The following is a 141,322-nucleotide window of genomic DNA, read 5'->3' on the forward strand; positions in this document are numbered from 1 at the left end:
TTTTTTTTAGAAGATTTTTACTCATTTTTTGAAAATATTGACAAGAATTTTCTTGCCAAATTTGGGAGATTTTTAAAAAAAAAATAAAACCTATTAGGGAAACTTTTAAGGAATTATTGGAATTTTCTTCCTGAAGGTTTTGCAAATTTTCAGAAATTTGGGGAATTTTTTTGCTGAATTTTTGGATTTTTTTCAGACAAGGAAACAGTATTTTTTGGTGGCCGTAAATGAAGACAACAGCAGGGTTAAGTACTTTAATAAACACAGACTTTACCACCTCATGGTCGCTTTTGATGGTGCGAGAACTCACGAGCTCTGTCTCACTGAGCGACGGCAACGCTGCTTAAGTTTTCCTGCAGAACAATTCCACACCTGTATTGTGCCGGCTGTGTGCTCCCTTGGGTGCCACTATGCCGTTGGAATGTTTTCACATTATGAATAGTGATTTGTTCAAGCCTGCGATGGGTGTAGAAGGGGCACTTCAATAAACAACTTGCCATTTCAAAGCAGGCCTGTCCTCCAGCAAAGGTCAGACTTCATTTAAAGCAAATCTCTTGCAAACACACAAACAAGCGCACACAGTGCACGCTCCCGAGCACATAAATACTGCTTATATTGGCTGTTTCATAGGATGGCTTCTCTTCGGGCTTACTTTAATGCCAGTTTGTCAATCATAATAACGTCTACTACAAACAAGCACGACTACAGTCATGGTGTGAAAACTGCGAGCAGCTATCAAATCCCAAACTTGCAAAATAAGAAATTCACACATGTATACATCAGGGCATGTGTTATTCAGCTCGTGGCTGAGGGGGTTTCACGCCGGAAAATTCTTCCTGAATGAAGAGCAAATGAAAAGTAATCCTTGAAAATAAAAGTTCTGCAAACTTCCATCGCTGCTTGTGTGTGTAGAACTTCATAAACTGCCTGAGGCCAAATAATCTACGACTGCCGATAATCCCACACCAGCGTTTCTGTGGAGAAAAACGCAGCACATCAACAACACAGTGAGGCTAGAGGACCAGCAGGAGCAGCCAATTCTCCCCCACACAAAGGGGAGGTCAGAGGGAGACGTGTAATGCACTGACCTGGAAGGAGATGAAGCCTTTAGAAATAGAAGGCTCTGGTATTGGAAAGTTTGGAAAGGAGGAAAAAAAATCCTCACTGTACTAAAAAGAAAATGAAGCAAAACTTCTGGAGCTGTATCAATAGTGATGCTGGGAGCTGATAAACCTCGGCTACAAAAGGCCGCCTCCACCTCCAGTCATTCTGTGATTATACAGAGTCCTGGAAAGAACAGGCACGAGGCCATATGACCAGCGGCCGGCCAAGTGTTTACAGGTCAGCCTCAGAGTGCAGGACCTTCACTCCAGTAGGCCACCTGTCACTGATCAGCCTTCCTGCCTGCTGTCTGTCTGGCTGGCTGTCTGTCTGTCTGTCTGTCTGTCTGTGTCTGTCTGTCTCTGTCTGTCTCTGTCTATCTCTGTCTGTCTGTCTGTCTGTCTGTCTGTCTGTCTGTCTGTCTGTCTGTCTGTCTGTCTGTCTCTGTCTGTCTCTGTCTATCTCTGTCTGTCTCTGTCTGTCTCTGTCTGTCTGTCTGTCTGTCTCTGTCTATCTCTGTCTGTCTGTCTGTCTGTCTGTCTATCTGTCTGTCTGTCTGTGTCTGTCTGTCTGTCTGTCTGTCTGTCTGTCTGTCTCTGTCTATCTCTGTCTGTCTGTCTGTCTGTCTGTCTGTCGGGGGAAAAATAGTCACATTGATACTCCAGACCAGGGGTGCCAAACTCATTCTAGTTCAGCCCAATCTGATCTGAAGTGGGCTGGACCAGTAAAATCACAGCATAATAACTGATAAATAACCGCAAATCCAAATGTTTCCTTTGTTTTAGTGCAAAAAAGTACATACTAAAAAAAAAAAAAAAAAACGAGATAAATGACAAAAGTCAGAGAATAAAACACAAAAAACAACAAAAACAAGACAAAATATCACAAAAAATGAGACAGAATGATGAAGATGAGACACAAAACGACAAAAATGAGATACAAAAGACCAAAAACATGAGATAAACGACAAAAATCTGACTATAAAAGACAAAAAACAATGAAAACAAGACAAAATATTACAGAAATGAGACACAAAATGACAAAAATGAGACATAAAAAAACAAAAGAACAATGAGCAATCTAGTATTTTACTTTATGATCCAAACAACTTGTCATGGTCTAGAAATGATTTGAAATTTATAGTTTTACTAATTTACAATCTGCAGTTAATGCCTTCTCTGGAGTTTTTCCACTTTGAGGGCCAGATTGGACCCTCTGGAGGACTGCTTTTGGCCCACGGGCCTCATGTTGCTCCTTGTTCCAGACTAAAATGACATCTCTGACTTGTCTTAACATCTTTCATCCACTCTGTTTGTGGACAGGTGAACAAGAATGAAAGGCCCAGAGGTAGCAGGAGAGAGAAAAAACATTAGAAATCAATTTACCAGCAGAGAGACTAATCTGGCGTAGAACTCAGAGCGACACTTCTGCAAGAACCGCAGTAGTTGCAGCCTTGTGAATTTCAAACTTTAAGAAGTGGTGTGTTTTTTAGCCTCTTTGATGATGTTTTACTTTGATTATCAGGTTTCTCCTCCCCTGGTACGCACACAGCCTCAGTACAGGTATTAAAAGCCTCATATTTTCCGCGACCTTTTCTCATTTTTAGCTCAATCAATTGTGGGGATAACAGCAAGCAGAGATCGCCGGGAACAACCAAGACCGAGGTGGTCAGCACACAGAATCTAATACTCTGTAGGTAGCTTAGACCTTTATAAGCTACAAAAGCTCTCAGTGGACCCGGGTTATTGAGATTAAATGCATCTGAACCACCTCACAGCAGGAAAAACAGCAGCTATTGAGCAGGAGAGGGGAAACGAGAGGACCTCTGGCGATAGTATAGTCAGGGTCTCCCAGAATCATATCAGCCAGCAGCACTTAACACATGATTGGGAAGTTAAAGGAACACATGCTTTTAGCTTTTCTCCAAAGCAAAACAAAACAGAAAAACTGCTTTCAGAGACAACAAAAGGGGATTTAAGTGAGCTTGTGTTGTATAGCTCCTTCTGATCTCAAGCAGAGAAGTTTTATTTTTACCAACACAGCTTTTTGATGTAATCTTCATGAATGCATCAAAGCATGAGGAGATCACAGCGTTTCATCTGGAGTGTAGGAGCAAAGTGAACAAGACATTACAAGTGAGCAGAGGAAGGATTTGCTGTAGATTAAGCCACCATCATTAATGTTGGATTTTTCCGATACAAAACTAAAGCATCTTTTTTAAAGCCTCATCCAGGACGTATTGGCTGGGCAGAGAATAAACTACTGTAGGAAACAAACATTATAGCTGCATGTTGGATAATTTATTTGGTCCCAAGTGCAATCCACATTAAAAACTCATTCATTCTGGTATCATTTTATTTTCAGTAATTTGAAGTAAACATCATTTGTGTTATATTTATATGATTCAAATTCGGCCGGTCTTCCTCCGTTTGCCATTTTTGCCTAAAAAAACAACAACACTATATTTATCCAAAATTATATTAACCCTATAAAACCCAAATATAGAAAAGAACTGAGCAAAAATAATATATCTATATTTTTATATATATAAAAAAAAGTGGTAATTAAAAATAAATTCTATAAATAATCTGTAAAACCCAAGTATAGAAAAATGAGCAAAAAATAATATATTTATACTTATATATAAATAACAAAATAATAAAAATAATATGCATGTAAAACCCAAATCTAGAAAAAAGCAAAAATAATATAATATATAAATATATATAAATATAAATAATTCAAAAAATATTCTATATTCTCTCTCTCTCTCTCTCTCTCTCTCTCTCTCTCTCTCTCTCTCTCTCTCTCTCTCTCTCTCTCTCTCTCTCTCTCTCTCTCTCTCTCTCTCTCTCTCTCTCTCTCTCTCTCTCTCTCTCTCTCTCTCTCTCTCTCTCTCTCTCTCTCTCTCTCTCTCTCTCTCTCTCTCTCTCTCTCTCTCTCTCTCTCTCTCTCTCTCTCTCTCTCTCTATATATATATATATATATATACATACATACATACATACATACATATATATATATATATATATATATATATATATATATATATTAAAAAAAAAATAAAATTTCTAATTAAAAAAAGTAAAATTGATGTATTTGTGCAACACTGGGTTTTCCAGGGTTAACGAAACATCTTGTAGATTTACCACAGTCAGACACATACTGAAGCTCTGAGAAACACATCAGACCTGCTCAAATCTCCCTCCTTTCATAGCTTCCATCTCACTTCTCCTCTCTGGAGCCTCACAGAGGGCTGCATCTTCCAACACTCTGTCCTGATCATGCATGACTCTACTGTAGTCCTATGCATTCAATCTGATGGTCATAAAAATATTTCATCATGAAATTATGTTTTGTGTTTCACATTTTGAACATTATATTTTAGTAAGAGTAGGATTTAGGGTCAGGAAGTCTTTGAAATGAATGTCAGTGTGCCTCTAGCGTCTAATAATCTAAATTATGACTCAATAAATAGTCCCATCTATTAAAACCACATAGGCAGAATTAGGTGCTTCTGACTGGGGTCCCCCGGGAGCCCAGTGTGTCAGTGTTTCTAAAAAGCACTTATTAAATAAAGCACCTGTGACATGTAGAGAGTAAACCTCAGGGGTCTGTGGGGACAACATGGAGTGTTTATGGGCTTTCAGCTTCTAGTTCCAATAAAAGAGCTGCTGGTGACCTGTGACACACAAACAGCAACCCTCCAGCTCATATAAAGGCAGTAAACCGAGTATCATGTCAAATCTGAATCAGTCCAACTCTGAGATTCAACAAACGTAAAGCAATGCATGTCAGATTAAAAATGGACAAACAACAAAAGCAGTTTCAATCTGAATGTACATCATATAGTGGCTTATTCTGAACATGTTGTGATTGCTAAACCACACGTGAGAAAATTAAATCAATGTTTTTATATTCTACTGGGAGACGGCTTCATATTGTGGTAAATTATTACACATTTGGAGCTTAATAATGCATTCATAAAGAATTACAATGAACCACGTTTTGTCTCGTGGACAAACAAACAGCTCACTAAAAATATGTTGGATTCCATTTCTCTCTGCTGGAGGATTTTATTCCACCAATGAACAATGAAACATTCAGTCAATAACAAGACTGATTGACAGAAGAATTAATACACTGCTATTTTTTTTAAAAAGAAATTCTCCACACATTTCCTCATTCCAGGGTCAGGATATTTCTGCTTTTCTTCCAGTAATTTGACAGAAACCTGAATATATTGTGGACTGAAAAACAAACTATGTGTGATGATAAATTTGGGATTATGAGCATTTTTATTCTAATTTCTCATATTTAGACAATCTATTAGGCCGAATCTACTAAACTGGCCGAACATACTTGTGCATATTTTGGTTTATTCCTATTTTTGTCCGACATTTCTTAACTGTCTGCTTTATCTTTGCTGCTGTAAAAGTGTAAAATTCTCTCCTGTGGGATTAATAACAGGTTATCTCAGGAGAGTCAAACTCATCCTAGTCCAGGTTCCACATTCAGCCCAGTTTGATCCCCAGTGGACCAGTAAAACCACAGCATAATAACCTATAAATAATCACAACTCCTAATGTTTCCTTTGTTTTAGTGCAAAAAAGTACATTCTGAAAATGCTCACATTTAAGGAATTATCTTTTTACAAAACATCATGAACAACCTGAAATTTCTCAAGAAAAATAAATGTACATTCAACCTCAGTTTATCATTTCCACATTACAACTTCCAGATCACAGAGTGTCTGCAAAGGAACACAACATTTAGTCATCTGGAACTGAACCAGAGAGGATTTTACTTCAAAAAAGATTAAAAAAAACAAAAAAAAAACAAAAGCAAGACAAAATATTACAATAATGGCATGCAAACAACAAAAACGAGAAACAAAACGACAAAAAATGAGACAAATGACAAGAAACAAAACAAAAAAGTGACAAAAAATTTGACAAAAAAGTTACAAAGCGACAAAAAAAATGACAAAACCATGAAACAAAACGACAAAAACAATAAAGCAAAACACAAAATGACAAAAAGGAGACAAAAAGGAGGCACAAAACAACAAAAATGTGACGAACGGTAAAAGTCAGATGAAAAAACAGAAAAAACAACAAAAAAAAGACAAAATATTACAAAAATGAGACAGAGAATGACAAAAATGAGAAACAAAACACCAAAAAAACATGAGATAAATGACAAAAATCAGACAATAAAAGACAAAAAACAACAAAAACAAGACAAAATATTACAAAAAGGAGACACAAAATGACAAAAATGAGACACAAAATGACAAAAGAACAATGAACAATCTAGTATTTTACTTTATGATCAAAACTACTTGTCATGGTCTAGAAGTGATTTTAAATTTATAGTTTTACTCATTTACAATCTGCAGTTAATGTTTTCTCTGGAATTTTTCCACTTTGAGGGCCGGATTGGACCCTCTGGAGGACCACTTTTGGCCCACGGGCCGCATGTTGGACCCCCCTGGGTTATCTTATCTCATTTACTTCCAGAATACTACAGTTCATGCAACACATAATATTAGATATCAGCTTTTGACATTCATCCTGATACTCGAGGAGCTGATTTTGTGTATTTGGACTAAATGAGTGTAATAAGATTTGAATATCTGTGGTGTTTTTTATGTAAAATAAAATAAAAAACTACATTTCAGGAACAGAGCAGAGAGTATCTTTGATGATAATATCTCCCAATGTTCATTTGTGCTCCCAAACGAGTGTAAAGGTGCGACTAATAGCCTGGACATGCTACCTGAGAGTGATTCCGCTGGTATTTCATGGCGTGCATGAACACTGCCACGCTCCTACGCAGAACTGAATTGAAAACTGTAATTATATTTGACTGAACAAGAACGACTGAACAATGAGCTGCACGAGGCCGACTTTTCTTTTAAAAAATACGTCGCCAAAAATGTTCCATTAAGGGGGCAAGGAGCATGGCAGCCACGTCTGCGGGATGGAAATTTCTACACTTCCTTCTCCCCCCACTGCTTTTTCTTGCAATTTTATTTTCACTTTGTCTTCAAAAGATTCGTTCAAAATATTCATTACATGCCTGATTTATATTCAGCTCTGTTCGGCTTTGTAGCTGCGGCAGAGCAGCTCTCGCCTCTTTATGTATGGAATCAAACACTCTTTAAGGCTCTTTTCTTTTTTTTAAAGCTTTCTAGCAACAGTGGAAGGAGGCTCTGGTCAGCGCTGTAAGTTAATCTGTGTATAAAAGAAGAACTGAAATTGAGCTTGACAGCGTTTTGTGTCAAACTATCTTCATGCTGGACCGTCCTGGGCCAAAAGGAAACACAAGGATCTAATTTAGGACGTCCAGTTTGGTAACGAAAGTAAACTGGGGCAAAGTGCACCGGCTTTAAAGCTGTGATGAAACGAGAACCATGTGATTGGAGAGGGAGAGCAAAGCTGCCGTTTATATCTCAGTGTGAGGTTTAGCTGCAGGAATCCACACTCTGCCGACTTAATGCTTTAGATCAGGGGTGTCCAACATGCAGCCCGCGGGCCAAAAGCGGTCCTCCAGAGGGTCCAATCCAGTCCTCAAAGTGTAAAAATTCCAGAGATGACATTAACTGCAGATTGTAAATTAGTAAAACTATAAATTTAAAATCATTTCTAGACCATGACAAGTTGTTTGGATCATAAAGTAAAATACTAGATTGTTCATTGTTCTTTTGTCATTTTGTGCCTCATTTTGTCATTTTGTGTATCATTTTTGGAATATTTTGTCTTGTTTTTGTTGTTTTTTGTCTGACTCTTGTCATTTGTCTCATGTTTTTGTCGTTTTGTTGCTCGTTTTTGTCATTTTGTGTTTCCTTTTCATCTCGCTTGTGTTTTTAGTCTTATTTTTGTCATTTTGTGTTTTGCTTTATTTGTCTTTTTGTGTATCATTTGTGTCATTTTGTGTTTTTTGTCTCGTTTGTGTTTGTCTACCTTTTTGTTGTTTTGTTTCTCACTTTTGTCATTTTTGGTCTTGTTTTTGTAGTTTGTCCATTTTTTTGTCGCTTTGTAACTTTTTTGTCAAATTTTTTGTCTCTTGTTTCATGTCGTTGGTCTCTTTTTTGGTGGTTTAGCTTGTGTTATTTGTCTTATTTTTGTCACTTTGTGTTTTGCTTTATTCGTTGTTTTGTGTATCGTTTTTGTCGTGTTGTGTTTTTTGTCTCCCTTGTGTCGTTTGTCCATTTTTTTGGCACTTTGTAGCTTTTTTGTCTAATTTTTAATCTCTTTTTGTTTCGTTTCATGTCGTGTGTCTCATTTTTGGTCGTTGTTTCTCGCTTTTGTTGTTTTGTGTCTCATTTTTGTAATATTTTGTCTGGTTTTTGTTGTTTTTTGTTTTTTTTTGCCAGACTTTTGTTGTTTGTCTCTTGTTTTTGTGGTTGTTTCTAGTTTTTGTAATTTTATGTCTCATTTTTTGTCTCATTTTTGTCATTTGTCTATTTTTTGTCACTTTGTAACTTTTGTCTCATTTTTTGTCTCTGTTTTTGTTTTGTGTCATTTTGTTTCTCACTTTTGTCATTTTTTTGTCTTCTTTTTGTAATATTTTGTGTGGTGATAGCTGTTGTTTGTCTTGTTTTGTCATTCGTCTCATGTTTTTGTCGTTTTGTGTTCCCTTTTTGTCTCATTTGTGTTCTTTGTCTTATTTTTATCATTTTATGCTTCACTTTATTCATTGTGTTGTGTGAGGTTTTTTTGTCTTGCTTGTGTTGTCTATCTTTTGTGGTTTCGTTTTTTTTTTTTTTTGTCTTTGTTCGTCTGACTTTTGTTGTTTTGATCATGAAGCAAAATATTGTACTGTTCAGTTCAGGACACCTAAATGTTGTGTTCCTTTGTAGACACTCTGTGATCTGGAAGTTGTAATGTGGAAATGATGAACTGAGGCTGAATGTTGCTGAAACGGAATTTATATTTCTTCATAAATTTCAGGTTGTTCATGATGTTTTGTAAAAAGATAATTCCTTAAATGTGAACATTTTCAGAATGTACTTTTTTGCACTAAAACAAAGGAACCATTAGGAGCTGTGGTTACTTATAGGTTACTATGCTGTGGTTTACTGGTCCGGTCCACTGGAGATCTAATTGGGCTGAATGTGGAACCTGAACTAAGATGACTTTGACCCCCCTGCCTTAGATTATATCACATGCAGTGTCTGTGCCAAACGCAGAAACGCGAACGGCGCTTCTTGGCTCATGCCAGCACCCGTAGAAAATGTAAACATTACCCTGATGTGCGCGCTCTCGCTCGCTTTGGACGAGATGATTTCGATCAGATCGGCTCGGAGGTCCACCAGAAACTTCACGCCCCCCTCCACCCTGCTGATGTGGCTGAGCAGCTGCTTGTACCGGGGAGTCAGGTTGTACCGGAGCCGGTCTTCCGCCTGTAAAACGGTCGCCGGGTCCCGCAGCTGCGTGTCCAGCAGCTTGACGGCGAGCTCCGACACGGTCTTATGGTCCACGCCGAAGTCCTGGGACAGCTTGGAGAGGAAGCCAAGCCTGTCCTCCCTGTCCAGACTCCTGTAGAAGTGCATGAACTCCAGGCTGTTGGACTCGGGCGGAGGGGGGGACTTGTCTCTGGTCTCGTAGGAGGGTAAAGGTGCGACGACCCTGGCCAGGACCTCCTCCATCCCCGGGGTCGAGTACCGGCGCCAGGAGCCGACGTCTGAGGCTTCCAGAGCCGCTCCGAGGACCGCCCGGTGTCTCCAGCACCTCACACTGCTGCGGAGAGCCCGGACCACGGGGTGGGATATCATACCGGGAGGCAGCTCAGCTTTCCGTTTGGAACCCGGGACCAGTGAACACGCAGCAGACAAACACTTCCGGGTTTCTTAAAGAGACAGTACCGCTGCCATGGCAACAGGACGTCTGCCCAAATGACTGGAAAATTATCCCAAAGACAGAAAAATGATCCAAAAAGACGAGAAACGATCCAAGCTGACATAAAACTTGTTGAAAATGACAAGAAAATTGTCCAAAATTACTCAAAAATTTTCCAAAATTACTGATTGTTCAGAATGACTTGAAAATGATCCATAATTACGGAAAATTAGTCTAGAATAACATGAAAACTGTCCTAAATGACTCTAAAATTATCCCAAAGACTGAAAAATGATCCAAAATAATGAGAAACGATCCAAGCTGACTTAAACCTTGTTGAAAATGACAAGAAAATTGTCCAAAATGACTATAAATTGTCCAAAATTACTCAAATTGTTCAGAATGACTTGAAAATGATCCATAATTATGGAAAATTAGTCCAGAATGACATGAAATTAGTCCTAAATGATTCAAAAATTATCCAAATGATTCAAAATGACATTAAACTTGTTGAAAATGACAAGAAAATTTTTCTGGATGACTTGAACATTATCTATAATTACAGAAAATTAGTCCAGAAATTATCCCAAAGACTGAAAAATGATCTAAAATGATGAGAAATGATCCAAACTGACATAAAACTTGTTGAAAATGACTCAAAAATTGTCCAAAATGACTCAAAACTTGTACTAAATGACTCAAAAATTATCCCAAAGACACAAAACTTGTCCAGGTCAGTCTATAACAGACTTTTGAAGTCCATGCAATATATCTTGCGTGCAATTTTATTAAAAGTTTTTTTAAAAAATTTTTTTATGTTCACTTCAATCACGTCTTTACAAATTTCATAATTATTTATTATGGAAACAATCACTTAATAAAAAATAACTGGCTAATTTATTCTTCTTTATATTTACACATTTCCTTATTTTTTAACAGATTTGTTTATTTTCTTTTATTTATTCCTCTTTATATTTGTACATTTATTTCCTCATTTTTTAAACAGATTTATTTTTTATTTATTCTTTTATTTATCCCTGTTTATATTTATATATTTATTTTCTTTTTTTTACATTTTTAAATGTTTTTATTTATTCCTCTTTTTATTAACTTTTTTTTAATGGTTATGGTTTTATCTGCAACTATATAATAATAATAATAATAATGCTCATAATAATGATAAAAACAGACCATAATGTGCATCGCTATCCCCTGACTGAGGGTGGGCAACCAATTTGCATCCTATATTTTTCAATTTAGTAATTAATTTTTTATTGTTCATAGTGTATTTTACACATTTTGTATCTTAGTGTATATTTTATATTTTATATTTTCCTATGGTGGTGGTATCACTTTACTCTTTCTGCTTGCTACTGTAACAACAGAATTTCATGTTGGGGATGAATAAAGTATTTCTATTCTATTCTGTTCTATTCTATTGCTTCCTTTGCAGAGTTGCAAATAATTAATGTTCTAGATTTAAGATATTTTTCAACTTGCATCCCAAAATTTTTTTTATAACTGCAAGCATGTGAAGCATGTTTGATTTTTTTTTTTTATTATAAATCAACGATATTTATGCTTTTATTTTCGTGTGCTGATGTTCTACGCACATTAGAAGGTTTTTGGTGAGACAGTTCTTAAGAGATTAAAAATATATATCAATCAAATAAGGTGATTAAATGTTGTAGGAAAAAGGTAGAATTTATATCCAATGTTTTCATTTTCATGTGCCTATGTATTCTTTATTTAATCCACATCCTCTAAAGAAAAAAAACACAAATAACTGTGTAGTCACTATGATATGAAAGCCGTAATTCTGCAGCCAACGAATGTGTTTTCAAACCAATGACTGTTTAAGTCATAAAAAGTGAATTATATGTTTTTAATAATCTGTATCTCCAAATTTAGCTGGGCCCAAGGAAACTGAGCCTAATGGGCACATTCTGTGAGCTAATAATGTATTCTGAGGCCAAACTATCATCCTGGATGGTAAAGCAGCACAGTAAGCGCTCATTTTACAGGCTCAGAGACGTCTTACAGAGCGGTTAGTTTCCCCTTCACTGCCTCAGCAATTCACAGATTGTAGCATCATTTATGTGTTTCCCTTTCTTCAGCCCCGAAATAACAGGCTGGTGTTAAAAAGGATTGTTCACTCGTTTGGTGTTCAACCACCGTGTTTAATAAATGCAATTGGTTTTAAAGAGTTTCGCAGACATGAAAGAAAACTATGAGCTAACAGCTTGTCATGACTTTTGTCTTTTGATTTCCCGATTAGGCACCATGTTCCAATTAACACAATGAGACCCAGAATCATCCCTTTGTTTGGTTAAATGACAGTACTTGTGTTGTCATATATTTTTATGAATAATATTAACCGACAAGATGGATGAAAAAGGACTTTGTAGTGTAATATTTTTTGGGTACGATGTGCTGAAAGTAAGAGATGCTATAATTATGGCAAATGTTATTAACCGTCCTGTCATCCTGTGGTTCAAACTGACCCGTTTTAAAGTTTGAAAATGTGGAAAAAATATATATACTTTCACAGTGAAAACTTCCACATTTTCAGCATTTTTGGGGAAATTTTTGAAAATTTTTGTTGGAAAAAAAGAAATGTTAAAAAAATGTTTCTTTAAGAACATTCAGAAAAAAATCAACCAAAATCCAGCGAAATTTGCAGACAAATGAATAATGAATAAATAAATAAATAGAGAAGATATATCACTGAGCATCACATGAGCAGAAAACAGAATCTTGCTAGAAAAGTTTTTCATATCATAAAACTATTAAATCCAGCAGTAGTCATGCATTGATTGGATGTTTAACCTCCCTGATTCTAACATAATGTTCAGTCAGTGCAACATGAGTTGTGTTCAGCATCAAACATTTGGCAGCTATAGTTTATATCAGCCCAAGGTTTTGGCATTTGCACCATGTAGTCCAGCAAAAGTCTTTCTAGAGTTTATATATTAATTTTTATTGTCTTTTTTCTTTTCTTTTTTTTGCATCTTGTTTTCGACTATGAGAATCCAGTAGAGAAAGATCCCTGACAGCCTTCGGTCGTCTCTGTGGACACACGCCTCATATTATTACTTCTGTCTGCAACAGAACCTGAAGCTGAAAACATCAAAGTGGGCTTTTTTCTCATATTAATATACAGAGCCAATAACACAAAACATCATTTAATAATCCTAGTGTCTGTGATAATCTTACTGTTGATATATTGGATTTCCACGCTGGCAAGAATAAAATTTCTACCAAGAATGGCATTCATTTTTATGTTCAAATCTACCCCTGAAATAGTGAATATTTAAAATTGTAGTCTAGTCTGTCAAACACAGAGTTTTAGTTTTGACAGTGATACTTCCTTTCCAGGAATTTTAAGCAACAACTTATGCTGTAGCCGTGTTCCCCCTTTGGGTTTTGGATAAAGTAGAAGTGATGGAGATAAATTTTGCCTCCTTTAAAGATGTACAGAGAAAACAAAGTGGACTGACTGGGTTGTGAACTAGATTCCCTGAGCAAATGGCAGAGGGAATGAGAATAAATACTGTGGACCTGAGGAGGTGATGTGATGACACTGCCATAATGCAAACCAAATAAATGTGGAGTGAAACAAGGAGGTTAATTAGCAACCAGACTACAGTTACTGAAGTCAAGTGGGCCTAGAGTCTCGCTTGTTTAACCTTCTGTTGTCTTCAATGACAGGCACCAAAAAACATTGTTTCCTTGTCTGAAAAAAAAATTAAAAATTCTGCAAAAGTTCCCACAAATTTCTGAAAATTTGCAAAACCTTCAGGAAGAAAATTCCAATAATTCCTTAAAAGTTTCCCTTAAAAGTTTTATTTAAAAAAAAATCCCCAAATTTGGCAAGAAAATTCTTGTAAATATTTTCAAGAAACAAGTAAAAATTATCCAAAAAAATCCTGAAAGGATCTAAAGTGATTCCATATATATCAGTAAAACTTCTAATATTTTCTTTAAAAAATTCACAAAAAATCAACCAAAATCCAGCGAAATTCGCTGGATTTTGGTAGATTTTTTGTCATTTTGTGTCTTGTTTTTCTAATTTTGTGTCATCTTTGTCATTTTGTGTCTCGTTTTTCTAATTTTGTGTCTCATTTTTCTAATTTTGTGTATCATTTTTGTCTTTTTGTGTCTCATTTAGTGTTAGCTGACAAAATGAATAGTAATATTAAGTGGAAATCAGAGGGCACTTTAATTCATTAGATGACAAAATTAATAGTAATATTAAGTGGAAATCACAGGGCACTTTAATCCATTAGATGACAAAATTAATAGTAATATTAAGTGGAAATCACAGGGCACTTTAATTCATTAGATGACAAAATGAATAGTAATATTAAGTGGAAATCACAGGGCACCTTAATCCAAATTGGGGAACTGGATTTCAGCCATACACTGTATATGATTTCAACACAAGGCATCCAATTGGTCAGGATGGGTCACTGAATTATACGGGTCACATAATACGCCGTAACACCACTCAACCCCATCCAATCAGAAATCAGCTCAGAGTGACGTAACTTAGGTCAACGTTAGCATAGCTCGGACCAGATTTTGCGCTGACCGTGAAGCGACTTGAGCCGCCTAAAAAGTTTGTATTTTACACCAAAAAGTGCCCTATGATTTACCATCACTACAAGCGGGAGACAGGCTCATTAATGGTGTATTTTTTACTTGCTAGCCATGTAGTTTAAGACAGTTTTACTTCGTACACCACCGCGGATTAAGAGATATTTGCTCTAAGCTAACTCAGCTTGCTAGCTAACTGGCTAACTCGGAAGGCTACTGCTTTCCGGTGCTGTTAGGAAACTAACATTGAAAACCCTTAAAGAAATTTAAAACGTAGTTGCTGCTGTGCTTTGCTGAGGTACTTGTGAGAGATGGGAAGAGAGAAGGAAGGAGAGGCGAAGACCAAACACAAACCGACCAAACTGAAGAGGCTGAATGGCTGTGAGAGCGCAGGTGCGGGGGAAAATGTCAAGAACAGGTGAGTGTACCTGTGGAAAGAAATATGGACGAAATAAAGAGAAGCTGACATGCTAAGCTCTAGTATTATTTCATCGTGAGAGACTGAGGTGCCATTGTTAAATCAGTTCCCTGAACCTCCATGTCATGATTGCAACCTTCGGTAAGGTTGGAAAGATATTCACAGATTCAGACTTCCGGCATCAACAACTCATCAGATATACGTTGTCAAAACATAAACGATGCCTCTTTCCCATCGTTGTAAGGTAGACAATGTGCTCCAAGCCCAGTTTTATCTAAAGCAGCTGTCTTTCTAGCTGCACAAATAACATTGGTGTCTATGGAGTGAACAGGGTCCGTCTGCAAATAGCAAAACCGCAGCAACAGCGAAGAGAGACAAATATTCAATAACTTCACTCTTATACACTGTAGTGTCTCCAAAATCACTGCAGCTTTGAACTGGCTCCTGCTGATCATACTACATTTGGTTTGATACAAAACCAAGCAAAATTTATAATGAAAAATTTAGTCCCTATAAATAGAATAAAATGAGGAAAATTCATATGTATGTATATATATATATATATATATATATATATATACACATACATACATACATACATACATACATACATACATACATACATACATACATATGAATTTTCCTCATTTTATTCTATTTATAGGGACTAAATTTAATATAGACACTCTCAAAAAGTCAATTTTGAGGATTATTTTCAATATAAATGTGTATTTTCTTCATTTTAGGATCGTTTATAGGGAACATATGTCTTGTATACACTCTTAAAATGTAATTTTTTGAGGATTATTTTCAAAATAAATCTGTATTTTCCTCATTTTATAATCTAATTATAGGGACTTAATTTAATATATATTCCTAAAAGGTCAATTTTGAGAACTATTTTCAAAATAAGTCTGTATTTTCCTCATTTTAGGATCATTTATAGGGATTGTTGTTATTATACACTCTCTTCGCTGTTGCTGCGGTTTTGCTATTTGCAGATGTTCCCTGTTCACTCCTCAAAGACACCAATGTTATTTGTGCAAATTAAAAGACAGCTGCTTTAGATAAAACTGGGCTTGGAGCACATTATCTACCTTACAACGATGGGAAAGAGGTATCGTTTATGTTCTGACAACGTATAGCTAACGAGTTATTGATGCCGGAAGTCTGAATCTGTGAATATCTTTCCAACTTTACTGAACTACGTTAGAGCAGCTCTCTAGTGACCTGACTGCAGCACATCCAACACCAGGCCTCACATCAAAGCTGGTTTTCCCTTCTTTTATGCTGTTAAAATGTGGAAACAAATTAACTTAAATTAAAAATAAACATGCATCCAATTATGGCAGTCTGTGTGTGTGCCACTAAAAAGTGTTTGTGACAGAATTCTGCGGTGTCTGAGCCGTCTGGCTGGCTGGTGGCATTAAGTGCATGCATTCATTTCACATAGTACAGTGGGTACTCCATCTTCATATGAATAAATTAATTTACTTTGATATCTGATGCGTTTATTACCATGCATATGTGAGCAGACAAATGAATGCGGAGTGATCTGTCATTGGCTTGTGTAATTGATGAGAGCAGGGAGATGAATAGACACCTGTAAGCGCCACTGGCAGTACAGCAGGCAGCTCTCTGTGACAGCTAGCCTCGTGTTATTTCATGGCACACTGACTGAATTACTGATTAAGGATCAACTTATCCACCTTTTTCCTGAGAGGAGTGCCTTCTTCTTTAGCTGCTGTACAGCCGTCGTTGGATGTTCAAATTTGAGGTTTCTGAATCAGTAAAATTAATATAGTTGGGGCGTAATTGCTGCTCAGTTTTAAGTTACATCGAGCCCTGAAGGTTGGAAAGGTCAACCTGAAAAGAAACTTGTTCAGAGCTGTAGGGAGATCCTTTGGGACGCCGCTTGTCTGATTGGTGGCATTTTATAGCATTGTCTGACTGGAACAGGAGAGTCAAACTAATTCTAGTTCAGGTTCCACATTCAACCCAGTCTGATCTCCAGTGATCCGGACCAGTAAAACCACAGCATAATAACCGATAAATAACCCAAACTCCAAATTTTTCTTTTGTTTTAGTGCAAAAAAGTACATTCTGAAAATGGTCACATTTAAGGAATTATCTTTCTACAACAAATACAGACTTTGTTGTAGAAATACTGCATCACTACCAGACTTTGTTGTAGAAATACTGCATCACTACAAGACTTTGTTGTAGAAATACTGCATCACTACCAGACTTTGTTGTAGAAATACTGCATCACTACCAGACTTTGTTGTAGAAAATACTGCATCACTAACAGACTTTTCTCTTCCTCTCTCGGTCCTCCTCGTCCAATCTCTCCATCATGATGAGCAGCACCAAGCAAACCAAGTCTAAAGAGAAAACCGATCATGGAAAACCTCATAAGAAGGTAAACTGGCCGCTCGGGGCTAGCTGTGGCTTTAGTCTGACCCTGGTTCATTTGATCTCACTGGAGGTTCAGTGTCCTGTCGACCAGGGAGGGACTGTGATGGTCATGTGACTCTTGACCCATCTGGAATTAGCTGCTAAATACCAAAACACACTGACCTCAGCTCAGTAGTTCTAACAGCCTGTCCTCGAAGGTAACCTCCATGCTATTTGAGTCCCACGACATTGGCCAAGTATATTTACACCCATACCACTGGAAGTAATGTAAAAGCGGGATATTATTTACAGCAGGGGTGATAAACATGCGGCCTGCGAGCCAAAAGCAGTCCTCCAGAGGGTCCAATCCGGCCCTCAAAGTGTAAAAATTCCAGAGAAGACATTAACTGCAGATTGTAAATTAGTAAAACTGTAAATTTAAAATAATTTCTAGACCATGACAAGTTGTTTGGATCATAAAGTAAAATACTAGATTATTCATTATTCTTTTGTCATTTTGTGTCTCATTTTTGTAATATTTTGTCTTGTTTTTGATGTTTTTTTGTCTTTTTTTGTCAGACTTTTGTCCTTTCCTTTGTAGACACTGTGATCTGGAAGTTGTAATGTGGAAATGATAAACTGAGGCTGAATGTTGATGAAATTGAACTTATTTTTCTTAAGAAATTTCAGGTTGTTTATGATAGTTTATGAGTTTATTAAATATGAACATTTTCAGAACATACTTTTTTGCACTAAAACAAAGGAAAGATTTGGCCTCTGAACTAGAATGACTTTGACACACCTGATAGCGTTTAAATGAGTAGGATGAGGTTGTGTTTAGGACTGTTACTGTATGCGTTTATATATTTCATTTAAAAATAGTTTGTGTATGAAAATTCTTTTAAAAACACAATTTTCCAGGTCTTAAATCTTCAAATTGCTTTGTTTTGTCTCACCAGCAATCAAATTTACACTGATATCAAACAGGGACAATCAGGAAATCATCACATTTGCAAAGCTGGAAGCTAAATGTTTTTCAGTTTTGCCTGATAAATTGGCAATCAAAATGCTCTATTGATTGCTTAATACAATGACTACTGTGTTTTTCTCCTCCAATAAATCGACAAACTGTGCAGAAGTTTGGATTTGTAATCAAGGACCTCCGATGAAGAACATTTTTACATGTTTCATTAATCAAAATGTTGCATTATTTAGAGTAGGATCTAACAGTATTTTATTATGTTAGTGTGCATAATGTGATGGACCAGCTGTGTGACTCTCCTTGCTTTAAATCATGTCCTCGTCTTTAGGTCAAGACATTGAAGACAGAGACCCTGGAGTCCTCCACCAGTGCCAGGTAGGGATGGAGTCCTAATGCCAGTAGATTGTGTACTATTAACGGCTGAGAAAATAAGCTGACAGGCTTCAATGGAACAAACTGGAAATGTTATTTCCTTTCTCCTAGTTTTTCCTCTTTCTCGCCTCCCTCCTGAGGTGATGGAAATTAATCCTTGTGTTTTGATGTTCAAGGGCCCAGGACAGAAGCATCACCTTTTATACAATGTGTTAAGCTGTCTCACAGAAAATTAATTTCAGTCTGCATTGAAGACAAATATCTGTGGCTTGTCAGGAAGGTAATAAATGAGAATGCACGGTTTGAGTAGTTGGATGCTCGGCAGGGTGCTGCCAGGATGGCATTCTGTGGCCGAAGGCCTGCTGCGTCAAATCTGTCTCACAGCAGTGTTTCCATAGAGCTGAGAATGGATTATTTTCCAGATGTGGATTTAGTCCAACCCAACGTGATGAGTGACATTCGAAAGGAGGTGTCGGTTGGAAAACTATTTTGCTAAATTCTAGCTTTTAATGTTTCCCTGTAGTGTTTTTCCCCTTTGGTAAGGCTCAGGTGGTAACTGTGCTAGTTGAGTAGGTTTTACGCAGGGAGGAAAGTTAAGGCCTCGCAGCAGAGTTACGGCAGAAACATAAGGCTATTAGAACCACACACCGTAAATGTCAATGGACGCAGTGACCCTCCCTCCTTTGTATAGCTTTTTATGGATTTTGCTCAGTGGTGCAGTATACCAAAAAGCACGACCGTTTCCACCAGCTCCCCTTTTTCCTCGCTCCACACGGAACGTTTCAGCCTCAGTGTACGCTTAGATTTACAGAATTAACGAAAGGAGGAACAGGGTTAGAAAAAGGCTTCTGCTCCATTTTCAGTTAGTGGAAATAAAAAGAGCCTTCAGTCTCAAGTAGTTTGCCTCCTGCAAAGGTTAAGAACACTGATGTCAGTAATTTCCTTTAGAATGGTTCTGATTGTGACGGCTCAAGGCAGCATCTGGGTTTCTGCTTTTACTGTCACATTTAAAATCCCTCTGTCTGATACAGGAAGCTCTCTGTAAAGCCTCCTGCCTGTTGTTACTCAGTGGCTGTATTCGGCTCATGTTCTCCTCATACTGTCAGGTAAAATGACAACGATGCACGAGTTGTTTTGTTCGACTCTGACAGGAACAGGACTTTTACTTTTGTCAGCATAACATCTTCATGAAGAATTTAGGAATTCATGAGCCGCTCCACTGAGCAGTTTCTGGATAAAAATACAGTCACAAGGCTTGGTGTTTGTGTTTATCATACAACTTTCTGGATAAAAGCAAAAGGTCAGAGATAATTAAAATAACAGCGTGATGTTTGATTAAAGATATCGCGGTGCATAAAGGTCAGCGGTGACGTGGAAAGATGTCACCCTGAACAGTCCCCTCGTCTTGTTTTCTGCTAACCTGTAGCTTGTACAGGTGAACAGCTACGATGCTGAAAGGGATTCTGTCTATAGGAAGGATAACTTCTGTCTGTCTGTCTGTCTGTTAGCAACATTACTCAAAAACACCAACGGATTTGGATGAAATTTTCAGGGAAGGTCAGAAATGACAAGGACCAAGTGATTAGATTTTGGCAGTGATGAGGCTTATAGTCTGGATCCACGGATTTGTTAAAGATTTCTGTATCATTGTGAGATAGCAGCACGGCGTCACTGTAACCATGACAACAAGTGAACACTACGTCAGCTGATTGTGATCCTACTACAAATCCACTGCTGAGGACCAGTTACAGTTTATAAAACTGTAACTGTGAATAATTTCTACTTTTTAAAGAAAATTGTAATAGTTTGAAGACATTTTAAAGTAATTTTGGACCCATTTTTAGTATTTTTTTAACCCTTTTCAGCCATCATAAACAATTAATTGATTTTGAACAGTTAAGGAGGATTTTTTGAGCAAATTCTGGACAAATTTGAGTAATTTCTAGTCATGTTGCACATATTTCAGATTTTTTAGACAAATTTTGAAAACATTTAGAGAACATGCTTATTTTAGGAGGTCAAATTTGGTTGATTTTGGATGTGTTTTTATTGTTTTTAGTCATTTTTGGAACCCTTCTAAGCCATCCTAGATGTTTAGCTCATTTTGGACAGATTGTGAACAGGAAAAGAGGATTTTTTTTTTTTTTTTTTTTTTAGCAAATTCTGGATGAATTTCTAATCATTTTGGACAAATATGGAGATTTGTTAAAGATATCTGTATCATTGTGAGATAGCGGCACAACATCACTGTAACCATGACAACAAGTGAACACTTCATCAGCTGCCTGCTGATGATCACATGACTGTGATCCTACTACAAATCCACTGCTGCTGACTTATCAGGACTTATCCATCAGAAATGATCCAAAGAACAACTGATTAATTTGTGGGGGTGTTTCTGAGTCCCATCAATTCCTGCCGTCCGCTACATATTTAGGTCACGTGATTCGGTATCCGTACATAACATGCACATGCAGAACACACACCTGTGCTCAGAGCAAGGTCATTTTTTATTAAAGATTAATTATCTTTATTAAAGATGACACAAAGACTGAGCAGCTTTGGCTCAGTACTGCGCTCTCTGACTGCCTTTTTTCTTTTTCATGTGCTGCTGCTTTGACTCATCAAGTCTTGGAAATAAACAGTAATTTTTTAATAAAACAAGCTTTTCAGTGAAACAATATTGAATTTGTCTTTTAGCATATTTGAAGAAGTGTAACAGGATAGTTTCAGCTGGTTTTGTCTTCTGTTTTAATCTCCAAACATGTATTTTCTTAAGCTGTTAAACAAAGACCTTATCATCTTTGTTTTATGCCTGAGTGAATGTTTGCAGTAAAGATCACATGGAGCCACAGACCGGAGAACCTGAGAGACGGCTCACTGCCTTCAGTCTGATGCCAACAGGGGTCACACTGTTGAAGAGCAAAGACGGTGCATCAGGCTCATTATCACGTCCTGGTTACTCTACTATACAGCCGTGTAATTGGGATTCAGGAGGCCAATTATGTGACCCAGTGTCTTACCTAAATGTTATGCAGAGGGAAGGAGAACACTGTTATTTATTAGCACTGGCGACTAATTTGATGATTTCTTAATTTGGCCCACTTCCCCACCCATCACTCTTCACTCTGCAGGGAAATCCGTGCTCGCAGTTTTGTAATTTTTTTTGTATTTCTAACTGCTGTAATTATGTCATTATCATTACTGTTTCGATAATGCTGCTTAATTACTACAATTATGTGTGATTTCTTGTGGTCAGTGAGTCATCATTGTGTGCTTAAAGATTTATTTTTTTCCTATTCCACATGGATGGGTAATTTCAGCCTAACTCTGTACCCAGCAGTGTGGCAAGCTGCAGTGAAAAAGGAGCCATTAAGCTTTTATCCTACCTTGTTATTAGCAAAGGCTAATTTAAAATCAACAGCTCCAGTCAGATTTCCATTTAAGAAAATACAGAACACTTAATAAGATTTTCAAAATGTGTTTGTTCAAATCCTGCGCTATTGAAACAGGCTCCCAATGGAATCAAATAAATTGGAATTAAAAACATTGCTTACCTTCTGTAAATTGGATTTTAAGAAGGGTGATTGTTATTTTACTATAAGCTCAAGAATGGAACTGCAGTTTTGCACAAATCTTTAAATAGCTGAGCTTAAGCAGAAATGTGTGACTCAGTGAGAGTATAGAGTATATAGATCTGGGGCTTCAAAAATACTGTCTTATTTTTGTGGTGTAGTGAGCTGGTAAAAGAAGAGCCACAGGAAGATGACTTCACAACCAAAAAGAAAGGGGTGAAAAGGAAAAGAATTAAAGACGAACCCGTTGAAGCCTCTTCACAGTCTTCTGCTTCACCCAGGTAAGTCTGACCGGCTCTAACTATGCTACTTTGCCTTACAAAACACATAAATACTGATGTATAAATATGGAAAATTGGTTCTTAATGAACTTCCAACCTTCATCGTTTCCATATTACGTGAACCATTTGTCTCATTTCTGTCTGGTTATGTGCAGTTCAAAGAAAAGAAATAAGGAGAATGGCCACAGAGAAGGAAGCGATGAAGAAAGTCAGAAGAAGTCAAAGAAGGGAAAAGAAAAGGTAAACGTCTGTCTTTCCAGAATAATCTGTGTCCATCAGTAACACTGTTATGTAAAGTAGTTTGTTTGAATCCACATCTTGAGAGTTTTTTCTCTGCTCAGACGGTAAAGAAAGAGGAAGGAGAGCATCCGGTCTCAAAAAAACCGAAGATGACAAAGGAGGAAATTGAGGAAGCGAGACAGTTGAAGATCAAAAAGAAAGAGGAGGAGGAGCAGAACCGCTGGAGATGGTGGGCAGAAGCAGTTTTCTGGGTTTTTTTTTCATCTTGCTTTGACCTGGACCTACCACACACACACACACACACACACACACACACACACACACACACACACAGAGACATACATGTACACACAAACTGCATGGGGAAACAGGAGGAGCAATTTTCCCTTGCTTGAAATACTTCCTCATTTTTTCATCATCTTGCTTTTTGTCAGGTGGGAGGAGGAAAAGTATGAAGATGGGGTGAAATGGAAGTTCTTGGAGCACAATGGGCCCTACTTCCCCCCTGAGTACCAGCCTCTACCTGACACTGTTCACTTCTACTATAATGGTCAGTTGGGCATTAAAGTAGTGGAAGAAAGGGCAATTGAAACGGGGTTGAAACGGTTTTACATGAGCAGTTCTTGATAGTGCATTTTCTTTTTATGGAAGTAATTTAAAATAATGTCGCCACCTCACAGGTACTGTCGAGACCATTTTTAACAAATTCGGAAATGTCATGCACTACGGTTTGGATTTAACTTTCTGGCTGGAGTTCTGTGTATTTTTACTTGTCCAGTCATTAATAAGTGCTGGTGTGTCTCCAGGTATATATGGCCAAGAACATCACAGCCCTCTTTTACCTCTGTACCTTCATAATGAGAACTAACTCCACCTTCTTCTAAATAGTAATTGTCAGTACAATCTCAGCGTCAAAGGAGCTCATTTTTGAAACTGTGAATCTAATTTCAGTCCAGTTCATCTCTCGTCAAATGCAACATTCTAATTGAAGTATTATACGATCTAGATCAGGGGAGTCAAACTCCTCTTAGTTCAAGTTCCACATTCAGCCCAGTTTGATCTCAAGCAGGCCGGACCGGTAAAATCATAACTTAATAACCTGTCAATAACCACGAGTTTCCCAATTTTTTCCTTTGTTTTCGTGCAAAAAAGTACATTCTGAAAATGTTCACATTTTAGGAATTATCTTTTTACAAAGCATCATGAACAACCTGAAATTTCTGAAGGAAATTAAGTAAAATTTCAGCATCATTCAGCCTCAGTTTACATTTACACGTGACAACTTACAGATCAGCTATCTTGAAGGGAATGATTAGTATTTTACTTTATGATCAAAACAACAAAAGTCCGACAAAACAAAGACAAAAAACAACAAAAACGAGACAAAATATTACAAAAATGAGACACGAAATGACAAAAAATGAGACGAACGACACGAAACAAAAAAGAGACAAAAACAGTACAAAGCAACCAAAAAAATTACACAAATGACAAAAACGTGACCAAAAATGACAAAAGCAAGAGACAAAACGAAAAAACAGTAAACAACACAAGCAAGGTGAAAAAGCACAAAACGACACAAACGATACACAAAACAACAAATAAAGCAAAACACTAAATGACAGAATAAGACAAAAAACACAAGCGAAACAAAAGAGAAACACAAAATGACAAAAACGAGAAACAAAACGACAAACATGAGACAAACGACAAAAGTCTGACAAAAGACTGAAACAAGACAAAATATTACAAAAATGAGACACAAAATGACAAAAGAACAGTGAGCAATATAATATTTTACTTTATGATAAAAAAAATTGTTATAGTTGAGAAATTATTTTAAATTTATGGTTTTACTAATTTACAATCTGTAGTTAATGTCTTCTCTGGAATTTTTCCACTTTGAGGGCTGGATTGGACCCTCTGGAGGACCACTTTTGGCCTGCGGACTGCATGTTTGACACCCCTGATCTAGATTCTGAAAAAGCCTGTGAAAGAAAAATGTCTCTTCAGTAGCCTTTCCAAAGAAGATAGAAGAAGAATCATGCTAGCCGCTCCATAGCCGCTGTGCAGTAAAACCTGAAACTCTGTCCCGTTAACGCTGTTCTGCAGAGGCATGCCGTCCCTTCTGGCCTAGTTTCCTAGAAGAGGAGTCTAAAAATGCACTGAAGTCAGGAGTGTTGAATTGCATGGCTTTCCCTCCACAGTGAGACAATCTCAACCCTTCTGAACATCTCCAGCAACACTAGATAACAGGCACAAATACTGGAACATCTCAAAAAACCTTTAACTTTGTGTCGGCATGTTCTACATATGCACATTTCCTTTATCTTATAATTCAAGGCATGTAGAGGGAGAACTCTGGAGGAACAGTGGAGAAAGTTGTGCGTGAACTCACACACACTCACACACAAGACGCCCACGCACGGTTGGATCTTTAGGATGCCAGACATGCATCGGGTCAAACACTGATTGATGACTGTAATTGTTTTTGCTTTGTTTAGCAGTCAGGCCACAATGGTATCCTATGGGGAGTGGATTTGATCTATTAATTCCTGTGCGTGCATGTTCTTGTTTTTGTAGCTTAGCGGTGGGCTTGAATGTAGATCTCTGTCCTTGTCTCTGAACCTACCTTTGTGGAAGAATGGATTAGTCTGTCAGCCCTCCAGAGGAGCAGAGGTGGGCGGTGTTGTTGCTTTTTGATCCAAGCCAGAGCTTCCAGAGGCTTGTGTGTGTTGGTGAACATCAGAGCTTGAGAAGCATGTAGGCTGTGAGGACACAAAGCATTTAGAAAGCCTGAGTTCATTGGGGTTGTGTTGAAAAAAACATTATGGCAGGGGTGTCCAACATGAGGCCCGTGGGCCAAAACCGGCCCTCCAGAGGGTCCAATCCGGCCCTCAAAGTGTAAAAATTCCAGAGAAGACATTAACTGCAGATTGTAAATTAGTAAAACTATAAATTTAAAATCATTTCTAGACCATGACAAGTTGTTTTGATCATAAAGTAAAATAGATTGTTCATTGCTTTTTTGTCATTTTGTGTCTCATTTTTGTAATATTTTGTCTGACTTTTGTCGTTTCTCATATTTTTGTCATTTTGTTTTTTGTTGTTTTGTGTTTCCTTTTCGTTTCACTTGTGTTTTTTTTCCTTATTTTTGTCATTTTGTGTTTTGCTTCATTCCTTGTTTCATGCATTGTTTGTGTTGTTTTGTGGGTTTTTTTCTTTCTTATGTTGTTTGTCTACTTTTTTGTTGTTTTGCTCCTCGCTTTTGTCATTTTTTGTCTTTTTTTGTCATTTGCCCATTTTTTTGTTGCTTTGTAACATTTTTGTCAAATTTTTTGTCTCTTTTGTTTTGCGTCATTTGTCTCATTTTTTAAAATCATTTTGTGTCTCATTTTTGTAATATTTTGTCTTTTTTTGTCTGACTTGTCGTTTTGGTCATAAAGTAAAATACTACATTGTTCAGTTCCAGATGACTGAATGTTTTGTGTTACGATAAAATGAGGCATAATGTTGTTGAAATTGATTTTTTTTCTTTAAGAAACTTCAGGTTATTCATATTGTTTTGTAAAAACATAATTCCTTAAATGTGAACATTTTCAGAATGTACTTTTTTGCCCTAAAGGGAACCATTAGGAGTTGTGGTTATTTATAGGTTATTATGCTGTGATTTTTCTGGTCCGGTCCACTGGAGATCAAATTGGGCTGAATGTGGAACCTGAACTAAGACGAGTTTGACTCCCCTGATTCATAGTGAACCAGCATGCTTCTGTTTGTGTACAGGTGAGAAGGTGAAGCTGAGCCCGGCAGCTGAGGAGGTGGCGCTGTTCTTTGCCCAGATGTTGGACCACGAGTACACCACGAAGAAGGTGTTCCGGGAGAACTTCTTTGAAGACTGGAGGAAGGTGGGATTGTGAATTTAGCTCCAGAAACTTCATCTTGATGCAGCATCCAAGTTGAGTATTAATTGTGTGGTTTCCAGCTTTGTGTTGTAAATAGAGTGAGTGTGACTGGTACATGCTCGCTGGTGTCTGTCAGGGTGTCCTCTGTATGGAGAAAACACCGTGCCAAGCCCTAAGGCATATCATGCAGAATTAATTTTGTGCTGCTTAGTGCTCAATGCACTTGAAAATACGATTTATGTGAAGGCATTGATATGCTAATCCAGACAACTAGCTCCCCTGCATATGAACAAATCCAATTAAACTGTTTTATTATAGCCGGAAAAAACTCTCCTCGCTCCACTGCCCCTGATGCCCGCCCACTGTCGGGTGTCACTCACGCTTAGACATGCAGACTGGCTGCTTGTCCACACTGTCAGTGATTCTAGAGAGGTGGGTGTGTGTTTTGTGCTTATCTAGAGGTCTGTTTCTGCATCTCATCTCCTACGACCACAGATAAGAGAACTGGGCTCGATCATTAATGCTTGATGGATGAGAGTCATTTCCTGCGTTCTTAATGTTTATGTTCTGGATGGATGCTCTTTCATTTGTCAAATATTTAACCATTTTATGTCTTTCCTGTATTATGAGCTGTGTTTTTATATTATGGGTTAGTGCTGTTTTTTTTGCTGTTGCACAGTGTCATGACATTAACCCTCCTGCTGTCTTCATTTACGGGCACCAAAAAATGTTGTTTCCTTGTCTGAAAAAAATCCAAAAATTCAGCAAAAAAATTCCACAAATTTTTGAAAATTTGCAAAACCTTCAGGAAGAAAATTCCAATAATTCCTTAAAAATTTCCCTTAAAAGTTTTTTTTTTTATTTTTTTTTTTAAATCCCCCAAACTTGGCAAGAAAATTCTTGTAAATATTTTCAAAAATGAGTAAAAATCTTCCAAAACAATCCAGCGAAATTCTCTGGATTTTGGTTGATTTTTTTTGTGAATCTTCTTAAGAAACATTTTTAACATTTTTTTTTTCCACCAAAAAATGTTCAAAGATTTCCCGAAAACGTTGAAAATATGGACATCAGAAGTTTGACTGTGAAAATATATATTTTTCTCCACATTTTCAAACTTTAAAACGGGTCAATTTTGACCCACAGGACGACACCAGGGTTAAGATGAAGATGCCCAACTCATTCAAAGCCCTGTTCATCGCTTACAGTTTTGTTCTGATGTGGAAAAATAGACATTTTTGCTCGACATGTACTGATAGTCCTGAAATGTCGAACTCTACTTCCTGCATCAATAGCTTTCTTTCCAGACAGCAGGAGGCAACATTAAAAGCCACTCATTCTAGCACCAGAAGCTTCTCAGATGCATCCACCACTGATCTGCTCTGTCAGTGACCTCTTTGATTCGGTGACCCTTTGTACAATCACTTAGAAAGTTGACAGTTTATAGTTGAAACTCAGCTGCTGTGCTGTTGCTGCTTTCGATGTGTCGAGGCAGTTCAGCTCATTTGGGAGTGGCTCTCTTATAGCGTGTTCACAAATACTGACATGAAGTAGTGACAGTAGAGTTTGGTCTCTCATGAATTTGTAGTTCTGGGAATCTGCTGTGTTACTGAACATTTAATTTAGTTTCTGTGCTTTGCTGTTTTACGTGTTATTAATCAATATTGTATAATATTGAAGCTCAGGCTGAAATTGGGTTTATATTTTAGAAACGAGTTGTTTTTCTTTTAGCGTAAAAAAGCAGCTTGTTGCTGCAACTTTTTTGTCTGTATTGGATTACAGAGAGGTTTTGTATACGAATGTTTCTGCTCAATGTCTTCAAATGGTTGACACTGTTTACCACGCTTCTCTTAGGTTTATTACACGAACTATAAAGTGTCAACGCACCACTGTGATTACTACTCTCGGATGCTATGGCAGCTTTAGACACCAGAAGGATCCATCATTGGTATACTTCTATATGTGAGCCAATACTTGGACTACTGCCCTACATTTGTTCTCTAACTGCACAGAAAAGTTCTGATCTGATCTGGTTGAGCTCAGCAGGCTGCAGAGCGTTGTCTCATTCACAAAGAACGGCTTCCGTTGCTGTATCTGCTTTTTGAATTTGTGCGAGTGAGTTGCTTGTTTAGTTTTAGGCTGCACTCTGGCCTTTCATTACAACCCTACTTTGTTTTTTTACTTGTTCGCACGCTTCGACGCCATAAAGATGAGTAATTAAAGGAAAGGTCACTGATCTTGTTTTTGATCATGCTTGTCTAATGTGCTTTTTTATGATGCATTATTGCTTTAATGTGTTGTTTGAACAAAGGTTCTGCACTCTCAGAGCTCCCAGTAAATTCAGTAAAGCAGACGGTTTGTTTGTTCTTTCAGTCGAAGCTTTCCTCCCAACTTGAAGGAGGAGTTGTGCATACTTTGTGTTATCAGTACCAAGAATTTGAGTTCGAATGCATTTGGTTTGATCAGTGTTTTCCAGCTCTAACTGTAAGCTTTTAAGCGCTCTTGCGACTTAATTGTGGATGAAAATATGCATCTTATTGCCATCATTGATGCCGTTTATTTGAAGTAGCTTAGAGATGTTCTGTCATTCTATAATATTTAGGCTCCATCTAACAGATATTTCACTATAGAGTAATCTGCTTATTTTGTGTCCATAAAATATTTGATGAGCTGTTATTTTGCTCCCACTTTCTTTGCTAAAGGAAATCTGTCTTGAGATGTGATGTAACACATTTTGTGCCTGTTTAGGAAATGACCGACGAGGAGAGATGTCTGATTCAGGATCTTGACAAGTGTGACTTTGGAGAAATCCATGCTATGCATAAAGCCAAAGTGGAGGCGAGAAAAAACAGGACCAAGGAGGAGAAACAGGTACAGCTCAGACTCATTAGCTGCTGTTGTCATAATGTGTAGCTTTAGTTAACTGATTATTTGTGTTTTTCCTATTTATCGTAGGGTTTGAAAGACGCCAACCAGAAGATAGTGGATGAATACGGTTACTGTATGCTGGACCACCATAAAGAACGCATCGGAAACTTTAAGATTGAGCCTCCAGGTCTGTTCAGAGGTCGAGGCGAGCATCCCAAACAGGGCATGCTGAAGAAAAGGATCCAACCGGAGGACGTCATCATCAACTGCAGCAAGTGAGAGTGGGATTGTTATGTTTCTGGAAGCAGGAAAACTTGTATCGCTCTAGCTGGTATAAAAACAAAGTTCTAAGGTGTGACCTTCTGCCTGCATGTAAAGCAGAGAATTACTCACTGAAAGCAACAGAGATACAGAAAGTTATTTAAAAATGTGGAATCACAGGCAAGTCACTTATGTGTTCTACAAAAACATATATTAATATGTAGTATTGAAAAGCGCATACCATAGTAACAGATGCACAGTCATTGGTAAATCCTGCTACACAAATTACTTGGGCTGGCCCGAATAGCAGTTTCTGGGCTCCGGATATTCGGGCCCTATTAATGATGAATATCCGAATATTCGGTCCGCTATTCGCGGGGAGGATATTCGGATCTCAAAATGAATATCCGGATACCACCGTCGGGACCAGATATTCGGGTCCAGCCCTACAAATTACTGCCGTTTGAGATTCTTACAGAATTTATTTGCTGTCATTTTCTGAAATATGGTATGTTAAGGCAGTACATTGCTGAAAATATATTGCTTCTTTACTCAAAGATTACATTTCTGGTAATGGTGTTGTTTATTTCATGGAGTCTTGAACCTCTGAAGGATGCTCTAGTGTGTGCTGTGTGTGTACCTGTACTGTGACTGCCTAAATTAAAACGTCACTGCACTTCCTCTTGCTCTGGCAGAGAATCCCGTATCCCTGTGCCGCCTGCTGGCCACTGCTGGAAGGAAGTTCGACATGACAACTCTGTGACGTGGCTGGCCAGCTGGACAGAAAACATCCAGGGCTACATAAAGTACATCATGCTCAACGCCAACTCAAAGCTCAAGGTGATCATTCTGCTGTAAAATAGGGAGAAAATGCACATACTGATGTTGGCACAGGCACTTCTGTTACAACTGGCTTAGATGTGAATAATTATTTCCCTTTTATTTAGGCAGTTGTCCCAGAAAAGAAAAGTATTTGTAAAGACGTTAACTTACTGGATGTCTACTGGTTGTCCTCATTCCCGTTGAGTCCATTCCTTAATGGTTACATTAGCTTTCATAGCAAATAGCATCCTGAATCTTCAGCTGGACTGAAGTCCATGTTTGACTTTTTAAAATGGTGAGTCTGACAATGTTTAGCACTGCAATGGCTAAATTGGTGGAACACTTTTCAGGAACTTCAAAGCGTTTGATAAGCTCCTGTTTTTCAGCTCTAGTTCTTTGAGGTCAGCTTGGTTCATTTTCCAAATAATAATTACCAGCCTGCCTCTTGCTTATCACACACAAAGCTGATTTACCAAACTCTTTATGTAAAATGAATTGACCCTCTAAAACCCTCTGCTGCCGAAATACAACATTAGTTTTATTTTTTAAATATTATTTTCTATTGTATACATATATTATATTTGCAGATTTATTTTCTATATTTTCTGTATATATATATATATATATATATATATATATATATATATATATATATATATATATGTGTGTGTGTATATACATGTGTGTGTATGTATATTGTTTTTTGCTCATTTTCTTCTATATTTGGGTTTATATAAATATATATTTTTTATTTTATTTATTTTTTTGCTCAAATTTTGTCTATATTTTCTATGTATTACAAGGTTAAGCAAAAATGTTACATAAATTTTCTAAAAACAAAGAATGATCACAAGAGACGTGAACACGTTTACAGCAAGTTGTGTTGATTTTTAAATGTAAGTAAATGTATCTTTCTTTAAACTAAATTCCACAGCATCTCTAATGGGTTAAATCTGGATAAAGTCCTTCTATTGTTCTGCTGCATCACCCAGCTTCTACAGACCTTCTGCCTGTTAACACCCACATTATTCTTCAAGATACTTTGATAGCTTGTGACTGCATTACAGTTAATTTGCAGATAAACTTCTGCAGCATCTTGTTGTTGTTCTTCCTCCCTCTCATTTCTCTCCTCTGTTTGCTCCCTCTTCCTTCTTCCCATCTTTCATTTGGAAAGGTTAAGTTATTCCACTGTTAGTCTCCATGACAATATGCATGTCTGTTGACTGATGGCGGGTTTCATTGTGTCTTGGTTCCGATATATAACCAGCAGAAAATGGCACATGAACAGAATCTTATCATTAAGGTTGTGTGTCTTTGTGTTATTCTACAGCACCCTGCATTCATGTCATGATTACCATATTGAATGTTTTGACTTGAGGCTTTTCAAAGAAAATTACTCTGTTATCATGCTTTCACCTTCATTCTTTGCCTCATGTTTACTTCTGTCTTTCCTGCATTTCCCTATCTTTATCACTCTTTCTCTGTCTTATTTTTCTCACTATTCCCCTTCTTTTACTTCCTGTCATAATATGCATGCAGGGAGAGAAGGACTGGGAGAAATATGAGGTTGCTCGTAAACTCAAGACGTGTGTGGACAACATCCGGAACCAGTACCACCTAGATCTGAAGTCTAAAGAGGTCGTCAGACGCCAGAGAGCTGTGGCTCTGTACTTCATAGACAAGGTCTGGTTTCAAATCATTACGCAGAAAAACACCAGTAGTGCGCTGCTGTAATACCAAAAGCCATGTGCACATATTGGAAAATACTGTAATATGTCTTGAAAACCGTTTCTGTTATGTCAAATAGCTGGATGAAAGATCTTCTGAAAGGAGAAAAATGGATTTTATGTCGCCATTTCTGTACAGTGATCCCCAAGCTAATTATCTCTGTCTGCGTGGAATGAAATGATAGATTGCTGATATGATTGCTGTTGGCTCATGTCAAAGACTATTTCAAGTCCGATTTTGCTTTGAGTTTACTGTGCAGATCTTTACGTGGGTATGTATTTAACGGTCATCTGACGGGGACGTGTTTGCTGTGTGTGTTAAAATGCTGGCTGTGTATTTGTGGGTTTTGGGCGTGCGGTAATCTCTGTATCTTCTGACCTAAAAAAGTTGGCCCTGAGAGCTGGTAATGAGAAAGAGGAGGGAGAGACGGCAGACACAGTGGGCTGCTGCTCGCTTCGTGTCGAACACATCACCCTGCATGAGCAACTCGATGGCAACGAGTGTGTGGTGGAGTTTGACTTCCTGGGTAAAGACTCCATTCGCTACTACAACAAGGTCCCTGTGATCAGCAAGGTAAATAATGTACAGACACTTCCACATGACCGTTCTGCCCCACTCTAATTTGTGGATTGTTCTTACTTTGTTTAAGGAATGCAGTATTATAGATCAGGGATGTCGAACTCATCTTACTTCAGGTTCCATATTCATTCAAGGGGACCGGACCGGTAAAATCTTAACGTAACAACCTGTAAATAACCACGATTTTTCCAATTTTTTCCTTTGTTTTAGTGCAAAAAAAGTGCATTCTGAAAATACTCACATTTAAGGAAGTATCTTTTTACAAAACATTATGAACAACATGAATTATTTTAAGAAAAATCGGTTCAGTTTCAGCAATATTATGCCTCAGTTCATCATTCACATAAAATATATTACAAAAAGGAGACACAAAATGATAAAAACAAGACACAAAATAACAACAAGACACAAAATGACAAAAACGAGACAAACGACATGAAACAAAACAGCAGAGACAAAAAAATTACAAAGTGACAAAAAATGAACAAACGACAAAAATGAGACCAAAAATGACAAAAGCTAGAAACAAAACGAAAAAAAGTAGACAACACAAGCGAGACAAAAAACACAAAATGACACAAACGATGCATAAAACAATTAATAAAGCAAAACACAAAATAACAAAAATAAGGCAAAAAAACACAAGCAAGATGAAAAGGAAACACAAAACAACAAAAACGAGAAACAACAACAAAAATATGAGACAATCGAAAAAAAATCAGACAAAAAACAACAAAAACAAGACAAAATATTATAAATATGAGACACAAAATGACAAAAGAACAGTGAGCAATATAATATTTTACTTTCTGAACAAAACAACTTGTCATGGTCTAGAAATGATTTTAAATTTATAGTTTTACTAATTTACAATCTGCAGTTAATGTCTTCTCTGGAATTTTTACACTTTGAGGGCCGGATTGGACCCTCTGGAGGACCGCTTTGGCCCGCAGGCCTCATGTTGGACACCCCTGGTATAGATAATATAAAGCAAGTCTGTCCCTTCTCAGTAGGAGACATCAGCAGAAGACACTGGTGAAAGGGTTATTTCTGGTGTTAAAACCCAGTACATTTCATTCTAATAATCTCGGTTTTGCCTTCTGGGTTTTGGCAGAAGTCCCTGCAGAGAAGATCATCTGCCTGCATGTTGACATGCACAGAACCTGCAGCACAGAGGAAAACTAGGGACTGTCCTCAGGACTCAGCCATAGATTGGATTCCTGTGGCTGTAGCAGGTTAATTTGTTTGTTAGAATAGTTCAGCTGTCTATCTGCTACGTTTTTAACCCACAAACACAGAGCTGGTCATTGTGTCCAAGCGTCTTACTGGTATTTAACCCTCCTGTTGTCTTCATTTACTGGCAACAAAAAGTACTGTTTCCTTGTCTGAAAAAATCCTGAAATTCAGCAAAAAAAATTCCCCACATTTCTGAAAATTTGCAAAACCTTCAAGAACAAAATTCCAATAATTCCTTAAAAGTTTCCCTTAAAATTTTTATTTAAAAAAAAAAAAATAATAAATAAATAAATAAATAAAAAATAAATCCCCCAAATTTGACAAGAAAATTTTTGTAAATATTTTCCAAAAATGAGTAAAAATCTTCCAAAAAAACCCTAAAAATATCTAGTGATTCCATATATATCAGTATAACTTCTAATATTTTCTTTATTTCGCTGGATTTTGGTTGATTTTTTGGTGAATGTTCTTCAGAAACATTTTTAACATTTCTTTTTTTCCACCAAAAAATGTTCAGAAATTTCCCAAAAATGTTGAAAATATGGAGATCAGAAGTTTCACTGTGAAAATATATTTTTTTCCACATTTTCAAACTTTAAACCGGGTCAATTTTGACCCGCAGAACAACATGAGGGTTAAATACTGGGGTCAACTTTTTGCTCTGTAAACAGTATTCTATAGTCTACTATTATGATTGTTTTACTTTTCTCATCTTCTTTTGTCTGATGAGACAAAATTAATAATTCTAAGTTGCAGTTTTGACTGACATGACTTGGGATGGTATTTATCGTTATTTCGAACTTTTTCCAAGTTGAATTGCAGCTTTAAATGGATTTTCACTCCTGACAACAGGATACTAAGTCCGAAGCTGCATATAAAATTCTAAAGAGCATCTTTGGTGGAGGTGAACAACCCAGTATTTTAGATTTATCATTATGTATTTTCTCAACACAGCATGCATATTGTTTATATCTTAACTCTCTTAACTCCAAGCAAATTGTGTGATTTTTGCTGCAGTCACATTTTCAGTCACTGTGTGAGCAGTTTTCACTGCAATATAAAGTCCTGCAGCTCTATAGAAACAGAACAACCGTGGCTAGAATTATATGCAGTTTTAATTCCATATAAAAAAAAATAATAGATTACAAAAACCTGGAATCATCATGTACAGTATTTTTCCAAGTGTCCACAGAGTTTACCAATACAGCGGGTATAGTGGCTCTACATACTTACAGATATTTTACTACATTTCTAATTAGTTTTAATTTTATTTGTCTTCTATCTACTCTGTGTAAGCACAGCCTGCAGTTCAGTCAAGTTCAACAGAGAAGTCCCAGAGTTTTGGCAACCTTTTGTGCCATGGAGGAGGGGTTTTTGTTTTTTTCTCAATCTGTTTTGTGCAAATGTTTGTACGGGTGAATTTTTCAATAAGAAGACATAGAATAAAGTGAAGAAATATCATGGTTTTAAGCTTAGACTGATCCGAAGTTTCTGACAGGACTTAGTAATTAGTGTTACAATTGATTACCTTCATAAACCGTGGTGAAAATCAGCAGCATTGACAGAGAAAACCTGCATTCTAGTTCTTAGTATGGATCATCTTTAGATTCTGTAGAGCAGCTCAGTAGCATCTTCACTCTCCAACCTGCCCTCTAAATACCGGTCATTACCTCAACTTACGAAACATCCATCAGAGCCTCATGTGCTCCTTGTAATGAGTTAAATGGACTTTCAGAGCTATTTAAGGGTTATTTTCACACCATAAAGATTGTAATGACAGGAAGCACGTTGAAGCTTGCTCAGAATTTCCCCCGTGCTTCCAATTTTTCACAGTTCATGGTACAAATTAATGCTTGTTGCTGACGTTCATGGCTGCTTTCTATGTTTATACTGACACATTTTAGTCCTTATAAGGAAAGGATAAAGTCACTGAAAGTCCTTGAAAGCTGGACTATAAGTAATTCGGACTAATTCATGTTGTGTTATTTTGAGATCCTTTGCACGCTAAACCAGCACACATCTGAAGTTTCTCATTTTGAGTCAGTCGGAGTCATTTTTAAGCTCCACTGGCTTTATTCTATTGCACTGTGATGTCATTTTGTACTTTTTAAAGTCAGTTGTTTGCACAAGCTGTAATAATGTGTATAATAAAAGTGTCTGACTTTTGTCAGTTGTTTATCTGATACAGTAAATGATGATACAGACCATAATGAGCAGGTTAGCCAGCTCCACAATAGAAGACGTGTCTGGAAACTTTTTGTTTTTTTCTTAAATCGTGTTTAGTTGTCTGCAATCTGTCAGACAGCTGTCATATTTGTGTGTGTGTGCATGTATGCATATGTAAATTAGCAGCCCCTCCTCTGGTGCCAGCACATGCTATCTGCTATTCCAGAGATGGAAAAACAAATGTTAGCACCTGACAGCCAAAGTGTTTTGTTTCTTGGCAGAACATATAATTATTCAAATGAGTGCATTCAAAAGCATCACATTAGCTAGAATTAATTAGTCCCTGCATATTTTTGCATCATCAATTCCCTGGCAAATCAGCGAGATTGCTGCTAAATGTCACTTGGAATAAAATGGAACAAGAATGGAAGAAAAGAATTTCTATTTGGAACCCCTGGAGATGGTTGCAATCATTGAGTCTTATTCTTAGGATCTGTACCCGGCTTTTGCATTATATATACTGCATATGCAATTTCTGCTGTTTCTGCACAATGTTTTTATTCAGAGAACACGGGCCGCTACTGGGAATGAATGCAAAAATGGTAAAAGGTGAAACCTCACCAGGCATGCTATGGACTGGCAATACTGTATGTCCCATATGTAATTTACTGGGAAAAAAGTTCCATTAGTGTTTGTCGGGGCAGAATAGGAGAGCATGAATATGAACACTGCCTTTCTCCACCCATGAATGGTGAGAAAATGACTGCTCAGAGCAACAATATGTCTGTTTATTGTCTAAAAACAAATACCTACTGCACTTATTACTCAGTTTAACACAAGTTAGAATGAATGACTTCATCAGGTCACCCAGGAGTCTGGGGCCGTGTGCAGATTGTACTCGGTACGGTCATCCTGCAGAGCATTTATTTCTAAATGATTACCTCCAAACACCCACATACTTAGCCAAACACATCACAAAAACCAATTAGGTGAGCTCACTTTGGTGTCTCTGCTTCTCTGAGACTTTTAGACAGATACTGATTTACATTCTCATCCCAAAAGCACTGGCACCTTTTATAGATTCTGTTTAATTTCCAAGGGGAACTGAATTGACACACATATCAGCCAATGAATGTGTCAGTGTGGTTTTAAATCAATACATCTGTTGCTATTAATTGGTGTCTTGCATATTTTACTGGTTTATTTGGGGAAGGGATGAATGTGTGGAACCCACAGTGTCACTGGAAATGTCAGATGTAATTGTGCCTGTTTTACTCCCCTGGCACTTCTCTAAGATGGACAAATGAAAACACACAAAGAAACACACAATCTTATGTCTTAAACTACACTGTAATGTGCATGTATGTGTGAACGGAGTGTGTGTAATTTTCTGTTTTTATATAACTCCGTTGTAAGCTAGCCTTTAACCCTCCTGTTGTCCCCATTTACAGGCACCAAAAAATATTGTTTCCTTGTCTGAAAAAAATCCCCAAATTCAGCAACAAAAACAAACAAAAATCCCAATAAAAATTCCAATAATTCCTTAAAAATTTTCTTTTAAAAAATCCCCCAAATTTGGCAAGAACATTCTTGTAAATACTTTCAAAAAATAAGTAAAAATCTTCCAAAAAAATCCAGAAATTATCTAAAGTGATTCCATATATATCAGTAAAATTTCTAATATTTTCTTTAAGAAGATTCAGAAAAAAATCAACCAAAATCCAGCGCAATTTTGCTGATTTTGGTTGATTTTATGTGAACGTTCTTAAACATTTTTAACATTTCTTTTTTTTCACCAAAAAATATTCAAAGATTTTCCAAAAATGTTGAAAATGCGGATATCAGAAGTTTCACTGTGAAAATATATTTCTTTTCCACATTTTCAAACTTTAAAACGGGTCAATTTGACCTGCAGGACAACATGAGGGTTAAGAACTGCCGTCGCTTCAAAGCCTTTTCTGTTTATTTTATTCATTTATTAGTTTCACTTGTAGTGTTTTGCAGCCAACATGTTTAAATTGTCCTCCGCTGTGCCACACACAATTGATTATTAAATCTTGCTTTATATTAAGTATACCTGTGAAAGTCTTTTGATCTGACTTGTCTGTTTATCTTTTCAGGTTTTTAATAATCTAAAACGTTTCCTGAAGAACAAGCAACCAGGAGACGACCTCTTTAACCGCCTTAGTGTGAGTCAATTATTTTTATTTCCTTCGTTATTTTCATGCTTTATATACTTCTAACCATCCCAGATATTAAGTTTTTATGATTTTTGTGCATCATTGCCATTTGGTGCGTTATATTTTGGTGTCAAATGCAGCTGGTTGAACAATGGCTCAGTGTCCAGGTGAATAGTGATCACAAACATTTGGAATAATTGCTAACTTGGTGTAAAAGCACCTGAATTTGGGCGCTGGGTTGTGTTTAAAGTGTGACAGACACCCCTGAGGTGTGTAATATTTGAGGAAAACGTAGAAGAAGATGGTGAAAGTGAAATAGAATTACATTTTTTAATATATTTTCTAGGGACAGAAAGCTTCAGTAAAGGAAAAGGATGGACTAAATTGTGTGGGGTAAGAGATGAGATTGAATGAGGATGAGCCGTTGGTGTGGAGAGATGAAAAGGGTGAAGTGAGGAAACGGGAGGTGAGAAGAAGGGAAAGAATATTGCAAGCGGGGGGACTGAAAGCAGAAAAGGAGTTTCAAAAGAGAGAGGGGATGGACTCTGGCAGATAAAAATGAAACTGCAGTAGTGAAAATTGAGAGTGAACATGCTGGGTGGATGAATTTCCACACATAAAAATCTGGTGTCCTCTCAACCTCTTCCTCCAGCTGCAAGCAGCAAGGCCACAGAAACCGCAACAGTTGTTCATATGGATAGTCCACCACTGGAGAAAGTGTGCATTTTAGGCTGCTTTCAGTCTTTAAAAAATACATTATTGGTGTTTTTGAGATAATAACTCAGGCTAACAGGCTGTCCTTGTTGATGAAACATTCAGAATTACTCAGTGTATAGTTTTTTGAAGTGGAAACCAAGCTGCAACACTGGACAAAATGCCCCTCTCAAAACAGGGAAAAAAAACTTTCACCATGACATAAGTGAAAAAATCTGCCAATAGAACAAGTGAAAATGGCTTGGTAAGATTTATTTAGAATCTTGAGATCTCAAACTTAGCTGGGAAAACTTATTTTAAACTCTATTTTACCAGGATTGTCAAGCTTAGGTGTCTTAAAATAAGCCAGACATGCTTAAAAAAAAAAAAAAAAAAAAAAAAAGTAGCAGCATTTTTTCACTCAAAAATAGATTTTTGCTTTCATGTAACCTCCTAATTTGATACATATTAACCCTCCTGTTGTCTTCATTCACGGCCACCAAAAAATACTGTTTCCTTGTCTGAAAAAAAATCCAACAAATCAGGTGAAAGAAAGGGAGGATGGCAGAGAGGAGAAGTGACAGCTGCAGTTAGGCCGAAATGAGAGGCAAGAAGGGAACGGAGGATGATTGTAAATGCAGCACGTGCTGCTGTCATCAGCTGGCCTGATGGAGAGAGAAGCTGGGAAATGATGAAAATGGGAATCTCAGACTGAACGTTAAATGAGAAAAACATGAGGAAGGAATAGAGCTGAAGACCTGCAACAGCCTCCGACATTTGGTCCCAGATTTGCTTGCTTGGTGAGCCTGATGTTAATGGTTCTAGTTCTCATCTCTTGTTTGAACATAACAAAATGAGTACAGGATGTCCTTGGTTTACGACATCATTGACCTACAGTGTTACGTTAGAACTGGTTACATGGAACTAGTTGATGAGCGGATGAATACGTCATCACATGGCGCTATCAGACAGCTTTGTTTCCATTCTCTGGTTGTACACCACCTTGGATTGTGGTACATTCACTAACTTTTTGTCCTTCATTATGGCTCCCAGCGTAGGTCAGACTCTTCTGATGCTTGGAAGAAAAGGAAAGCCGTCTCCATGGAAGTGAAATTAGATAGAATAAAATGCTGGGAACAGGAAGAAACACCGACCAACATGGGTCAAGTTGTAAAAACAGGTCAACATATTGTAGCGACCCTCTGTGATGAATGAGTGAGACTTTATCTGGTTCTCTGCTGGTTTATTGAACCTTCACACAGGATACTGTGGACCGTAGCCAACGCCAGAATAACTAGAAAAACCCCATAACTTAGCTCCAGAATTAGCCGCCGTTCCCAGCTCTCTCTACTGCTGACTCTCAGCCAATCAGAGGTGAGCTAACTAAACATGGCACGTTCACTGACATTAGGTAAATCTGGAACTGAACAATAAACACTGAAACCTCAACATCAACCGAGGACGTCTCCATAGCAACCTGCTGTGTTATCGCACTCCCACCCTCGCGAACTGAGACACCGGAGGTCTGAGACGAAAGAAGATGGGCTACACGCATACACAAACATTCGGACTCATGAACTGAGGACTGAGCTAAACATTCGCACACACATGTCCATAACCCCCTCCCCCCCGCCTCCACAAGCTTCCCTCACTATACACAGGAGCCAGGAATCCGTGCACCTGCACAGGAACCTGGCTAACTGTGCGGTGCTCCCCCCTCCACCACCCCACATCCTTATCCCAACTATCCTTGTCTAACGTCATGCTTTGTCTGTGTGTGGGTTTGTTTTTTTAGGTTCCTTCTCAAATTGAATTTCCCAACATTGGAGGTTTCATTTGGTACAACGAGCCTTTTTTTTTCTTTTACCCTCTGCAGTCCCTACCCAGATCCCAACATGTCCTTTTTCTTTTTTTCTTCAAGAAAGGTGCGCGCAGCACTGCGCAGCAGCCGGAGCTGTCATTGGCAGGGCAGCTCAAATGAAATTTCGTTGTATATGAAAATGTGCAATGACCAATAAAGATTGATAAACAACAATATCTTTTTCGCCCTAGTCCCGACTTACGACGAAAATCGACTTATGTAGATCCGTAGGAACTGAACTCCCACCCTATTCGAGGAAAGACTCCCTAAACAAAAGGCTACAACAGAAGCTCACAAAGACTCAAATTTGCTTTTTGGATCAAGTTTTCTACCGCTGCAGGCTCAGTGGTGTTCGGATGTCAGTATCCTTGAAACAAACTACTTAATATGATGTGGAATCTCGGCCGTGTTTCAAGGTAAAAGTGTTCCAAATAGCCACACCAGAAGGCTGCATGAAAAGCCTGCCATCATAGAGATGAGAGAGAGGGAGACAAAAATGTACAATTTGAGATGACAGCATACACTTTGTGTCGGGCTGCAGGCTGGTTTCAGAAAAGCTGTTCTTTGGTCGAAGTCGACTGACACTTTAAAGTTACATGAGGTGACTTTCCTTCCACCTGCTTAGTCTTATATTTTCAGTTTGGTCAAAAAGAAAACCCCAAGTGGAAATAGAAAAATGTTTTTGTGTGAGAAAATGTTTATATTTGGTTGGAAACAGGCTAATAAATCAGGACAGATATGATGCATGACTTAAACATCCCCTGAAGCTTCTTTCTGCTGGAGAGACCAGAAAAAATGGGAACAAAAACACTGGATGCACGCATAAATGTCATATTAACAGCATGTTTCGTACAGTGTTTTTCACCTGACATACTGTTATGGTTTAGTAGCACCTTACTGTTAACCCTCGTGTCGTCCTGCGGGTCAAAGTTGACCCGGTTTAAAGTTTCAAAATATGGAGAAAAAAATAAATATTTTCACAGTGAAACTTCTGATGTCCACATTTTCATCATTTTTGGGAAATCTTTGAACATTTTTTGGTGGAAAAAAAAATGTTAAAAATGTTTCTTAAGAACATTCACAAAAAAATCAACCAAAATCCAGCAAAATTTGCTGGATTTTGGTTTTCTACCGCTGCAGGCTCAGATTTGGGATTTTTAAAAAAAAAAAAAACTTTTAAGGGAAACTTTTAAGGAATTATTGGAATTTTCTTCCTGAACGTTTTGCAAATTTTCAAAAATTTGGGGAACTTTTTTGCTGAATTTTTGGATTTTTTTCAGACAAGGAAACTATTTTTTTGGTGCCTGTAAATGAAGACAACAGGAGGGTTAAATTAGCGCCACCAGCTGTTTCTCTTTATAATCCACCATTTTTATTTTCAGCAAAATGATGATTATGTGAGTGAAGGCGGACACGTGGGACGTAGTTATGAGACGGGTTTAAATCAAATTCTTAAAATTCAGTTGGGTTGTTTGACAGTAGGCATGGCTGAGCGATGACGGTACAACATCATTAAAGTGTGTTATATCCTGGTCCAGATCCAGCTCAGGAGCTCGTTCACTCCCTTCTGTCCCACTCCAACCTGCCTCTGCCGACAAAAAGCCTCGCTGAAATGCAGGTTAGAGTTGGCAAAAATGGCACACAGTAGCTCAAAACGGCTGAGAATGGTGGGGTAATGTGGCATTCAGCACTGGAACATGTCATTTTACTGTTTCAGAGAGCGATGTTGCTCATCAATATAAGATTGACTGTGCTTTTTCTTAGCATGGACACACACTGCAGGCATATACACCATGTTAAAGTGCTCCTCTCTGGAGTTACAGAATTACTGTAACGTAACTCTGTTTCCATCTAATCCACCGTAGTTATCTGCTGTGTTTTGTAATCCCTGTGTGAGCTTCTTTATTTGGTGTATTTCATTGTCTTCCCTCCTCTCTATTGTATCCCTTGAGTTTTTTTTTTGTTGCATTGAAGAGAGACAGAACGCACAAATTGGATCTGGCAAACAATGAAGAGCAGATGATCGTAGCTGCTTGAGAATGGCAACAGTCAATATTTCTGCCTGGCATTAGCCGCCGTTAGCAGGATGTTAATGAGGAGGTCCAGCGTGTTGCATCCTGTATTAGAGATAGGAAATTAGAGCGGCAGTAATGGCATGTTGCAGTAATGCCGTAGGAGATGACAGGGATGATGAACACACACTGATTGGTGCACACACACCACACACAGGTACCAGGGGAACTGGGGTGTGTAGCTGTCCCCCCTCAGACTCCTTAGCATTGCAGGGACAGAGTTAGGAAGCTCATCAGCAAGGCGTGCACGGAGCCACAGCCTGTACCTGCACATGTGTATACCTGTCTACATACCTGCTCTCTAGCACATGCATGCACATGTACAGATGAAAACACAGCATCTCTCTGTTTAACCCTCGTGTCGTCCTGCGGGTCAAAATTCACCCATTTTAAAGTTTGAAAATGTGGAAAAAATATAGATTTTCACAGTCAAACTTCTGATGTCCACATTTTCAGCATTTCTGGGAAATTTCTGAACATTTTTTTGGTGGAAAAAAAAATGTTAAAAAAATGTTTCTTAAGAACATTTGCAAAAAAGAAATCATCCAAAATCCAGTGAATTTCACTGGATTTTGGTAGATTTTTATGTGAATGTCAAAGAAAATATTAGAAGTTTTACTGATATATATGGAATCACTTTAGATATTTTTAGATTTTTTTGGAAGATTTTTATTCATTTTTTGAAAATATTTACAATTTTTTTGCCAAATCTGGGGGATTTATATATATATATATATATATATATATATATATATATATATATATATATATATATATATATATATATATATATATATATAAAAACTTTTAAGGGAAATTTTTAAGGAAATATTGGAATTTTCTTCCTGAAGGATTTGCAAATTTTCAGAAATTTGGGGATTTTTTTTGCAGAATTTTTTGGATTTTTTCAGACAAGGAAACAGTTTTTTTTGGTGCCTGTAAATGAAGACAACAGGAGGGTTAATAGGCTCCTGATGCAGGTCTGTGGACAGCAGGTCCTGATCTGGTCTGATTAGTCCAGACTCATCATTACTGTGGGCTTCATCACAATAATTCCTTCTTTTGTTAGAGCCCTTCTGAATGCTTTCAGGTAAAGTTAGAAATGAACGTGTTGCCTTTTCCAAGTCGTATCAGTGTGTGTGCAGGGAGCATTGGTTTGTTTCGCTTTCTAACCAGTGTGTGTTTATACACTGTCAGCTGGGTTCCATCACTGCTGTTCTGTTGAAACACTGGAGCTAATTTAAAAAAAAAAAAAATCACACCAACTCTACTTTACTATAACACCTAAAGAAACGTCAGAGGATAAACAGTGCTGTGATCTGTTTTAATCTAATGGATGCTGATGATAGTGATTCAGAGATGGTATTTTATGTGTTTTATTTGTCATGTTGTCTTATCGATGCTTTAAATGCTTCAGTGTCACGATGCCACAGCACCACCCAGTGGTGAAGAGCATGTATTGATGTAGTTGGACGGATGATGTTGTGATGATGGTGTGTTCTCTTTGTCCCTGTACTTCTCTTGCAGACGGCCATGCTGAACAAACATCTGAGTTCTCTGATGCCTGGTCTGACGGCCAAAGTGTTCAGGACGTATAACGCCTCCATCACCCTGCAGCAACAGCTCAAAGAGCTCAGCAACAGTAACTCACACACATTCACCACACTGAAAAAATACAATATACCACACATAGGGTGTTTATATTCCTCAGCTGCTTAAATTCTGAAGTCCAAGGAGTTCAACATGTGGCCCGTGGGCCAAAAGCGGTCCTCCAGAGGGTCAGATCCGGCCCTCAAAGGGTAGAAATTCCAGAGAAGACATTAACTGCAGATTGTAAATTAGTAAAACTATAAATTTGAAATCATTTCTAGACCATGACAAGTTGTTTTGATCAGAAAGTAAAATATTAGATTGTTCATTGTTCTTTTGTCATTTTGTCTCATTTTTGTCATTGTGTGTCTCGTTTTTGTAGTATATTTTATGTGAATGATAAACTGAGGCATAATGTTGAAATTGAATTTATTTTTCTTAAGAAAATTCGTGTTGTTCGTAATATTTTATAGAAAGATAATTCCTTAAATATGAACATTTTCAGAATGTACTTTTTTACACTAAAACAAAGGAAAACATTGTAAAAATCGTGGTTATTTACAGGTTATTTTATCAGTCGGACTCCTGTCGTTGTGTCTTTACCTGACTTTTCAGGTCACGGAGTCTCAGGATAAAACTTGAGATTTGTTTTCAGTTTTCTTGGTTCAGGATAGACTGACATCAGTCAGCTTTCTCAGTTATGGCAGGAGTACATTATCAGTGCACCCGGTACTGTGCATCTCTGCCTCTCTTATCAGCGTCCCATTGGCTGCCACTGCCTCCATTCCTCATTCAGAGATAGAAGTGTCATAGTCCTCTCAGCTCTGGATGCAGCAGAGAGCCAATATGCAGACTGACGTGTGTGTTGTCTGAACCCCAGGAGGAACAGATGAAGCTAATGGGGATCTGAATAAATGAAATGAATGTAACTGTGTGAGTGTGTGTTGAAGGTTGAGATTTTGTGCAGTAATAACATGAGGAATGCCAGCAGGAGCTTATCTTTTTACATTTCTGTGCCTTGGTTTTGGTTTGTCATGTGTTCCCAGTTGGATTTTCTTGTTTAAAATACAAATTGCTGATCTGTCACCCTCCAAAGAGTCCGACAACGTGGCAGAGAAGCTGCTGTCCTACAACAGGGCCAACAGAGCAGTTGCTATTCTCTGTAACCACCAGCGGGCGCCGCCAAAGACCTTTGACCAGTCTATGACCAACCTTCAGGGCAAGGTGAGGGCAGTTCGACTGTCTTTACACAATAATTCATCACATCACAAAGGTTTTCATCGACAGAAACCAAGAAACACATCATTCCTGTCGCTCCTACAGCCCAGTCATTAATATTTTGACTTCAACTTATATACGAACATCTGTCCTCATGTGGTCCCCTCAGATTGATGCCAGAAAGGAGCAGCTATCCCTCGCTAAGACGGAGCTGAAAGAAGCCAAGAAGGAGGCCAAGAAAAAAGGCAACTCAGACCCCAAGCTGCAGACGTAAGTGTCACTGAAGTGGAAAATAAAAACCGCAATGAAAGCAATTAGGAGCGATAGGTAGCAATCTGAAACCGCTTATCTGACTGAATCACAAGCTGCACACTCACCTGTAGAGAGACACCCTGCTGGTTCAGGTGCCTCTTAACAACAGGTAGAACAGCTTCAGTGTGAATAATAGAGCTTCATGAAATAGAAGGTGTTGAAGGTGAAATTATGGTAGTTGTGCCCAGAGCTCTCCTGGTATCTTAAGATGATCTTTGCTACTATTAAGTCTCACATTGCTGCACAATGAGACATCCACATAAGAACTACTGACTGAATGCCAGACAAAATCTTTTTATTGAAGTTATATGTGGCCAAACTTGGAGTCTTTACAAGCCTTGCGGTGCATTTGACCTCTACTTATCGCCCCTAGCAGCTAGACTAAATGTTTTAAATCTTATTTTATGATTTATAATGAATGTGTGAAAAATTCACATTAAGATTCCTTCAAATTGCAGGTTGTTGTTTCTTAAATTCTCCCCTAGAATCGACTGCTTTGCTCTGTTATATCCACCTTTGCGTTTATTTTCTGTCAGGGTGGTGAAACGAAAGAAAGCAGCGGTGAAGCGCTGTGAGGAGCAGCTGCTGAAGATGGAGGTCCAGGCAACAGACCGAGAGGAGAACAAGCAGATCGCTCTGGGTACCTCAAAGCTCAACTACCTGGATCCACGTATCAGTGTGGCCTGGTGAGTAAACAGGAACATGAACACTCATATGTGCTTATACTTACTGGTTACCATGAACCTCCTGCTGAGGCCGGAATCACTAGGAGGAAGTTCTGTTATTCAGGCTTAAAGGTGGAGTCATTCTGCAGACATATGCTGGTTAGCAAATCTAAATACTTAGCATGAGCCAGGTTTAGCATCCTTCTTATGCCTTTTCTGTCTTCTTCTTTCTCTTATTGTTTACGAGCATGAATGTTCACAGGACACTGCACTAGTGTTGTGTGAATCGGACAGAGGTGCTTCACCCTCGTGTCGTCCTGCGGGTCAAATTAACCCGTTTTAAAGTTTGAAAATGTAGGGAAAAAATATATTTTCACAGTGTAACTTCTGATGAACACATTTTCAACATTTTTGGGAAATCTTTGAACATTTTTTGGTGGGAAAAAAGAAATGTTAAAAATGTTTCTTAAGAACATTCACATAAAAAACAACCAAAATCCAGTGAATTTTGCTGGATTTCGGTAGATTTTTATGTGAATGTTCTTGAATTTAAAAAATTTGAATTTTTACTGATATATATATATAGAATCACTCTAGATATTTTTAGGATTTCTTTGGAAGATTTTTACTCATTTTTTGAAAATATTTACAAGAGTTTTCTTGCCAAATTTGGGGTAATTTTTTATTTTTTTTAAAAAACTTTTAAGGGAAACTTTTAAGGAATTCTTGGAATTTTCTTCCTGAGGGTTTTGCAAATTTTCAGAAATTTGGAGACTTCTTTTGCTGAATTTTTGGATTTTTTTCAGTTTTTGTCTGATTTTTGTCATTTTGATCATACAGTAAAATCCTCTGTGGTTCAGTTCCGGATGACTAAATGTTGTGTTCCTTTGTAGACACTCTGTGTTCTGGAAGTTGTGATGTGGAAATGATGCATTGAGGAATAATGTTGATGAAACTGAACTTATTTCTTAATAAATTTCAGGTTGTTCATAATGTTTTGTGAATAGATAATGCCTTAATTGTGAACATTTATGTTTTTATGCTGTGGAACCTGAACTAAGATGAGTTTGACTCCCCTGGTTTAAAAGCTAACTTGAGTCAGAACACAGAAGTGACTGTAGGTTTTGTCTGTGCTCATGTTCTCCATCCGTTCATCTGTTTGTTTCTCCATGAATTTATTTTTTTGAATTTTGATTTGAACCTTAATAGGTTAAATGTATTATTTGCCCCTGTTTGTTCAGGTGTAAGAACATGGAGGTACCTGTAGAGAAAATCTACAATAAAACCCAACGGGATAAATTCGCCTGGGCCATCGACATGACAGAGGCAGACTTTGAGTTCTAACTTTAAACTTCCAAACCTCCCATCTCACCGGCTGGTTACCGAGACGCAATTAAGGAAACATCCACGTCATAGTAGATACAGTACTTTAATATTGCATTTTTAGTATGTTCATAGACTACTGATGTACCTCAGATCGTGTAAAACACCATCCACCTCTGCCCTCGTGTTGTTTTCTTCACTTCTGTTCATTTCTGTTTGGTGCTTTTGGCACTTTATTTTGGAGATTGTTGTTAGTTGCTTTGTTTGCACATTTTGTTTGCAATAATTTGAATAAAGGTTCCTGAAATGCAGTGAAGTGACAGATGTGGGTACAATTTGTCAAAACACATCTCGTTGTAAAAGCTTCATTCCACACAGACGTCAGAATAAGTGACATTATAGAAGATTAATTTCTGTCAGCCTAGTTGACCTTAAAGTAGAATACCAAAATGTGAATTCAGCACATTATAAACAAGGCAGACCAAAAACCATGCAACACCGAGACGTTCTAGATAATTTTCATCATAAAATACAGTTCTGGCTTGAAAAAATAAATACAGAAAAACACTGTGAGCACCTCAGAGTTGGTTGTATTTTTAAAAATTCACTCAGCACCTGGCCAGATATTTATTCTGTCAGACATGACAAACAGCAGTGTATTAAATAGCTTTAGCAGAAGAGTATCAGAATTGGAATGCATCCCACACCTTTGTAGTCACAGTGCTGTTTGTCAAACACTGCAAGCTTCAGATCTTCACTGTGCCCATGTTGGTAGGGAGGGAGGTTCTACTGGCCGTTAGCCTGTGGGTTTTACCCCTCAGGACGGGCTGGGGCAAATCTGTCCCCGTCAGCCGTCGTCACCTCCAGGGATTTCAGGTGAAACAACCTCCAGGTCAAATCCACAATCTGCATTCCTTCACGTTTTAAGTTCTGAAAGGGCATATCACACTATCCTAACTTACAAATAACGCTCAACTTTTCAAGTCATTACATAACTGTAACCGTTTCACAATATTCAATATATAAAAAAGCATTTCACACAACGACACACCAAATCAATAGAAGTAAATTTCAGATTGGAAAAGTCTGCTGCTCCTGAATATAGGACCGACTTCACACCAGGTTGTTTGGGAACCTGTGGGACAGACATGAAAAAAAATTCCACATTTTAGTGCAGCTCAATCAGAGACGGAAGATAAATTCATAAATCTTCAACATTTGCCACATTTATGGGAAACTGATGCTAATGTGAAACCCTGGAGGGAGAAATCTAGATGGGCCTAAAACTTCCTTCTCACCTTCATTATGATCCTTGACCCTCTTTAGCTTTCTCCGGCGGCGCTTCAATCTCTTCAACACCAGCCTGGGTCATCAGGTCAGCGATGTTTTTCTCCAAATCATCGATACGTGTGCTCATCTCATCAAGTGGAGGATTGGTTAAGGCACAGAATTATAATATTTAGATTATAAAAGGAAACTGCAAGAAACTACCACTAAGGCATCAACTTAATATACAATTAGATTAAAACTTGACTAAAACTGATCGCTTTAATGCATTAAATCCATGTAAAACTGATCGGTGGCTTTTTATTTGATCGTATAGGATATTCCTCCCGATGATCTGGTCTGACATTGTCTGGAACTTGTCCTGCATCTGCTGCAGCAGCGTCTGGACCTGAAAAAAACAAGTAGAAATACTGTAAGTGACAGTAAAGTTGGAGAACAATAGATCAACTAAAAATAGAGGCCATACATCAGATTTATAGGTTGAATGTCTGGAGTTGAACATGTAAGCCCTACCAGTCGATATTCAGTATTAAAAATACTTCTGGCGCTGACAAACAGCATCCCTCCAGCTCTTAAGCCTCTGGTCTATGGAGGCTTTTTAAAAATGCACAACAATGGTAATCGGCTTGTTTCCTTGCCAACAATGGAGAAGCTTGGAAGCCACAGAAGATGAATTTGATTCACTGTAACAGGCTTATCTGTGCAGCAATGAACGACAATATATTAATTTAATTCTGCATGTGTATTTCCTGCCCTTTACAGAGTGCAGCTCTATGACAGAGGCTTCCAGAGTGTTTTCTGTACCCCAAGACACCAGTCAACAGGTTAATTTTAAGATTTATTTGTTTATTCATTAATGCAGTGGCATCCTTGACAATAGTTTCCACTGAATTTAAGTTGAGATGCACCCTAATCTCAAGGTGGTTTCATGATAAAATGGGGGTAAAATAGGATCATTGACAAGAAAAAGATCTGGAGGGTTATCAAATTAAACTTTAAACAACAAGTTCTGTGAATTTATGACCAAAACAAACACTATAAACTACCAGAGGGTGATGATGTTGGTTCTGAGAGGGCGACTGAAGCTTTAAAAACACGCTCATCTCCATGACAACACTCTGAAACATGACCTCAGCTATCCTGAATTATCAGCTAACACTATTTATACAGTGAATTATACAGATTCTGTGAGTGAAGCTGCACATTATCCACTGGACCGGACACTGAGAGTAGAACTGCTATTAGCGCTAGTACAGAAAAATCACGTCAGGGTTTGGCTGTGACGCGGTTAGCTCGGCTGTGATTTGATGATGTCATTACACCATTACATAACGTCATGAAGAAAAGTCAAGACATTCTGGCTTCATTAAAGCAGCTTCAAGTCACCTCCGAAGTGTATTTATGGCATTAAACATAAAACAAGAAGCATGAAACGCCACGCACGCGCGGGCTAAACTTTGCTAGCTAACGGTAGCTTAGCATCGTTAGCACCGCTAGCTAACGGAGCTAGCGTTAGCTTAGCCTGCATCACGATCACGACTCACCACGTTGGTCAGGTCCTGCACCGACTTGGGGTCCGTCTCGGCCATGTCTTAGTGGAAATGATTATCTGTCCCTAAATAGTCCTAAAACTCGGAAAGCGATTCAAGCGAGTGTTGAGCTGCGAGGTTCGGAGTACACAGTCACCACCCCACCGCACAGTCAGCTGGACCACAACACTGAGGGAAATCTCGCGAGAGTTCCGTCACGGCGCTAGGAAACATGGAACGTGGAGTTTTAAATAACCCACAGAAATGTAGTTTTATTTTTATCCCTTTATGGTCACATAAAAAGCCTGGCGCATTTTTTTTTTCATTTCCTGCACCGCATTTACCGGCCTTCACGTCCAAGCACGGGATTTGTAATAAAAATATTTTTTTTTAAAAAACGGGAAATGCATATGTGTGTGTGCCCGTATGCGCGCACACGCCTCTCCTCCTCTGAACGAGCTGGGATTTGAAAGTTGGAGCTGCCAGGGAACCCCGTGTGTGTTTGGACGCTGTGTTGTTTTCTTTCACACACTCGTAAGGAAAGTGAATGAAGGCGACTGGTGAGTAAAAACAGGAAGTTTACCAAAAAAATGCAGCGTTTACAAAATGTGAAATGTTGACTTCTGCCTTTAAATCCTGATGAGGAGCGATACAGCAGCAGCAGTGTGCGTGCAGGGAGCGTGCTTTTTATAACTGTTATCACTCTCACCTAAAAATACAGACTTTTTCTGATAGTTTTGCAGAAATGATTACCTTCAAAGTAGTTATTTCGACCTTTTATCCATTTAATTGCAGTGCAACCATGCGTTTTCTTTGTGTTCTTACTGTAGTTGCTGTAACGTTCGCCCAGTAGCCCTAAATTGATGTGTTGAAGTTGAGGCATGTTGGCCCAACCCCATGGAGCTATGCCTTCTTACATAACAGCCTGTTCTGTTAGAGGTGGCCCAACACACACAGGAAATCACGGTGATGGTTTACTTCCACCTTGACAGAGAAAGACATTGTTAAATTCCTGAATAATATTTAACTTTTGCAAACCTGTAAAACATTTTTATGCAGTGTGTTCAAAGGCTGCATTCACTCCTGACATGGAGACATAAACTGGGCATTTAAATACCTGACTGGTGAGATCTTATCTGGAATGTTGTCATCCTCATGTCCTTAGAAATAAGTTAATCCTCCTGTTGTTTTCATTTACCAAAAAATATTGTTTCCTTGTCTGAAAAAAAAATTTCAAATATTCTGCAAAAAAATTCCCCAAATTTCTGAAAATTTGCAAAACCTTCAGGAAGAAAATTCCAATAATTCCTTAAAGTTTCCTTTAAAAGTTTTATTTAAAAAAAAAAAAAAAAACAAAGTTGGCAAGAAAATTCATGTAAATGAGTAAAAGTCTTCCCCCACAAATCCTAAAAATATCTAAAGTGATATTTTTTTCCCACATTTTCAATCTTTAAATTTGCAAAACCTTCAGGAAGAAAATTCCAATAATTCCTTAAAAGTTTCTCTTATATATTAATAAATATAAGACCATATATCCAGATATTTACAAGCTATAAAGGAATATGTAAACACAGTAGTGCCAAAGTGAGAATTGCTAGATGATGATACAGTGCAAAAAGCAAAGAAAACCCCGTTGTTAGTGCAAAAAGTCGTGCACAGGATGCAATAAAAATGCCAAAGTTAGGGAGCCTGTTGATTCAGTTCCTATTTTGTCATGTCTAGTCCTTCTTAATGTGTTGACCGAATGTTAACCGGCTCTCTAAGCTGCTCCAAGTGGTTCGTCAGCTGACACTGGTTACCATTATGGAAACACTGGAGTGCATATTTAAGCTTCTGGCCTCCTGTTTCTCAGATTTGACAGAGGAAGTCATTCTAGCATTACAGCGGGTGGAATCTTACAAATCCTCTAGAATCACACTCCACTGACTCCCTGCACTGTTTGCTCAGAACGTGTCGGTCATGGTTTTGTGTACACAGCAACACACCGGCTCCTGCATGAAACAGAAAACTCTCATGGCATTTCCATTTCTCAAGGAGCTGCAGTGTATTGCCCTGACTGACATGAGATCAGCCAGTATTTCAGTACTCTGAGAAAAGCATTAATTAATATGAACACTACGTGAGGTACCACTGTGTTTTAAGGATTTAAATGAAAAGCTGAGCTAGCTGTGATGCAGACAGGACAGCCTGGGAACAGTTTTAACCCTGTAAGACCCACATCTAGAAAAAAAATGAGCAATAAAGTGAAATAAAACAAAAAATATAAACAATAAAAACAATAATATATAAACTGAAATCTGGGGGAAAAAAAGAGCAATAAAAAATATAAATAAAACAAAAAAATCGAAATAATAATATTAATAATAAAAATGAGCAATAAAAATAAAGCAAAATAAAACAAACATATTAATAATTATAATATATAAACCCAAATCTAGAAAAAAGAATCTTTATTGTCATTGTGTTTCCACACAGCAAAATTATGATTGGTGACTCCCAGCTATAGATAAAAAATAGAAAATGGCACAATATATACAAATAAAATAAATTTTTTTTTAAATCTTCAAAAATGTAAATATGTAAACAGAGTTAGTGCACATGAGCAGTAGGGTGAGTGTAAAGTGCAGTCCAATCAAACAAAAAATGGAATTGAAAACATATAAATAATAATATATAAACTCAAATCTAGAAAAAATGAACGATAATAATAAAATAATAATAATGATAATTTTAATAATAAAATGAGCAATAAAAATAAAATAAAGCAATAAATATATATAATAATAATACTAATAATATATAAACCCAAATGTAGAAAAAAGCAATACAACTCAAATTAAATAAAAAAATATAAGTAATAATAATAATAAAATGAGCAATAAAACTAAAACAAAATAAATATTATAATAATAATAATATATAACTCAAGTCTTGAAAGAAATGAGCAATAAAACTAAAATTAAATGTAAAAATTATAAATAATAATAATGATAATGATGATATAAACCCAAATGTAGAAAAATTAGCAATAAAACAAAACTTAAATTTAGAAAATATAAGTAATAATAATATTAATTTATTATCTCAAATGTAGAAAAAATGAGAAATAAACTTAAAAATAAAAAAAATGTATATTTATGTATGTTGTATGTAGGTACGTACGTATGTGTGTGTGTGTGTGTGTGTGTGTGTGTGTGTGTGTGTGTGTGTGTGTGTGTGTGTGTGTGTGTGTGTGTGTGTGTGTGTGTGTGTGTGTGTGTGTGTGTGTGTGTGTGTGTGTGAGAGATGTAGTATTTTTGCAGCAGTGGGTTTTCCGGGGTTAACAGAGCAGAGTGAGATCTTGTGGTGTCGGTTAGTAGGAGGAGACCCCGTCCTGCTTTTTGACTCGTTATCTCCACGCTGTGGCAGTTAATACCCCACCTCCCACCCCCGGGGCGCCTCAGGAATGCCCCCAATACCCTCCGTCACGTCTGCCCTCCCTGGCTGCTGACTGTTTAACCTTTCCCAGCTCTCCTCGTCCTCCTCACTATGGAGCAGCTTCAGATCTCCTACTTCAGTTCCCCTCTTGTCGTCGTCGCTCATCCTGCTAATTCATGAAACACTGCTCCAACTCTGTAAAACTACTTTCACTGCTTGTGTATATTTAAATAACGAAAAGAAAAGTAATTTGCACATTTTTCCTCCATTTCTGAATCAAAGCTGTTCCTTATGTCTGTCCTGCTGCAGTCCAAATATTTCCACAGTGTAATAATGTGCTAATTAAATTAGATGAATATTCAATACACTGTTAATAAAATAACAGCTCTGCTTATTCTCTGCCTGCGGGTCTCCAACGGTCTGACTGCAGTATGACTGACTGTAATAAAAAGTAAAATGAGATATTCAGGCTGAGCTTTAACAATATATGTTCATGAATAATATCAATATAGCAGCTGCTTATTAATTCTCTTGACATGCAGCTGGTCAGAATCAGTGTTACATGCAGATATTTTCACCTTTTCCACCAGTTTTCTAGTGATTGTGTCTGCATTATTTAATATGCAATGACTATACTTCAGGTTTGAGAGGATATTAAAAGGAAAAAGCAAGAGTATTACAGAAATGTTTTGCATTTTACTTGTCATGTAACGTCTGTCTTGACAGATTAATCAGTCAGAATATTCAGTTCTGATTCCTGATTGTTTTGCTCAGGAAGAAGGAAACACACCTGACCTCAACCTGAGAACTTCAGCAGCTGTCTTAGAAAAATCCTGTCTGCATGGTGGCTTCAGAAAAACAGATTACAGGCTTAAATATGCAACAAAAACAATGCATGTTTGAAATATGTCTGTTGTGTTGCTCAAAACTGCTTAAAATACATACATTTTACTTCATACATGCTATTCTATCATATAATAAAATGTCCCTGTCACATATTCCAGGCATTTTGACTTGTTTCAGTAGAAAACCACGGGTGTTTCTGCACATTTACAGTGTTCCTTCTACCGGGACCTTGAAGCAAAAGCAGCTAAATGATAGTCAGACATCATTATTGTACCTCTGATTTTCCCACAATGAGATGTCAGTGTCTTCTTCAAAAGAACACATTGATCAAATGTTTGACATAAATTTCACCTTCTCTAAAGGTGTGTTCAGGTAGTTGTGTCTGAGCCGTTGGTCTACGAATATAATTAAAGTTTTTCCTGAAAAGAGAGAGTATTGTGAAGTAAAGGGGGCAATAATTTAATCCAAACTGGTGCAGACAAAACTGAGGCATTTAAATGTCATCAACTTGATGTGTTTTATTGCTGTGTGGCACTAAAGACCCAGTTACTGACCCCATGTAGGTTTAGACCAGGGGAGTCCAACATGCAGACGACTTTATAAAGTGTAAAAATTCCAGAGAAGACATTAACTGCAGATTGTAAATTAGTAAAACTATAAATTTAAAATCATTTCTAGACCATGACAAGTTGTTTGGATCATAAGTAAAATACTAGGTTGTTCATTGTTCTTTTGTCATTTTGTCTCTCATTTTTGTAATATTTTGTCTGGTTTTTGTAGTTTTTTGTCATTTTTTGTGTGACTTTTGTCATTTGTCTCATTTTTTTCTTGTTTTTGTTGTTTTGTGTTTCCTTTTTGTCTCACTTGTGTTTTTTGTTTTATTGTTGATCATTTAGTATTTTGCTTTATTGGTTGTTTGTTTATTTTTTGTTGTTTTGTTTTTCACTTTCGTCATTTTTTTTGTCTCATTTGTGTTATTTGTCCATTCTTTTGTTGCTTTATAACTTTTTTGTCTAATTTTTTGTCTTTGCTGTTTTTGTTTTGTGTTGTTTGTCTCATTTTTGTCATTTTGTCTCATTTTTGGAATATATTTTATGTGAATGATGAACTGAGGCATAATGTTGAGGAAGCTGGATTAAGTTTTCTTCAGAAATTTCAGGTTGTTCATGGTGTTTTGTAGAAAGATAATTCCTTCAATGTGAACATTTTCAGAATGTACTTTTTTGCACTAAAACAATGGAAAAAAATTGGAAAAGGCTTGATTATTTACAGGTTATTATATTGTGGTTTTACTGGTCTGGTCCACTTTAGATCAGATTGGGCTGAATGTGGAACCTGAACTAAGATGAGTTTGACCCTCCTGAAGTCTGACTGCTCTGACCTGCCGTCTGTCTTCCTCCCAGCTGTTTCACCTCCTGGACGCCCCTGAGATTGTGCCGGTGCGATGGATGCAGAGGTGGTCCTGCAGGAGGAGGACATGGAGGGCTCGTGGACGTTGCTGTCCTGGCTGGCGTCCTTCTTCATGGTGTTCGGCGGAGCTCTGCCTTACATCCCGCAGTATCAGGAGATCCAGAGATGCAGCAACACCGAGGGTTTCTCCACCAGAGTCTGCTTTGTGCTGCTCATAGCCAACATACTACGCATATTCTTCTGGTGAGGATGAGAGAGGAACTATTTTTTTGTCTACTTTACGTTTCCTTCTTTTGTCTCTTTGGAAAGTTCAGGCCTTTTACAGTCAATGGAATAGGAATGAAATTGCAGAATAACTTTCTGCTGCACATTTCTGTTAAATATGACGAGTCATTGCTGTTAATTGCAGGAACTGGAGTGGTAATTTTATGCATTTTTAATAGAATCTGGCCAGAGCATTATATTATTTATAAGGCCTGTCTGTGACTTCTCCTGTACTAAAATCCACAGAACTGAGCAGAATGGTCCTGTGTGTTAACCACAGTGTTTAGACCAGGGGAGTCCAACTCATCTTAGTCCAGGTTCCACATCCAGTCCAGTCTGATCTCCAGTGGACCAGACCAGTAAAACCACAGCATAATAACCTATAAATAACCACAACTCCTAATGGTTCCTTTGTTTTACTGCAAAAATGTTCACACTTAAAGAATTTATTATTTTTTTGCAAAACATCATGAACAACCTGAAATTTCTGAAGAAAAGTAAGGAAAATTTCAGCAACATTCAGCCTCAGTTTATCATTTCCACATTACAACTTCCAGATCACAGAGTGTCTACAAAGGAACACAACATTTAGTCATCTGGAACTGAACAATATAGGATTTTACTGTAAGATCAAAATGACAAAAGTCAGACAAAAAAAGACAAAAAACAACAAAAACAAGACCAAATATTACAAAAATGAGACACAAAATGACAAAAATGAGACAAATGACACCAAACAAAACAAAAAAGAGAAAAAAATTGTCAAAAAAGTTACAAAGCAACAAAAAATGGACAAATGAATATCAAAAGCGAGAAACAAAATGACAAAAAAGTAGACAACATAAGCGAGACAAAAAAACAGAACAATACAAACGATACACAACACAATGAATAAAACAAAACACAAAATGACAAAAATAAGACAAAAAACACAAGCGAGACAAAAAGGAAACACAAAACGACAAAAATGAGAAAACAACAAAAGCATGAGACAAACAACAAAAACAAGACAAAATATTACAAAAATGAGACACAAAATGGCAAAAGAACAATGAACAATCTAGTATTTTACTTTCTGATCCAAACAACTTGTCATGGTCTAGAAATGATTTTAAATTTATAGTTTTACTAATTTACAATCTGCAGTTAATGTCTTCTCTGGAATTTTTACACTTTGAGGGCCGGACTGGACCCTCTGGAGGACCACTTTTGGCCCACAGACCTCATGTTGGACACCTCTGGTTCAAATGCATTTTTCTTCATTTATTCATACATTAGTGGCAGAAGACGTAAGAATCATTTACAGCGTTCTCTGATCTAGATCTTTGTCTCTCTTGTGTTTCTAAACTCTGGTTGTTGGTGTCCATCCTCCAGGATTGGGAAGCAGTTTGAGATGACCCTGCTGCTTCAGAGCGTGGTGATGATCCTCACCATGTTTGCCATGCTCCACCTCTGCTGCACCGTCCACAACACCAACCGGGTGAGCACCAGGCAGCACCGACTCTCAGGTAATGACTCTCAGCTGACCGACTCAGTGCCAAAACCACAGAGACCGACAGCAATCCTAAATAATCACCCTCTAACCACTGACACTGCGACACAAAGGAATGTTTGTCAGTTCTATGCAGTACAAATCATTTTATTGAATGACATCCAGCATTCCACTGCTCTGGAGCCAAACGCTTCAACTTGTACTTCTTGCCAAAAGAGGGAGCCGTTGGAAAAGCTAACGTGATCAAACTGCTGAGTCCAAACACCTCACCTGGCATTTTTTCTTCTAATTTTTATTCCTTTTATTTTTAACAGTAATTGCTTCTTGTTTCTGGACATTAGAACACGTGTGACTATGTGCTGTTAACAGAGCAGCCTGAAGCGTGTTGGAAATAACAGCATGGCAGTTAAAAGCGTGTCAGAAAGCACACGGCAGCAGACGTGTCCTGTGGATGTATGAGCTGCTGTTCTGTCACACATGAGATTAGTCTATTCTGAGCCTGACGTTGTTGTGTGTGTCCTCGTACTACATATCATGTTGGTGACAAAAACAAGCCAAGAAAACATAAATCATTAAACATGAGGGTAAAGACTTGGTTTCAGGCACGGGAGTCCAACATGAGGCCCGTGGGCCAAAAGTGGTCCTCCAGAGGGTCCAATCCGGTCCTCAAAGTGTAAAAATTCCAGAGAAGACATTAACTGCAGATTGTAAATTAGTAAAACTATAAATTTAAAATCATTTCTCGACCATGACAAGTTGTTTTGATCAGAAAGTAAAACACTAGATTGTTCTTTAGTCGTTTTATGTCTCATTTTTGTAATATTTTGTCTCGTTTTTGTTGTTTTTCCGTTCTTTTTGTCGCTTTGTAACTTTTTGTCAAATTTTTTTGTCTCACTTTTTGTTTTGTTTCGGGTCGTTTGTCTAATTTTTTGTCATTTTGTGTCTCATTTTTCTAATATTTTCTCTTGTGTTTGTTGTTTTTTTGTCTGACTTTTGTCATTTTGATAATCAAGTAAAATCCTCTATGGTTCAGTTCCAGATAGCTGTGAGTAAATGTTGTGTTCCTTTGTAGACACATTTTCAGAATGTACTTTTTGCACTAAAACAAAGGAAACATTATGAGTTGTGGTTATTTATAGGTTATTATGCTGTGGTTTTACTGCCCACTGGAGATCAGTTTGGACTGAATGTGGAACCTGAACTAGGATGAGTTTGACTCCTCTGGTTTAAGGGGAAGGTTTGGTTCAGAGAAGCAGCAGTTTTGTGTATGTCTGAAGAAAATGAATGAACATCATCATGTGACATCCTCCAAGCTGATGGAGTCTCTGTGAATGAAGAGGAGGATGAGGAGCTGCTGCAGTGTGTGTGTGTGTGTGTGCACGTGTGTGTGTGTGTGTGTGTGTGTGTGTGTGTGTGTGTGTGTGTGTGTGTGTGTGTGTGTGTGTGTGCGTGCGTGCGTGCGTGTGCGCGTGCGTGTGTGCGTGCATGTGTGTGTGCGTGCCTTTTGTGCCAAGGAAGGGGAACCCATCCAAGATGATTCCAGGGTCACTTTTATAGAGTGATATCTTTAATGGGTAATTGCGTTTTTTACTGATGCTCGACTTGATTGCTTTTGCAAATGGGCTGACAGGAATCCAATCTGAGCCGAGTTTTTTTTATTGGACAGCAGCCGACGGAGTGAAATTGAATGATGGGATCCTGTAATACTCTGATCATGTAGAGCACAATGCGTTATTAAAGGCATAAATTGTGATAACTGTGATGTTCTGCTGATGAATGTGTACGAGGGAGAACCAGTGTGTGTGTCTATTTGTTTTGCTGTCAGCTGCAAATCTTCTTAAACGGGTTTTGATGGAGAAACTACAGATTGCATGTGTTTGGACGTGAGAGTAATGATCGTCTTTATCTCTTGTCTCTTGCAGGGAGCTGATGCATTACTCATCATCGGCTCTCTTTTTCTTACATCCAGCCCACGCTAAACATCTTTTGTGGTGAATAAAGTAATTCATGATGAGTAGCGGTGGTTTGTCTGGGGGTGGATTCCAGAAGTCTGTATACTTTGTGTTTAATTCAGAGGAAACGGATTGGTTTAAAGTGATCAAACCTTCATGCACAAGTTGTTCCTTTATGACGCCCCTCCTCTCTGAAGGCCAAGCCTGAGGTCTGGTTTCGCCCACAGCGAGGGGTGTGATGGGGGGATGGTGGGGTCAGGACAGGAATAGATCATCCAACTGTCTGCTCCTCCCTCCATCCCTCCACTGCTGAGTCGTTCCAACAGATCAGGGTCATCTCCATGCAAAGTAGCTGCTTCTCCGCAGGATGCATGCTGGCATGTTTTCCTAACGTCTGCCTGTTTTCATGTCATTTCTCAGCCACTTTGTCTTCCTTCTGTTGCTGCTTGGTCTCCTCCTCCTCCTCTTCCTCCTCCTCTTCTTCCTCTTCCTTCCTATAACATCTACTCTGACACCTGATACTGCCAGAGTCCATATTCAGGTCATCTCTGGTCCATTTGCTCGTGACCCAACACCTGTCCTCCACTCACTGACCTCATTTTCCACATCCTGAACCAGAGGAGTCAAACTCATCTTAGTCCAGGTTCCACATTCAGCCCAGTTTGATCTCCAGTGGACCGGACCAGTAAAATAACAGCATAATAACTGATAAATAACCACAACCCCTAATGTTTCCTTTGTTTTAGTGCAAAAGTACATTCTGAATATATTCACATTTAAGGAATTATCTTTTTACAAAACATTATGAACAACCTGAAATTTCTGAAGAAAAATAAGTTCAATTTCATCAACATTCAGCCTCAGTTTATCATTTCCACATTACAACTTCCAGATCACAGAGTGTCTACAAAGGAACACAACATTTAGTCACAGCTACCTGGAACTGAACCATAGAGGATTTTACTTTATGATCAAAATGACAAAAATCAGACAAAAAAACAACAAAAACAAGACCAAATATTACAAAAATGAGACACAAAATGGCAACAGAACAATAAACAATCTAGTATTTTACTTTATGATCAAAACTTGTCATGGTCTTGAAATGATTTTAAATTTATAGTTTTACTAATTTCCAATCTGCAGCTAATGTCTTCTCTGGAATTTTTACACTTTGAGGGACAGATTGGACCCTATGGAGGACCGCTTTTGGCTCATGGGCCTCATGTTGGGCACCCCTGGTGTAAAGCTGCATACAAGCTAAACTGACTAAGCAGCCAAACGAAGAATCTCCTGATTCATACCTCAGCAGCCTCCACCTGCGCTGCTTTTCATTTTTAATTCTTCAGAAGGCGTCGCTTGCTATTTTCATAATGCAGAGTTTTAGTGATATTCCTCTGCTGAGTTCTGTATGGCCTCCGGGTGTTCAGTGTAATTATGAAGTCTGGCATGCTGCTGTGATTCATGTGTGGTCCAACCTCAGAGCTTTTACAGCAGAACACAGCCGGCTACGCATCGCTACGGTTCTCCCAAACGCTTGGATGCATGCTGAATGTGTTTGTGATTGTCTGAGTTTAAACCTGCTGCTCTGTTTTCATGCTTGTTTACGATCGTTTCTATTCATGCTGCGTCTGCATAACGCCTCCTTCAAAAAGTGTAGGTGTGAACCATTGTTGCCAGGAAACAATGCTGGCTCTCTGTCTGATGTGTCCCGGGAGAGCGGCATGTAAAGTTGGTGCCATGCTGGAGGGAGTGTGGAGGTAAATAATGAGCTCCAGTGTTGTGTAGCATTAGGTTGTGCTGTTGTGTTGTTTTATGCTCATACTTCAGCACAGCAATGATAGAATGCCAGGAATTATATAGCGCCATATGACCAGGTATGCATTGTATTGTGATTGGACACACAATATGTATGACTGGAGCTAGTCTCAGACCACAGCAGGTGTCCAACATGAGGCCCGTGGGCCAAAAGTGGTCCTCCAGAGGCTCCAATCCGGTCCTCAAAGTGGAAAAATTCCAGAGAAGACATTAACTGCAGATTGCAAATTAGTAAAACTATAAATTTAAAATCATTTCTAGACCATGACAAGTTGTTTTGGTCATAAAGTAAAATACTAGATTGTTCATTGTTCTTTTGCCATTTTCTGTCTCATTTTTGTAATATTTTGTCTCATTTTTGTTGTTTTTTGTCTTTCTTTGTCTGACTTTTGTTGTTTGTCTCATCTTTTTGGCGTTTTGTTTCTCCTTTTTGTCATTTTGTGTTTCCTTTTTATCTTGCTTGTGTTTTTTGTCTTATTTTTATCATGTAGCGTTTTGCTTTATTCGTTGTTTTGTGTATCGTTTTTTTCATCTTGTATTTTTATGTGTCGCTTGTGTTGTCTACTTATTTGTCGTTTTGTTTCTTGCTTTTGTCATTTTTAGGCTCATTTGTGTCGTTTGTCCATTTCTTTATGGTTCTGTAACTTTTTTGTCAAATTTTTTGTCTCTTGTTTCATGTCGTTTGTCTCATGTTTCTTGTTTTTTTGTCTGACTTTTATCGTTTTGATCATAAAGTAAAATCCTCTATGGTTCAGTTCCAGGTAGCTGTGACTAAATGTTGTGTTCCTTTGTAGACACTCTGTGATCTGGAAGTTGTAATGTGGAAATGATAAACTGAGGATGAATGTTGTAGAAGTTGAACCTGTTTTTCTTCAGAAATTTCAGGTTGTTCATGATGTTTAGTAAAAATGTATCTCCTTAAATGTGAATAGTTTCAGAATGTACTTTTTTGCACTAAAACAAAGAGAAAGATTTGGAGTTGTGGTTATTTATCGGTTATTATGCTGTGATTTTACTGGTAACCACTCTGTGATCTGTAGAGTACTTTTTCTGGGACACTATCAGGCATTATTTGAGCTGAATCCACTGTTTCTTTTTAAACTTTGCCTTTGTATTTACGGTGAAGCTGAGAGAGAATCAGTATAAATAGAGCTGGACTACATGTTTCAGGTCACATCACCTTCAGTATCATTGGACGGTTTCTGCAGATATGAGCAAGGTGAACTAAATGTATTTTTTTGTGTCTCTGCCGGTGAATGCACTGATGATGCAGTAGAATCAGAATTAAAGGTCAGCGAGCTGTTTTTGATCTGCATCAGCACGATTACACTTCCATTACCAGCTTCTCTCCACATCATCTCCATTAGAGGTGAAACTCCATAAATGTCTGCATATTTGGTGGTCAAATATGCTCTGCTTTCATTAAATAGTTAATAAATGCACCAACTGTGAGGCATCTGATCTCTAATTGTACCTTTTGGACAATTAATCAAATTAAAGTCTAAGTTTGGTGTCTTATAGACTAAAATTCTGGCCTGAGTCTGTGTAAAGGTGTACAGCCTGAGCTGACTCAGAGTTGTGACTTTGCAGTGACTTCCAGTGAATGCCCCGGGGTTCCACATTAACAGTCCTGCCCTCCTGATGCGGGGATCGGAGCCTGGCAGGGGGGTAAGAGGAGAGAATACACTGAAAGGCAAATGTGACCTGAGGCGAGGTGTCAGGCTCGATGCAGCAAAAGCAGGGAGTAACTTTGAACAAATGGGGGGAAAAAAAGAATTCCAGAGCTGAAGAAATGAAGTAAAAGCAGTATTTATATTGCTTTAATACAGGGAAGTCAAACTGATCTTAGTTCAGGTTCCACATTCATTGATCTCCAGTGGGACCAGTAAAATCACAGCATAAAGACATATAAATGTTCACATTTAAGGAGTTATCTTTTTACAAATCATTATGAACAACCTGAAATTTCTTAGGAAAAATAAATTCCATTTCAACAATATTATGCCTCACTTTTCATTTACACATCAGTGTGAGTGTCTGCAAAGGTACAAAACATCTGGAACTGAACAGTACAGTATTTTCCTTTATGATCAAATGACAAAAATCAGACAAAAAAAAACCAACAAAAAAGACAAAATATTACAAAAATGAGAAACAAAATGACAAAAAACGAGACAAACGACACGAAACAAAATAACAAAGAGACAAAAGAGTTATAGCACAACAAAAAAATGGACAAATGACAAAAATTACACAAATGAGACAAACAAATGCTGAAAGTGAGAAGCAAAACAACAAAAAAATGACAAAACGAATAAAAACACAAAATGACAAAGACAAGAACAAAACAAAACAGGACAAAATATTGCAAAAATGAGACAATGATAAAAGAACAATGAACAATCTAGTATTTTAATTTATGATCAAAACAACTTGTCATGGTCTAGAAATTATTTTAAATTTATAGTTTTACTAATTTACAATCTGCAGTTAATGTCTTCTCTGGAATTTTTACACTTTGAGGACCGGACTGGACCCTCTGGAGGACCGCTTTTGGCCCACGGGCCTCGTGTTGGACACCCCTGCCTTAATAGTTTCAATTAGTATAATTTAGTTATTAAGTTATTGTGATCAGCGATGAGTTTAATTAAAGCTGGAACAACATCGTCCTCTACTGGCTGATCTCAGTAAAGCTCCAGCTGATTATCTTCATTTATCAACATTTGGCTTCAGCGTTAATGTTGTTCTTTATTTGCCACCGATGTACGCAATGAATATTCTTTTAATTTTTTTCCACTTTTTGCCGGCCCACTCTCACGCCTACAACCCCACTTTGTGAGTCACCCAGAAAAGAGCCTCAGTCGCTGTTTAACATCCTGTTAGTGTGAGCCAGAGAGCTCACAGACCATAAATAGAAGGAGAGACGGGACTCCTGATGGCTGCAGTTGACCCTGTGGTCATCCTTATAACCGTTAGCACTCAAAGCGCTGAGCGTAACTTCAATTTGTCCAAGATAACCTCTTCAGGAGAGGTTAGACGGAGCAGACGCTGAAGGCGTGATAGGAATTGTTTAAGGACTGCCGGCTCTTTCATCCTGTGTGATGCTGCACAACGAACTTTCGCTCTTCTTTTATCTGGCCGAGGCAAAAACAAGTGAGCCCATAACACTGTTTTCTGGATACATATTTTCAACCACAGTTCTTCTAACTTCACTTATTTCACCTGAAAATTCTCTGAGGACCAACTTATTTGGTCTGAAACACACCTTTAAATGAATCAGTGTTGGATCAATAGACACCAAACTGCTGCTGTGGGCTCAAGGACGAGCTGAATGTGAGGAAAAGCTGAATATTTTTTACTTTGGTATCACGTAGGCTGTGCACACGTATCAATCTTTAACTGTTTACTCTTGAAGCTGCTCTGTGGGCTCAGTACACGACTGTCTTGGATTCTGACCCTGAGTCAGTCTGCTGCCTTCAAGGTAAAGATGTTTGTGTTCCTTCGGTTGATTTTTGGCAGCATTAGTAGATAAAACTGTTGGCTGAATATGTGAGAGGATCTTTTTTTGTGTTTGACTTTTGCCTCTAATAAGCAGAATTTTAAACACCTGCATGTATTTCTTTCTGTCTCTCACGGTTTTATTGGTGCCAGGTTTGTTGACACTGAAACAGTGTGTTTTCCTACAGACTTCTTAAGCATCAGATGCGAGTATATTATACTGAGAAAGTGTGAGACTTCATTATTATCATTACCACTATTATTACACTTCCTGCCCACTGTTTTAGTGCATAAAATTCAATACAACCTCACAGATCTACCACAAATTACACATTTGGGATGATTAAAATGTTCAGTTTTAGGTTTTTGATCAAACTATTTGTGTATGTGTGTATTGTACTGCACAGATACAAGACACAAGACATTTGGAGCACAAGTGTCTTGTGTTTACATTTTAAAAATGCTCTGGTCTGTTCTGAACAAATATTTCTGAGTGGAACCGTTTTCTTCCATCTTTACATGAATTTTCGGACTTTTCGTCCCAAATGTATGACCCAAATATCGGCCATCAGCCTTTCTTGAGTACCAATAATTGGCATCAGTATCGGCCCTGGGAAACTCATATTGGTTAATTCCTGGTTTTAATCTGTACTAATGTTGAAAGTGGGCGGGCCACAGGTTCCCATCCTATCATGAGCAGCAAAGCTAAGAGCAGCTGCCAGTTAAGTTCCATCCATGCAGGCCTAGAGTGTAGATGAGAGGTGTGATAAGCAAACAGTAGTGTAACTGTAACCTGTGGAGGTATACAGGAGGTGTGTAAGAGCTGGAAAAATCAATTTGATGAAACTCCTAGAAGTAATTTTTTTCTTTGTCAAAACTATAATGTGGGAAAAACCCATCTTGAGGTGTGTTCATGTGCGTAAGGGAAAGTTAGTTATATGAGATTTGAGTGGCTAGCAAAAAAACCTCAAATGACAAGTGTTCAGGTTATCGCAATCTTTCTTCAGAACAAGGATTTTCATTTTGCCTACCAGGTGAGCGCAGGTGTTACTCTGGAAGTCGTGGCAGTGAGCCTCCTAACATAAATGAAACAATCATTTACCTTGAACTTTTATGATTTACACATACAACCCAGCAAAATGTGCAACAAAGAAAGCCTATAATGTCCATAAGTGGCCTTCAAGGTTTATAATATTATGTTTATTCTATGTATTGTGTCCATTTATTATATGCTGCACCAGTAACACACACATATGGACGCTCTGTCTGCAGAAAACCAGATGAGCTTTGTGTAATTTCAAGCAATGAGAACAACCAACAGTCCCTGAGGGTGAGTGGCCGAAACCATCAGACAAGAGGGAGAGTTTCTTCTTTTTTAATACGACCAACAAGCCAGCAGTCCTCCAACAAACGTATCTGATGCAGGAGACACCGGGTAAAACAAAAGGCTGAGACAAACAGCCCAGTTTAATCCAAAAGTTAATTACAAAACTTATCTTTGTTGGAAAAACGGGGAGAAAAATTGCCTCTCCTCTTCTGTGAAAACTTTGTAGAAAAATTAAAAAAACTTATCAGTGCAAATACTCCCTCCGAGGCATGTCAGTTTATTTCCATTTCTTTAAAATATCCTCCCAAAGTAATCCAATATGCTGGTCTGCTAATAAAGCTCCTCTCACCTGCCTGACTGCATTTGACTTGCTAATTAAACTCTGCTGTTATCAGGGCTTTAATTAAAAACACTTCACGTTGAAAGTAAGCAGAACACTTTCCGGGTAGGATATGGAAATGCAGCTTGGGTTGCACAGTATCGGTGTGTGTGTCTTTCTTTGTGTTTGTGACTGTTTGTGTTTGTTACCCTTCATTCTTCTGGCTGTGGTGCTGCTGGAGGGCTGTGTTCAGGGTGAGCAGCAGAGTCTTCATCCTCCGTACAGCTCAGTGATTATGTGACTGTGATAGTAGATCCTCCCCTTCATGCCCTGTTCATCATCTCTGGTGTTTTTCTTACTAAACCTTCGATGCATTTTAAGTGGACTGTTTGACTAAACAGAACGCGCTGGAATCTCTGCAGTCTAGCCGTCATTTTCTGACAGCCAGTTGTGAAAATTAAGAAAGGAAGTATAGTTTAGTTACAGCACATAATCACGTTGTATGAAAGCACGTCCTGGACATAAATACCTCTTTTCAACCAAAAAGAACCAGGTGCTAGTTCAGTGCTGGTGCTTAGTTGGTTCAAATCTTGTGCCTCCTAAGAACCGGTTTGCTTTTCCATTGGCAAGGAGCCGAGTTAGATCCACATCATTGCATCACCGTAAAGCATCCGTAGGTCACTGCATGTGTAGCCGTTCAGCAACACTACTACTACTACCACTACTACCACTACTACCACTACACTAAAGTTCATATCTTCAAGCATTAAGTATTCATTTTTTATTGTTTTCCAGACTCTGTTTCAGGTTAATCTGCCTTCTAAGTTAGCTGCTAGCTGTTAGCGTAGCCTTAGCCAATGTGAGAGAAGCTATGTCCTGGTTTGTGGCAACAGCTTGTGTTTCTTGTTCAGTTTTTCTGCTTGAGAGACATTTCTGAGACCACAGAGTAAAACAGACAGAGAGAGGAGCTGCATCAGACCTGAAGTGGTGCATTTAATTTATCAATAATCAACCAATAATTTACACATACCGATAATTGGAAAAATCACAAAGATCGGCCTCGATAATAAGCCAGGTCGGTAATCGGCAAAATCACTTTAAAAAAAAAAAAAAAAAAAAAAAAAAAAAAGAGCTCCGGAGTGAAAAAACTTTTGTTTATTTTTATTTCATTTATTAATGAACCAATGGTATACTTTAAAGAATTAAAAATGTAGAATATTTGCAGTGAAATTCACTCGAAGTCTTTTGTTCTTTGCTTTAATTTTGCTCTTTCACGTCTCCTAATCTGTCAGTTCATATAACGTTGAGCTTTAATACAGAAGACGAGTATGAATTTAAATGTGCTTTAATTGACCCACCTGCTTCAGAAAAGGTCACATCAAACAGAATAGAAACTCACTAATGAAAACGCTTTAATGAAAAATTTGATACTGAGCAGATTTGCTCAGCGTCTCTCAGCGGGTCTGCCCCGGTACCTGGCGGTTATTTGTGGATGTGGGTTAGTCATTCAGGAACCCGTCTTTGACCCTGTGGAACCGGTTGTGTCAGCCAGGACAGTGTGTCGCCTCATTAGATCAGCGCTGGAGAAAAGACCTGACAAACAGACACCATCTATCACCATCCATCTCCACCACGCAACCCGACAGGTGTGTGTGTGTAAAGGGAGGGTGTTATGTGCACCCATCTGTTATGTGGTTGACACTATATTTATGTGTTTGTGAGAGAAAGTCTCAGGGCATGTTGCACATCTGTTTCAGTGTTTGGGTACCAGATTTTGTGCGTGCGTGCGTGCGTGTGTGTAGGTGTGTGTGTGTGTGTGCGTGCATGCGTGCGTGTGTGTGTGTGTAGGTGTGTGTGCGTGCGTGTGTGTGTAGCTGGACATGAAGTCGGTATCCTCAGCCTGCTTGTTCAGTCGATGAAACAGCAGCCTCAGCCTTTTCTGTGGCAAACCTGTCTGTTTAGAATGTCAAAGAATTATAGAACACAATAAACATAGCACCTCTCACTATACATGGAAATAAGTATTGTCTGTAAGTATGGTTATAAGAAACTACAAGGTGGTTTCTGCTCGGATTTCAGTATTTTAAGACAATGATGTTCTGCTGCGCAAAGAGAACATAAAAAACTAAAATCTTTAATTGGAGAGCCAAAGCCAGCAAACATTTGACATTTATTCTTATTATAAAAAACAAATTTTAACGCAACTAACCCATCTGCAGCGCAGATTGACTCAAAGTCCCTGAAACGTCTCTGGCAACACATTTCAGGCAGTTTGTCCCAGTAGACTAACTGTCACACAAATGGACAGTCGATCCAGACGGAAGTTGCTAAACAGCACGTTGGTCATCCCGGTGAGAAATGTCAGTACTATGTATGTATGTATGTATGTATGTATGTATGTATGTATGCATGTATGTATGCATGTATGTATGCATGCATATATATGTGTATATGTATATATATACATATACACATATATATATATATATATATATATATATATATATATATATATATATATATATATATATATATATATATATATATGTATATATATATATATATATATATGTATATATATACATATATATACATACATGTATATGTGTACCCAACCACTTTTATATCAGCACATTAACTTTGTCTGACCTGCTCTGTCAGCAGTTATTTTGGTCTTTTTTCTGCTCGTCTCTCCATTTGTCCTCACAGCTGACGACTGTTTGGTTTCTGCTGTACTGTGGTGGAGCTGACTGGATTATTAAACCCACAGATCGGAGTACAAATAAATACAGAACCACTAAAGTGTACTGTCCCAGCAGTAATTTAATTGGTTTCCTTGTTGGCATTAATCTGTTTTCATTGTTCTTTTTTATTATCAGACTCCTGGAATATTATTTCTCGTCCAGTTTTAATAGCTTTGTCTCTTCCTCTGATCCCCCAAAGCATTTGTTAGTTTTACTGTTCCAGCTGTTCAAACTGAAAGGAATCAAACCTCACAGACAAATGATTGCTATCACTTCAATACATTCATATTTTGTGGCAGAATTTTTGCTAATGGACAGTAATCATGTGCTGTATAATTCCTCCTACGCTGCTGTGTAAAGGACGAGCAGAACTGTCCGGTGACTCACGCTATTCTTTGAGGGTTAATGTACGTTAGTCTTTGACTCCTCGGTGTCAAGGCGGCGGCAGAAGAAACGCGGATGGCTGTGAGGTTTAAGCTCATTATTCTCTCATGGAGTGGAACAGAAACGCTTCGACTGTTCTTCCTCCGGTCTCTCACGGCTTCGTTGCTCGGTCTGATGTGCTCTGATCAGGTCTGATCAGAGGGAATATGATGGCGTCAAACTTTAAAAACCCTCAGGCGCGCTCATTAGGAGAAAACTTTCTGTCCAATGCTCTGTCTCCTGGAGACACAGATAGCCCTGACTTATAGGAACTACCCAAACTAAAAGAATTCATCGCTGTTTAAAACTTTATTCCTAATCGCTCGACTTTCCTTGTTTCAGTGTTGTTTGTGAATCAATTCAGATTCGTCCACGGCTGAATCACGATGCTTCTAAGAATTGGACATTTCCCCCATCCCTAGTGGTTCAAGTCAAACATCCACATGAATGTCAGGACTCAAGGTTTCGCAGCAGAACGTTGCGTTGTGACAAGATGATGGATGTTCTGTAGGTATTCATGATATCGTGGCTGATCGGTGTATTTGTCATAAAGATCATGAGTAACTTAATGGTTTGAGTTTCTCCTAAAGTTCAAACTTAAAGTTGGCATGAAGTAAAAATTTTCAGTCTCTAACTCTACAGCAATTCAGGAATGATCCGTTTTGTGCAGGAACTTGCAGCTGTGTGTAAAGTGGATGGTGTGGCAGGGAGCCTGCTTTCTGTCCTAATTGGAGAGACGATGCTGAGCCCTGGGCGCTCTGCCATCCAGGAGACAGCAGCCTCACTCAGACTGCTTTGACTGCTCCCCAACATGTCTCACTGAACATCGCTACCTGCAGGCCTGCCCTCAAACCCAAACACACATGCACACACACACACGCACGCACACACACAGTCAGACCACGACAAACCTGGCTAGACACACCGCAGCATCACTGAGAAAGCAGGATATCAGATAAAAGTTAGAGAACCACACTGTTCAGGTGTGTTTGTTGTTTGTTGACCTCCTGTCGGTTGCCTTTTTTTGGGTGAAATGTTTTGTAACTTTTTCTCAGCTGGTGTTTCCTCTGGTTTCAGATCAAATAGTTTCCCGAAGCAGGGAATCAGCAGCACATCAGGTAATTATCTGAATAACAGTCAGAGCTTTTGGAATACGTAATACACAAGTTGATGCCACAAAACAAAGTTAACAAAGTTAGAAGTTCCTGTAAACTCATTATCCCACGGTACTATATCAGTCCATATGTAGGTTTAGCCAACAGGAACAGGAATAGTTTCCAACAGGAACTATTGCATCGTCTCTTAAAGCCAACAGACTCCGTTAACAAAACAGTCATTTTATCTTGCAGAACATTGGAGTTCCTGGTGGAGTTTGATGGTTTGTCCTGTTGTGTGCCTTTGGTGTTTTAACCCTCCTGTTGTCTTCATTTACGGGCACCAAAAAATATTGTTTCCTTGTCTGAAAAAAATCCAAAAAAATCATCAAAAAAATTCCCCAAATTTCAGAAAATTTGCAAAACCTTCACAAGGAAAATTCCAATAACTCCTTAAAAGTTTCCCTAAAAAGTTTATTTTTCAAAAAAATCCCTCAAATTTGTCAAAAAAATTCTCGTAAATATTTTCAAAAGATGAGTAAAAATCTTCCAAAAAATCCTAAAAATATCTAAAGTGATTCCATATATATCAGTAAAATTTCTAATATTTTCTTTAAGAACATTCACATAAAAATCAACCAAAGTCCAGCGAAATTTGCTGGATTTTCTTTATTCCACCAAAATGTTCAAAGATTTCCCAAAAATGTTTAAAATGTGGACATCAGAAGTTTCACTGTGAAAATATATTTTTTCTGCCACATTTACAAACTTTAAAATGGGTCAATTTTGACCCGCAGGACGACACCAGGGTTAAGGCGTTTGTTTGGCTCTTCAGGTAAAAGGGTGACAATCATAACACTCTTAGATTGAAATAGATTTTTGTACCTGACACTATTTTCATGTTGGAACCAGAGGAAATATCAGTTTACTGGCTGTGCTGTAGGTATTTTCAGATGATTGATTATCTGTAGGTAATGATGTTTACCTCGTCCTACCTTCACAGACTCCAGTGTTGCTGTTAGTTCACCGCTGTGATAAACACTCTGACACCAGGACTCAGTCTTCTCTGTAGTCGACCATCTGTTTTCTGGATCCTCCCTTTTATCTGTTTGACATTTTTAAACTTAATTCATTTGCTGGCAAAACTCCTTCTCAGTTTAATACTGCCTCTCCCTCCCCTTAACCCCATAAATCTTCCTTTATTTCTCTCCTCTCTAAACTGTTGGAGCAAACGAGTGGACACTGATGCAACCCACCGTAATATCTCTGTTCCTCATGTTCAGACTGACTATCGGCTACAAAACCAGTCGACTGCAAGAAACACACTTAATTTGGAAAAAAACACATCCCTGCAGATTTTGAAGAAGCTTAAATAGATGCTACTTACCTACTGAACTTGCTTCTAATAGATATTCAATGCAATAACACTTTCCTGTTCAGTAGAAAAAATAGGATTATGTAATTAGAAAATGGGTTATACCAGGCATGTCAAAGTCATCTTAGTTCAGGTTCCACATTCAGTCCAATTTGATCTCAAATGGGCCGGACAAGTAAAATCACAGCATAATAACCTCTAAATAACCACAACTCCACATTTTTACCTTTGTTTTAGTTCCAAAAAATTCACGTTTAAGGAATTATCTTACAAAATATTACAAAAATGAGACACAAAATGATAAAAGCAAGAAACAAAATGAAAAAAAGTAGACTAGCACCACAAGTGAGACAAAAAAACACAAAACCACAAAAACGATACACAAAATAATCAATAAAGTGAAACAAAATGATAAAAATAAGACAAAAAACACAACCGAGACAAAAAGGAAACACAAAACGACCAAAACGAGAAACAAAGCAACAAAAGTCAGACAAAAAAGGCAAAAAACAAAAACAAGACAAAACATTACAAAAGTGAGACACAAAATGACAAAAGAACAATGAGAAATCTAGTATTTTACTTTCTGATCAAAACAACTTGTCATGGTCTAGAAATGATTTTAAATTTATAGTTTTACTAATTTACAATCTACAGTTAATGTCTTCTCTGGAATTTTTCCACTTTGAGGGCCGGATTGGACCCTCTGGAGGACCACTTTTGGCCCACGGGTCTCATGTTGGACAGCCCTGGATTCTACTTTAGAAACTAATCATCAGTTGTGCCCAGTGCCTGTTGTTTAGATCCGTTACTGACCTCATTTTGAGATGGTTTCTGTTGTTCGGTGTGACTCTTGTGTATTTTTTTGTTGTATTGTTTAGATATTCGAGTCGTATCCATGAGGCTTTGTGGAGGAAAGATCTGTTTTCTGGAGCTGGCTCCATAATTACAAATAGAAATGTAGACTGTTGTTGAGATTTTACCTCCTAATAAACCAAGTCTGAGCAGCTAATTAGCTGCATATTCCTTCACAGTTTGCCAAAGCTTGTTTCTGTCTGTTTTAATGAAACAAAAAGAGACTTATTGCACCTACTTATCTCTCTGATTGACAACAACACATGCTCCAGAGCTCATATTTTAATATTTTGGACCTTAAAATTCTCCAGTTTGTACTGTTTACTTCTTTTGCTTCTTCTTTGCCCCAGATGGAAGAATATTCTGTTTTCCCCAGATGCTCAGACACAGTTCTAACTAGATAAAAAAGCAGAAGTATAAACACCCCATTAAACTGCAGTGTTTGGACAGTAGCTACACACACACGTGAACAAAGGACTGTAGCTGATGGCGGAGAGGAAGGTCAGCGGACATTCCATCTAAATAATGACTTTTAATGAGTTGCTCTGTGCTAATTACTGTGGACTGGGCGGTGTGGTAATTGTACCCTGAGGAGGATGAAGGAGTGTGAGTGTGAGTGAGTGTGTGTGTGTGTGTGTGTGTGTGTGTGTGTGTGTGTGTGTGTGTGTGTGTGTGTGTGTGTGTGTGTGTGTGTGTGTGTGTGTGTGTGTGTGTGTGTGTGTGTGTGTGTGTGTGTGTGTGTGTGTGTGCGTTCACCACAGTGGATCCAGATGTCCTGAGTGTCTCACAGAAACATTTCAATTTGCGTGATTCTCTCTATCAGGGGTGTCAAATTCATTTTAGTTAAGAAAAATAAGTTCAATTTCAACAACATTATCCTTCAGTTATCATTTCCACATTGGTGTGAGTGTCTACGAAGGTACAAAACATTTAGTCTCAGGAATCTGGAACCGAACAATGTAGTATTTTACTTTATGATCAAAATGACAAAAATCAGTGGAAAAAAAAGGCAAAGCAGTACAAAAATGAGACACAAAACAACAAAAGCAAGAAACTAAATGACAAAAAACGAGACAAACGACATGAAACAAAACAAAAAAGAGACGAAAAATTAAACAAAAAAATTATAAAGTGACAAAAAATTGACAAATGACACAAACGGGACAAAAAAAATGACAAGTGAGAAACAAAGCAGCAAAAAATAGACGAACAACAAATAAAGCAAAACACAAAATGACAAAAATAAGACAAAAAACACAAGCGAGATGTAAAGGAAACAAAACAAAAACAAGAAAAAAATGAGACAAATGACCAAAAAAAAGAACAGAAAGAACAATGAGCAGTCTAGTATTTTACTTTATGATAAAAGCAACTTGTCATGGTCTAGAAATTATTTTAAATTTATAGTTTTACTAATTTACAATCTGCAGTTAATGTCTTCTCTGGAATTTTTACACTTTGAGGGCCGGATTGGACCCTCTGGAGGACCGCTTTTGACCCACAGGCCTCATGTTGGACACCCCTGGTCTAGAACATTTACTGATTTCAGTCATCACACTAGATGCTCTGATTTCTGATGCGTTATTCAAGCAGAAAACAAAGCTGACATTGTGTGAAGTATTATACATCAGATTGGTAATTCTGTGCCGTATACAGTTCCTTAAAATTGCTTTTCTTTTCACGTTGAAAGATGACAGGAGACCAGACCGTCAGCTGCTGGTTCTGGTTATTTCCTCACATCTCTGAACGTGCTGTGAGGAAAAACAGATAGGATAAGATGAGATAAGCCTTTATTGATTCCACAGCGGGTGAATTCACAGTGTTGTGGCAGCAAAGTAGATAATAGAGTAAAAACAAAGTGAACATCAGGAAAAAAATATATATATTGATTGTAATGTTGACACTGAACAGATTTGTACATGTGGAATGTCTACATATTGCTCAGATTCCTCTAAATATGAAATAAAGAGAATTATTCTATGAATAGAAAAACATTGATATTGCACCAATCTTTGCAGGAGTAGAAAATATTGATATTAAAAATGCTGATCCTGCACATATTCTATTGATATTGCTCATATTCTTCCATGAGTGGAAAATACTATTATTATAAATGCTGATATATGTGGAAAAATTGACACAATACATAGTCCTCACAATATACAAAATAATCATAATGCACAGGTTTTAATGCACTGATGTTGCACCAGAGTGAAATATGACAGTTTTTTTTTTCCATGTGTGGTTTATAGTTCAGTTCCAGATAGCTGTGACTAAATGTTGTGTTCCTTTGTAGACACTCTGTGATCTGGAAGTTGTAATGTGGAAATGATAAACTGAGGATGAATGTTGATGAAACTGAATTTACTTTTCTCTACAAATTTCAGGTTGTTGATAAAGTTTTGTAGAAAGATAGCTCCTTAAATGTGAATATTTTCAGTGTGTACTTATTTGCGCTAAAACAAAGGAAACATTAGGAGTTGTGGTTATTTATAGGTTATTATGCTGTGATTTTTCTGCTCACTGGAGATCAAACTGGGCTGAATGTGGAATCTGAACTAAATAACTTTGACACTCCTGATGTAGGATGTTAGCCAAACTGCAACACCTTTCTAAGTTTGCAAACATGTGAGCACCACATGTGTGTTACATGTTTATTTGTGAACATGACGGTATTACATAATGTTGTAATGTTGACATTATTATGCAATAATGTGATTATATAATGGTATTTGTAGAAGCTCTGGGAAGTCTTGTAATGCTGCTAGTAAACTACAGGCATTCCAGGTAATCAGGTTCCACTTAGTTCAGAAAATTCATCTTAATGTATAAATGCGCACGTTAAACAGTAATATTATGGAACAGGACTCTTCTCTTGACCTCATTCAGACATGACGCTGTCAGCTCCTCTCTGAAGGTCATGTTTGATCTGAAGAGCTTTTGACTCTGTAATTCTGCAGCTAATAATAGTCCAGCTGCTCCTCCTGACTTTGTTTTCTGCTCACGGTATCTTTGATTTACACCTGCTTATCTGAAGGAAGAAAGCCTCCCGCTGATGATGTGTCAGCCCACTAAACCCTAAGAAGTAGTCTGGAGCCTTCTGGTCCCTGATGTTGTTCTGTCCTTATCAGGACCTCCCAACCCTCAGTGTGGTCAACAGCCGATCATTATCACACCAGATCACCTTCACACACAGCAAGGCTTAACTTTGACTCAGTGTGTGTGTGTGTCAAAAGAAAAAAATGGTTATACACTGTAAAAATCACTATTAAATATACACCAAGTATAGGCCAAATTCCTTTTAAACAGTGAAACTAGATGCTTTTATTGAGCCAAAAATAAAATGGGCAGTTAATAGTAAGTTACTGTACACAGTACAGGTGGTCCTCGGTTTACAACGTCCTCGACCTACAGCGTTTCATCGTTAGGTCTGAACTGGTTACGTGGAACTAGTTGGTGAGCGGAGCGGATGAATACATCGTCACGCGGTGCTATAAGACGGCTTTGTTTCCATTCTCCGGTTGTACGCCACCTTGGATTGTGCTACATTCACTAACTTTATGCCCTTCATTATGGCTCCCAACGTAAGTCAGACTCTTCTGATGCTTGGAAGAAAAGGAAAGCCGTCTCCATGTGTGCTGTCTTCACTGAGATGTAAAATCCGCAGCTGTCCAACTGGTTAAACCCGTGCAAAATGAATCGTGAGTCGTTGCAAACTTGACATCCTTGCTGTGGCTCTTGATGCACATTACAAACAAAGGGAAAACTGCAACAAAAACAGAATAAAACAACATAAACACATGTAAATAAATCCTTTTAGCTTAACTAGTCAGTCCAAAAATGAAGTTCGTTACAACATTGCCTCTGTGGAGTTTACAAAGTAGAGAGCCGTGCATCCAGAAAAACACGTACATCTTTAAAGCTAAACATCAAAATAGCAGACAGGAAGTGACAATTATCAACAGACAACTTTAAAATAAAGGCTTTTTCAAAATAAAAGTTCATCGATAGTTCTGTCTTCAGGGCGAAACACCATGGAAGCAAAATTAAATTTAATAAAATGCTCAGAATAGAAACGCCAACGAACATCGACATTATTAGCTCAAGTTGTAAAAACAGGTCAACATATTCTGTAATCTTCTAGGAAAATGATTCATACATGCATGAAAGTCGTTGGTATTCATGATTTTTATGAAGAACTGATCGATATTGTGATGCACGGAATGGCTTTGGTTACATTTTCACTGGAGTTCTGGCGAAAATTGACTTACAGCAATCTGTAGGAACAAAACTCTGATGTAAGTGGAGGACCTCCTGTACAGTTGATGTTAATTACAGGAGTAGCATCATGTAAATGCAGTTCCAGTATTGCTCAGTAAAACTCATATTTTATTATAGAGTGTTGTCATCAGTTATACAGTAATTAAATGTTAAAGTAAATTACTGCTACTCTAACACAATCACTTTCCAGTGTGTGCACTCATCTTCTAAGGTGCTGTACTTCCACATGTCCACTGAGGGTTTGTATATCTGTGGGAGTACATGAGGAAGGCAGAATGAGTCAAGAAAGGACAAGAGAGCCAAAGTGTAGTTAATTTGATCTCTGTCATGCTTGTGTTAGGACGGCAGAGCGCTCCACTGAAGCTTCACCTCCTCACTTCCATCCACTCTGCTCCTCCGTCCTCGGCTTCAAGGTCACTGCAGCTCAGTGCTTTCGCTTCAGCACTCTGTCCAGTTATCATCCATCAGACACACAGCGCCACGGCCCGCTACACCAGCCCTCTGCAACAATCCAGTCTATCGGAACCCATTTATATCTGCTGTAATCAGCGGAGCCGCAGAATGTTCTCCAGCAGCAGCAGGAGTGTTTCTTTAACAACCAGCTGCCTAATGGAGGCGGCTGCTTAGAGAGATCCGGGAGTTAGGAGGGATTTAGGGGATGTTTTTGTGTGTGTTGTAGTATTTTTTCAGGTAAGAACCAAATTTCAGAGTCAACCAGCTGGGTTTAAGAGTCAATTCTATCTCCATCCTCTTTAACCCTGTAAGACCCAAATATAGAAAAAAAGAGAAAATAAATAAAGCTTTTCCTGTTCACAGTCCGTCCAAAATGAGTTAAACATCTAGCATGGCTTAAAAGGGTTCCAAAAATGACTAAAAACTTTAAAAACACGTCCAAAATGACTCAAATTTGACCTCATAAAATAGGTATGTTCTCTAAATGTTGTCAAAATTTTTCAAAAATGACCTGAAATATGTGCAAAATGACTAGAAATGACTTACATTTGTCCAGAACTTGCTGGAAAATCCTCCTTAACTGTTCAAAATCTGTCCAAAATTAGTTAATGGTCGAGGATGGCTGAGAAAGGTTAAAAAAATACTAAAAGTTGGTCCAAAATGACTAAAATATCTAAAAATTCCTTTAAAAAGTAGGAATTATTCACAGTTACAGTTTTCCTCAGCTGTGGATTTGTAGTAGGATCACAATCATGTGATCATCAGCAGGCAGCTGATGTAGTGTTCACTTGGTGCCATGGTTACAGTAACGCCATGCCGCTATCTGGCAATGATACAGAAATCTATAACGAATCCGTGGATCCAGACTATAAGCTGCATCACTGCCAACATCTAATCACTTGGTCCTTGTGTCATTTCTGACCTTCCCTGAAAACATCATCCAAATCTGGTAGTCCGTTTTTGAGTAAAGTTGCTGACAGACAGATGGACAGACAGACAAACCAATGCCAATCGTCCTGTAATGGGTAATGATGACAACGGGTCAGGTAGTACACAGTGTACCTTAGTGGGCGTAAGAATGAGCAACATCATAATCAATCTTTTCTAGCAGCCAGGTTGTGCAGAACGAGCTCCATTATCATTCTTTGCACTTCATGACTCGTGATAATAAAACAGGTTCACAAAATACAAACATGTTTAAGAACTGTCAGGATTTGGAAAATGTCTCTTTATAATGCTGCACTGTGCTAAAATTTTTGAACTGTTTGAAAAATGGGGGGTTTAGCACTGTGAACATCAAACTGTTTTAAAGCTGACAGTCTAATCTCATAGCTGTTGTTTGGTTTCTGATCCAGTAGAAGTGGGACAACAGAAACACGTCACTTACTGGGACTGCATGGTAAGCAGTTCCATTCACGGGCATTAGCACATAAAGTTGACTTCGCTGGACTCTCTGGCTCGCTGTCGGCTCAGTGTCGCTCTGTGCTCTGATGTTCTGCTATCAAACACGCATTCAAACCCGAGCCCATTGTAGTCGACAACACGAGCTGAAAAATGCCAGTCTGCAAAAAGAGAAATTAGAAGTGAGGCCAGAGATGTTTAGTTTCATTCCACCATTATTCTCCTCTTGGTGCAAATAGAGATTCAGATCAGTCTGGTGTTATCTTTACAGCTTCTGAGAGCAGAAATATTAACAAAAAACTGTTTAAAATGAACGGTTTGCAGAAACGGAAGCGGTCAGGAGCACCATGATCTATAACTGATGTCAGAAATGAGAGTAGAGTTTGGGATTAGTAGAAAACAGCTCATCAATAACGAGACAGATCTGCTCAGTCTTCCTGCTGTATAACCTCTGGAAACACATGAAACAGAAGTGCTCTCTCTCTGAAACAACGTCAAGTTTTCATTTTACTGCAGACAGAAAATCAGCGAACTTCAAAGAGGACACACTGAAGTTTCTGAAGGCCAAACCACCTGAAGGAACACCGCAACCCGAGTGATCTTGAAAAGTTTTGAGACATTTTGAGATTTAACTGGCATGCAAAGCGAGATATAGAGGCTTATACGGCTGCTATCAGGACAAATGAAGGGCGATGCCGGTGGAGAGCTTTTATCTCTGGTTTTCTCTGCTTAATGGAACTTACAGCCGAGGAGAGATACAGAAGAAGACAATGGAGTAGGAGGAAGGAGATGCTGTGATCGACGGGAAAGGAGGAGAATAAAGAGGAGGATAGTGATTAGACCCTCTGGAGGACCGCTTTTGGCCCACGGACCGCATGTTGGACACAGAGGTGATGCAGTTTAATAATCACAGAAGAAAAATGTGCTTTTGTGGCGAGATGACAAGTGTGAATTGTGAAGTGCACACCAGAAATGACACGTGGCTCATCACTGGTGATGCATCTTCCTCCTGTCAGCGATTCTCTGTCGTCTGTTTGGGTCTGAGTTCTGGATCGCTGTCAACATCCGGACTGCTTCTCAGTCTCGTGTTTGGGTCTGAGTTCTGGATCGCTGTCAACATCCGGACTGCTTCTCAGTCTCGTTTTTATGACTGTGTGCCAGCAGTGGCTGCAGGCTTTCTGTTTGTGGGATTTACGTCCATCACCTCTCCATAATAGGATGAAGTCCACAAGGAGAAATTCTCCACGTTTGGCACAAATGTTGAAAATAAGCAGCTGATTAGATTTTGGTCGTCAAAGGTGAAGGTCACTCACTTCAAGCTTGTCTCATTCTGTTGAAGGTAATACATCAGGAAGGCCTGGAGGGAATTTCTTTACGCCTGGAACAAACATCTACCTGGTGAAGGTCACCGGGACCTCACAGAACATGTGTTTTAACCATAAATCAAGAATTCATGTGACTAAATTTACATACATGTATAACAACAGACATTTTATACTCAAAAAAATCAAAGTTCATCTGATAGTGATCATAATGTTCTACAGAAACACTCCTCTGGCCGTTATTTACTGCTATAACTCTGGAACAGAAGGGAGACTGTGCTCATATTTCACATTAGGTGACACTAATTGTGGGCGCCCGTCGTACAACATTTACAATTGCATAGATCTTCTGTGCTGCTGAGTTGGAGGTGTGTGTGAAGCATCCATGTTTTAGAATATGAAGCTTCTTTTGCAGTAAAATCCGTATTTGAAACTTTGTCTACTGCCATGTTTACAACTTTGTGTCTTATCAGAATGAGCGTTATTGGTCCAGCATGTGAACAACACAACTCAGACCTGTTTCTCCCAATGAGCTCAAACACTTCAGAAGCTTTACTAGTTTTTATTTGAGTGTGGACAGGCATAGATGTGAATCTGATTACCAGGAAAATACTATTAATTTGTCATAAAAACCCAATGGAAATAAACTCATTTTTAATTATACACAAAAAGAAACAGTGAAATTCTCACATATATACAGTCATGGAAAAAATGATTAAACCACCTTGTTTTCAGTTTGTTGCACATTTTAATGCCTGGTACCACTAAAGGTACATTTGTTTGGCCAAATATAATGATAACAACAAAAACAGCTGATAAGAGTTTAATTTCAGAGCTGATATCAGACATTTTCCATGGTTTTCTGGATAATCAAAATCACTTCAGTTCTTCCATCAGTAGCTATAGAATTGTTCTGCCAGAAACAGCTTTTAGGATTCTATGTTTTCTTTTCTGTCTGTTTTAGTCCTATGATCCACACAGGAGTTAGTACTGATTCATAACCATTGTTTCTAATGACTGCATCCATGCATCTCTTCATGTTCTCCACCAGCTTCTGACATTGTTCTGCTGTCACAGCAGTGTCTCATTTTTGTCTCGTTTTTGTCGTTTTGTGTCTCATTTTTGTCGTTTTGTGTCTTGCTTTTGTCGTTTAGTGTCATTTTTGACATTTTGTGTCTTGCTTTTGTCATTTTGTGTCTCATTTTTGACATGTTGTGTCTCATTTTTGTCGTTTCACACAACTGCATCTGCCCTGTTCCACCCAGACTGAAACTACCCCAGATGGTCCCTGATCCACCCCCATGTTTTACTGTAGGGGCAGACAGTCTGGTTTGTAGCTTCTCCAGGCTTCCTCCTAACCAGTAAGTTGGCTGGATGGACATCAACTGAAAACTGGATTCATCCCTGAAGAGAACCTTAGTCCAATCATCAACAGTCCAATCCTTGTGATCCCAGCAAAGAGTAACCAGCTTTCCTCTGCCTTTCCTTGATGAAGGGCTTCTTCCTGTCCTGTGGGACTTCAGACCAGCTTCAACAAGTCGCTTTCCAGCTGTCCTTGAAGAACAAATCCCATTTCTCCACAGTGTTCACTCATTTTTAAGGTTCCTGGAGGTCTGAGGACGATTTCTGACAGGAATGGATGAGTGACGGTCATCTGGTGGGTAGAAAGATGTTTCCTGACCAGCTAGCAGTTTGGTAGAACCATGTTGGGCTTGTTTTTTCTTGGTGGAATGAACGTCTGTCTTGGAGATCTTCAGTTTTTTCTCTACCTGTCAGGAAGCAGGAAACCGCTCTAGGCCTTTGCATGTGCTGCTGATGACATGAAATGTCCTCTTATAGACCCTGGAATACAATGAAGCTGAAACATGTCAGGTAGGACATAAAGTATGATGGAATCAGCTGCATTTTTTGTTGTGTTCATTGTTTTTTTCAGGTAATATAATTTTAGTGGTACCAGGCGTTAAAATGAACAAGAAATTGAAGAAAACAAGAGTGGTCTAATCATTTTCCATGACTGTTATATGTGTGTGTGTGTGTGTGTGTGTGTGTGTGTGTATATATACAGACAGCTGGGCTGAGTTTATTTCTTTTTTACTTTTTTGCAGCTGTAGCATACCGACGCTGACTGACTCATTCTTGTTTATCGCAGAGCTGCAGGCGGCAGCGACTGACTTTTAGGGCCGAAAGTGGACAGAGGCACTAGAGCGAGAATGAATGCATAAAGGTAGATTGGATGTGGGAGTTTGACAGTATAGCGGGATTGTCTGTGTACCTGAGGCTGAGACAAATGCTTTTAGTTGTGGAGATGTCATGTTTCAGCTGTACCAAGTGATATATTGTGTTCTGTCAGGTCTGGCATCAATCTAGTTAAATGTTTTCACCGATACAAAGATGTTTGAAAAGGCATTTTTCTGTCCATCTCAATCTGTCCATTAACAGGAGTTTCACACTCAAGTGTCTCCTTTGATACGTTCAGTGTGAAGGTTGTTCAGCCGTCCTCCAGCTTGATTTAGAGCTCCTTAGCATCCCCCAAATTATTCTTTTATGAATCGAGTACAAATGAGAAAATCCATTAGTCTATAACCGAGGTCAAGTGGGCGCAGAATTCCTGTTATGAGTTGTTGATGCCAATAGAGCTCATTAGTTAAGCCTCGTCTTGGTCAAGAGGCAAGAAAAGAACCCACACACTCAGCAATCACTGGTGGAAAAATACAGTCATGGTTCAGCCACAAGGTCAGAGCTGCCCACCGTCAGAGGAGCTGCTGCAGCAGAAATCAGAGGAAAAAGTGTTCCTGGCAAAAGATTATTAGCTGCAGACCATGAATATGATATTTTCTTTTATTTGTTAAACTCAAATCCAACTTTCTCTCTGCTGCTTTTTTGCATTTCTTACTAGCAGAGAAACAAACAAGAGCTGGTGGAATCCTGAGAGATGTCAGTACAGAATAAATCATATTATGTTAGATATTCAGTAGAGTATTCATCACTAATAGTTTTATAACAGTCCTTTATATGCATGCCTGATTTTGGATTATTGGCTGTTTGCCCTAAATAATATTAAATCAATGCTTTCTATTCTTTCTTAAACTGTGTGAACAAAACAAACCCTCTGGATATAAACCTGATTAACAATGAAGCTGTCACACAAACACACAATGGAAATCAGCTCAAATTCATTTCCATATTTACATTTCTCCTCATACTGCTGTCTAAACAAAGCTGGTTCTTTGAAAACACCCCTAGAATAAATAGACTGAACAATTAACTGATGGAGAAAATAATATTATAAATAATGAGAAACGAATATTCCTTAACCCTCCTGCTGTCTTCATTTACAGGCACCAAAAAATATTGTTTTCTTGTCTGAAAAAAATCCCAAAATTCTGCAAAAAAATTCCCCAAATTTCTGAAAATTTGCAAAACCTTCAGGAAGAAAATTCCAATAATTCTTTAAAAGTTTCCCTTAAAAGTTTTATTTTTTTTAAAAAAATCCCCCAAATTTGGCAAGAAAATTCTTGTAAATATGTTCAAAAAATTTACCCAAAAATGTTGAAAATGTGGAAGTTTCACTGTAAAAATCTATTTTTTTTCCACATTTTCAAACTTTAAAACGGGTCAATTTGACCCACAGGACGACACGAGGGTTAACGAAAACGTTCATTAGTTACTGTGAATGTGCAGAAAATGCAGAAATACATGTAAATAAAGCTTCAAATCATTTGAAAATGTCTTTATACAATGAAATATGATGGTAATCCTGTTTCCATAGTTATCACTTTTGGAGTTCAAATCTGTGATTCAAGCCTCTTGAGCCCAAAATTAGTTTGAGAACAGACAACAGCATGGATGTGCACGTATTTCTGTAGATATACTGGATATCAGTATATGTTGACTCTGCGTCGTTATTAAATTATGACATGAAGACGACTGTGAAAGGTGTTTTTCTGTAATAAAAATGCTGATATTTTTATTGCTCTGTTTGTGTTTTGGAAAGATAAGATAAGATAAAGATAAAGTTCTTTATTTCTCCCCACTCCAGGGGAAATTTACATTGTTACAGCAGCTTTATTTACAATATATACAAGGGTGGCAAAATTTTTTAACAGAAAAAATAAAAATAAAGTTTAAAAGTGCAGAGATGTGCAGTGCAAGAATGTCAGTGCAAATTTTGTGGTTTGGGGTGGTAATGATATAGTCCAGTTTATGTTAACATCAGCCAGTGATGCTGATGTTGTAAAGTCTTATAGCAGATGGGATGAAGGACCTGCGATAGCGCTCTTTCTTGCAGGGTGGATGTCTCAGTCTGCTGCTGAAGGAGCTGCTTAAAGACCCCACAGTGTCATGCAGTGGGTGAGAGGGATTGTCCATGATGGATGTGAGCTTTGCCAACATCCTCCTCTCACCCACCTCCTCTATGGAGTCCAGGGAACAGTCCAGGACAGAACCAGCCCTCCTGACCAGTCTGTTTAGTCTCTTTCTGTCCCTTTCAGTGCTCCCTGCTCCCCAGCAGACCACTGCATAGAAAATAGCAGACGCTACCACAGAGTCGTAGAATGTCCGGAGCAGAGTCCTGCACACTCCAAAGTGTCTGCTGAACGAAGTAGATGTGTCTCTTTTTGTTAAATCCAATCACTCTGCTCAGCTCGCTCTTCTGTCTATCGTACTTTTCAACCTTGCAGCTTATTGCACATTCTTTGTGGCTGGAAAACCTCTTTTAAAGGCTCACGATGCCTCAGCCGCTGTAAACTATTGACTTCTGAATGCATTACTTGGATGTTTCTGCTTGAATGACTTTTATAATACACAGAATAGTATGCAAATGAATACGCCAGCCATCCCTGTGAGTAGATATGCATAAAACGATGCAGGCAGGCTTTTTTCTTTTGGCAGACGTGACCAAACGGAGATGAGAGAGGCTACGGCTGGAATTAGAGAACAAACGTGGCCCTCTGTCACAGCTTAATTTATTTTCTTAATGTACTGCACACAAAGGATTAAATCAGAGGATGTACTGGAGCAACAAATCAAAACTGGATTAGACACTTAAGCTGAAAACATAATGCAACAGAAACTAATCAAAACTCAAAAACCACTGTGCAGTTTTACAATATGCTACACTCCCCCTGGGGAAACTACTGGAAACTGAAAAGTTACATTAATTGCAGCGGACATTGAGATATGTCTCCCATCAGGTATTGATCTCAACCAGGGGAGTCAAACTCATCTTAGTTCAGGTGCAACATTCAACCCAATTTGATCTGAAGGGGGCCGAACCAGTAAAATCATAACATAATAACCTATAAATAACCACAACTCCTAATCTTTCCTTTGTTTTAGTGAGAAAAAAAACAAATTCTGAATATGTTCACATTTAAGGAGTTATCTTTTTTGCTAAACATCATGAACAACCTGGAATTTCTTAAGAAAAGTAAGTTCAAATTCAACAACATTCAGCCTCAGTTTATCATTTCCACATTACAACTTCCAGATCACAGAGTGTCTACAAAGGAACACAACATTTAGTCATCTGGAACTGAACCAGAGAGGAATTTACTTTATGATCAAAATGACAAAAAAGGACAATAACAAGACAAAATATTACAAAAATGAGATGGAAAATGAAAAAAAAGAGACAACACAAAACAGAACAAAAGAGACAAAAAAATTAACAAAAAAGTTACAAAGCGACAAAAAATGGGCAAAACAAGACAAAAAAATTACACAAATGTCAAGACCAAAAATGACAAAAGTGAAACAAAATGACAAAAAAGTCGATAAACGGCACAAGCGAGACAAAAAACAAAAAATGACGTAAACGATGCACAAAACAACAAATAAAGGAAAACATAAAATGATAAAAATAAGACAAAAAACACAAGTGAGAAAAAAAGGAAACACAAAATGAGAAGCAAAATGACAAAAGAATGAGACAAATGACAAAAGTCACAAAAAACAACAAAAGCACGACAAAAATGACAAAAATGAGACACAAAAGAACAATAAATCTAGTGTTTTATTTTATGATCAAAACAACTTGTCATGGTCTAGAAATTATTTTTAATTTATAGTTTTACTAATTTACAATCTGCAGTTAATGTCTTCTCTGGAATTTTTACACTTTGAGGGCCGGATTGGACCCTCTGGAGGACTGGTTTAGGCCCACAGGCCGCATGTTGGACACCCCTGATCTAAATTTTATCTTTCCCTAGTCAAGGTCACATTAACTGCATTGTCACAACTTACACTCCATCATTGTTAATCGCTGTCTGCCACGTTCTTTTGTCGTTGTTGTAAATGCAGCCAGTCATTTTCTTAACGCCTTTAGTTATTTAAAACCGGAGAACGTTTACTCTGGGCTTTATCTGGCAGCTGACGAGGCCAATTAAGACTCCATCCTTGTGGGTCAGACGTGTCCTTTTTGTCTGATTTATAGCAGCTGTTGTGAAGCTCTCAAGAACCCGCCTTGAAAGTTTACAAAAATAGCAGCTCCCTGTTTCCACAAATACCCCCCGTAACGCATGGCTGCTCCAGAGACAGCCGGGGTTCATCGGGTTTGACGTCGTGTAACATCCCATCTCCAAATTCATCTCCACTGAGAAGAATCCAAAGAGTATCAGGGAAACAGAGTGAAATGGAGCAGATGACGTGTCGGGGTGGTGGAGATGAAATGTTCTTAGTCATCGTTGATTCTTCTTGTCATTCTGTGTTCAGTTTTGGTGTTTTTTATTGGGTTGCTTCGGTTTGTTTTGACCAATTAGTGCGTGTGATTATATAAATACCTGCTAAAACGGAGTGTTTGTCAGATTCAGCTGCACTGTGCCATTAATGATATTTGTCTCAATAAATTAAACATGTGCAGTAGAGTTTCTTCTTTTCTCTATATTAGATTTAAACTAGTCAGTCCTCTGTAACTTAATGAGCGGACATCATTTTAGAAGCCTTATTCAGACAGCTTCAGAGAGCACCAGGGGATCTGGGAGTGTGGTGGACCTCCTTCCTGTCTGTCTTCATCCACTCGTTTTCAGCTGGTGAACCCAGTTGTGTTTCTGCTGCTGAATCCATCCTCCTGCCTCCACCCCTCTCTGTGTTTATCAGTCTGTTGGAGAGAGAGAGAGAGAGTTCAGAACGGTTCAGTGATTTTCTGCCCGTCCAAATGATTGCTGAGATGCTGCTGTCCTATTAAGGCTTGTCAGCGGGGGTATTAGGAGTTTTCTTCCGGCATGTCAATACTCTACAGACTTAAAAAAGAAAATAAAAAGCAGATAGATTCTATGACACAGACAGTGACAGTTCCTGTATCAGATTACACTACGATAAGTGAGTTTGTAGCTGTCAGCCCAATGTTTGGACAAACTGGATGGATGGATGGATGGACTATAGATAGATAGACGGACGGACGGACGGATGGATGGATGATGAACTCCAGATAGATAGATGGAAGATGGATGGAGGATGGATGGACTATGGATGGATGGATGGATGATGGACTATAGATAGATAGATAGATGGAAGATGGATGGAGGATGGATGGACTATGGATGGATGGATGGATGATGGACTATAGATAGATAGATAGATGGATGGATAAGAATGTGCAGATCGTGCTGATTGAAGAACTAGCAATAAGGTGAAATGCTAGTATTTGCAAAAAAGGTGCAAAAAATGTTGGTATTTACAATGAAATAGAGTATTACAGTAGTACAAAACACAATAAAACACTCTATTTTAAAAGTAGAAAATGGTGCTATGTGAAAATAAAGCTAATAATAACACTGGGCATGTGGGAGGCGTGTTTTTGGATGGGATTAATGGTTTATTATTGGCTGAGTTGAGTCAACTCATTGCAATAATCTTAAAAGTCCGTTCCATTCTGATCACAGATTAGGCCGACCAAAAAAAACAACCCGACAGCCGCACGAGAGACATGTCAAACAGCGACTTTCACACGTCTTTGAACGCACAGACTCAACTCCACAGAGCCGAGTCGTCCTTCTCATGAACTGACAGCACTGAGTCAGCATGTATCAGAGGTTTCTAACTGTCGGAGTCGATCCTCGTCTCTATCCACAGCCTCCATTCCCACTTCCATACACTCTCTCTCTGCTCTGAGTTTGCTGTACGTCTCCTCCTGCCTCCAGGCTACTCTCTCTCTGACTCACTCACCCTCTCCATGTCTCCTGCCTCCTTCCACTTCTAATCATCTTCTCCCTCCTCTGTGCAGCTGGCATGAAGCTAACAGCACTGAAACAAAGTCCAGACAGCACTACACCTGCTGGATCTGTCAGAACTCCAGACTCACACCTGAGCAGACACACATATACACAAACCGACCGACGTTATCCCGCCTGAACGCCTTCACAGCTTCCTGGAGTAACTTCATACGCAGGTATCGACATCCTGAGGACGGCTCCCTCTGCCCATTTAGTAATTGAATTATTTGATCTTGAATGGGCTTGATGTAAAGAAAGAGTGCCTCGGCTTCACCTGGCTCTCTGGAGTCTCTGGGGTCTGTGAAGTGCTGCTTTAGCTTCTAGACCAGGTATGTCCAACTCATCTTAGTTCAGGTTCCACATTCAGTCCAGTCTGATCTCCAGTGGGCCAGACCAGTAAAACCACAGTGTAATAACCAATAAATAACCACAACTCCTAATGGTTCCTTTGTTTTAGTGCAAAAAAGTACATTCTAAAATTATCTTTTTACAAAACATCATGAACAACCTGAACTGTTTTAAGAAAAATCTGTTCAATTTCAGAAACATGCAGCCTCAGTTTATCATTTCCACATTACAACTCCCAGATCAGAGTGTCTACAAAGGAACACAACATTTAGTCATCCTGAACTGAACAATGCAGTATTTTTACTTTATGATCAAAGCAACAAAATCAGACAAAAAAAGACCAAAAAACATCAAAAACAAGACACAAAACGACAAAAAAATAGACAAACAATGCAAGCAAGAAGTCACAAAGTGACAAAAAGGACAAATGGCAAAAAATAAATTAAAAAAAAGACACAAAACAAGAAAAAATGAGAAACAAAGCCATAAAAACATGAAACAAATGACAAAAATCTGACAAAAAACAAGACAAAATATTACAAAAATGTGACACAAAATGACAAAAAATGAGAAACAGCCACAAAAACATGAGACAAATGACAAAAATCAGACAGTAAAAGACAAAAAAGCAACAAAAACAAGACAAAATATTACAAAAATGAGACACACAATGACAAAAGAACAATAAACAATCTAGTATTTTACTTTCTGATCTAAACAACTTGTCATGGTCAAGAAATGATTTTAAATTTATAGTTTTACTAATTTACAATCTGCAGTTAATGTCTTCTCTGGAATTTTTACACTTTGAGGACCGGATTGGACCCTCTGGAGGACCACTTTTGGCCCACGGGCCTCATGTTGGACACCCCTGTTGTAGACGCAGCAGACAGGAGGAGGCTGTTTTTCAGATCACCTGAGTCGACCAGGAGGGACAAGACGGGAAGTGTGGCTGAAGTCCAGACAGTTTTCTGAGTTGTATGAAAAAGAGATTCAGACGTTTACAGGAGAGGAAGGAAGCTGGGATGATGTATTATAGGAGAGGAGAACAAATAAAAGAGATGACTCCATGAATGATGCATGGCTTTCTCTCTTCATTAGACTCTTCTGGGCAATTTGATTATGCAGGTAAACATACAGGCTGTATGAGACAGAGATGAAATGGGATAGAGAGAATGGAAGAGAGGAGATAAGAGGGGAGGAAGTTGTTGTTTTATGTTTGGGAATAGATTGGATTCCTGGGTAAGAGGGTGAGAGAGGAGTGTTTTTGGTGTGTGAGTGTGTGAGTGCCGATAAGCAGGACGGCGGGAGGGGAAGTTAAGCTCAACTGCAAAACTCAGAAAATGTGAGAGGCTCCGAAGGAGGTTTTCTACACTGAAAAGTTGATAGCAGTTCTGAAATGCCACTACTCTCCCTGCTGCTGCTGTCAGCATGTTTCTACTTCACCATCTTGCCCTCATTCAGAAGGAAATGACAGGGCTTCTATTATCCTGATAAAGGCCAGCCTCTCCTGGCTCTCCACTCGTTCTGCCGGCTGCCGGTGGCTACAGTGACTCAGGTCGGATGTTGTTCTGCAGTAAAGGGGCATCGGGAGTGTGGAGGGATTTGTAGGAAGCTTGTCAAAGAGCTGAAGTGTGCCAGGCTGTCTGTCTCCAGCATCTCTGGCTTCTGACAACAAGTCTGCCCAGAGAGGCGATATTTGTCCTGTCATGTGTGTGTGTACGAGAGCTGAGAAGCATGTGTGTGTTGTGTCTGCTGTTGTCAGTTGTGGGCGATGTGTCTTTTGTGGTTCTCGGTAATAAAGCCATTAATCACGTTCTCTGTTTGCCACAAACTCGCTGTGAGACGTCTCACTCTGTCCTCTGAGATGCAGCAGCAGATGCAGTGAACCGGAGGGGAACGGAAACCATCCAGCCTGCTGACAGCTGTGTGTCTATGAACACATGCATGTATGTAAATACATCCTGTGATATTAAAATAAAAGGATGAATCCCTGTTCAGGCAGCAGAATAGTGTCATGGTTTGATATCCAAAGTAGTCTTCATGTCTGATCTACATAATGAAGTGATGTGTTCAATGTAGTTACTGAGTTGTTGTTCTTTGGAGGTATTTTCACTGTTTTCAGACACGTTTTTAAAGATCTTCTCAACTTTGCTGTCCTCGCTAGTCGGATATGCTAATCAATAATACTTTGTTAATGTACAACACCCATTAAGTGTCGTATTTATAATGTTCAGGCCAGTTTGAGCTTTCCGCATTCGTGTGCACAAAGACAGTCACATTCTCCCTTATATTGAGCACAGAAATGACAAAAATAAGACAAAATATGATGCAAGTGAGAAACAAAACAACAAAACAGACAAACAACGAATAAAGCAAAACACAAAATGACAAAAACAAGAAAAAAACAGCAAATAAATTAGACAAATTACAACAATCTGATAAAAAAGACAAAAAACAAAAATGAGACAAAATGTTACAAAAATGAGACACAAAATGACAAAAGAACAATGAACAATCTACTATTTTACTTTATGATCCAAACAACTTGTCATGGTCTAGAAATGATTTTAAATTTATAGTTTTACTAATTTACAATCTGCAGTTAATGTCTTCTCTGGAATTTTTACACTTTGAGGGCCGGATTGGACCCTCTGGAGGACCACTTTTGGCCCACGGGCCTCATGTTGGACACCCCTGTAGAAGCTGAAGTGTTTCCACACATCTGCTTATCTGCTTTTAGATTAGAAGGAGTTGTTCGGATCTCACGGCGAGGTGGGTGGCTTCTTAGTTCCACATTATTTAGAACCGTCTGTTACTTTAATTAACAGATTTAAATAATCAAAATTTGGATGTTTGTGAATCAATTCAGATTCAACCACGTCTGAATCACGATGCATCTAAGAATCTGAAATTTCCAGCGTCCGTCTGCTTTTAAAGGTCCACCCTATGTGGTTCTAAGGGGGAACAGTAACAGCAGCACATAGAAACATCAGGATGCAAAGTCATGCATGAGTCACCACAGTAACTAATGTGCTCTTACTTAGCCATCAGTCCCCTTTAGCTGATGTCAGCTGTTTCTGCACAGCTCAATGGTCATACATAAGCAATGAGAGGCTGTCGATCATTTCACATTATGGGTTATTGAAGAGGTGGCTGATGGTGATGGGAATTTAGACGTAGCAGGCTTCATGTTTCCTCTCAGAAGTTTCCTTTGACTGCCCCTGAACCATCCTGCATGCTGGGAGCTGGCAGGGCCGGCGCTGTAAATCTGCACATAGGAGTTCACTTATTTTACCCATATGTTTTAGCCTAATAAAAAAGCTTTGGTCTTCTTTCTTTTTTCTTTTTTTTTTTTTTTTTTTACTCAATTATACAGGCACGCATGATAAATAGGGTTGTGTCAGTGTAAAGATAGCTTTAAGCCACAGGTAATAAACTTAAATGTATGGCCTCCCTTCACGTTATATCATCGTAATAGAAATGTAAAAGCTTTCGAATATCTCATTTATCTTTGTTCCGTTCACTTATGCATGTGCACCGTATTGATTTAAGAGTGCTGTCTTTGCAGAATTTCTATGCATTCTTTAATGAAACACTTAAATTCCTGCACTTTTCTCCTGCCCTTCCTCTTCCTGCTATACCGCCCTCACTGCTTCAGTCTCTGCTCGTCATTATTGCTCCTCTGTTCCCATATAGCGAGCATATCCTCACCCCTCAGCTCTACACACTCATTTCTTCACTGTCCAGTCCCTCCAGGATTTCATGGCATTTTTCCAGATTGTTGCGGTTGAAAATGCCTGAATTCGCAGCAGCTTTTCTAAAAAATTGCAATGTTTTAAGCTTATTTGTTGCGATGAAAGTGAGGCAGACAGTGACAGTTGCTCAAAAGTTGCATTTTTTCGGCTTTTAGAACATATTTCAACATTTAAATTGACAATATTTATTCCAAAATGAATTCTTTAATGCTCCAACCCATTTCCACCAGCTGGCATACCACAGTGGGAAATTAGCAGCAGCCAGATACTGGTTTAACAGGAAGTGGTTGGTAGATTTAAGGCACTAAGTGATCATTTACTATTGAATGAATCACATTTGGACATATCTGTCAGTGGCTTAGAAAGTTAATTTTACTTCCTGGCACACACGTGTTCACACACTCACAGCTTGTCACATCAATTAACAGGAAAAACATTCAGAGAGCAGTCCTCCACCAACACTGTTCATTACCTGACCGTGCGTTGAGCTCAGGCGTGTGTTCTGCATGTGTACATTATGTACCAATACTGAATCATGTGACCTAAATATGTAGTGGACGGCGGGAATTGATGGGACTCAGAAACACCCCCACAATTTAATCAGTTGTTCCTTGTATCATTTCTGATTGATAAGTCCTGATAAGTCCACAGCGGTGGATTTGTAGTAGAATCGCAGTCATGTGATCATCAGCAGGCCGCTGAGATAGCGTTCACTTGTTGTCATGGTTACCATGCCGCTACCTCAATGGGAAATCCTTAACAAATCCATGGATCCAGACTATAAGCCACATCACTGCCAAAATCTAATCACTTGGTCCTTGTGTCACTTCTGACCTTCCCTGAAAATTTCATCCAAATCCTTTAGTCAGTTTTTGAGTGATGTTGCTAACAGAGGAATGATTCACATACGCCAATCGTCCCATAACTTCACTGTGTTCCTTGGTGGAATAATGAATCTAACTTCCCTTCATTCTTTCAGAGCTCCAACAGATCTGGATCAACAGCTTCCATCATGGTGATCTGTCTGGTCTGTGGTTCACTTCTTTCAGACGTTCTCCTGATATGTTTGATGGTAGAAAAGTGTTTATCAATCAATGATTTTTTTTTTGTATTCCACCATAATATTGCACGGGTGTAAACACTTTACTTCCGCTTTAGTGAGAAACATCAGGGAATTAATTGTTTTGCACAGTCTTCAGCAGTAATTTTTGGTTGGCAAATGAGAGACATTAGAATGGGACATGTCTGCAAAAACAAAGAAGTGAATTTGGTGACGTACGTGCATTACGTTTGCGCTGGGTTCTGCTGTGATTGGTGGAACTCATGGGAGGCGTGACAAAATTGCGGAAAAGTTGCGGTGATTGGACAAAATTGCAGGGTCGCGCAGAATTCAAGAAGATTGGTTGAATTCGCGCATTCACAACATGGCGAATTCCTGGAGGGACCGACTGTTTGATCGTCTTGTCAGGCTCTTCTGTTCTTTAAATTCTCCCACACGTTGTCCTCCATCTGTTTCCTGTTCACTTAATTTTTTGCCTCTAAACAAAGTGATGACGAGCCCAGATTAAAAGTTAGAGTTTTTGTCTGTTTTCTTTCCTCTAGACTTGAACTTTCAGTACTTCTGGAAGTGGAGTGCGTTCGAGGACTACCTGCTCTTCTGCTTCGGCTTCACCGTGCTGTGTGCAGTGGTGACGCTGCTGCTGCTGGACTCGGCTGTGTTCGTGGAGACTCTGGGCTCGCTGGCTCTCATGTTCGAGGCCATGCTAGGACTCCCGCAGCTGCTGCAGAACTTCGACAACCGCTCCACCAAAGGCATGAGGTACGTCACGCTGCGAGGTCAGCCACAGCTCTGCAGAAAGCTCACAAATACCAAGACACACTCCCAAACCGCCGTAAAGTTCTCACTAACACCACATGGAAAGTCCACTCATTAACCTTAATGCTCAAGGAAGTGGAGTCATTTATATTCTCATGAATAAAATATGCTAATAAGGTCATTTATAGTCATTAGAGTCGACATGAAAGAGAAAACACCACGTCAAAGAGTGGATTAATGCAGAGGATGAGCCTTCCACAGTTACACAACAGTTATCTTTGTTTTTTTGTTGACATTAATAAATCAAATATCAGTGACACCGATTTAACTGAGATTAAGAAAGATTAACTTTGCATTTAGTCCTTCCTCTCAGACCGAATGTTTAAACTGCTATAATAGTGGAGAATTAGATAGATTAAGATGATGGTAATATGTTAAAATTACAGCTTATCTCCCCCATAAAGTCTATTAAATAACTCAACAAATCCCTCCCAAGAATTGTTATTGATAATAGATGCTGCACTCATGTTTCCCAGGGATTAGACTGCACCCACTTTAAATTCAAGGTCATCCTGAATCAGGAGGGAGATGGAAGGAGGCAAACAAAACCCTTAGCTTGCATTACAAATGCTTTTTTTTCTGTTAAGATTATGTTGGAGTGTGTAAAAGGTCAATGTGTATACTGATTAGGCTCTCAGGTAGACGACTGTGAGATCAATTACACCCCTAATGGCACAGAACCTCATGCTAATTATGGTCATTATTTTCTCATTGTGTCTCTCATCTCTTATCAGTGCAAAACCTATGCATAGTGTGTGTGTGTGTGTGTGTGTGTGTGTGTGTGTGTGTGTGTGTGTGTGTGTGTGTGTGTGTGTGTGTGTGTCGCTGTGTGTGTGTGGTTGTTCAGACGTATGTACAAGCTCTGCTGGTCACTCATCTTTTCAACAAAAAAATACTTTTCTTCTCCAGGAAATACTCCCATCGCTTATCGCCAGTAGGCATTCAGGAAGTATAAGTTTGCGTGCACACCGAGGGATTGTGTTGAGAAGAGGAAAGGCTAAAATTAGGAAGTTGCAGTGACGTCAGCTGGAAGTACCGACTCTCCCTGGGGTTGACTTTGTTTTCCATGTCTAGATTCGAGATTCTTTCTCCCACAAATGCACAATAGTCACGCATATTTATGTATGTCAGTATGCTTCCACTTTTCATTTCATTTTTGATAATTCTGATGATTGTTTTCCTCCAGTAATTATTCGCTTCATTAAATGTTCATCTCAATCTCAAGAAGCTCAAACTGACATCAACAAATTGCTTGTTTTCTTTAACCAGCATTCCCGAAGCTGAAAGAATCTCAGTTTATTCTCACACATAGTGTGTTTGGGGATGTTTGCCATTGCTTGAACAGGACTAACATTCTTCAGAGCTTTGAACTAAACACTGACCCAGCATCAGCATGCAGATGTTTAGCTAGTATGTTCACCATGTTAACTGTAGCTGGCATGTAAACATGATCATATTTAGTATAGGAGAGTTTAACACATTAACTGAATGCTCGGTTGTCAGTGATGGAAGTGGAAATGTAAACACAGAAACTGCCACAGTTATTTCTGAGCTTGATATTGAAGTCTTCAGATGTTTTTAATCACTTCATCCACTCCAGCCCTTGTTTTAGCTTTACTTATTTCATTTTTGAAGGTAAAATTCACTAGTATACCATCAGTTTTAGGAAACACCTGACGCTTTAGAAATCTGGGCTACAGTTTGATTTTTGGAGATATCCTCTTCTCATCATCTAAATTTTATAAATCCTCCATCAGTGTTGTGTCTGAGAGTGCTCTTCTTTGTTGACTTTCTGAAATATAGAATTAGCAGACCAAGCGACAGGTGACAGAGGTGTTATCTGCTGTATATATTCCCCACATCTTCATTGTATCTCTCCACTTCCTCCGTAAGTCACTGCATGTTTTGTTTTGTTTTACTTTTTTAATTAGCTTCCTCCACTTATTTTATCTGATGTCACTAAAGACGAGAAATATGTCTTTTTTAAGTGAAGCAGTAGTGTACTTGTGATTTAAACCACATCTAACACAACATCTGGGTTCATATCTTCCTGTGAGTGTCTATTCTGTTCAGAATGAATCTCACACAAGAGGTTAAACATGCAGAGATGCCACATTAGGTCTTTGAGGTCATTAGTTCCCTAAATTCTGCCACCAAAAAACCAACAAGACATAAAAGTTTGTCTCTATTCCATACAAAATACATGCTGCACAATACTAGACAGCTTTTTTTGTAGAAAATAGCTTCCGCTGGACTATTTTTCTAACTTCTCTATTAATCCCAGTGGACCAATTGCACAGATGACCCTGCTGGCTGGAAAAACCAGCCTAATCAGCACTTGTTTTAGATGTTCTGACCTTCGTCATGTTTAATTAAGGACTCTCCAATTTGCCCATTTAAGCTCGAACCTACTGGTTTGACGATGCGGCTCCGAGTCAGCACTTCCTCCCATGTGAAACAGTTAGTTGTTGTTCTGTCAGATCCCCCTGAGCCCTATTACTGAGGCCTGATGCTGGCTGTATGGATCCGACCACTCCTCTTTTCCAGGTCGTCCAAATGATCTCCTTCCAGACAGATGCATGAAAAGCAGAGCAGAGAGGGGGATAGCTGAGGCACAGACAGGCATGTTCAATCACAATCAGTGCAATTACTCTGCTGACATGTGTGCATGTTTGTGCACATACATTTACACTCAAAGCAATACTCCGGGGAAATTTGAGGAAGAGGCAGAGTGGTGATGGAAAGATGCAGTGAAAGAAAAGAAGACAGGATGAGGTGCAGAAAATCGTGACTGATGAGATAAAGAAATATACGATGGCAGGTTTAATGAATCATATATATATATATATATATATATATATATATATATATATATATATATATATATATATATATATATATATATATATATATATATATAAAAATGAGATCTTAATTTTACTTTGAAGTATGAATGAATCCAATCTCATTGCATGTTTGTCCATATTAAATGCATACAGTCTAGTCTTTAAAAAGTATGAACCCCCAGGACTATTCAGCAAAAGCTTATTAGAGTCAGAAGTTAGAAACCTGTAGTCCAATCAGACGAAGGTTAGAGCACTTTGAAATGTAAAACAATCAATCTTTGATGTTGGAGGTAATTTGAGATGAAAAAGAAAGATTCAGCAGGTAAAAGTTCACCAGGAGTTTATTAACCAGTGAGAGGTGAAGGTTTGTAGAAAGGAAAGTGGTCATTTCGTGGTGAGTGTAGCGTCCCAGGGAGGGTCTGGGTGGAGGTTGGAGGACTGACTGGAGAAAGGCTGACCGAAGTAGGAGATGGTAAGCTGACAGGTGAGGAGGACATCCAGGAGCTTGGCTGGCAGGAAGACGTGGTAAATGGTGTAGCTGATGAACTTATAGCAAGAAGAGACTGAGATTCTGAGGCATAGGAAGGAAAGAGTTTTGATACATGATGAACAAGTTGACTTAGACTGGCATCGGCCAACCGAACACTCTGATTAAGGTTGACGTGTCGTACAAAGGTTTAAATATCAAAGAGCTGTGATTGGTTATGTAGGTGAAAAGGCATCGACAACAAACAGGAAGTAAACAAGCCAACACTAAGAAACAAGGAAAGGCAGGCCAGGATCATGATGGAAGCTTCTGCTAATGTGAACTCTAACCAGAAATAGCTGACTTGAACAGAGTTATGAAGAAATCTCAGCGAGAAATGAGAGATTTAGATATTAATGCATTTATAATTAGAGGCAGTGTGGTTTTGTGGTTTTTCTTCTTAGAAGTGCTCTGGTGATTCACTCCAAAGGCACAGCACAGATGGCTCAGTGAGGTAGAAACAACCTCAGAGTGAGAAGTGAAGGGTTAACAGAACCACTGGAGAGAGGTGACAGCTCTGTTAGTGAGTCTAAAGGTGTCTCCAACAACATCAGTGTTCACCTGAAGCTTGCTAAAGAGTTCCTTGACAGAGGACTTCCACCAATTAAAATGTACTCTGGAGTTCATTGAAAACAAACCCGACCTGTTATCTAAGATCACTTATTTGAGCTTGAATAAGGATCCATCCATCCATCCATCCATCCATCCATCCATCCACCCACCCACCCACCCACCCACCCACCCATCCATCCACCCACCCACCCACCCATCCATCCATCCATCCATCCATCCATCCATCCATCCATCCATGTTCTTCCTCTTATCCGGTGTTGGGTCATGGAGACAGCAGATGAAGCAGGTCATTCCAGATGTTCCTCCTCCCAGCGACACTTTCCAGCTCTTCCTGGGGGATCCCCAGGCATTTCCAGGCAGGTGAGATATATAATCCCTCCAGAGGGTTCTGGGTCTACCCCGGGGTCTCCTCCCAGGCGGACATGTTCAGAAAACCTCCAAAGAAAGTCTCCCTGGAGGATCTGAATCAGATGTCCAAACCACCTCAGCTGGTTCCTTTAGAGGTGGAGGATCAGCAGCTCTACTCTGAGCTCCCTCCAGATGTCTGAGCTTCTCCCCCTATCTCTAAGGCTGAGCCCAGACACCCTATGGAGGAAGCTCATTTCAGACGCTTGTATCCATGATCTCCTTCTTTGGGTCACTACCCAGAGCTCATGACCATAGGTGAGGGTTGGAACGTAGATGGATGATAAACTGAGAGCTTCTTCTTACGACTCAGCTCTCTCTTCACCACGACGGTTCGGTACAACACCCACATTACTGCTGACGCCACCAATCCTCCTGTCCATCTCTAGCTCCATTCTCCCATCACTCGTGAACAAGATCCTGAGATACTTGAACTCCTTCGCTTGGGGAAGCAACTCCCCCCAACCCAGAGGGAGCAATCCACCGGTTTCCATCAGAGAACCATCTCCTTGGACTTGGAGGTGCTGATCCACATCCCCACCACCTTCACTCCTCTGACGTGGTTCCTAATAAATCAGTGACACAAAACCAGCCAGACTTTCTTTGCTGTGGATTGAGTGAACCAATCTGCGGCTTGAATTCACTCTTTTACACATTCCCATGTAATTTCTATGATTATATATTTGAAAAATGAAGAGTAAAGCTGTTTCTTACTGTTTATTAAACAGTGGTTTTCTGGAATTGCCAGGTTTAGATGTGACAGCGTTTGGTGGTTGAGTGAAAGCACTCATTACTCAGGTGGGTGCTGCACCTGAAATGTAAAATCTGCTTCTATAAACAATGTGTTTGTGAGTGATTACTCAGCGCTCTGCTCGGCTGCCTGAGGCTGCCTGTTTTTCTCTTCCCTCTCATTAAACTTTATCTGTTTTGCCTGCTGTCCCATTCTCCTCTCCTAGCTCTGCACCAAAGCTGCCAACCTTCACAATGTCACCCGGTGACGGTGGAGGAGACGCTGGCGATGGCACAGCGACTGCTGCAGCGACTAAAGTGTACACACAAATACAGTTCCATTCTTTAGACCAGGGGAGTCAAACTCATCTTAGTTCAGGTTCCACATTCAGCCTAATCTGATCTCCAGTGGACCGGACCAGTAAAATCACAGCATAAAAACATATAAATGTTCCCATTTAATCTTAACTTTTTACAAAACATTATGAACAACCTGAAATTTCTTAAGAAATATAAGCTTCAGTTTATCATTTACACATTAGTTTGGGTGTCTACAAAGATACAAAAGTAGTCTCAGGTATCTGAAACTGAACAATATATGATCAAAACAACAAAAACCAGACAAAAGACAAAAAAGACAAAAGATTACAAAATGAGACACAAAATGACAAAAGCGAGAAACAAAATCACTAATAAAACTAACTAAACTAACTAACTAAACGAGAAAAACAACGCAAAACAGAGACAAAATATTTTGACAAAAAAGTTACAAAGCGACAAAAAGATGGACAAATGACACAAATGAGACAAAAAAATGACAAAAGCGGGAAGCAAAACAACAAAAAATACACAAACGAATAAAGCAAAACACAAAATGACAAAAATCAGACAAAAAAACAACAAAAACGAGAAAATATTACAAAAATGAGACACAAAATGCCAAAAGAACAATGAACAATCTAGCATTTTACTTTATGATCCAAACAACATGTCATGGTCTAGAAATTATTTTAAATTTATAGTTTTACTACTATTGGCCCACGGGCCTCATGTTGGACACCCCTGCTTTAGGACTAATCTCTTTATGAACACTGGTTACGTACGACTTTGAGAAGAAAGCATGCACCTAATGTCAGTGATGGAAGTGGAAGAGTTCATAGAGGAAACTGAGTGATGTTGACATGTTGTACTTAAATAATTCAATCTTTCTGCTGCATATTCACCATAAATGGCTTCATATATTAAAACATGTCAAAAGCTATTCCAAATATTTAATAATATGACTCAAAAACACCATATTTTACAGCACGGGTTCAAAAGAACGGTTGAAAGGATCATTAATTCTCGTGTTTTTCAGAGGTTTCAGCCACAGGCTCATTCAGTAACGATGTGCATCATCAGTTTCTAAGACTTCTGTATTTTTCTATCAAATGTCCTGTCGGTGGGTGGCCGCTGCTATCATAGATTCTGAGTACATCTCAGGTGAGCAGGGTCTGTATTACATCCCAGAGGTTTAGAGTGTCAAGGTGAAGGTTCTGGCTGGAATGACTTTAAGGTAAATAGAAATGTGAAACCACCATTAAGCTGCTGGGAGGACCTGGTAACAGAACCATCTATTAATTCTTAAACAGCGCAACCCTGAACTGAAAGCAAGAAACGAGCAGTCAGTGGTGAATCTGAAGAGAACGGCATAAAAGAGGCTGAATATGCAGCACAAATGGGGCAGGTCTGGTATATAATAGTGTTCTGTAGTCCGTTATGTGTCGGCAGTTTGTCACATTTATGATGATAAAGAACAGAAAACTGAACTGAAAAAGACATAAAAGCAAACTGTCTAAAGCAGGGGTGTCCAACATGAGGCCTCTGGGCCAAAAGTGGTCCTCCAGATGGTCCAATCCGGCCCTCAAAGTGTAAAAATTCCAGAGAAGACATTAACTGCAGATTGTAAATTAGTAAAACTATAAATTTAAAATAATGTCTAGACCATGACAAGTTGTTTTGGTCAGAAAGTAAAATACTAGATTGTTCATTGTTCTTTTGTAATTTTGTGTCTCATTTTTGTAATATTTTGTCTTGTTTTTGGTGTTTTTGTCTGACTTTTGATGTTTGTCTCATGTTTTTGTTGTTTTGTTTCTTGTTTTTGTCTTTTTTGTCTCGTTTGTGCCATTTTTGCCAAATTTTTTATCTGTTTTGTGTTGTTTGTCTCATTTTTTGTCATTTGTTTCTCGCTTTTATCATTTTGTGTCTCATTTTTGTAATATTTTGTTAGATAATTCCTTAAATTTGAACTGTTCTGCCTTAAAGCAAAGGGAAAAAATGGAGCTGTGGTTATTTATTTCTAGATTATTATGCTGTGGTTTTACTGGTCCGGTCCACTGGAGATCAGGTTGGGCTGAACATGGAACCTGAACTAAGATGAGTTTGACACACCTCATCTAAACCCACCAATGCACACTCCAGTACTTAATGTTCTATAATATTTTCTCAGGGTTAGTTTTGGACTTCCACATTGTGTGATCTGTACACTGATAAACCAGAACATTAAAACCACTGACAGGTGACATAGATTATCTCATTCTAACACAGCGTTTTGTTGGGAAACCGTGAGTTTGAGCATTCATATGGACATTACTTTGACACTCACCAGCCGTTCCTATAATGAATAGAAAAGCTGAACAGCGAGTTGAAATATTATCATACCAGCAGCATGGCAAAGTTCAAATCATAAGAGGTGTCATTTTCTTTCTAATCATGTGAAATGTGTTATGAAATGCTGATATAAATGAAACAGCGCAGCTCCATATTCTGCAGATGTAAGAGGACTTGTTCAGCAAAAATCAAGAATTGCAATATGATTTTTTATTTTTTTTGCATAGTGTTTAGCTCTAGTAAATAGGTTTTGTTCATCTTCAACTTCATGCAAAGAGCAGCAAACAGAAACGTACCTAAATTCAGTCTTTTTTTAGTCGGTGTGATCAATCCTTTTCTTTTTAAATACCACCAGCTCTCCTCTCCTCAGTTTTTCTCAGTACTCGACAGGTCGGTTTTTCCGGTGGTCTTGGAGAACTTGTCACAGATTCAGGTTGTCTTCCATCTCATTGTGTAATTACAGACTGACCTGATGATGTGGAGTTCAGGGCTCTGTGGGGGCCACGCCATCTGTTAGTGCAGGTGTCAAACTCAACTTAGTTCAGGTTCCAAATTCAGCCCAATTTCATCTCCAGTGTCCCGGACCAATGAAATCACAGCATAATAACCAATAAAAAATAACCATAACTCCAAATGTTTCCCTTTAAGTGCTAAAACGTTCACATTTAAGGAATTATCTTACAAAATATTACAAAAATGAGACACAAAATGACAAAAGCAAGAAAGAAAATGACAAAAAAAATTAGACAAGGGACACAAAACAAAACAAAAAAGACAAAACATTTGACAAAAATGTTACAAAGGGTCAATAAAAATGAACAAACGACAAAAATGAGATAAAAAATTACATAAATGACACAAACGAGGCAAAACAATCACAAAAACGAGAAACAAAATGACAAAAACATGAGACAAGTGTCAAAAGTTAGACAAAAAAAGACAAAAAACAACAAAAACAAGACAAAATATTATAAAAATGAGACATGACAAAAAATTTAACAAAAAATATACAAAACAATGAATAAAGCAAAACACAAAATGACAAAAATGAGACAAAAAACACAAGCGAGACAAAAAGGAAACACAAGACGACAAAAATGAGAAACAAAACAACAAAAATATGAGACAAATGACAAAAGTCAGACAAAAAAAGACATAAAAACAAGACAAAATGTTACAAAAATGAGACACAAAATGACAAAAGAACAATGCGCAATCTAGTATTTTGCTTTCTGATCAAAACAGCTTGTCATGTTCTAGAAATGATTTTAAATTTATAGTTTTATTAATTTACAATCTGCAGTTAATGTCTTCTCTGGAATTTTTACACTTTGAGGGCCAGATTGGACCCTCTGGAGGACCGCTTTATGCCCGCGGGCCTCATGTTGGACACCCCTGTGTTAGAGGATAGTTGTCTTGGACTGACTGGATGTTTGTGGTTTTCTCATCCTGTAGAATCCCTAATATTGTGTTACAGATAGGAATCTAAAGTGCTTAAATGTTTGCACAGATCTCATTTTCAAGTGTTCCATCAACTCCCTTTGTTGACTGTTAATGAAAATATGTAATTAGATATATCTGTTTTATGTTTTTGTCTACAAAAGCATAGTTTTTTCATTGTGTTGATCAGCAGCAACACAGTAATCCCATCCCAGCCCTGTGTGACTAAAGAGGCTCATAAATGAGTGCGTTGCATTTCTTTGTAGCCTTGCATAAGATGCTTTTCTGTAGCTTTCTATAGTCACAGCTGACCTTTAGTTTGAGCAGCAGAGCTCTGACAAATAGAGCATTGTTTTAGATTACATAAGATTAGAGCTACAGCAGATCCTGTACATTAAATCACCAACAGGCCAGCTCATCAGTCCTGTCCTGTTTACATACTCCACAGAAGCATCTAGAATATCCTGAGGCAAACTCTGCAGTGTTCCTTCTTCTCCTTCCTCCCCTCCGCTTCATTTTGCGAAGTAGAATCCATCTTTTTCTGGCAGGTTGGGAACTTTTCGGTGTTTGCCTGTGTGCGATCGATCAACATGCATAATTCATAATTAGTGGGCTAAGAGCAGCTCGGCTTCTCTCTCTCTGGGCCCTTTGATTCCCGTCTCTCTCTATCTGCAGCCCTGCTGCTAAATCACGCCACGCACACCCGTGTGTGTAGGCACACGTGTTCTCACACACATCACATCACCATGTGTGCACACACTGCCCAAATGCACACGTGTGTTTGCTCTGAAAAGAGATGAAGAGGTTTTGAAGCTCCTGGAAGCTTTAAACATCGACTCCTGCTGCTTAAGTTTGCCTCCCTTCATAGAGCTGTGTATCTGTATTATCAACCCCCTCTGGAGACTCTTTAAGTCTCACAGACAAAGTGAGATTCCCACTCAAAGTTTAAAGCCTGCACCGGGTTTAATTTGTGAGCGTCTGCCTATTTATCTCCACAGCAGCAGTGGAAAATAAGCTGTGTGTCCACTGAGAGAGTGAGGGAACATTTGGGCTTTTAGTCATTTCAAATTCTCCAGCAAATTCTGACAAATCTACCTGCTCCAAACCCAGTTACTTCAGAAAGATTTACAAATGTTTGTGCAACAAACTAGTATATTCAGTGTGACTCACCCATCAGAAAAAACAGAGGCTTATTTAAATGACTATAGTGTTGTAGGATTTATTTCACACTGTTTCTGTTTGACTTTGACTTCACTTTCACATTTGGACTGCAGTCACGAAATCGCTCTCTGTGGATGGAAGAAACTTTCAGCCCTCAGTTCTTTATCCCAGCATCCATCCATCCATCCATCTATCCATCCATCCATCCATCTAGCCGTCCATCTAGCCGTCCATCTAGCCGTCCCTTGGGCAGTGGTTGAGGTGAAAGACAGAATGCTGGGACAAAAAAATAACAAGACAGCAGCTGATGGGAGGAGAGGCAGAGACAGGAATGAAGATTTAGAAGCAGATTGAAGGAGGTTGAAGAGAAGCAAAGTGGTGGAAGGTGTGAGGAATGATGATAGAAAGAGACAGATTAGTACACAGACTAATCAACAGAGCAGCTGGAGTAGGAAGATGAGGGCACTGGAGGTCAAAAGACAATAAATAGACCTAACAGAATCCCTTTTCTAATGAAGTGTGGCTGCTGCAGTAAATCAGTCTACGGCAATAATATGATCTTTTTAACCTTTTTACTGTTACAAGTGTTATGTGGCTGTATCAGTACATTTAATGAAAACTGCTTGGTGTATTTTAGAAAGGCGTACCAGTGATACAGATTGGGCTGTTAGAATCTAACATTGAAGATCTACAGACACGGCCACAGCAAATCATACTGGATATGGTAGCTTTGATTATAGTATTTGTTTAGCATTTCTGTGGAGGGAATGATCAGTTGTTTAGTCAACAACAGAAAACAGTCTGCCAGTTTGAAGATCTAACTAGCTGCTGTGGTTGTGTGGTGTTAGGAAAAATAGTGTTGGACATCTCTGCAGGATACAGTTTAATGTATATCCAGTGAGTTTATGTAGTTTCTGAGTCATCCAGGTCCCGATGATCCTAGGAGCTTCAGTAAAAGCAACTAGACTTCTCTTTTGGTTTCTTGAAGCTGTTTTGCCTCTCATCCAAGAGGCTTTTCAGCAACGGGGACGCAAATGCCTCAAGGTGTGACAGATGATAAAACCAGGTATCCCAACAACAACAATAATGATTGGTGAGGGTAACTACATGTGAAACTCCCCATCAGTCAGGCTCTGGAATGAGAGGTCAAATGTCTTCAAAAAAGCTAGTTGTTTTTTTCTTAACCAAAGCTCCTACGAATCGTTTACTGAAGCGACAGTTAAAGATCAAAAGGTTGGATGGAGGATTGCTGTGCAGCATATCTGACTTTTGCACCAAAAATGCTGTCATTTGTGTTTTGTGAAGTCGTACAGCATGCCGTCTTTTTGTTCCATCATATTTTACTGTAAGTCTCGCAGAAGTGTAATTGATTCCAGCAGCTGTAGAAGACTTTAGAAGTGAATCTCTGTATCGTATAAGATTCTGTTTCACAAAGTGACATTTAAAGATGCTCCGGGCGACTTTACAGATATTTGGGACGTGAAATCAGTAAATTACATAAAACGCAGGCATGTCCTTTTCATTTTTTCCTTCATCTCTCTCCCTGTGTCTGTCTTTCTAAATGTCACTCAGCCATGTTTCCTGCAGCTCTGTTCGACTCCAGCCGCTCAGAGGAGCTAATAACTGCCCTGACACAACTCGTTCAATACGAACCACAATTACTGCACCGCAATCACACAGGCCAATCACACTCCCCCCGTCCTCTCACTTTCTCCCTCCATCTCCCCCCTGGTGTCCTGTCGCTCTGCAGCTTTCAGGGTGGCTTCATTTCTCACCCCCTCGCCTCATCCATCTGTCATTATTTTGCTTTAACCTCCATCCTCCCGGCATTCCCTGTCCTTCCTTGGAGCACCCAGTTAACGGTTTCACCCTTTCCCTCTCTCATCTTGGGCCTCTTAGCTCAGGTGAAGGTGTCAGGTCAGCAGTAATCGATGTGGGACTTGTCCAGGATGAGCTGAATGTCTGTTTGTTTATGTGTGTGTGTGTGTGTGTGTGTGTGTGTGTGCTTAAAGAATGTTCAGCTTCATTTTGTGGATTTTCTGCTTCCATTTCGAAGTGTTTTTGTCCAGTTTAACACGCTCTGGTGATGCACACTGATGCGTGTGTGTGACAGAGGCAGTCAGTCAGTTGGTATTCAATCAATACCATAATCACTCCTCCTCCCCTCGGACGCTCAGAGCCCCACTCAGGACCAAGTTCAACTGTTTGTTCTGTGTGTCTTTCATCAGTGAGCCCCACCTTTAACGGTACAACATGAGACTAGCATGACAAACAGGCTGGAAGTGTGTGTGTCTGGTGTTTTGTGTCCATTCCCATGCTCTGCTGCAGAGACTCCTTTTGTACAGATGACCCACCCTCCTTAATTACGTTGTTAATGACTCGTCCTTATTAATGATGTCTGCCATCTCCCAAGCAAAGAAATTATCCACAGGGGGGAGTGGAGAGTTTGGCTGGGTGACGGCAGAAAGGGAGGTGAGGTGAGGCAAAGCCAGAAAACCAGAGGATGATGAAGAACAAACAGCGGTTTCTCGGCTGCAGAGGACAGAAAAGACGTTGTTTAGAAATAAATCAGGTGAAGTGCGGTGAGATTTTTATGCAACAATTCAACCACCAGGGTCTCTTAATGGTCTATTCAGAGTCGTTCTAGGCAGGTAATCTGGGTAACACCCCAGGCAGCTATTCCACGCTAACGAGATCAAGCTGCTGTCTGAATGAACGGAGAGAGAGAGAGAGCGATAACTGCAACCTCAGTGGTCACCGGGACAGAAAACTCACCAGTCAAATTTGATATTAAAAAAAAAAAAGAAACACAGAGGAAGTTTGGAATCTTTGCCCCAAAATAAGGTTTATAGCAGGGGTGTCAAACTCATTTTAGCTCAGGGCCACATCCACCCCAATTTGATCTGAAGTGTGCCATAATAACCTTTAAATAACCACAACTCCACGTTTTGCCTTTGTCCATCCATCCATTATCTATACACCTCTTAATCCTCACTAGGGTCATGGGGGGGCTGGAGTCTATCCCAGCTGACTCGGGTGAAGGCAGGGGACACCCTAGACAGGTCACCAGTCTGTCACAGGGCTACATACAGAGACAAACAATCACTCTCACATTCACACCTACGGGCAATTTAGAATGATCAATTAACCTCAGCATATTTTTGGACTGTGGGAGGAAGCCGGAGTACCCGGAGAGAACCCACGCATGCACAGGGAGAACATGCAAACTCCATGCAGAAAGATCCCGGGAAAGCCGGGACGTGAACCAGGGACCTTCTAGCTGCAAGGTGAAAGTGCTAACCACTACACCACTGTGCAGCCCCGTTTTGCCTTTGTTTTAGTGCAAAAAAAAAAGTAGATTCTGAAAATGTTCATATGTAAGGAATTATCTTTTTACAAAACATTATGAACAACCTGAAATTTCTTAAGAAAATGAATTGATTTTGAACAATATTATTCCTCACTTTATCATTTCCACATTACAACTTCCAGATCACAGTGTCTACAAAGGAACACAACATTTAGTCATCTGGAACTGAACCATAGAGGATTTTACTTAAAAACGATAAAAGTCAGACAAAAAATAACAAAAACAAGACAAGATATGACAAAAAATGAGACACAAAATGACAAAAACGAGACAAAAACAACAAAATATTACAAAAATAAGACAAAACGACAAAAACAAAAAATGAGACAAGACATGAAACAAAACAACAAGGAGACAAAGCACCAAAAACATGGACAAACAACAAAACTGAGACAAAAAATGACAAAAGCGAGAAACAAAATGGCAAAAAAATAGACAACACAAGCGAGACAAAAAGGAATCACAAAACAACAAAAATGAGAAACAAAATGACAAAAATATGAGACAAAAGTCAGACAAAAAAGACAGAAAACAACAAAAACAAGACAAAATATTACAAAAACAAGACACAAAACGACAAAAAACAAAGCAATCTAGTATTGTACTTTCTGATCCAAACAACTTGTCATGGTCTAGAAATGATTTTAAATTTATAGTTTTACTAATTTACAATCTGCAGTTAATGTCTTCTCTGGAATTTTTACACTTTGAGGGCCGGATTGGACCCTCTGCAGGACCGCTTTTGGCCCACGGGCCTCATGTTGGACACCCCTGATTGAAAGCTTTAACATTTTACTCTGTCTAGGTTGGCAGGTAGGATTATAGTAACTTCCACCAGCCTCACCCCTTAAATTATTGAGCAGTGTGTTATTCAGCGGTCCGTTAGAAATCTGTCTGATGATTCTTTGAACTCTTAGTACGAGCTAATGACCTTATTTATTATTATATTATCATTATATTTACTCACACCCTGTAAATGCGACTGCAGCGGCTTTTTGTGCAAAAGTGAACCAGCCTCGCCTGAAGAAGACGCAGGATTTCAATCCAAAGCTGGAACGAGTCCAAATGTTAGATTTTAAATAACAATTCATAAAAAGCTTCTTCCCTATAAGGTCCAACTGATCCTCCACCTTGAATTTAAACCTCAGGCTATTTCCAAAATTCCCAAAGGCTGACCAAGGAGCGTTATTTTGGAGTCTCACTGATGTCTTCTGCTCCCCTAACAATTTAGACTTTTGGGGTTTGATTGAACTGCTCCAAAAATAAAAAGAATTTCAAATCGTCCTGCTTTTACTTCTCTGTCTCTCTCTCTGAGCTGCCAGAGGTTCTCAGGGAAAATGCTCGCTTTTCTGTTCCACTGAAGGCATTTTTCTTCAGAAAGTACCCTTCGTTGAACTTCACATTTCTCGTTTCATCTCTGTCTTCATCATTTCCTTTCACTGTGGCACTTTTTTCTTTCCTCTGCTGCCCCAATCAGCTGTCATCTTCACTTTTATTGTCTCTGCCTTTGCTCTGCTCGTCTCTTTTGTCATTATTTATGAAGACTTTCACGCACTGCTGCTGTGAACCATGACAAAAACAAATAATAACGGTGTAGTTTACAGGAGAGAAACAACCTGTGCAGAGGTAAGTTTACATAAAAATAAATAAGTAATCATTATAGTAGTTATAATATGAATGATAATAATACCACTATGCAATTATATTTTCTCTGCTGGACCTGATAAATGAGACAGAAAACCAGCTGAGGATTAATGTGAGAAAGCCTTTTGCACAGCTAACCATAGACCAGGAGTGTTAAACTCATCTTAGTCCAGGTTCCACATTCAGCCCAATTTGATCTCCAGTGTGCCGGACCAGTAAAACCACAGCATAAAAACATATACATAACCACGAATCCAAATTCTTCCTTTGTTTTTTTTTTTTGCAAAAAAAGTACATTCTGAAAATGTTCACATTTAAGGAATTATCTTTTTACAAAACATTATAAACAACCTGAAATTTCTCAAGAAAAATAAGTGCAATTTCAAAACATTATGCCTCCGTTTGTCATTTACACATTAGTGTGAGTGTCTACAAAGATACAAAACATTTAGTCTTAGTTATCTGGAACTGAACAATCTAGTATTTTACTTTATGATCAAAATGACTAAAATCAGACAAAAAAACAACAAAAAAAGACAAAATATTACAGAAATGAGACACATAACGACAAAAGTGAGACAAATGACACAAAACAAAACAAAAAAGGAAAAAAATTAGACAAAAAAGTTACAAAGCTACAAAAAATGGACATAATGACAAAAATGAGACAAAAAATGACGAAAGTAAGAAACAAAACAACAAAAAAAATCAATGTTTTGTTTTGTGTTGTCTCATTTTTTTGTCATTTTTTTCTTGCTTTTGTTATTTTGTGCGTCCTTTTGGTCATTTTGTGTTTTTTTGGTCTTGCTTATGTTGTTTGTCCATTGTTCTGTCACTTTGTAATGTATGTCTAATTTTCTGTCTCTTCTTTGTTTTGCTTCGTGTCGTTTGTCTCATTTTGTCTGTTTTTTTCTCGGTTTTGTCGTTTTGTGTCTTGTTTTTTGTAATATTTTGTCTTGTTTTTGGTGGGGTATTTTTTTGTCTTTTTTGCCTGACTTTTGTTGTTTTGATCATAAAGTAAAATACTATATTTTTCAGTTCCAGATACCTGTGATTATAATTTCCAGTTGTGGTTGTTTATAGGTTAAGTCTCCAGAGAAAATGGAGGCACTGATGGATTCTAACACTGAAAGCAAGTTTGTCATCTGAGCTCAGTGTTCACTCCTCTGTTTTTATAAATGTCCCGTCTATTTCCTGGACCGTGTGTAGAAACAGGACAGTAATAAAGAAAAGATTCACCCTCGGCTGAACTCGTGTTTTCATAGGGATGTGCATCTGAACGCTGTTGGAAGCAGAGCTACAGCTGATGAGAAAACGCTGCCAGTGTTTTACGCTGGAAGTACTTCAAAACAAAATGCATTTTTGTAGAAACTGCATCATTTGTGCTTACGCAAGAAAATAATGACGCTGTGTAACAGCTGTGCAAGAAACACAAAAAGAGTCTTTTATGTCTATCTGGAGCTAATATAAGCCTCCTCCTTATCAAGAAAAACCAAGTAAGTTGCAGCAAACCATCTGAATGAACTAATTAAGAAGGTTTTTTATGGCTGATGAGTTCAGCTTTATTTATAAAATTAAGAATATCTTATTTTTTGCTTTCAAAGGCTGCATACTTGCTCTGAAGTCAGACTGAAATCTGAATTCTTGTCACTTTTTGTGGAAGGAAGTATAAACTATAATGCATAATATTACTTTTTTCAAAGCAGATAATCTAATTTTTGTCATATAACAGCATTCTTCTAGTGTCTGGGTAAGCGTGGGTCAGTCAGTTTAATCAGCGTCATTCAATTCAATTCAGTTTCATTTATATACTAGCAATTCATAACATGCAGTGAGTTATGGGAAGAGAGTTGAGGTTTGTCACAGATTAAGGTGAAGACCTCACAGTACTGAATTATAGAGAGAATCCCAACAAATCTAAATGATTCCCTTTGAGCCTCACTAAAGTTTACTAACCCTCCTGTTGTTTTCATTTACGCACCAAAAAATATTGTTTCCTTGTCTGAAAAAAATCCAAAAATTGAGCAAAAAAATTCCACAAATTTCTGAAAATTTGCAAAACCTTCAGGAAGAAAATTCCAACAATTCCTTAAAAGTTTCCCTTAAAAGTTTTATTTTTAAAAAATCCCCCAAATTTGGCAAGAAAATTCTTGTAGATATTTTCGAAAAATGAGTAAAAATTTTCCAAAAAATCCTAAAAATATCTAAAATGATTCCATATATATCAGTAAAACTTCTGATATTTTCTTTAAGAACATTCAGAAAAAAATCTACATTTTTATGAATGTTCTTAAAGAAACATTTTTTTAACATTTCTGTTTTTTCCACCAAAAGATGTTCAAAAATTTCCCCAAAATGTTGAAAATGTGGACATCAGAAGTTTCACTGTGAAAATGTATTTTTCTCCACATTTCAAACTTTAAAACGGGTCAATTTGACCCACAGGACGACACGAGTGTCGGTTGATCCCCAACAGTTAGTCGTTAGGTAAACTTCTGGGTGTATTAGTACAGATAGGATTGTGTATGTAAGTGTCCAGATGTGCAGCATTACATCCCATCCATCCTAACAGCTGTGGGTTGAGCTCCGATCATTCCACATCCTGTAGCTCTCCAGTGTTTTCAGCTGTTACTCACATTTCCGTACCGCTTGCATTGCCTGCATTTGGTACATTCGTAGATATTTTAGGTAATATTGCCCTCATTTCTCTGCTGTTTCTGTGGAAGGGCAGGCTTGTTTGCCACTAATGTTTCAGCTCCTCGTCGGGGCCTGAAGGGAGCCCAGGGGCGAGCTGGATGTGACTCTGCAAGGGGAGCTGAAGGATAGTGCAGGACTGCTGTCATTAGGCTGCCTCTACCCCAACACACACTCAAGCATCCACAGGAAACTCACTGAGCTCTGCTCCTCGTTCGCTCTCGCTCTGGTGGTTTCCAGATAAATGCTGTCCTCTGCAGCCTCTCTGTCTCTGTCCCTTCTCCCTCACCCTTGTCTGACCCATCCAGCATGTCCCACCGATGACTGATGGTTCTGCTCCGTTCCTTAGCCCGGTCAGCTCTCATAATAATAATAAAACACGAAAAAACATGTTACATTCATGCCTATTGGACTTCACTGACCAGAGAGCAGGAATAAGAATAGAGCGGGGAGAAGAGAGTCGGTGGCGTAGGAGTGAGGTGAGAACGTGAAGGGTAAGAGTTAAAGAATATGACAGCAAATGAGCCAAGAAGGCAGCAGAAAGAAGGAAGAGAGCATGAAAGAGAATCACAGGAAAGAGAAATAGATTAAACAGGATAGAAAATGATGAGTGGAGGAGAACATGATACCAGAGATTCCTTTCTCTTCTCTGTCTGATGCTTTTTGTAAAGTTTCAGAGAAGTTCTTCGGGGTACAGAGTTGGGATCAGACCTAGTGTCCTCTATAAAGCCTTTTTCTCAGGTCTAGTGTCCTCTGTAAAGCCTTTTTCTCAGGTCTAGTGTCCTCTGTAAAGCCTTTTTCTCAGGTCTAGTGTCTTCTATAAAGCCTTTTTCTCAGGCCTAGTGTCCTCTATAAAGCCTTTTTCTCAGGTCTAGTGTCCTCTGTAAAGCCTTTTTCTCAGGTCTAGTGTCCTCTGTAAAGCCTTTTTCTCAGGTCTAGTGTCCTCTGTGAAGCCTTTTTCTCAGGTCTAGTGTCTTCTATAAAGCCTTTTTCTCAGGTCTAGTGTCCTCTGTAAAGCCTTTTTCTCAGGTCTAGTGTCCTCTGTGAAGCCTTTTTCTCAGGTCTAGTGTCCTCTATAAAGCCTTTTTCTCAGGTCTAGTGTCCTCTGTAAAGCCTTTTTCTCAGGTCTAGTGTCCTCTGTAAAGCCTTTTTCTCAGGTCTAGTGTCCTCTGTGAAGCCTTTTTCTCAGGTCTAGTGTCTTCTATAAAGCCTTTTTCTCAGGTCTAGTGTCCTCTGTAAAGCCTTTTTCTCAGGTCTAGTGTCCTCTGTGAAGCCTTTTTCTCAGGTCTAGTGTCTTCTATAAAGCCTTTTTCTCAGGTCTAGTGTCTTCTATAAAGCCTTTTTCTCAGGCCTAGTGTCCTCTATAAAGCCTTTTTCTCAGGTCTAGTGTCCTCTATAAAGCCTTTTTCTCAGGTCTAGTGTCCTCTATAAAGCCTTTTTCTCAGGTCTAGTGTACTCTGTAAAGCCTTTTTCTCAGGTCTAGTGTCCTCTGTAAAGCCTTTTTCTCAGGTCTAGTGTCCTCTGTGAAGCCTTTTTCTCAGGTCTAGTGTCTTCTATAAAGCCTTTTTCTCAGGTCTAGTGTACTCTGTAAAGCCTTTTTCTCAGGTCTAGTGTCCTCTGTAAAGCCTTTTTCTCAGGTCTAGTGTCCTCTGTGAAGCCTTTTTCTCAGGTCTAGTGTCCTCTATAAAGCCTTTTTCTCAGGTCTAGTGTCCTCTGTAAAGCCTTTTTCTCAGGTCTAGTGTCCTCTGTGAAGCCTTTTTCTCAGACCTAGTGTCCTCTGTAAAGCCTTTTTCTCAGGTCTAGTGTCCTCTGTGAAGCCTTTTTCTCAGGTCTAGTGTCCTCTGTAAAGCCTTTTTCTCAGGTCTAGTGTCCTCTGTGAAGCCTTTTTCTCAGGTCTAGTGTCCTCTGTAAAGCCTTTTTCTCAGGTCTAGTGTCCTCTGTAAAGCCTTTTTCTCAGGTCTAGTGTCCTCTGTGAAGCCTTTTTCTCAGGTCTAGTGTCTTCTATAAAGCCTTTTTCTCAGGTCTAGTGTCTTCTATAAAGCCTTTTTCTCAGGCCTAGTGTCCTCTATAAAGCCTTTTTCTCAGGTCTAGTGTCCTCTATAAAGCCTTTTTCTCAGGTCTAGTGTCCTCTATAAAGCCTTTTTCTCAGGTCTAGTGTACTCTGTAAAGCCTTTTTCTCAGGTCTAGTGTCCTCTGTAAAGCCTTTTTCTCAGGTCTAGTGTCCTCTGTGAAGCCTTTTTCTCAGGTCTAGTGTCCTCTATAAAGCCTTTTTCTCAGGTCTAGTGTACTCTGTAAAGCCTTTTTCTCAGGTCTAGTGTCCTCTGTAAAGCCTTTTTCTCAGGTCTAGTGTCCTCTGTGAAGCCTTTTTCTCAGGTCTAGTGTCTTCTATAAAGCCTTTTTCTCAGGCCTAGTGTCCTCTATAAAGCCTTTTTCTCAGGTCTAGTGTCCTCTATAAAGCCTTTTTCTCAGGTCTAGTGTCCTCTATAAAGCCTTTTTCTCAGGTCTAGTGTACTCTGTAAAGCCTTTTTCTCAGGTCTAGTGTCCTCTGTAAAGCCTTTTTCTCAGGTCTAGTGTCCTCTGTGAAGCCTTTTTCTCAGGTCTAGTGTCTTCTATAAAGCCTTTTTCTCAGGCCTAGTGTCCTCTGTAAAGTCTCTTTTTAGGCCCCGTGTCTCTCAGATCGTCTTTGTGTGCATCTTTCTCTATATTGGTCTGATCGGTCTGTTGATGGATTTTTCTCAGCCTCCCCTGCTGTTTATTGGACAGCAGCTACTTGGTCAAAAACAAACCAAAAATAATCTGTTAAATACTTTCAAATGAGGGAAGAAGTCATATCTGGTAGACTGTTACAACTTTATTTTTAGTGTGTTTCCTTTGCTTTGGGTTTTGGAAGAACTTGGAAAGTGTTTGCTTCCCTTTAGCAGCTGACTGTGGTACCTAGCACCTCCAAAGTTCACTCGTACAATTCGTCTTCCTCGCTTAATCTGTACAAAATATATGTAAAAAATGACATGTTTGAGTCTAAAACTTTATGGGCCATCTCTTTACTAGGACTAGAAACTTCTTGTTCCTCTGCTTGCCTCACAGCCTCTCAATAAATGATGTACACATGAATTTCATCATCTCCCTGAGTCCACCAAGGTCTGTAGGGAGCCTCTGCAGACGCCCATTTGCAGCCAGAATTTGTGACTGCTTGGACACAAAGACTTCACATGCACCAGGAAAACAAACGCAGATGAAAACTTAGACTTACTTTATTAATCCCCAGAGAGAAATTCTGTTGTTACAGCAGCTGGATAGTCAACAAAGGGGTAAACAACAAGACAACACGGAATATTAGGGTAGAAGTGAAGGTAAAATAAAACGAAGTAAAGTAAGATGGAAAATATATATATATATATAGACAGAAAAATCAACAAAATGGCTTGGTAAGATTCCTTGAAATAAGATATGATATTTAGAATCTTGAGATCTCAAACTTAGCTGGGAGAACTTATTTTAAGCTCTATTTTACCAGGATTGTCAAGCTTAGGTGTCTTAAAATAAGCCGGACATGCTAAAAAAAAAATATAGCAGCTTTTCACTTAAAAATAGATTTTTGCTTTCATGTAACCTCCTAATCTGAGATGTTTTAACTCTCCTGTTGTCTTCATTTACAGGCAACAAAAAATATAGTTTCCTTGTTTGAAAAAAATCCAACAAATCAGCAAAAAAATTCCCCAAATTTCTGAAAATTTGCAAAACCTTCAGGAAGAAAATTCCAATAATTCCTTTAAAAATTCCCTTAGAAGTTTTATTTAAAAAAATAAAAATCCCCCAAATTTGGCAAGGAAATTCTTGTAAATATTTTCAAAAAATGAGTAAAAATCTTCCAAAAAAAATCCTAAAAATATCTAAAGTGATTCCATATATATCAGTAAAACTTCTAATATTTAAGAACATTCACAAAAAAATCAACCAAAATCCAGCGAATTTCAGTGGATTTTGGTTGATTTTTTTGAGAATGTTCTTAAGAAACATTTTTAACATTTCCTTTTTTCCACCAAAAAATGTTCAAAAACTTCCCAAAAATATTGAAAATGTGGACATCAGAAGTTTCACTGTGAAAATATATATTTTTTTTCCACATTTTCAAACTCTAAACCGGGTCAATTTTGACCCGCAGGACGACACAAGGGTTAAACTTATTTTGAGTTTTCTTGTAAAATTCAACTCAAAACAAGATAATTTTAAGATTGTTTGACTTAACAAGATATTTAAGATGCATTGTCTTAAAACAAGTCCCTCCATCTGCTGAAATGTCACTTGTTAAGTGAATTTATCTTAAATCAAGTGGGATGAGACATTTTGACTAAAAATAGGACAAATAGACTTGGTAAGATTCAGACTTTTTGCAGTGTGTGTACGGTGGTTTAATCAGCAGGCAGACTGATAGAGTCCTTTTGTGATCTGCCAGACGCAGATGCATTGAAAAGTCTTACAAGAACAAACAGCTTGTTTTTGTGGCCGGAGATTCTCTGTCATCCTCACCTATATAGTTAATCATTAAATGTGTTGAAATTGAAGACTTTGCTACCATGCTTTGGATATGCTTTCATTTGCACATGTACAAATGGAAAACAGTGGAAAGTACTAAGTTCTCCAGAAATCCTGTGCTGTGTCCATCCACTGTACATGTGAACGTTTACAGCCAGCCTTTCAGAAACATCCACTGGTTTCTCTGTGTTCGTTATGAAGGTTTCAGTGACCCGTCTGCCTGGGTGTGTGCACAGATGAATGGGCCATTGAGTTCTTTTAGTAGTTTTAGCTTAACAGATTAAACAAATGATATATATCCTGTTCATTTGTGAGGTTTACAGCTGCTGGTATGGAGAATTCAAAAAATCTGGCTAGCCTCTTCCCCTTGTTTCCAGTTTAGCTTCATGCTAAGCTAAGCTAAGCTAAGCTAATCGGCTACTGACTCCAGCTGCGTTAGCGTCCTCTAGCAGAATGCAGATGAGCCTCTTCCTCTAACTTGTGTCTCTTTGTGTCTCCGTGGCTGCAGTGTGAAGATGGTGCTGCTGTGGACGGCCGGTGACGTCTTCAAGACCACCTACTTTGTGATGAATGAAAGTCCGGCTCAGTTCTGGGTCTGCGGCTCCGTCCAGATCATGATCGATGTGTCCATCCTGCTGCAGGTGTTGCTTTACAACCAAGACTCACGGGTCAAACTGGGCTGACCTGTTAGGATGACTAGCGTACAAGCCAGAGCTTTTTTGTAAAAAATCTATTTTAGTAAGTATGAGGACTAGAAACCCTTTAAAAAAAATCTGCTGATAGAGATGTCAAGGCAGACGTTTAGTGCCAGAATATGGAGAAACCAAACCTCTTTTTAGTGTTTAGCCTTCAGAAGAGTATCTTGCAGAACCAGCCAAGTTACCTCCAAGTGCCATTATACCACCAATTTATACTTGAAAATGCTCGTTAGCATCTTTAATCAAGCCCTAAAAACTAAATTTCTTTGCCTTACGTATGATAAGGCAGCATTTAGGTGCATTTTAAATGTTTTGTACTATTTATTTTGTCTCTGTGAATGATTATGTGCACTCCTGAAGTGCAGTGGACATGGAAACTGTAAGAGGGAAGCATTATTCAGGTTGGCAGCAGATCTGTAACAACCAGCCCTGCACTGGAATCTGCTGCCTGACGGATGGATCTCCTCCTTCACACTCCTGCTTCACCGGACTGTTCTCCTGATACGTAGTGTGCTCGTCTGTGTGTGTTTGTGTTGGCATTCTTGCCTCTGTGTAGCTGGAATCGATTTTTGCCGTTGGCGTCCAGCGCTAAGCCAAAACCACAGAATGTACATCAGGTAATGGTAGCTGTGCAGGCCATCAATCTGCGGGTTTCCCCTCTGCTTTGTGGTGTGATTGACAAACAATCCAAGTTTCCCACAAAGTCTGCAAAGAACAGAGAAATAATACGAGCATGCTGCGACACTTTGCACTATACCTCAGTCACCAAATGTCTCGTAGACACCAAAGAACACATCAGACTTCAGGTCAGCTTTAGTTCTTAATGTGACGGTGTTACTGAATGTGTGGCTTTTTATCACACGTCATCCTCTGAGTACTGAGCTCTTTTTATTATTTCATTATGTGCTGATTTTCTCTTCTTTTACCACATTTTAGAAAATTGGAAAGACAGTCAGACGCTTTCTTTTTTTTTTACCTTGATCTTTTATTGAACACATTTCTGTATTACGCTCATCACCCGCTGACATTTCTGACTCCTCGGAAAGAAGCATTCTGTTTGAAAATGTATTAACAAAATGGCCCATTTTTCAAGCCCTTTCCAAGTGAGATTTGGTTAAGAAGAAAATGTACTTCAGGGCGCTGTATGGAGTTTTATGGGATATGTGAACCAAGCGTTACTGGGACTGAAACAGAACCAATAATTTATGGCATTAGTATGTGAGGATATTGGGCTGACAGACGTGCCACCAGTTCTGTGGAATATTTTGTTAAAAGGTGTGTGAACCTCTATTTATGCAAGGCAATAAAAAGAAAGCTTCACAAACACATTGTAGATCCCAGAGGTTTGAAGATACGAGGCATAAATCTCTTCTGTTCACTTTTTTCCCTCTTTGAATCTTCTTTCCGTGCAAAATCTCAAAATAAAACTGAACAGTGTTGAATTAGTAAAACCTTTTTAAAATTTTGCACTATAGTTCACACTTAAGTTATGTGTTTTAAACAACAGATAGAAAATAAATTAAACTGTAATTGTGCCACATGTAAAACACTCTGAACTTCATCATCTCATTAGGCCCTAATTAACTCGTTAGATCAGGGGTGTCAATCTCATCTTAGTTGAGTTATGTATGTTCTGAAAATGTTCACAATTAAGGAATTATCTTTTTACAAAACATCATGAACAACCTGAAAAACAACAAAAACAAGACAAACAACACACACGAGACAAGACACAAAACAACAAAAACGACGCAAAACAACAAAGAAGCAAAACAAAATGCTGAAAAATAAGACAAAAAACACAAGCGAGACAAAAAGGAAATAGAACTACAAAATCAAGAAACAAAATGACAAAAACATGAGACAAATGAAAAAAATCTGATAAAAAAGACAAAAAACAACAAAAACAAGACTAAATATTACACAATTAGGTACGAAGTGCCAAAAAAATGGACAACTGACACAATCGAGACAAAAAAAGACAGAATGATTAAAAATAAGACAAAAAACACAAGGGAGACAAAAAGGAAACAAAAAACGACAAAAACGAGAAACAAAACGACAAACGAGACTAATGACAAAAGTCAGACAAAAAACGAGACAAAATATTACAAAAATGAGACACAAAATGACAAAAGAACAATGAACAATCTAATATTTTACTTTATGATCCAAACAACTTGTCATGGTCTAGAAATGATTTTAAATTTATAGTTTTACTAATTTACAATCTGCAGTTAATGTCTTCTCTGGAATTTTTACACTTTGAGGGCCGGACTGGACCCTCTGGAGGACCACTTTTGGCCTGCGGACCGCATGTTGGACACCCCTGCATTAGAGTTTAATGAGATATCAAAATGGTTCCAGCTCGCAGTTTCCTCTGTCTTAAATGTCAGTAAAAAATGTCATTCAAGGGAAGCTGTGGAAGTCAAAACAAAATGAAAAACGTTCAAAGAAAACTGCACAGAAAGGAAAAGCAAAACCTTGACTTAACATCTGCTGCACAGAGTCATCAGAAGAAAACATCACCTGGAGCCTCTTCACAAAAGTCATCATCTGACACATGAAAAACAGCATCTGGATGAGCCGAGAATTCTGCAAACAGCTGCTGAGGACAGATGAAGTCACGAAAATGTGTTTGGAGAAGAAAGGTGCAGCATTTGATGAGAACTGTGTGTCAGTTGTTGGGAATGAAGGTGGAAATAGTCGACTTTCGGTGTGTCTGGCAGCCAGTGGCACAGATAGAGGAGGATTTGAGGAAGCAGCAGCCAAGTTGTGGATGTAGATGTCACACAGTCAGTGGAGAAAATGAAACCGTCTGGACCCTCATCCAAAGCAAAGCTCCAAATCCACACGGAATTAAACCTGCTACGTGAGCCAAAAAAGTTCAAATTCATCCAAACTTGAAGTCGACTGCAAGAAAAAGTGGCTGAAAAAGACTCTTATCCAGCATAGAAAATGAAACTGTGAAAGTGAAACTTCAGACGTACACATTTTCAACATTTTTTGGGAAATCTTAGAACTTTTTTTGTGGAAAAAAAGAAATGTTAAAAATGTTCTTAAAGAAAATATCAGAAGTTTTACTGATATATATGTAATTGCTTAAGATATTTTTCAGATTTTTTGGGGAAGATTTTTATTCATTTTTTGAAAATATTTACAATATTTACAATTATTTATTTATTTTTTTTATTTCTTGACAACTTTGGGGATTTTTTTTTAACTTTTAAGGGAAACTTTTCAGGAATTTTTGGAATTTTGTTCCTGAAGATTTTGCTAATTTTTATAAATTTGGGGGATTTTTTTGATGAATTTTTGCATTTTTTTCAGACGAGGGAACAATATTTTTTGGTGCCCATAAATGAGGACAACAAAAAGCAACTCAGGGAAACAAACATCTTTCAGTGCCCTAAAGGAAAGTCGAACTTTAAGCCATAAAACCCCATAAAATGCCATCCCCACTTCCTGATCCTCTTCCAACTGAATACTTTGGGTCCACTCCTTTAGTTTGATTAATTTTCATTTTATAGCAGGTTAAATAGCAGCAATCAAAGCTGGAAGTGTCGTCACTCAACCAGAAATGCTCCATTAGACGTAGGACAGTTTATGTAATGCCTGGGCAGCATGCTAATGTTTTACATTTCCTTCATCCTGCTGCGAGTTAAAGCATTGCTGAACTGCCGTTAGAGCCACTAGAAAAAGAGGTTATCAGCTGCGATGATGACTCAAGCAAAGTCATTTGCTCAAATCATCTTATTATCCGGCCTCCCACTTCATTTTGTTATCTGCAGTGTTTTCCACGTGGACATATCTCTGTCTAACACTGGGGGAAACATTACAGCTCATACAGAAACTTTATTCATCCTGTCCAGCCTCCCAAATGCAAAAAAAAAAAAAAAAAATCCACACATATCTAATTCAGAAGCTCTGTTTATAATTGAAACATTAATTTTAACATTATAGCCTTCAGGTGATTATGGTCCTTTCACCTGTTTCTTGATAGTTTCCTCTCACTAAACCACTGCAGGGTGAAACAAATGAGAAGCAGCAGCTGATCAGTAGTCAGAGCAGGTTTCTGTTTTACTTTCCCTCCTGTACGATTTAATTAAGTAATAAAATCATGTGTTTATTAAGTCTTTCAATCACCTTTTTGACTCAACAGCCTGTGTCCTTCTCCTAATCTCTGCCTGTATCATATTTAAATTAAACCCCGCAGTGCTTCTGGTTCAGCCTGCCAGGATACATGAACCATTTGTACAGATAGGGGCATTTCAGGAGAGCTGCTATAATACAGGCTGCTAGTTGTCAGTATTGCATTTTTGTGTATGCATGCATTCGTCCATATATCTTCCATCTGTTTGCCATGTAAGCTGTATGCGTCTTATCGTCTCTCTCCTGCATCCCACAGCAGTACTGCAGCTGCATTATTTCTGTTTTCTATATGTTCGTATCAGCAGATGTTAATCTTTATATTGTTTTCCCTCAGCAGCAGCTCAGAGCAGCGTCCTTCCAGGCTTTACTGGAACACTTGAGGCCCCTATAGACTTTTTCTCTCTCAAGGGCAGCTGGACAGATTAATGCACACGGTTTGGTTGACATTAGGGGGAATGTGTTGTTGTCTTATCGCTGCAGTGCTGATAAGAAACAGGTTCAAGACACACCGCATATTTCATTGTTTTGTCATGACATAAAATTTGAATTAACAATTGCAGCAATGAGCCAAATGTCTTGTGAGTTTTAGTTTCTGTTTAAATTTCCTTTCTTCGGATAATCCTTTAATCAAATGTAAGTGCTGCCAACTGTTCCTAATCAACGTATTTAGTTAAATGTCACTGTGACTTCTGTCATAAGATCTCTGAAAATGTACACTAGTGGCATCAAAAATGCAAACATTGCTAAGGAATGTTGCTGTCCAAACTGTTTTATTTTATGATGGCAAATGTATGTATGCAAAAATATTCATCATTTAATTTCCTGTTTCCTAATTTTACTGTGAAATGAATGGATGTCTTGGAGCATATGAAAAGGAAAAGATTTAACTCTGTAAGACCCAAATACAGAAAAAAAATGAGCAAAAAAAACAAACAACAAAAACTAATTTTTTATTTATGTGTATATATATATATATATATATATATATATATATATATATATATATATATATATATATATATATATATATATAATGCATTTTTGGTTTTTGCTCATATATTAAAGTATATGTATATTATATTTATAATTTATTATGTTATATATTTTATATTGTATATGTATATATTTAATATATTTTTTTACATTTTTATGTTTAAAACAAAAATACATATTTATATGTAAATATATTTTAGGGGGGGTTTTTTGCTCATTTTTTAAAGATATCTATGAAATAGTAAAAAAAAAAAAAAAAAAAAAAAAAACTGATGTTGTGTTTTTGCACCAGTGGGTTTTACGGGGTTAATACGGTAGTTCTGCAGCTTACAGCAGGATTTAAACAGGATTTCTTCCTAAAATCTGACCTGAAACCTCATGTGAACCTATTATTTTCCTTTCAGGTAACTGAGAATTATAAACCTGCATCACATACAGCTATAATGTGTTTTTCATTTCCTGTAGGTGAATCTTTTCTATAGAACAAGTGAAACTTCCCCTATCTTGCAGAACTGTGTCAGAAAAAAAAACTAAAACTTCTGACCTTGAAAAAATTCTTGTTCCTCACCAGGACACAAAGAGCATGACTCCATTTCAGGACTTAGCTGTGTACTATGAAGTCATACATCACTGTCAGCAAAGACTCAAATGTTTGATGCAATCAAACAAATAGGAGAGGAAAGCTTCAAAGTGTCTCGCTGTTGCTCCAGACTACGTGTCCGTCCACACAGCATCAGATAGCAGAAAAAATAAGCAGCACAATGTGGCTTTTAGCTGTTTTGACTCTATGAAGCTTACTAACCAAACCTGCACTGTTTGACTTCTGAGTGTTTCCCAAACTGAAATCCCACTCATGCAGTCACCATTTTCAGTGATGATGAGGTCATGTAAGCTGTTGCAGTATCTGGAGGCTCAAGATGTGACCTCCTTCTGTGAAATGATAGCGAAACCTCAACATCGATGGACCAGGAGACTATCTTAAAAAATAATAATGCAAGGAAAGTCTTTCTCTTGTGATGTTTTCTGATGAGGCCAAGAACTTTTTAAAGTAAACTCAGCATTGTTTAGGTCAGTTCTGGCTGATTGGAGCATGGACACGAGGGGTGTCCTGTGGTGCCTGAACCCGGACAGATCCTTTGGGCCCTGAGGTGCCTCCGAGGTTTGGGTTTGCTCCAACGCATCCAACAGATGATGGATCAGATTGGGGTCTTTGGAGTTTGGTGGCCTGAGCAGTGCTTTAGGACAGGGGAGTCAAACTCATCTTAGTTCAGGTTCCACATTCAGACCAATCTGATCTCCAATGGACCGAACCAGTAAAATCACAGCATAATAACCTATAAATAACCACAACTCCTAATGGTTCTTTTGGTTTAGTGCAAAAAAAGTACATTCCAAAAATGTTCACATTTAAGGAATTATCTTTTTACAAAACATCATGAACAACCTGAAATTTCTTAAGAAAAATAAGTTAAATTTCAACAGCATTCAGCCTTAGTTTATCATTTCCACATTACAACGTCCAGATCACAGAGTGTCTACAAAGGAACACAACATTTAGTCACAGCTACCTGGAACTGAATGATATAGCATTTTACTTTTTGATCAATTTGACAGAAGTCAGACAAAAAAAACAAGACCATATATTACAGAAATGAGACACAAAACGACAAATGAACAATGATTTATGATCAAAAGTACAAAAGATAAAAAGAAGACAAAATCTTACAAAAATGACACAAAATGACAAAAATGAGACAAACAATACAAAACAAAAAAAGAAAATTAGACAAAAAATTTTGACAAAAACAAAACAACAAAAAATGGACAACACAAATGAGACAAAGAAACACAAGTGCAACAAAAAGGAAACAACAACAAAAACGAGAAACAAAATGGCAGAAGTCAGACAACAAAAAAACAAGACAAAACAATACAAAATTGAGACACAAAACGACAAAAGAACAATCTAGTATTTTACTTTATGATCCAAACAACTTGTCATGGTCTAGAAATGATTTTAAATTTATAGTTTTACTAATTTACAATCTGCAGTTAATGTCTTCTCTGGAGTTTTTACACTTTGAGAGCCGGACTAGACCCTCTGGAGGGCCGCTTTTGGCCCACGGGCCGCATGTTGGACACCCCTGCTTTAGGCTCTTTGTTGCATTCCTCCAGCTGTTCCTGAGCAGTTTCTGCAGGGTGACGGCGTCCATCATCCTGCTGGGGGAATCTGCTGCCATGTTAAGGTCGGTGGTACAAAGAACATCTACGTGACTGCCGGGACTTTAGGTTTCTCAGCAGAACATCGTTTTCTAACAAGATGATCGATGTGATTCACTTCACCTGTCTGAGGTTTTAATGTCGTGGCTGATCGATGTGGAGAGCTGCGTGATGGGAAAACTTTAAATTCCTCTATTGGACAAGATCGAGCACCAAATAAGACCTGAAATTGATGATCCAGGCTGAGCTTGGAGTGTTCTGTTGCCGGTCACAGGAGGAGGAAATTGATGACTGGGGGTTAATTAAGACTTGTATGCCGCCAAGGCTTTAATCCCCTCCAGCTAATGCAACACCACACACACAGATGGCCACAACATTACAAGGTAAGACCCCTGACAGACAGTGTGGAGGGTAAAATATTCATCTGGATTCTTTAGATAATGGGAGACTATGGTTTATAGATGAGCTGTACAAGGACGAGGGGTGTGCTGCACCTAGTGGTTCGTCTCCTCACTTGGCTTTTACATGCATTAACCCTCGTGTCATCCTGCGAGTCAAAATTTACCCGGTTTGAAGTTTGAAAATGTGGTGTGAAAAAAAAAAATTCGCAGTGAAACTTCTGATGTCCACATTTTCAACATTTTTGGAAAATCTTTGAACATTTTTTGGTGGAAAAAAAAGAAATGTTAAAAATGTCTCTTAAGAACGTTTGCATAAAAATCAACCAAAATCCAGCAAATTTCACTTAATTTTGGTAGCTTTTTATGTGAATGTTCTTAAAGAAAATTTTACAAGTTTTACTGATATATATGTAATCACCTTAGATATTTTTAGGATTTTTTTGGAATTTTTTTCTCATTTTTTGCAAATATTTATAAGAATTTTCTTTTTTCAAATTTGGGGGATTATTTTAAAATAAAACTTTTAAGGGAAACTTTTAAGGAATTATTGGAATTTTCTTCCTAAAGGTTTTGCAAATTTTCAGAAATTTGGGGATTTTTTTTGCAGAATTTTTGGATTTTTTTTAGACAGGAAACAATATTTTTTTGGTGAAGACAACAGGAGGGTTAATAAAAAGTTGACTCCAAGTGCGGCTGGAGCTTTTCTGGAGACCTGACAGCAACACACTGGAGCTGTTTCATATATTCTATCTGTTCACTATACAAACTCGCCACTTTGCCTATGATATATTTAAAATATTTCACTGTAAATCTTTTTCATAATGGAGCTGTCTGGCTGCCTGCCATCGCCTACCATCCTGTCTTCCTGTCCACCCATCCATCAGCTGATCATCCAGCACGTCTGTCCATTCAGTGGCTTGTTTTAATGATGGATGAGGCGGGCTAAAATAGTCCACCTGTACATCATGTCTCTGATGCTGCTCTGCCCCGTCCTGTTGCATTAAATAATGATGGTGTGTCGTCATGCTGTGGGAGAAGGGAATGTGCACTTTTCATCTCCATTCAGCGTTCCAAACTTCTATTTATTTCTGTGAATGCCAGCCTTAGTGCACATCTGATAAATACTATTATAGTGATGTTGAAGCTCAACAAAAAAGGCAAATTGATCTTTTTAATTTCAACAGTCCACCTTTAAACTCTGTAAGCTTCACTACAAAGTCTCTTGTCATTTACTGGACTGATCTGTTCAAAGATGAATAAATAAAATTCAGAGGAGTTGTGTGACTGAGTAAAATCTGCAGTGCAGCAACATCGAGTCTCAGTAACCAGCAGCGTGAGAGGCTCTTGTAAAGCTTAAATGCTGCAAATCCACAGTAATAACTTGAAGTCTTTTAATATTTGAATCAAACTGAAGCTTCTGTTGTTTGGATTTTACTGGTTGGAAGGTATAAAGACGTTGTTTAGAGGTCTGTTAGTGAGCTGACATTCTTAAAGGAGGTCAGACAAATGGGATTCCTAGGGAGGTGGTAGAAATTTCCACCTTCAAACAGTATTCCTGCTATTGTGTTTCCTTATCTAGTCATTAACATGTAACGTTAGACCAGAGGTGTCAAACTCATCTTAGTTCAGGTTCCACATTCAGTCCAATTTGATCTCCAGTGGACTGGACCAGTAAAATCACAGCATAATAACCTATAAATAACCACAACTCCAAATTTTAAGCATAGGTATCTGGAACTGAACAATATAGTTTTTTACTTTATGATCAAACGACAGTCAGACAAAAAAGGAAAAAAAGATCCCACCAAAAGCAAGACAAAATATTCCAAAAACAAGACACAAAACGACAAACAAGAAAAAAAGACAAAATATGAGACAAATGACACAAAACAAAACAACAGGCAAAAAATTACGAAGCAACAAAAAAACGGACAAACAACATAAGCAAGTCAAAAAAAAATCACAAAATGACAAAAACTATGCACAAAACAACAAATAAAGCAAAGCACAAAATGACAAATATAAGACGCAAGAAAAAATGAGACAAACAACACAAAACAAAAAAAGGAAACAAAAAATTAGACAAAAATGTTACAAAGTGACAAAAATGAGACAAAAAAATACAAATGACACAAGACAAAAAAAATGACAAAAGCAAGAAACAAAATGACAAAAAAGCACCCAAACAACACAATTGAGACAAAAAAGACACAAAACAGCAAACAAAGCATGACAAAAATGACAAAAAAGACAAAAACCACAAGCGAGACAAAAAGGAAACACAAAACAACAAAAATGAGGAAAAAAAACGACAAAAGTCAGACAAAAAAGGCAATAAACAACAAAACTAAGACAAAATATTACAAAAATGAGACACAAAAGAACAATGACTAATCTACTTTGTGTAGTTTTGTCCTCTTTGCAGGTGTGTCTGGCTCTAAAACTGATCTGCAGGTACTGGCCTTACCATCCTCCCAGTGTTTGTTGTTCTCTTGTGCATTGTTTGTTTCTCTCACCTATACCCTCAGCCTAACTGGGTGAGACAGACAACCACCCTCCCTGAACCTGGTTCTGCTAGGGGTTTCTTCCTGTTTAAATCCAGTCTTTTTCTTCCCACTGCCACCAAAATCTTGCTCAAAGTAGGCCACTGGATTTGGAAGGTTTCTCTCTATAATGTGAAATTGTAAAGTCTTTATTTTCAATTTTCAGGGGTTTTAAACTTTACATAGAAACCAATAATTGTTTTGCATGTTTACACCCATCTGTCCAAGACTAATTGCACAGTACAAACACTTACAAATCACAACTAAATAGTTTATAAAACTTCACATTAAGATCTGCAATATAATCTAACAATCTCCTAAGCAGCTCACAGCACTTAACAGCTTCCACAGCTGCTGCCAACAAGTAGATGCTCTGCACGATTTCTGTCCAAACTGCCATCAACGGCAGTAGTAAATGATTTCTCTCCAAAGCTAAATTATCCCTTATTTGTATAACGATGTAATCAACCTCATCCAGATGTGTGTGTCGAAAAATCTCTCACATCTTTTCAGCTTAATCCCTATAAGGACAAGTTGGGAAAAAGGGCGTCCTCCATCTGTTGGAGTGTGAAGGTCAGACTTCCACTCAGGGCTACAGTGGAATCTTAGGAACTGCCGCCTTCATACGTTTTGGTTTTTCCTGCACTACAGTTAACAGAGCAGGCACATGGTCGTCTGTTTTCCTCCTTTAATGGGGGAAAAATAATTGCTGATGAAAGAAGCTCATTTTATTTCTGAGAATTTAAACCCAAAACAGCAGATGGTCTTAAAGCTGCAGTAGGGTGAAGTCTGGAAAGTGTAAAAAAAAAAAAAAAAAAAACTAGAAACTTAACGATAACAGCCCCTGCAGCTCTCCCATTTTAGCTCTCTATTCTCCCCACCTCTATGCATGTACAAATTCAGTCAACATTCATTTTTGACTCCACTCTCTTGAATAGAAGTCCCGCATCTCACTCATCCAGCCACTGTGGACTTTATTGTCTCTTATACTGTCTCACTTGATGTGGTTGATTTTTTTGTGAATGTTCTTAAATATTAGAAGTTTTACTGATATATATGGAATCACTTTAGATATTTTTAGGATTTTTTTGGAAGATTTTCATTCATTTTTGGAAAATATTTACAAGAATTTTCTTGCCAAATTTGGGGTATTTTTATTAAAAATAATACTTTCAAAGGAAAATTTTAAGGAACAATTGGAATTTTCTTCCTGACGGTTTTGCAAATTTTCTGAAATTTGGGGAATTTTCTTTGCTGAATTTTTGGATTTTTTTCAGACAAGGAAACAATATCTTTTGGTGCCCATAAATAAATACAACAGGAGGGTAAAAAGACCTGGGATTGGACAAAGTCTTCCATCGAGGGCTAGATTTTTCTCTTCAAAAGGAGGTGCAACAGTCTAGTTTTTACTCCGATCACTCAAATCAACAGATGATAAAAGTTTATTGTAATTTTTTTTTTTTTTTACCAACAATAACCTTAGTTTTAACAGGCCCAAGAAATTAGCCCAGCCACTAGAAGAGAATTTGAGCACAATTGTATACTATCATAAAGTCTTCTAAAAGTCTCACTGCTCATTTCTGCAAACCTTTTTTCTACAAAGCTAAATGATGTAAACACTTGGATTAGAGAGGGGCATTTTGACAGTTTGCTATCCAGATGGTATTCCTGTCCAGGATTGCCTGGAGGTGGAGCAATAAATGGAGGATGGAGAAAACAAGGCTCACAGTGATACTCCGTACAGTATTTAAAAGGCTTGTGATTGGATTGAGTCTTCCACTGTTTGCTAGATTTTTCTCACCAAACGGAGATGCAAAAGTTCGCGAAAAGTTTATTATGGGATTTTTGGCCAACATCACGTGCCTACACTAACTTTAATGGGCCCACTGGAAGAGCTTTTTATTTGGAGAATGTGAGAACAATCCTCCTATAATATCATCAAAACTTTAAAAGCCTTTTACTGCTCATTTCTACTACAAACCTTTTTTTCTTAAATTGACATTTGATCCGTTTCTCTTTGCTCAAAAAGTGGATGACAGAACCAAGAGAAGTAGACAGTTCTGGCAGTTTGGTAATCAGATGGTATTTCAGTCCAGTTGCTTTGAGGTTGAACATTAAATGGAGGAAGAGGAAAGCAGGAGAGGAGACAGGAAGACGTAGTAGTGAAGCAGAAACCAGGTACACAACAAAGCACTGTGCATTATTGTAGAAAATGTCAGACTTCCAGAGTTGATAATAGGGTTTATTTTGGAAAAATGAAAGAAAGGGCACCACAGGAAAAGACAACGTAGGAAGTCAAACTGGATGCTTTTGGGAAATGTTGTGCAGCCAGATGGTTCTGGGTTTAGAGCTATTTCCAGTGTCCCACGGTCCAGGACAGTGAACCCCCCAGGCACAAGCCGGGCACCATGGGACGGGATCAAACTCTGAGGATGGATGAGTCTTTCCAGAGGTCACAGGAAGGAGGAAGACGAGGACGAAGTAAAGAACACTCAGGTATCTTTAAAAATTCAGGGGTTTGAAAATTTAAGATGGAAAAAAACCTTGTTTTCAAACTGATGTCCGTGCACTTCTTCTTATATAGGCATGAGAAGCCTTCACTTCAGCTCGTAGAAGCAGGTTACATAACAAATGAAGTCACAGAGTTACATTACTGTATGTTACAGTCCTAAGGCTTCTATGTGGAGGCTTTGTCCATCTATCAGATATTGGGAACAATAGTTTTCTCACTATGTGGAACAACATCACTGAAAATACTGCAAGACATTCACCAAAAGGAGAATTATTCTGCACTCTTGTGTTGGAGCCTTTCAACTACGGCTCCTTTACATGGACCCACCACAGATAAGGCAGTTGTGGAGCTACATTGTTTTCAGGTATTGATTGTTTGGGGTTGTCTACACTGGATTTATCATTCATTTCATGTCATCTTCATTGGGAAAAAAATGCTTTTCTTTCAAAAATAAAGACATTTCTCAGTGACTTTTGAACGGTAGTTTATATATATATATATATATATATATATATATATATATATATATATATATATATAAATATAAATAAAAATATATATATGTGTGTGTGTGTGTGTGTGTGTGTGTGTGTGTGTGTGTGTGTGTGTGTGCGTGTGTGTGTGTGTGTATTTTTTTTTAGCAAAGATGCCTTGAATTCAGTGCTTCTACACAGTAAAACATGAGAACGCCATTAAGTTATGTAAACTTGTTTATTTTCTTTAACTCAAATTGTCATGGTAAGTTTTGAATATTGAACTCAAGTTTATAAGTTTTAGAAAATTAAACTTAAAGTAATTAGTTGTCTTGGCTATTTGTAAGTTTCATCAGGACTGTCAGTGTTGATTTAACTTATTTCTGTAAGTTATACCTTGAAAAAAGAAAGGGGGCGCTGGGGGGAGGGGGGTTGCTGCTGAAGAAATACCATAATTTTGGGATTAGTCAAAAATAAAACTGTAAAGCTATGATATCTAAGAACTATCATGCTCACCAGTTCTCTAAATTGGACAAACCATAGTATTTCAACCAGAACTTAATTATTGACGAAACAATAGAGAAAACGGCAGTGGACTACTTCCAGCGGCGGAGGGACACCATTTTCCAGCTAGCTGCAATCTGACGCAGTGACGCAGCAGAGTACAACTGACCAGGGCGGAGGGATACGTCATTCTGCTGGGAGAAGAGACACGGCGAGGAGGTAAGTTATCTTCTGAAAGTGCTTTTGAGTTTTTGTTGATAAAATTTAATAACAGTGGCAGTTTCTTCTGTGATAAAATGGAATTAAGTCAGCACATTGACAGAGCTTTGCGAATATGACTACATTACCGTGTTTTTCTCTATGCTAATCCATCGCGTTAATCAAAGTTTGAAATGGCGCATTAGTAAATTACACCACTGTTGTCCATGGCGGACATTTTAATCGAGGGGCGTTCATTTAGGTTAGAAATGCTTCCGACGAGACAGGAGCAATAAAAAAAACTATTGAATTCAACATTTGCCTGCAAGCAACTGCTGGCTAACGTTACCCTTTTGTTAGTTAGCTAGTTTGCTACGCAGTCAAGGCAAAGTAGTGCTGGTTGTGTTCTGGTATGCCCGCGAAAGCTGAGTCACGTGCAATGCGATTTCTTGCATTCACGCGCACGGGGGGGGGGGGGGGGGGGGGGGGGGGGGGGGGGGGGGGGTCACGTGACTCAGCTTTCACGGGCATACCAGAACACAACCGGCACTACTTTGCCTTGACTGTGTGCATTGTCTCCCTCTCTTTCATCCTCTTGCTCGCTCTATCACATCGGAGCTCCTCTCCCTCAGCTGCTCTGGGGATGAAGATCTCTGTCAGGGTGCAGCACTGTCTGAATTGTGTGACTTGTCTAGTTTATCTTTTTCTACTTTTACTAATGACCCTACAATCTACAGGTAATTTTATTTTTCATTTAATCTGGTGGTTATTAAATTGATTATTCCATAAAAGGTCAGAAAATGGTATTAAAAAAACTCTTAGTCACAGCTTCATTAAGCTCATGGTGACACCCTCAGATTTGTCCCAAATAGATTATTTTCACTGTCACATTAAACAAAACAGTGGAGTATTTTTTATTTTTTTGTTTTAATTTGGAAGCTTGTAAAAGGGAAATTTGAGGAAATTAATTTTATTCATTTTTATTGATTGAAATATTGGAATTCTATACGACTTATCTGATAATATCAAATATTTGTTACATCCAATACCTGTCTTTTTTTTAATGGACTAGATTTTTTGGTTCTTTGTAGAAATACTTAATAACATGAATGCAGTTTCATGCAGAAGGACCCAAAATATCTCTTTCTCACTCACACAATATATCATAAGATGATGCAGATAGGTTAAAAACTGATTCACATTATCCTTTTTTTCTCTTGCAGTTGTATAAAGAAGCCATTTCATCAGGCAGGAGGTTGACCTTTCAAAGTGTTATGCAGCACCTTGATAAAGAGGTATGTATAATGGGCATTTGTCAATGTGAACTTCCATAAGAACTCTAATATTGCATGAGCTCACTTTTGTCTAACTTTATGTAGGACACAAATCAGAATAGGAGGACGGCTGCCCTTCTTGGTCTCCCACGTTTTTTCTCGGAGGATACTTCAGAGATCATCAGGATGTGTGATGTAAGAAAATTAACATGTTTAGATAATATTAATCATTGACTAGATTTACTGGTATTAATTTTAAACAGAAGTAAACATCCCTTTTTTCCACAACATTGCAGAACCTTTTTCATTCAACGTTTAGTACATCATTCAAAACTTACTGGCAGTTCAAATGTTTTAAAATTTACTGATAGGCAGTTTTAAAAAGAGAATGTGTGATACGATGATATAGACTGCTGAACTTCATAAGTTAATCACAATAAATGCATTCTTACATGATTGTAGCTGTATGAAAATCGTAAAATCGCAAACTTTGTTAAATCTAAATTGATTTAGTTACATGGTACACCATTCAAAATGTGGATTCATATATTTTTTTTCCATAAACAGCAAAACTGACTACATCAAAAATTCAGGTGACTGTCAAGGCCCATGGGCCTCTTGTTTTTGTTTTGTTTAAGCTTTGCTCTCCATGCTTGTAGCCGGCTCCTCGGTACCTTTAAGGTAGGTAGTCCAGCGCTACAACTCAGTGATAGGAACTAAAACTAAGTTTGAACGGGGTTGTGTGGGGATCTTTCTTGCATCAAAACTATGTCAGTAAAAGTGTTTATTTTGTGACTAACCAGCTCAGATTGCTATGATAAGTATCTGACAACATTATGGAGACAAATTCTACCTTTTTATTTACCTGATGTTGCTTCTTGCCCTTGTTTACATCCTGTTATGTAGTCTGTCATTTGAAGCAGGGGAGTGTGTGTGTGTGGAGCTACAGACACAGAAACTTGTAGTTTGTTTCTGAAGTGATGGCTGAATATTTAGAAGATTTTGAACAGTTGGATGAGGTATTTGAATTTGATGGCCTACATTATGTATTTGAACTGATGAAAGCTGCAACAGAAGAAGAGAGGGACAGGGAGGGGGGCAACAGGCTGCAGAGTTTCAGCCAGCCATGCTGTTGTGATACTCAGGAGTTTGTTTTGTTGTTCATATTAGTTCAAGTATTTGACAACATGATGGAGAGAATCCACAAATCAAATTCAAATACTACATCACAGTATTCAGAATCGTCTAAATATTCAGCCATTTCTTCAGAAATAAACTTACTTTTGGTTTCAGGCAAAAATGAAACTCAGTGAATACAGCATGGGTCAGCCAGATTTTGGTTCCTATCATTCAGTTTGACCACAGGACAATCCTAAATACAGCCCAGGTTCAAAAATCCCAACGTTTTCCTTTCAGGATAGACAGAAGTTCCATGGGTTCGACAGTTGTCAGAATCGAGATCATGTGAAAAGAGGATGATGGGAATTCTGAAATTTTTAAAGACAGCAGGGTCACCGGTATATCTAAAGGGGACAGACTTTTTTTTTTTTTAAACAATACACCCGTTAAAGTGCAATAATCTATAGTAATGTGCGCTTTCATTAGTTGAAGAAGTACATGTTTTTTCTTCTTTTTGCATAATCAGTCATAAATAAGTTTTGCTCATTTAGAGTGAACTACTACTGACATTATTAAATTTCTGAATTACATCCACCAAAAAATAAATTTGTCCAGTTGTTTCAGGATCATGGGGAAACCCTGGACATCTTAATTAAGGGAATGTATATCAGACTTCTCATTGGACATGAAGGCGTTCTGGACGATGCATTCCCAATGTGGCTGTGGTGGTAGAGAAGACGATCGTTCTTGCTACATAAGAGGTGTGGTCACTGTTTAGGCCACTGCAGCATTAAATTATCTGCTGCAGAGAGAAAAGGAATGAAAGGAGACAGAAATTCTGCCAAATGTGTTCAAAACAAGCTAAAACATCATGCAAAATGCCTCATAACCTGCTGAAAAACAATAAAAACTAACTCTGAAATGACTCAAAAACTCAAAATTTGTCCAAAACAAGTTACAATATTGTGCAAAATACCTCAAAACAAGATAAAAACTGACTTAAAATTCTTTGAAATGACTAAAAAAAATCAAAATTTGTCCAAAACAACTTAAAATATTGTACAAAATTCCTTGAAACAACATAAAAACTGACTTCAATATGTCAGAAATGACTTTAAAGCTCAAAATTTTTCCAAAATGAGTTACAATATTGTAAAAATTTTAAAAATGCCTCAAAAACCTGCTCAAAACAATAAAAACTGACTTGAATATGTCTGAAATGACCTAAAAACTCAAAATTGGTCAATAACTACCCCAAATTTGTCTAAATCAAGTTAAAATATTGAGTAAAATGCCTCAAAACAAGATTAAAAAAACTGACTAAATTGTCTGAAATGACTTAAAAGCGGGGCTGCACAGTGGTGTAGTGGTTAGCACTTTCACCTTGCAGCGAGAAGATCCCTGGTTCGCGTCCCGGCTTTCCCGGGATCTTTCTGCATGGAGTTTGCATGTTCTCCCTGTGCATGCGTGGGTTCTCTCCGGGTACTCCGGCTTCCTCCCACAGTCCAAAAATATGCTGAGGTTAATTGATTATTCTAAATTGCGAATGTGAGAGTGATTGTTTGTCTCTGTATGTAGCCCTGTGACAGACTGGTGACCTGTCTAGGGTGTCCCCTGCCTTCACCTGAGTCAGCTGGGATAGACTCCAGTCCCCCCCCCCCCCCCCCCCCCCCCCCCCCTAATGAGGATTAAGCGGTGTATAGATGATGGATGGATGGATGGATGGATGGATGACTTAAAAGCTCAAAATTTGCCCAAAACAAGTTAAAATATTTGTCTCATAACCAAAATGTCTCATGACCTGCTCAAAGGAAGGTACGTTTGATAACAAAATTTTCTAGGCTTGTGGATGATGTAAAGATAGGCTGTAGAAACTCTTAAGACAACCACAGCATTTTGTCACGTGAGATAAAGTGTGGTACATTCAGAAAATCCAGCAGAATGTGAGAGAACTGCAATTCTAGTCAGATTGTGGGGATTTTATAGCTTTTACTTGTGAATAATGGTTTCTAAATTTACAGTTTTCCTTCAGTTCACTAATTTCTATCAATCTTTATCAAAACCAAAGTAATTTAACTGCAAATACAAAGCTTGTCTAAAGATTTCCCCTTTTAGTCTTAGTGTAAATGTTACATGAAAGTTTTAATACTAGCAATATATGCATATATGTCAGTAGCAGGGAGAAGCAAACTGAAAATACAAAAAAGTTTTGAAATTTCTAGTTTTTATGGATAGAAGAAGAGTTTAAGCTGGTTAGCTCAATATTTTCAAATTATAGAACCCCCCTATATAAAGTCTGTTTATTGTGTTAAATGTGTGTTTTAGTTTCAGTATTCTGGAGATTGAGATCTATTCTCTTTCACTTTTAGCGTCAGACGTTCCTGCAGAAACCGTCAGAGCCCAGAGGGATGCTTACCGATGCTCAGGAGATGGACGAGGAGAGGAAACGTTCTCCGTCCTCCAGACAGATCTGAAGACCCGACCGGCCTCTGGGGTGGCGTTCGGTGAAGTTATCGCTTCTGCTGGAGGATAAATGTGGAGATCTGCAGATAGAAGCCAAGAAGATGAATGGAGCTGGAGAGGAAGAAGATCTACGTCTGCTCCCAGCGGTGGATCTGAAGTTAACCAAACTGGTTCTGACTCTGACTGGAATAACTGTGACATTAGGTGTTTATGCACGTTTTATTTTCCTCCTGATTCATGTCTGTGTAGTTTCTCATTCATCCAGGTCATGGTTATCCAAAGTTGTTTAAATCAATCCAGCTAGACTTTAAGAAGTTTCCTTGAAGACGTTTCACCTCTCATCCAAGAGGCTTCTTCAGTTCTGGTGGTGGTTGATGTTGCCTCAGCTTATAACCCCTGTGAGGTGTGGTCAGTGTTATTCACATTCCGACAACCATTGCCAAGGCCCACCTGGCTCCTCAACGGTGGTCGTTGGGAGCCAGGGAGTGACAAAGGGGGTCGAAATGCAAGTTTCACCGAGCCCTCGTATGCTAATGGTGGTCGTTAGCACGAGCCACCTCACCTGAGTCATTCTGCTGAGTAGTTCTTTTGGGGAGTTTTGAAAGGACCTGATTGTAAAATGGCGAAAGATGATGTCGCAGACACCCCCCCACCCCACCCCCCCCGTTCAGAGATGGCTTCTCCACTTTGACATAGATGGCTTCTTTCATGACTCTCTCACACCATCAGTCCTCCCTGTCCAAAATCTGAACATTGGTGTCCTGAAAAGAGTGTCCCTCTTCCTTGAGGTGAAGGAAGACCACCGAATCCTGTCCTGAGGAACTGGCTCTTCTGTGTTGAGCCATACGCTTGTTAAGTGGCTGTTTGGTTTCCCCTATGTAGAGATCTGAGCATTCCTCGCTGCGTATGCAGTTAAATGCAGCGGGGGGTGGGGGGTGGGGTGGGGTGGGGGGGTGTCTGCGACATCATCTTTCGCCATTTTACAATCAGGTCCTTTCAAAACTCCCCAAAAGAACTACTCAGCAGAATGACTCAGGTGAGGTGGCTCATGCTAACGACCACCATTAGCATACGAGGGCTCGGTGAAACTTGCATTTCGACCCCCTTTGTCACTCCCTGGCTCCCAACGACCACCGTTGAGGAGCCAGGTGGGCCTTGGCAATGGTCGTCGGAATGTGAATAACACTGACCACACCTCACAGGGGTTATAAGCTGAGGCAACATCAACCACCACCAGAACTGAAGAAGCCTCTTGGATGAGAGGTGAAATGTCTTCAAGGAAACTTCTTAAAGTCCAGTTGGATTGATTTAAACAACTTTGGACTCCTGATTCATCCAACTTTTTCCAAGAGATTTCTGAGTTCTCTCTCCTTCTTCATGTTTTGTTTCCACAGAGCTGGAGGATCTTAGATCTTTTACTGCCTTTTTACATCTTATAGTTGAGATTTGGTGTCTGTGTGGCCATTTAGTGTCTATTTTGTTGGTCCTGTCTGTTTTTGGAGTTATTGTTTGTAGTTATTGGTAGTTTTTACATGTATGAATGTTCAACTTGCATCTATTTATTGTTGGTTTTCGTCTCTTTCAGGTCATTTTGTGTCTCTTTGCTGTGTTGTTGCATCATATCGTTGTTCTTTTGTGTCCCTGTGTTGTAGTTTTACAGAGAAATTCTGTATTTTGGGGTTTTTTTTTGTATGATCGCTGTCATTCTAACTGCACAGAAGTGTCACTAACCCTGCGCCCAGGTTGCTCCCGTGTCCAGGTTCTGCTCCTCTCTCCAGGTTTTGCGCCCATGTTCTTCTCCCGTCTCCAAGTTCTGCACCCGTCCCCAGGTTCTGTTCCTGTCTCCAGGTTTTGCGCCCGTCTCCAGGTTCTGCACCCGTCTCCAGGTTCTGTTCCCGTCTCCAGGTTTTGTGCCCAGGTTCTGTTGCAGTCTCCATGTTCTGCGCCCGTCTCCAGGTTCTGCCCCCAGGATTTGCTCCTGTCTCCATGTTCTGCACTCGTCCCCAGGTTCTCTGAGACTTAAGTTGAAAATACAAAGTATCATCAGTTAAACAACTTCTATAACTTAACAGTTTGAGTTGAAACAATGGTTGCTTTCAAGTTGTTTACTCACATTTTTAAGGCAGCAGGTGAACTTTCGTTTCTAAGTTTAACTGGCTTAAAATGTTTTCCAGTGTAGCAACAGTTCTTGCTATTGTGATTCGTTTGATTTAGCCTCCTACATTAATAAATTGAATCTCTTCAGATTGCTCGCCCAGAAGCAAGCTTGATGGACAGGACTGATGGAAACTGCTTCGAGCAAAATTAGGTATTTGAAAATCTGAGGCTCTTTGAGAAGATTCTTTGTCTATTTTGGAATAATGAAGAATACAAGTGTCACAACAACTGATGATTAAAATAACCATTCTAATTTTTATTTATATATATATATATATATATATATATATATATATATATATATATATATATATATATATATATATATATATATATATATATAAACACACACGCTGCATTTTAACTATTATGAAAATGAATGATATAGTTTAAGCTAGGAAAAATCAACTCATTTTTTAAAAAAGTTAATCTGTTAATGTATTTCTTTTGGATGGGGAAATGAATATTCCTCTCTCTTTTATGCAGTGCTTGGTGAGAGTAAAAGCAGTAAACCAGGCCTGAAGCAGGCAGATGGTGGAGGTCCAGGAGAGGGAACGACCCATCAGGACGAGGATCAAACCACTCTGATAGATGGTCTCACCTAGGCTTCGGCTCCAACCACAAGGTCAGAACCACAGCTGAGATCAGAACAGAGCAACAAAGGTTGTAGGTTAAATCACTACCAAAGTAAAGACTGCTATAAACCAGGGGAGTCAATCTCATCTTAGTTCAGGTTCCACATTCAGCCCAATCTGATCTCCAGTGGCCAGGACCAGTAAAATCACAGCATAATAACTTATAAATAACCACAACTCCTACTGGTTCGTTTGTTTTAGTGCAAAAAAGTACATTCTGAAAATGTTCACATTTAAGGAATTATCTTTTTACAGAACATTATGAACAAAGTGAAATTTCTGAAGTAAAATAAATTCAATTTGAATAATATTCAGCCTCAGTTTGTCATTACACATTACAACATTTAGTCATCTTGAACTGAACGATATAGTATTTCACTTTATAATCAAAATGACAAGTCAGACAAAAAAACAACACAAACAAGACAAAATATTACAAAAATGAGACACAAAATGACAGAAGAACAATGAACAGTCTCGTATTTTATTTTATGATCAAAACAACTTGTCATGGTCTCAAAATGATTTCAAATTTTTAGTTTTACTAATTTACAATCTGCAGTTAATGTCTTCTCTGGAATTTTTACATTTTGAGGGCCAGATTGGACCCTCTGGAGGACCGCTTTTGGCCCGCGGGCCACATGTTGGACACCCCTGCTATAAGCGCTGCCCTTTATCCGAGTTATCCTACAGATGGGATGCTGCAGTGTGTTTCGTTAAAGAGAGTTTTTTCTCCTGGAAGATAAACATGCTGAGCTGCTCCTACTTCACCAACATGCTTTCCTCTGCTTTCACTGACATTTCTCCATCTGAAGATCAAATCTGCA

General features: G+C 38.4%; 4 protein-coding genes and 2 long non-coding RNA genes across 8 annotated transcripts in view; 4 read left to right on the top strand and 2 right to left on the bottom strand.

Moving 5' to 3' along the window:
* Nucleotides 1-9,933, bottom strand: part of mlycd (malonyl-CoA decarboxylase) — a 21,836-nt gene extending 11,903 nt beyond the window's left edge. Inside the window, exon 1 of the mRNA XM_023299119.3 lies at nt 9,356-9,933. Within this exon, the coding sequence (XP_023154887.1) occupies nt 9,356-9,883 (528 nt within the window). The 5' untranslated portion in view covers nt 9,884-9,933. The remainder of the gene's footprint in view (nt 1-9,355) is intronic.
* Nucleotides 9,934-14,440: 4,507 nt separating this feature from the next.
* On the top strand, nt 14,441-48,887 carry zgc:173742 (DNA topoisomerase I, mitochondrial). Of its 2 annotated transcripts, XM_055008373.1 has the most exons (20): nt 14,465-14,568; nt 14,845-14,964; nt 17,332-17,386; nt 18,672-18,718; nt 22,452-22,571; nt 22,727-22,811; nt 22,913-23,040; nt 23,246-23,361; nt 26,595-26,716; nt 29,459-29,581; nt 29,666-29,853; nt 30,535-30,679; nt 32,201-32,344; nt 32,777-32,962; nt 38,491-38,559; nt 44,704-44,818; nt 45,863-45,990; nt 46,154-46,254; nt 46,833-46,982; nt 48,203-48,887. In XM_055008373.1, exons 2-20 carry the CDS (start codon nt 14,858-14,860, stop codon nt 48,303-48,305), a joined length of 2,232 nt encoding a protein of 743 aa, XP_054864348.1. In that variant the 5' UTR covers nt 14,465-14,568; nt 14,845-14,857; the 3' UTR covers nt 48,306-48,887. The 2 variants fall into 2 exon arrangements, with proteins under 2 accessions (XP_054864349.1, XP_054864348.1); XM_055008374.1 differs by having other exon boundaries at nt 14,441-14,964.
* Nucleotides 48,372-51,304, bottom strand: hsbp1b (heat shock factor binding protein 1b). Its single transcript, XM_023275409.3, has 4 exons — nt 51,116-51,304; nt 49,893-49,959; nt 49,583-49,709; nt 48,372-49,419 (listed from the first exon to the last, which is right to left on the bottom strand). The coding sequence occupies exons 1-3, from the start codon at nt 51,158-51,160 to the stop codon at nt 49,588-49,590; spliced, it is 234 nt and encodes a 77-aa protein (XP_023131177.1). The 5' UTR covers nt 51,161-51,304; the 3' UTR covers nt 48,372-49,419; nt 49,583-49,587.
* A 196-nt stretch (nt 51,305-51,500) lies between these two features.
* si:dkey-246g23.2 (solute carrier family 66 member 2) lies at nt 51,501-120,229 on the top strand. Of its 2 annotated transcripts, none has more exons than XM_055008375.1 (5): nt 51,501-51,660; nt 56,767-57,016; nt 58,412-58,545; nt 95,310-95,526; nt 118,662-120,229. In XM_055008375.1, the coding sequence occupies exons 2-5, from the start codon at nt 56,808-56,810 to the stop codon at nt 118,834-118,836; spliced, it is 735 nt and encodes a 244-aa protein (XP_054864350.1). In that variant the 5' UTR covers nt 51,501-51,660; nt 56,767-56,807; the 3' UTR covers nt 118,837-120,229. The 2 variants fall into 2 exon arrangements, with proteins under 2 accessions (XP_054864350.1, XP_054864351.1); XM_055008376.1 differs by lacking the exon at nt 118,662-120,229 and adding an exon at nt 96,493-97,347.
* Nucleotides 120,230-133,385: 13,156 nt separating this feature from the next.
* On the top strand, nt 133,386-137,985 carry LOC118469489 (uncharacterized). Its single transcript, XR_004846369.2, has 3 exons — nt 133,386-134,142; nt 134,227-134,316; nt 137,610-137,985. It is a non-coding gene; the product is annotated as an uncharacterized LOC118469489 (long non-coding RNA).
* Nucleotides 137,986-138,662: 677 nt separating this feature from the next.
* The window catches only part of LOC129348609 (uncharacterized), a 17,131-nt gene continuing 14,471 nt past the window's right edge, over nt 138,663-141,322 (top strand). Inside the window, exons 1-3 of the long non-coding RNA XR_008601223.1 lie at nt 138,663-139,710; nt 139,949-140,011; nt 140,347-140,485. This is a non-coding gene — a long non-coding RNA (uncharacterized LOC129348609). The remainder of the gene's footprint in view (nt 139,711-139,948; nt 140,012-140,346; nt 140,486-141,322) is intronic.

This window comes from Amphiprion ocellaris, chromosome 3 (assembly GCF_022539595.1).
Source record: "Amphiprion ocellaris isolate individual 3 ecotype Okinawa chromosome 3, ASM2253959v1, whole genome shotgun sequence".
NCBI lineage: Eukaryota > Metazoa > Chordata > Actinopteri > Pomacentridae > Amphiprion > Amphiprion ocellaris.

Excerpts from the sequence above, each read along its gene's own strand:
- hsbp1b (XM_023275409.3), bottom strand. The coding sequence starts at position 51,160 with ATGGCCGAGACGGACCCCAAGTCGGTGCAGGACCTGACCAACGTG. Across the intron at positions 49,960-51,115 it reads TGCAGGACCTGACCAACGTG|GTCCAGACGCTGCTGCAGCA; the intron begins GTGAGTCGTGAT and ends TGTTTTTTTCAG. Across the intron at positions 49,710-49,892 it reads AGACCAGATCATCGGGAGGA|TTGATGAGATGAGCACACGT; the intron begins ATATCCTATACG and ends CCAATCCTCCAC.
- si:dkey-246g23.2 (XM_055008375.1), top strand. The coding sequence starts at position 56,808 with ATGGATGCAGAGGTGGTCCTGCAGGAGGAGGACATGGAGGGCTCGTGG. Across the intron at positions 57,017-58,411 it reads ATACTACGCATATTCTTCTG|GATTGGGAAGCAGTTTGAGA; the intron begins GTGAGGATGAGA and ends TCCATCCTCCAG. Across the intron at positions 95,527-118,661 it reads CGCTCCACCAAAGGCATGAG|TGTGAAGATGGTGCTGCTGT; the intron begins GTACGTCACGCT and ends CCGTGGCTGCAG.
- zgc:173742 (XM_055008374.1), top strand. The coding sequence starts at position 14,858 with ATGGGAAGAGAGAAGGAAGGAGAGGCGAAGACCAAACACAAACCGACC. Across the intron at positions 32,963-38,490 it reads AGGTCCCTGTGATCAGCAAG|GTTTTTAATAATCTAAAACG; the intron begins GTAAATAATGTA and ends TTATCTTTTCAG. Across the intron at positions 46,255-46,832 it reads TCAGACCCCAAGCTGCAGAC|GGTGGTGAAACGAAAGAAAG; the intron begins GTAAGTGTCACT and ends ATTTTCTGTCAG.